The sequence below is a fragment of the Littorina saxatilis genome, linkage group LG6 (assembly GCF_037325665.1).
Source record: "Littorina saxatilis isolate snail1 linkage group LG6, US_GU_Lsax_2.0, whole genome shotgun sequence".
Taxonomy (NCBI): Eukaryota; Metazoa; Mollusca; class Gastropoda; order Littorinimorpha; family Littorinidae; genus Littorina; species Littorina saxatilis.
In genome coordinates, this window is record NC_090250.1 from 11,049,199 (window position 1) to 11,186,754 (window position 137,556).

General features: G+C 46.5%; 40 protein-coding genes across 40 annotated transcripts; 20 read left to right on the forward strand and 20 right to left on the reverse strand.

Moving 5' to 3' along the window:
• Positions 1–5,403: 5,403 nt before the first annotated feature.
• On the forward strand, positions 5,404–5,909 carry LOC138968083 (histone H3). The gene has a single exon (XM_070340646.1). The coding sequence runs from the start codon at positions 5,404–5,406 to the stop codon at positions 5,812–5,814; it is 411 nt and encodes a 136-aa protein (XP_070196747.1). The 3' UTR covers positions 5,815–5,909.
• Positions 5,910–6,391: 482 nt separating this feature from the next.
• On the reverse strand, positions 6,392–7,046 carry LOC138968084 (histone H4). Its single transcript, XM_070340647.1, has one exon. It carries the CDS (start codon positions 7,001–7,003, stop codon positions 6,692–6,694), a length of 312 nt encoding a protein of 103 aa, XP_070196748.1. The 5' UTR covers positions 7,004–7,046; the 3' UTR covers positions 6,392–6,691.
• A 2,177-nt stretch (positions 7,047–9,223) lies between these two features.
• On the reverse strand, positions 9,224–10,105 carry LOC138968085 (histone H2A-like). The gene has a single exon (XM_070340648.1). The coding sequence runs from the start codon at positions 9,994–9,996 to the stop codon at positions 9,514–9,516; it is 483 nt and encodes a 160-aa protein (XP_070196749.1). The 5' UTR covers positions 9,997–10,105; the 3' UTR covers positions 9,224–9,513.
• A 4,122-nt stretch (positions 10,106–14,227) lies between these two features.
• On the forward strand, positions 14,228–14,701 carry LOC138968086 (histone H2B, gonadal). The gene has a single exon (XM_070340649.1). The coding sequence runs from the start codon at positions 14,267–14,269 to the stop codon at positions 14,633–14,635; it is 369 nt and encodes a 122-aa protein (XP_070196750.1). The 5' UTR covers positions 14,228–14,266; the 3' UTR covers positions 14,636–14,701.
• A 5,443-nt stretch (positions 14,702–20,144) lies between these two features.
• Positions 20,145–20,650, forward strand: LOC138968088 (histone H3). The gene has a single exon (XM_070340650.1). It carries the CDS (start codon positions 20,145–20,147, stop codon positions 20,553–20,555), a length of 411 nt encoding a protein of 136 aa, XP_070196751.1. The 3' UTR covers positions 20,556–20,650.
• Positions 20,651–21,132: 482 nt separating this feature from the next.
• Positions 21,133–21,787, reverse strand: LOC138968089 (histone H4). Its single transcript, XM_070340651.1, has one exon. The coding sequence runs from the start codon at positions 21,742–21,744 to the stop codon at positions 21,433–21,435; it is 312 nt and encodes a 103-aa protein (XP_070196752.1). The 5' UTR covers positions 21,745–21,787; the 3' UTR covers positions 21,133–21,432.
• A 2,185-nt stretch (positions 21,788–23,972) lies between these two features.
• Positions 23,973–24,867, reverse strand: LOC138968473 (histone H2A-like). The gene has a single exon (XM_070341045.1). It carries the CDS (start codon positions 24,743–24,745, stop codon positions 24,263–24,265), a length of 483 nt encoding a protein of 160 aa, XP_070197146.1. The 5' UTR covers positions 24,746–24,867; the 3' UTR covers positions 23,973–24,262.
• Positions 24,868–25,342, forward strand: LOC138968474 (histone H2B, gonadal). Its single transcript, XM_070341046.1, has one exon. The coding sequence runs from the start codon at positions 24,908–24,910 to the stop codon at positions 25,274–25,276; it is 369 nt and encodes a 122-aa protein (XP_070197147.1). The 5' UTR covers positions 24,868–24,907; the 3' UTR covers positions 25,277–25,342.
• Positions 25,343–42,799: 17,457 nt separating this feature from the next.
• Positions 42,800–43,305, forward strand: LOC138968090 (histone H3). The gene has a single exon (XM_070340652.1). It carries the CDS (start codon positions 42,800–42,802, stop codon positions 43,208–43,210), a length of 411 nt encoding a protein of 136 aa, XP_070196753.1. The 3' UTR covers positions 43,211–43,305.
• A 482-nt stretch (positions 43,306–43,787) lies between these two features.
• LOC138968091 (histone H4) lies at positions 43,788–44,442 on the reverse strand. Its single transcript, XM_070340654.1, has one exon. It carries the CDS (start codon positions 44,397–44,399, stop codon positions 44,088–44,090), a length of 312 nt encoding a protein of 103 aa, XP_070196755.1. The 5' UTR covers positions 44,400–44,442; the 3' UTR covers positions 43,788–44,087.
• Positions 44,443–46,776: 2,334 nt separating this feature from the next.
• On the reverse strand, positions 46,777–47,524 carry LOC138968092 (histone H2A-like). The gene has a single exon (XM_070340655.1). The coding sequence runs from the start codon at positions 47,400–47,402 to the stop codon at positions 46,920–46,922; it is 483 nt and encodes a 160-aa protein (XP_070196756.1). The 5' UTR covers positions 47,403–47,524; the 3' UTR covers positions 46,777–46,919.
• LOC138968093 (histone H2B, gonadal) lies at positions 47,525–47,999 on the forward strand. Its single transcript, XM_070340656.1, has one exon. The coding sequence runs from the start codon at positions 47,565–47,567 to the stop codon at positions 47,931–47,933; it is 369 nt and encodes a 122-aa protein (XP_070196757.1). The 5' UTR covers positions 47,525–47,564; the 3' UTR covers positions 47,934–47,999.
• Positions 48,000–53,448: 5,449 nt separating this feature from the next.
• On the forward strand, positions 53,449–53,954 carry LOC138968094 (histone H3). The gene has a single exon (XM_070340657.1). It carries the CDS (start codon positions 53,449–53,451, stop codon positions 53,857–53,859), a length of 411 nt encoding a protein of 136 aa, XP_070196758.1. The 3' UTR covers positions 53,860–53,954.
• A 472-nt stretch (positions 53,955–54,426) lies between these two features.
• Positions 54,427–55,092, reverse strand: LOC138968095 (histone H4). Its single transcript, XM_070340659.1, has one exon. It carries the CDS (start codon positions 55,047–55,049, stop codon positions 54,738–54,740), a length of 312 nt encoding a protein of 103 aa, XP_070196760.1. The 5' UTR covers positions 55,050–55,092; the 3' UTR covers positions 54,427–54,737.
• Positions 55,093–57,421: 2,329 nt separating this feature from the next.
• On the reverse strand, positions 57,422–58,236 carry LOC138968096 (histone H2A-like). The gene has a single exon (XM_070340660.1). It carries the CDS (start codon positions 58,112–58,114, stop codon positions 57,632–57,634), a length of 483 nt encoding a protein of 160 aa, XP_070196761.1. The 5' UTR covers positions 58,115–58,236; the 3' UTR covers positions 57,422–57,631.
• Positions 58,237–58,711, forward strand: LOC138968475 (histone H2B, gonadal). The gene has a single exon (XM_070341047.1). It carries the CDS (start codon positions 58,277–58,279, stop codon positions 58,643–58,645), a length of 369 nt encoding a protein of 122 aa, XP_070197148.1. The 5' UTR covers positions 58,237–58,276; the 3' UTR covers positions 58,646–58,711.
• A 1,278-nt stretch (positions 58,712–59,989) lies between these two features.
• LOC138968097 (histone H3) lies at positions 59,990–60,495 on the forward strand. The gene has a single exon (XM_070340661.1). The coding sequence runs from the start codon at positions 59,990–59,992 to the stop codon at positions 60,398–60,400; it is 411 nt and encodes a 136-aa protein (XP_070196762.1). The 3' UTR covers positions 60,401–60,495.
• A 472-nt stretch (positions 60,496–60,967) lies between these two features.
• LOC138968098 (histone H4) lies at positions 60,968–61,633 on the reverse strand. The gene has a single exon (XM_070340662.1). The coding sequence runs from the start codon at positions 61,588–61,590 to the stop codon at positions 61,279–61,281; it is 312 nt and encodes a 103-aa protein (XP_070196763.1). The 5' UTR covers positions 61,591–61,633; the 3' UTR covers positions 60,968–61,278.
• A 2,180-nt stretch (positions 61,634–63,813) lies between these two features.
• LOC138968099 (histone H2A-like) lies at positions 63,814–64,705 on the reverse strand. Its single transcript, XM_070340663.1, has one exon. The coding sequence runs from the start codon at positions 64,584–64,586 to the stop codon at positions 64,104–64,106; it is 483 nt and encodes a 160-aa protein (XP_070196764.1). The 5' UTR covers positions 64,587–64,705; the 3' UTR covers positions 63,814–64,103.
• Positions 64,706–67,937: 3,232 nt separating this feature from the next.
• Positions 67,938–68,411, forward strand: LOC138968100 (histone H2B, gonadal). The gene has a single exon (XM_070340664.1). It carries the CDS (start codon positions 67,977–67,979, stop codon positions 68,343–68,345), a length of 369 nt encoding a protein of 122 aa, XP_070196765.1. The 5' UTR covers positions 67,938–67,976; the 3' UTR covers positions 68,346–68,411.
• Positions 68,412–79,406: 10,995 nt separating this feature from the next.
• On the forward strand, positions 79,407–79,912 carry LOC138968101 (histone H3). Its single transcript, XM_070340665.1, has one exon. It carries the CDS (start codon positions 79,407–79,409, stop codon positions 79,815–79,817), a length of 411 nt encoding a protein of 136 aa, XP_070196766.1. The 3' UTR covers positions 79,818–79,912.
• Positions 79,913–80,394: 482 nt separating this feature from the next.
• On the reverse strand, positions 80,395–81,071 carry LOC138968103 (histone H4). Its single transcript, XM_070340666.1, has one exon. It carries the CDS (start codon positions 81,004–81,006, stop codon positions 80,695–80,697), a length of 312 nt encoding a protein of 103 aa, XP_070196767.1. The 5' UTR covers positions 81,007–81,071; the 3' UTR covers positions 80,395–80,694.
• A 4,448-nt stretch (positions 81,072–85,519) lies between these two features.
• Positions 85,520–86,414, reverse strand: LOC138968476 (histone H2A-like). Its single transcript, XM_070341048.1, has one exon. The coding sequence runs from the start codon at positions 86,290–86,292 to the stop codon at positions 85,810–85,812; it is 483 nt and encodes a 160-aa protein (XP_070197149.1). The 5' UTR covers positions 86,293–86,414; the 3' UTR covers positions 85,520–85,809.
• Positions 86,415–86,889, forward strand: LOC138968477 (histone H2B, gonadal). Its single transcript, XM_070341049.1, has one exon. It carries the CDS (start codon positions 86,455–86,457, stop codon positions 86,821–86,823), a length of 369 nt encoding a protein of 122 aa, XP_070197150.1. The 5' UTR covers positions 86,415–86,454; the 3' UTR covers positions 86,824–86,889.
• Positions 86,890–88,139: 1,250 nt separating this feature from the next.
• LOC138968104 (histone H3) lies at positions 88,140–88,667 on the forward strand. Its single transcript, XM_070340667.1, has one exon. The coding sequence runs from the start codon at positions 88,162–88,164 to the stop codon at positions 88,570–88,572; it is 411 nt and encodes a 136-aa protein (XP_070196768.1). The 5' UTR covers positions 88,140–88,161; the 3' UTR covers positions 88,573–88,667.
• A 482-nt stretch (positions 88,668–89,149) lies between these two features.
• LOC138968105 (histone H4) lies at positions 89,150–89,804 on the reverse strand. Its single transcript, XM_070340668.1, has one exon. The coding sequence runs from the start codon at positions 89,759–89,761 to the stop codon at positions 89,450–89,452; it is 312 nt and encodes a 103-aa protein (XP_070196769.1). The 5' UTR covers positions 89,762–89,804; the 3' UTR covers positions 89,150–89,449.
• Positions 89,805–91,964: 2,160 nt separating this feature from the next.
• Positions 91,965–92,860, reverse strand: LOC138968106 (histone H2A-like). The gene has a single exon (XM_070340670.1). The coding sequence runs from the start codon at positions 92,735–92,737 to the stop codon at positions 92,255–92,257; it is 483 nt and encodes a 160-aa protein (XP_070196771.1). The 5' UTR covers positions 92,738–92,860; the 3' UTR covers positions 91,965–92,254.
• An 8,137-nt stretch (positions 92,861–100,997) lies between these two features.
• LOC138968479 (histone H2B, gonadal) lies at positions 100,998–101,471 on the forward strand. The gene has a single exon (XM_070341050.1). It carries the CDS (start codon positions 101,037–101,039, stop codon positions 101,403–101,405), a length of 369 nt encoding a protein of 122 aa, XP_070197151.1. The 5' UTR covers positions 100,998–101,036; the 3' UTR covers positions 101,406–101,471.
• A 1,262-nt stretch (positions 101,472–102,733) lies between these two features.
• LOC138968107 (histone H3) lies at positions 102,734–103,261 on the forward strand. The gene has a single exon (XM_070340671.1). It carries the CDS (start codon positions 102,756–102,758, stop codon positions 103,164–103,166), a length of 411 nt encoding a protein of 136 aa, XP_070196772.1. The 5' UTR covers positions 102,734–102,755; the 3' UTR covers positions 103,167–103,261.
• Positions 103,262–103,743: 482 nt separating this feature from the next.
• LOC138968108 (histone H4) lies at positions 103,744–104,398 on the reverse strand. Its single transcript, XM_070340672.1, has one exon. It carries the CDS (start codon positions 104,353–104,355, stop codon positions 104,044–104,046), a length of 312 nt encoding a protein of 103 aa, XP_070196773.1. The 5' UTR covers positions 104,356–104,398; the 3' UTR covers positions 103,744–104,043.
• Positions 104,399–106,613: 2,215 nt separating this feature from the next.
• LOC138968109 (histone H2A-like) lies at positions 106,614–107,429 on the reverse strand. The gene has a single exon (XM_070340673.1). The coding sequence runs from the start codon at positions 107,304–107,306 to the stop codon at positions 106,824–106,826; it is 483 nt and encodes a 160-aa protein (XP_070196774.1). The 5' UTR covers positions 107,307–107,429; the 3' UTR covers positions 106,614–106,823.
• An 8,141-nt stretch (positions 107,430–115,570) lies between these two features.
• On the forward strand, positions 115,571–116,044 carry LOC138968110 (histone H2B, gonadal). Its single transcript, XM_070340674.1, has one exon. It carries the CDS (start codon positions 115,610–115,612, stop codon positions 115,976–115,978), a length of 369 nt encoding a protein of 122 aa, XP_070196775.1. The 5' UTR covers positions 115,571–115,609; the 3' UTR covers positions 115,979–116,044.
• Positions 116,045–117,301: 1,257 nt separating this feature from the next.
• LOC138968111 (histone H3) lies at positions 117,302–117,829 on the forward strand. The gene has a single exon (XM_070340675.1). The coding sequence runs from the start codon at positions 117,324–117,326 to the stop codon at positions 117,732–117,734; it is 411 nt and encodes a 136-aa protein (XP_070196776.1). The 5' UTR covers positions 117,302–117,323; the 3' UTR covers positions 117,735–117,829.
• A 482-nt stretch (positions 117,830–118,311) lies between these two features.
• On the reverse strand, positions 118,312–118,958 carry LOC138968112 (histone H4). The gene has a single exon (XM_070340676.1). The coding sequence runs from the start codon at positions 118,921–118,923 to the stop codon at positions 118,612–118,614; it is 312 nt and encodes a 103-aa protein (XP_070196777.1). The 5' UTR covers positions 118,924–118,958; the 3' UTR covers positions 118,312–118,611.
• Positions 118,959–122,332: 3,374 nt separating this feature from the next.
• On the reverse strand, positions 122,333–123,227 carry LOC138968480 (histone H2A-like). The gene has a single exon (XM_070341051.1). It carries the CDS (start codon positions 123,103–123,105, stop codon positions 122,623–122,625), a length of 483 nt encoding a protein of 160 aa, XP_070197152.1. The 5' UTR covers positions 123,106–123,227; the 3' UTR covers positions 122,333–122,622.
• Positions 123,228–123,702, forward strand: LOC138968481 (histone H2B, gonadal). The gene has a single exon (XM_070341052.1). It carries the CDS (start codon positions 123,268–123,270, stop codon positions 123,634–123,636), a length of 369 nt encoding a protein of 122 aa, XP_070197153.1. The 5' UTR covers positions 123,228–123,267; the 3' UTR covers positions 123,637–123,702.
• Positions 123,703–124,966: 1,264 nt separating this feature from the next.
• LOC138968114 (histone H3) lies at positions 124,967–125,494 on the forward strand. Its single transcript, XM_070340677.1, has one exon. The coding sequence runs from the start codon at positions 124,989–124,991 to the stop codon at positions 125,397–125,399; it is 411 nt and encodes a 136-aa protein (XP_070196778.1). The 5' UTR covers positions 124,967–124,988; the 3' UTR covers positions 125,400–125,494.
• A 482-nt stretch (positions 125,495–125,976) lies between these two features.
• Positions 125,977–126,631, reverse strand: LOC138968115 (histone H4). Its single transcript, XM_070340678.1, has one exon. It carries the CDS (start codon positions 126,586–126,588, stop codon positions 126,277–126,279), a length of 312 nt encoding a protein of 103 aa, XP_070196779.1. The 5' UTR covers positions 126,589–126,631; the 3' UTR covers positions 125,977–126,276.
• A 4,739-nt stretch (positions 126,632–131,370) lies between these two features.
• On the reverse strand, positions 131,371–132,476 carry LOC138968482 (histone H2A-like). Its single transcript, XM_070341054.1, has one exon. The coding sequence runs from the start codon at positions 132,352–132,354 to the stop codon at positions 131,872–131,874; it is 483 nt and encodes a 160-aa protein (XP_070197155.1). The 5' UTR covers positions 132,355–132,476; the 3' UTR covers positions 131,371–131,871.
• On the forward strand, positions 132,477–132,951 carry LOC138968483 (histone H2B, gonadal). The gene has a single exon (XM_070341055.1). It carries the CDS (start codon positions 132,517–132,519, stop codon positions 132,883–132,885), a length of 369 nt encoding a protein of 122 aa, XP_070197156.1. The 5' UTR covers positions 132,477–132,516; the 3' UTR covers positions 132,886–132,951.
• The last annotated feature ends 4,605 nt before the right edge of the window (positions 132,952–137,556 follow it).

Below are 137,556 nucleotides of genomic sequence, written 5' to 3' on the forward strand. Positions count from 1 at the left end.
CAGACAGCAACAAAACCCAGGCTTCTTGATCAAATCCATTGAAGACGTTTATTTCTCTTTAACTCAAAAACCGGCAGTACATACCTCACCAGACAAAAAACTACTGGCACTGGGTGCCCTGGCTGGAAGCAGGGAGCTCAGCGCACGAGAAATTCAAGACATTAGAAATAATGCATAATAAGCAACATCGAACAGTTAACATGCTCTATAAAGCGCAATTAATATTTACGATTCTAGTGTCCATAATGGCAGGAAAAACAGGGAAAGAAAATATTTTACCGTGCGGTAAAAACCTAACAGTACTACAGTGGAACTGTCGCAGCCTAAATAAAAATATCTTGTATCTGACCCAATTTTTAAGCCAAAATAAATGCGACGTCCTCTGTATACAGTCTCCCCTATGCTATTTTAACAAATTACCAAACCTGGAGGGCTTCTATTACCCACCTGTTATTGACCTTAAAGACAAAGGCAAATGGCTAAAAGTGGTAACATATATTAAGTGCGGGCTATCGTACGAAGCCATAAAATCGCCGGTAACACCTAACCCACTCGGACACTCCTGTGCCGTCCAGATACCATCAAAATACGGCAAAAAAATCAACTTAGTAAATGTTTATTATCCTAAGGGATGCAGCAAAATAGAGGATTCAGCATGGCTGACTGAGCTAAACGAAAATGCAGGCCACTGGATGATAGTGGGAGATTTTAATGACCATCACAACATGTGGGACCCTTATGTTAAAAACAAAACCAGCCACCTCGCTGACAACATAAATAACTCTCTTCTACAATTACTAAACGACGGTTCCGTTACTCGGATACCGGACGTTCACAATCATAAACCCTCTGCCATAGACCTGTCCCTGGTCAGCACGGACATCTACCTAAATTCTGACTGGACAGTCTTTCCAGACACCCTGCAATCCGACCACCTAGCTATTTTGATTACCCTGTATAACACTGACCCCGGACATGAAAATAAAAATAGGAAAGCAGAGTATAATTACAACTTAGCGGACTGGTCGCTTTTTCAACAGCTACTACAAAAACCCTCAGCAGAGGACGTTCAAGATAACGATATCGAAATATATTATAACAACTTGCGAAACTGCATTATAGACGCAGCTGACCGTAGCATACCTAAAAAAACATTTAAAAAGTTCACAGGTAAAACCCAGCCTGCCTCCTGGTGGAATGAGGAATGTCAGGAAGCCATAGATAACAAACGCCTTATCACCCAAAGATTTCTAAAGAATCAAAATAACATAAATTATGACCTGATGAAACATCATCAGAGAAATTGCAGTAAGGTAACTGCCCAAGCCAAGCTGAAGGACTGGTCAAACTTCGTGTCAGAAAACATAACATCATATAGAGACTCCAGTAAGGTATGGAAAAAGATAAAACAGCACAAAGGTAGATTTAAACTTCCAGATAAACCCCTTAACGATAACGGCAGATTAACGGTAGGAGACAGGGATAAGGCGGACGTGCTGGCTGAGACCTTCTCCCGGGTTAGTAAATTAAAGTACATGGAACCAGACAAACTGCATTTCCGTACTGAAATGGAAAAAGATTTTAAACACCCAGAGCCAGATAATAGCAATCCCATAAACTGTGCCATGTCTGTCTCGGAATGCGGGAAGGCCATTAAACAAATAAAGCAGGCGAAGAAGGCCCCCGGATCATGCAGAATCTCATATAGTATGATAAAACAACTCCCAAACCATTTTGTAAGTATTCTAACTGACTTTTTTAATACATGTTGGAAAAATGATAAAATTCCTATAGCCTGGAAACAAGCACAAGTCGTGGCGATCCCCAAAGTAGGGAAACCCAAAAACCTTCCCAGCAGTTACAGACCGATCTCACTCACCCCCCACTTAGGGAAAATCTATGAACGTATTATCAAAAACAGGATGGAGTACTTCCTTGACAAAAATAACATTATTCCGCCCTGCCAGGCAGGCTTTCGCAAAGGACGATCCTGCACAGACCACGTGGTACGGCTGGTGGAAAAAATGAAAAAAACATTAACAAGTAAAAACAAAACCCTACTAACTACCTTTTTCGACGTAAAGAAGGCCTACGATACCGTCTGGCACGCCCGCCTACTCGTTAAAATCCAGCGGCTGGGAATCACAGGCCACACGTACAACTTTATTAAAGATTTCATAACAGGTAGATCCATGCAGGTTAAAGTGGGCGACGCTCTCTCTTACCCACACCCCTTAGAAATGGGGGTACCCCAGGGCAGTATAATTGCTCCGATTCTCTTCAGTGTCATGCTCCATGACATAGACCTAGTAGACGTGAAAGGTGCAACCGTCCTACTGTATGCAGACGATATGGTCATCATTGACACACAAAAACCTAGAATTTATAACAAAACAGAACCCAAAATGAATCCTTTTCAAACCAAGGTAAATAACCTGATAGATTACATGCACCTAAATGGCTTCGACCTCTCTGCAGAGAAAACAGTATTCATGGTTGTATCCAGGCATAAAGTGTTATTAGATAACTGTCGCCTTACAGTGGGTGACATTAAACTAAAACCAAGCAAAACCGTGAAATTCTTAGGGGTCGTCATTCATAGAAACCTGCTCTGGGGCCCCCACATAAACCACCTTGTAGAAAAAGCAAACAAAGTAATTAGCGTGATAAAATTTCTGCGAGCGGAACCATGGGCCAGGGGACAGAAGTTTTTAACAGACATAGTTAAAGCACTTGTCCGGTCACGCCTCACATATGGCCAAGAAGCCTTTTTCGCTGCCCCTAAATCAGACCTTAAACTGCTGGAAACAGTAGAGTTAAAAGCCCTAAAAATTGCACTCAATATACCCAGATCGGCAAACAACAAAGCAACATATGATGAGGTGGGCTGGCTAAGCCTAGCTGAAGAAAGAAAGTTGCGGGCAACACAATATGTATTAAGAGCCACGGCAACTGACTCTAACCCCACAAATGAAGTACTGACAGACGACTTCACCCAGTTTAATAACATAAAGTATACCTGGCTAAGAGAGAAATCCCAAAGACAGTATGATAAAATCTACCCAATATGGGAGTATGCCAAACCAGTCCTAAAAAAAGTTAATCTAGAGACTGAAGATATAGTAAGACACAACGCTCCTATGCACCCCCCCTGGCTACTCGAAATACCATCTATTGCGGACAGTCTACCCATAGACTTAAAAAAATCGGATAACCCCCTGCTTGCGGGATCGGTAGCTAAAGAGCTGATAAACACCAAGTATGTACACTTTTTAAAAGTATATACGGACGGGTCAAAATTAAGCGACGGCTCAGTGGGCTGTGCGTTTGTAATTCCCGACCTCCAAATTACTAAAAGGTTTAAATTAAACGATGGTGTTTCCATTTTCACAGCAGAATTATTCGCCATTTATATGGCGCTTTCCTACGTAAATGACCTTACTAACAAACCGTTCGCAGTAGTAGTCTGCACAGACTCTAAATCCTCCCTCCAAGCACTCCAGTCAGAAACAAAAAACAGATCAGAAATTCAGACAGAGATTAAATTCCTGGCCCATCAAATTATCATCACTGGGACCGAACTACAACTCCAGTATGTTCCCTCACACACAGGCATACGAGGAAACGACCTAGCGGACTGTGCGGCGAAGGAAGCCGCACTCTTACATAAACAGTTTGTCATAAACTTAAAAGTCTCCCTGTCAGAGGCCAGCTCTAAAATTATTAACTTACTAAACAAGGAACAAAATCAAGGGGAAGAGAGGGACAGGTTCCCTGTACTCCCCCTCTCTCTACTAACCATGTTCAGGAAAATCAGAACAAACAGCTGTTTATACACATTTATCAAACCCCTCTGCGCATGCGGAGAGCTTGTAAATTTTCACCACATTTTCACGGCATGTCCACATACAACATACTTTCACAGGCTACATGAACACATAAAAACACTCAATCTCACACCTACACAATGTCTCCATCATCATAAAGACCTAGGGTGGAGCCATGTTAAACTGGTCTGCAAAACAATATACACATCACCGCTCGGGAAGTGGTTCTAAAAACAAACTAGTTCTACATATCTAAACGACGTAGCCAGTATATTGATACCCTCCAAATGCCTGCGCCCCACAAGGGAGCGCTCCCATTGGCCGGTTCCCCACTGGGGGCCGGAGCACTGGCGATGTCCAAAAATAGCTCAACTACCATGCCCCAACATCTCTCCTGCATAGTGCGACGAAGCCACAGCCCAGTGCGACGGGCCCACAGCCCCCGACCTTCACCCCAGCCTAACAGAACGGACGGGCTTAAAACACAGTACCGGGTACAAAAAGGCTCTAAACCGGTCCATCCCCCCCACCTCCCTGTGCGTACAGTAGGTACGCGTCCCTGTCCCACACCTCCCCCACTCCACCCCCACCCCAGAAGGAAGGGGGCTCGTGTCCTGGCGTCTACCCATTATACTCTCTACCATATTCCAACTACTCAGTTGGTGTGCGAGCTCGCCAGCACCCCCCCGCCGGGAGCGAAGGGCATCCCTGCTCCACCTGGCACGGGTGTAGCTGTGCACCGCACACCAAACACCCATATAAAAAGAGACGCTCCTCACCACCATACTCCAACCTCTCGCCTATCTGGTGTGCGCGTCCCGCCGGTGTCCGCCCAACGGGAGCGACGGGCCCGTTACCACCCCTCCCTCCAACCTCATCCCCCCTCCCCTCTCCGCCTCTTCCTGAGGGTGGGTCACCGAGCACCGCACACCAAGACTCACCCAAATTAAGACACCTAATGAATAAACTAAAACTAATTTACTAGATTATTTGTAGATAAACAAACCTATTTTACTTTAAGAGGACTCAGGTCCACTCTTACCATTCCTTTTTTATTCTATTATGTGTTTAGGGTACGAATGACAGAATGAAAGATCTATGTTGTATATATATGTTATATGTTTAAAGGCAAGGCAACCTCTGTATATATGTAAATTGCTGAGACATATTAACTTCAATTTGAAGTAACTGGACTTTTAAAACTTTTTATCAGAGTGGCTCTGAAATTTTATCAATTTTTTAAACACAACTTTGGAAATAATAAAGAATCAAAAAACTCTTTTAATCCCCCCTCCCCCACAAAGTGTCTCGCGTGGCGAAGGGTACGTGCTCATATCGCACAAAAAGAAACAACATTTTATAACAAACCCTTTTATCAAACAACTTTTAACATCCAAACAACTCCAACCCATCATGCTCCGGCCCACTCCCCCCTCCCCCCACCCCCCCCCCCCCCACAATACAGCGTATAACCAAATCATGTCCCAATATAGGTCCTTAGTTACCTGGGAGGACGTTAAACCCCAAATTCTCTCTCTCTCTCTCTCCTGGCCGCTCAGTCGACTCTAACTTCGAAATGGCACGTACCAAGCAAACCGCCCGTAAATCCACCGGAGGAAAAGCTCCTCGCAAACAGCTGGCAACCAAGGCCGCTCGCAAAAGCGCCCCTGCCACTGGAGGAGTCAAGAAACCTCATCGTTACAGGCCTGGAACTGTGGCTCTTCGTGAGATCCGTCGTTACCAGAAGAGCACCGAGCTCCTGATCCGCAAGCTGCCCTTCCAGCGTCTGGTGCGCGAAATCGCCCAGGACTTCAAGACAGACCTGCGCTTCCAGAGCTCTGCCGTCATGGCTCTGCAGGAGGCCAGCGAGGCTTACCTGGTCGGTCTCTTTGAGGACACCAACCTGTGCGCCATCCATGCCAAGCGTGTCACCATCATGCCCAAGGACATCCAGCTGGCCCGCCGTATCCGCGGAGAGCGTGCTTAAGTTGCCCCTCCAACGGTTCCGACTCCTCCAAACCCGGCTCTTTTCAGAGCCACCTTCATTTTTCCCAAAAGAGTTGGTCTGCTCTCGTTGCCATCCTAATTGTTACACTCGTAGCAACCATAAACATTTCCTTTCAACACCCTCCCTAAGTACTCGCACTATAGTCACACTCCATTTAACGAACCAAAAACTCCAGCCCTTGTGTTGTCCCTGCGCATATGATCATTTCAAACCCCTATTTGTCATCTGTATTTGACCAAACATCAACAGCTAATGCATTTCAACAATTTGCCTTCTCTCTCTGCCCTATGGACGGCTTTCTTGTCCAAAATGAGCACTCTCACTACAAAATCATGGTCAAGAATGCATTATTTCTATCCCGCAAATCGTTACTTTCTATCTCTAATGCAACACAACACCAATGGGAGGGATCCCTTTCTCTATGAGTGAAGCTCTGTGTGATGAGCACAAATGAATGAGCACGTCATAATCCATTCTGCTTGTGCGCCTATCGACACTGGTTGGCATCAAATTGACCCCGTCTGTGGCTTGAAGCGCTCCAATTTGATATCAATAAGTGATCATTTTATTTGCCTCTCATCATTTTCTTGACAGTTCCCTTTCGCTCAGTTGCAATCATACATCCAACCCCCTGCCCTCCCTCCTTCTCTTTTGTTTACGTAGCCAACACTTGTATAGATTTACGACGACACTATCAATGACAAAACAATAACAAACAATAGTGTTTTAATATGTAAACACGAAGGAGTTAGCAGTGGCAACGAGACACATTCAGCCCCTCTTGGGAAAATGAAGGTGGTCCTAAGAAGGACCGGAGAAGGGTTATTGTGGATGCGAGATCCGCGACTTGATGCGTCTAACCACCGAAGCCGTACAGAGTACGACCCTGGCGTTTGAGGGCGTAGACCACATCCATGGCGGTCACAGTCTTCCTCTTGGCGTGCTCAGTGTACGTGACGGCATCACGGATCACGTTCTCCAGGAATACCTTGAGAACTCCGCGAGTCTCCTCGTAGATGAGACCAGAGATACGCTTGACACCGCCACGGCGAGCCAGACGACGGATAGCGGGCTTGGTGATACCCTGGATGTTATCACGCAAAACTTTCCTGTGACGCTTGGCGCCCCCCTTTCCGAGACCCTTTCCTCCTTTACCACGGCCAGTCATGATGAATGTTTCTACGAGTCGTGCGATTCGAGAATGCTTCTCAGCTCGCCGGCGCAGCCGCCTTATATACAGCAGACGCGGGCCCGTGAGAAAGCAAAACACCGCTCCACAAGCGTGAACTTTGATTGGCTGAGAGAGCGAAGAGTCGCCTCGCTCTATTTTCACACCCACTGTCTGTGTCTGTGTCTGTGTCTGTGTCTGTGTCACTGGTCACTGTCACTGGTCACTGTCACTGGTCACTGTCCACTGTCACTGTCAGCAAATGTCTTCAGCTCAAGTAAAACACATCATATCTCAAATTGCTCATACCCAGCCCCAACCTGCAATGTGAAAAGTCTGTGTGGCAGGAATTGCAGCTATATGATCATTTAGATACATTGCTGCAAAGAAGGACATCATTATCATTATCATTATAGCCTGCGGCACATCGATTCAAGTTGTACATTCTCCATGTGAATGTGATGCAACTTGAAGCCTGCTCACTTGAAACGTTGCTTGTTGGCGTAGCAACTCGATTCACCTTACCTTCTTCGTCTTCTTGTTCTTGTTCTTGTTCTTTTTGTTCTTGTTCTTGTTCTTCTTCTTCTGCCTTCGTGGGCTGAAACTCCCACGCACACTCGTGTTTTTGCACGAGTGGAATTTTACGTGTATGACCGTTTTTTCCCCGCCATTAAGGCAGCCATACGCCGCTTTCGGAGGAAGCATGCTGGGTATTTTCGTGTTTCTATAACCCACCGAACTCTGACATGGATTACAGGATCTTTTCCGTGCGCACTTGGTCTTGTGCTTGCGTGTACACACGAAGGGGGATACGCCACTAGCAGGTCTGCACATAAGTTGACCTGGGAGATCGGAAAAATCTCCACACTTAACAGGCCGGGCCTGGATTCGATCCCTCGACCTTCCGATTACTAGAGGCCGACGTCTTACCACCCCGCCACAGCGCCCGTCGGATTCACCTTATCAATTAGGCTTCACATTCACTTGTCATCCACGTTTGTTTTGATGCGATCACCTACCGTAGGCAGGGTTCAGGCAGGCACCCGTGGTGCATGTGGTTGTTGGACAAAAGCGTTTTTGTGGCTGTGATTTGTGCATGCCTTGACTATTTTCATCTGTACAACATTGTGTATGTATGTATGTATGTATGTATGTATGTATGTATGTATGTATGTATGTATGTATGTATGTATGTATGTATGTATGTATGTATGTATGTATGTATGTATGTATGTATGTATGTATGTATGTATGTATGTATGTATGTATGTATGTATGTATGTATGTATGTATGTATGTATGTATGTATGTATGTTCCTGATATGACTTTATCTATGTGATTTGCTGGATGGCACAAAGCAGCCTCTGCCTGATAATAATAAAACAAGTCGCGTAAGGCAAAAATACTTTTTCAGCAAGACCGTATATTCGTAGCATCGTAAGTCCACCGCTCGTGGCAAAGGCAGTGAAATTGACAAGAAGAGCGGGGTAGTTAGTAGTTGCGCTGAGAAGGATAGCACGCTTTTCTGTACCTCTCTTCGTTTTAACTTTTTGAGCGTGTTTTTAATCCAAACATATCATATCTATATGTTTTTGGAATCAGGAACGGACAAGAAATAAGATGAAAGTGTTTTTAAATTGATTTCGAAAATTTAATTTTCATCATAATTTTTATATTTTTAATTTTCAGAGCTTGTTTTTAATCCAAATATAACATATTTATATGTTTTTGGAATCACAAAATGATGAAGAATAAGATGAACGTAAATTTGGATCGTTTTATAAAAAAATTGCTAAAACAAATACATCCGGGGATATCATTCCCAGGAACTCTCATGTAAAATGTCATAAAGATCGGTCCAGTAGTTTGGTCTGAATCGCTCTACACACACACGCACAGACAGACAGACAGACAGACAGACAGACAGACAGACAGACACAGACAGACACAGACACACAGAGACACACCGAGACACACAGACACAGACACACACAGACACACAGACACACAGACACAGACACACACAGACACACAGACACATACATACATACATACATACATACATACATACATACATACATACATACATACATACATACATACATACATACATACATACATACATACATACATACATACATACATACGACCCTCGTCTCGATTCCCCCTCTATGTTAAAACATTTAGTCAAAACTTGACTAAATGTAATGAGGGTTTATTAATTTTAACCCTTGGTCTATTCGCACTTTCATGACGACTTGTTGTGATGCTGATTATTATTGAATTTGTGTATGTGTAATGATGTTGTTTACGTCTGAATTGTGTAGTGGCTATAAGTAATAACAACCCCCAAAACGGCTGGGACATTGACGACAAAAAACAAAACCAAAACAACACAACACCACTTTTTCACTGGCAAAGCAAGCAACGAGACGTCTATCTCTCTTGGGAAAAAATAGGTGGTCCTGAGAAGGACCTGTTGTAGAAGAAGGTGAAAGAGGCAAAGTTGTTATGCCTTGCCACCGGGAGCCTTGGTCTGGGACTTCTTGGGCAGAAGCACAGCCTGGATGTTGGGCAGCACACCACCCTGGGCGATGGTCACACCCGACAGAAGTTTGTTCAACTCCTCGTCGTTGCGGATGGCCAGCTGCAGGTGACGGGGGATGATTCTCGTCTTCTTGTTGTCGCGGGCAGCGTTGCCTGCCAACTCCAGGACCTCAGCGGCCAAGTACTCGAGCACGGCAGCCAGGTACACGGGGGCACCGGCACCCACACGCTCGGCGTAGTTGCCCTTGCGCAACAGACGGTGGATACGACCCACGGGGAACTGAAGTCCAGCACGGGACGAGCGAGACTTGCTCTTTCCCTTAACCTTTCCTCCTTTGCCGCGACCAGACATGATGCAAGTTGGATGATGTTTGAAAAATTCGTACGCAAAGCGAACGAATCCAATAATGCCAACGCCGACGCGACCGACCCCTTTTATACCCATCACTAGCCCTCCAACTGCACGTCGAGTCAACGGCAAAATCCACCAATGGCGAGCGCCCCTTTGGCGGCACTGCCGGCGCGAGTGTTTGCGCACTGTATAAAAGAGCGCGGTCGGCTTGAGGAGAGTAGTGTACATGACCTCTCCTCCCCGGACGTGAATGCATATTATGATAACCTGCGCACGTGTATCCTGGGAGCGGCAGACGTCAGCATACCTAAAAAATCTAGTGGCAACGGACGCGCCCGTTCCCAGCAAGTTTCTTGGTGGAACGAGGAGTGCGACGTTGCCATAAAAGATAAACGGTACTTTATCCGTAAATACTTGGTAAACAGTAACCAGTTTAATTATAGATTAATGAAAGATTCACAGGCTGAGTGCAATCGTATTATTGCCTCAGCAAAACTTAAAGATTGGGAGCTATTCTGTGCAGAAAACGCCCACACTTATAAAGACACTGTTAAAGTGTGGCAAAGAATAAAACAATTTAAAAGACGTCGTACTACGCCCGATAAGCCGCTCAAAGTAGGCCAGCGCCTGACTGCCAACAACTCAGAGAAGGCAGAGGCGCTGGCTGAAACGTTCGCCCGGGCTAGTCAAAGTCGTTTCCTTAACCCAGACTGCTTAAAATACCGTCTTAACCAGGAAGAGGGTTTCGTGCACCCCGCCTGTGACGACGACTTGCCTGTCAATAGCGAACTCCGTTTTACAGAGCTAGCTACAGTCATTAGACAGCTAAAGTCAGTCAAGAAGGCGGCTGGTGCCGACCCGATCTGCTATCAGATGATTAAGCACTTCCCGGACTGCTTTCTTAAAACCCTCCATACGTTTTTTAACTTCTGTTGGTTAAGTAACCAGATCCCTTGTGCGTGGAAGGAGGCCCAGGTGGTGGGCATCCCCAAAAACGGGAAACCGGGCGATCTCCCCACCAGCTATAGGCCCATCTCCCTAACGCCCCACCTGGGTAAGCTCTATGAGCGACTCGTCCACAGGAGGCTCGAGTTTTACCTTCAGCGGAATCACATAATACCTAAATGCCAGGCCGGCTTTAGAAAGGGCCGGTCCTGCACGGACCATGTTGTCAATTTTGTTGAACGCATAAGGAAAACTCTAGCCTATAAAACTAACTCACTGCTAGGTACCTTTTTTGATGTAAAGGGTGCCTACGACAGTGTCTGGCACAACAGGTTACTCCAAAAGCTTAAAAATATTGGCCTGTCAGGCCACATATATAATTTCATTAAAACCTTTATTTCTGACAGAACGTTACACGTTAAAGTCGGTTCTGCTCTCTCTGCGTCCCATAAACTGGACATGGGGGTGCCCCAGGGGAGTATTATCGCCCCGGCCCTGTTCAGTATTATGTTGCACGATATTGACAGTGTGGACGTGGGGGGAGCGACCGTCCTACTTTATGCTGACGATCTAGCCCTCCTGGATACCAAAAAGCCTATTCCTAGAGGGGCCAAAGGTAGAAAGGACGAGATCTCTATGGACAGCTACCAGACCAATGTTGATAATCTATGTGGGTACATGACCTTAAATGGTTTTGCCCTAGCCCCTGAGAAAACTGTTTTTTTCGTCGCTAGTCGACAACAACTTCTCCATAAAAATGCTTTATAACTGTAAACAATAAAATCATCAAACCAAGTAACACCGTAAAATTCCTAGGTGTTACGGTTGAAAAAAATCTTTCATGGTCTGTCCATATTGAGAATCTCGTCCAAAAAGCCCAACGTGCGTTAGGTATATTAAAAATACTAAATAGTGAACCCTGGGCCCGAGGCCAAAAGTTTCTCCTGACCATCGTCAATGCGCTGATCAGATCACGCTTGACGTACGGTCAGGAGGCTTTCTTTTCCGCCAGCGCAGAGGCCCTAGGCCGCCTCCGTGGGGTGGAGTGCAAGGCGCTTCGCATAGCGCTGGGGCTCCTCCCCTGGTCCAGCCACTCGGCTGTGTACCAGGAGGCTGGCTGGATGAGTCTTGATGACAAACGCCGCCTCTGCGCTGCGCGTTACTATGTGCGTGCGGGACGTGTGGACAACACGGTAGACGATGTACTAGAAGATTTCCCACAATATGAAAATATGCCAGTTACAAATAAACGGGGTCTCCGTGTGATGACAAGGTGTCAGCCACTGATAAATTATATTCAACCCATCATAAACCACAGCATAACTAATAAAGTCATACCTGAAAAAATACCTGTTCCTCCTTACCCCCCCTGGCTGCTTGAAACGCCTGCTTTTCATTGCGACCTGGGGACGGAGGCCACAAAGCAGGATAACCCTCATTTTCTGGCCATGTTGGCCAATGACCTTCTTCACAAGAAATTTTCCCAACACCTAAAGATATTTACAGACGGCTCTAAGCTGGATAATGGGAGGGTAGGCTGCGCCTTTGTCATCCCGGAACTAAAAGTCACTAAACACTACCGCCTGAATGACGGAGTGTCTATTTTTACAGCTGAACTTTTTGCCATTCTTATGGCCCTCACATACATTAATGATATTCCAGTTAACCCCCATAGTATAGTTTTATGCACTGACTCTCTGTCCTCAGTACAAGCGCTTCTGTACGGTTCCAGTAACCGTATGGAGGTGCTATACGATATAAAATTAATCTGCCATCAAATTATTTCTGCTGGCACCCCCGTGGACATACAGTGGGTTCCGTCCCACGTAGGGCTCACGGGGAACGAAATGGCTGACGCTGCCGCCAAATTGGCGACAGGGTCCCCTGATGTGACCACAGACGTAGGCTTTTCCCTCCCGGAGGTTTACTCCAAGCTCTATGCAGCAGGGAGGGCCTTAGTACCTAACCATGTTATTAAACTTGAGACACCCACGTTCCCCTCAGCACTAACCCAAATATTTAGGAGACTCCGCACTAGAGCCACAAAGTTTAAAATCTTTAAACCATTGTGCTCGTGCGGGTCTCCCATCAGCTATAACCACATTTTTGAAAATTGCAACGCCAATATCATTTCTTTTAGAGTCCTGCGCGATCATGGCCTAGCCTTTGGACTAGGCCCGCAGGACTACCTAACAAAACATAAAGACCTGGGCTGGTCGCACTCTCTTTTGATGTGTCGATCGGTCTACCACTCAACCATGGGAGCGTGGGTGTAGTCTGCCGTTGTCCACACTCCTGCCGCACCTTAGGGTTAGACGTCTCCTGCCCCCGTTCACCATCCCCAGCCTAACAGAACGGACGGGCTATAAATACAGTGCCGCGTTCAAAAAGGTTCTCAACCGGTCCATCCCCCAACTCCCAGTGTGTACAGGTTGGTACACACTTCCCTATCCCACCTTCCCCACTCCACCCCTACCCCAGGAGGACGGGGGATTGTGTTGAGACGTCGCCCTAACTTTACCACACCTCAACATTCGCCACCATATTATGTGTACCAGCGCCCGCCGAGTGGGGATCGAAGGACAGTGCTTGTTCCACCCTACAGGCGGGTGACTGTACACCAGACCTTTTTGTTGGTGTGCGAGATCTCGCCGGTACCCGTCTGCCGGGAGCGAAGGGCGTCCCCTGCTCCACCTGGCGGGCGGGGTGCCGTGCACCGCACACCAACACACACTCATACTTGTTCCTTTTTAGCCATAACATTTTAATAAACTGTTGTAACAATATTCCCGTCGCTATATAACCTTGATTGGTTGAAGGCGACGTTAAACACCAAACAAAGCTTTTAAACTCAGCTTTTAAGAATACACGCTATTTTATCAAAAGCTGTGGGCATTCTGATCCGGCGGCGGCCTCGGCCGCTCTCTTTTTTATCACCAGAAGAACGGTTGTTCCTCTCTAAATTTACTCGTTGTATTTATGTTTTGTCTTCTCGCTGTTTTGTGCGTGAGAATGAAACCTTTAACTCTATCCCTTTATATCAATCACCATCATCATGTACATAGTGTTTATATCCCTCCATCGGACTTTTATTTTTTATGATAAGGTGGTCCTGAGTTTTATCAATTTTAACAGCGGAAAAAAATAAATATACATTCCTTTATTGGCCCATCCCCACCACAAGCGTGTGAAAATATATTCCCTTACCATATTCTTTTATCCAACAGATGTTATCACTAATTTATAGCGGATTTCAATTCTGCACCTCCCTTGTAGACAGGTGCCCCTTCCTTCCTCCCTCCCAAAGCCAATAGCGTATGAACAAATCCCCTCCCTAATGGACGCATGTCCGTGGGACAGAAGCATCATCCTCGGCGGCGCTACCTTTTGCGACTCACAACCCGCAGACGAATCAACCATGCCACCCAAAGTTAGCTCCAAAGGCGCCAAGAAGGCCGGCAAGGCCAAGGCTGTTCGCTCCGGCGACAAGAAGCGCAAGAGGAAGAGGAAGGAAAGCTACGCCATCTACATCTACAAGGTGCTCAAGCAGGTGCACCCCGACACTGGCATCAGCAGCAAGGCCATGTCTATCATGAACAGCTTCGTCAACGATATCTTTGAGAGAATCGCCGCTGAAGCTTCCAGACTGGCCCACTACAACAAGCGCTCCACCATCACCAGTCGGGAGATCCAGACCGCGGTCCGCCTCCTCCTCCCCGGTGAGCTGGCCAAGCACGCCGTCAGTGAGGGCACCAAGGCCGTCACCAAGTACACCAGCAGCAAGTAGACTCTTAAAACTGCTGTTTGGCCAAACCGGCAAACGTAAAACACACAGGTCCTTCTCAGGACCACCCACTTTTTCCAGAGAGAGATGAATTTCTCGTTGCCAACGAACCAACTCAATACACACTCAATACACAATACACAATACACAATACATGTACACAACAATGTCTCTCTCTCCTTCCCTATATTTAATTTAGTAGTCAAGGAACCAACGGATCCAACGGATCCAACATCTATCTCGGGGACAAAACTCCATTATAATATTTACCCATTATAATGTAAAAGCGTATAAGCATATAGTAAACATCCAACAAATAACCAAAACTACATAAACAAACAAAAAAATCACTTGTCAACCGTCAAATTAGTGTCATCAATATCCGCCGGCCGGCGTCACTACAATCTGTCTACTACAGCACTGTCACTGCATCAAACCGCTATCACCGCAAAACTGGCTTGCTACCTACATCGTCATCGTCATCGTCATCGTCATCGTCATCGTCATCGTCATCGTCATCCTACAAATCATTTACTATATATCTCACGCATCTCACAAAACTCAACCAACTTTTACCAACCCTCAAAATATATCTGGTACTTTTATGGTGTTCTTTCTTTGTTGTTCTTTGTTGTAGTTCTTTGTGGTTAAAATAACACGTGAATAAACAGAGAAATCAAACGCCTACCTCGCCACTCAGACACAACGGACAAAATACCTGTTACTCTGTTGCAGTTTTCTAACACTAATTAGCGGCACACCCATTACTTTGCACAAAGTCGCCAGCCTCTTATGTGTAGCATATGTTCTCTCCTTCGCTGTCTCTCAAATTCCTACTGTCAAAACGTGTGCCGCTCGTAAAAGTGTTCACTTCACTTTTTCACAACTGCTTCTTTCGTTTTTGTCACCTTGCGCGCCCTGCTCGTATAACATGTAAAGAACTCGTCTTTGTACATACACACTTTTTTACAAGAGCGTTCACCTCAGCATTTATTTAGCTGTGAGCTGTGCACGCGTGTGTTAAGGTTTCATTTTTGTGTGCTTGCTTGTCAGTTTGTACGTTCCTTTCTTTCTTTATCATACTTTGTACCTGGTACTTTTGACGGCACACACACACACACACACACACACACACACACACACACACACACACACGCACGACAGCACAGCACAGAGACCCCCCAAAAAGTGGCCCTGTACGGTAATGTTGCTTGAATCTTCGGCTGATGTCTCCACGGCTTTCATTGGCTAAAATCAGAGCGGCGCGCCAGGGCTGCGAATGCCTTTCCCATATAAAACGTCTCTCTAGTTCCTGGCTGCTTTTATAGATAACAAACGCCTTATCACCCAAAGATTTCTAAAGAATCAAAATAACATAAATTATGACCTGATGAAACATCATCAGAGAAATTGCAGTAAGGTAACTGCCCAAGCCAAGCTGAAGGACTGGTCAAACTTCGTGTCAGAAAACATAACATCATATAAAGACTCCAGTAAGGTATGGAAAAAGATAAAACAGCACAAAGGTAGATTTAAACTTCCAGATAAACCCCTTAACGAAAACGGCAGATTAACGGTAGGAGACAGGGATAAGGCGGACGTGCTGGCTGAGACCTTCTCCCGGGTTAGTAAATTAAAGTACATGGAACCAGACAAACTGCATTTCCGTACTGAAATGGAAAAAGATTTTAAACACCCAGAGCCAGATAATAGCAATCCCATAAACTGTGCCATGTCTGTCTCGGAATGCGGGAAGGCCATTAAACAAATAAAACAGGTGAAGAAGGCCCCCGGATCATGCAGAATCTCATATAGTATGATAAAACAACTCCCAAACCATTTTGTAAGTATTCTAACTGACTTTTTTAATACATGTTGGAAAAATGATAAAATTCCTATAGCCTGGAAACAAGCACAAGTCGTGGCGATCCCCAAAGTAGGGAAACCCAAAAACCTTCCCAGCAGTTACAGACCGATCTCACTCACCCCCCACTTAGGGAAAATCTATGAACGTATTATCAAAAACAGGATGGAGTACTTCCTTGACAAAAATAACATTATTCCGCCCTGCCAGGCAGGCTTTCGTAAAGGACGATCCTGCACAGACCACGTGGTACGGCTGGTGGAAAAAATGAAAAAAACATTAACAAGTAAAAACAAAACTCTACTAACTACCTTTTTCGACGTAAAGAAGGCCTACGATACCGTCTGGCACGCCCGCCTACTCGTTAAAATCCAGCGGCTGGGAATCACAGGCCACACGTACAACTTTATTAAAGATTTCATAACAGGTAGATCCATGCAGGTTAAAGTGGGCGACGCTCTCTCTTACCCACACCCCTTAGAAATGGGGGTACCCCAGGGCAGTATAATTGCTCCGATTCTCTTCAGTGTCATGCTCCATGACATAGACCTAGTAGACGTGAAAGGTGCAACCGTCCTACTGTATGCAGACGATATGGTCATCATTGACACACAAAAACCTAGAATTTATAACAAAACAGAACCCAAAATGAACCCTTTTCAAACCAAGGTAAATAACCTGATAGATTACATGCACCTAAATGGCTTCGACCTCTCTGCAGAGAAAACAGTATTCATGGTTGTATCCAGGCATAAAGTGTTATTAGATAACTGTCGCCTTACAGTGGGTGACATTAAACTAAAACCAAGCAAAACCGTGAAATTCTTAGGGGTCGTCATTCATAGAAACCTGCTCTGGGGCCCCCACATAAACCACCTTGTAGAAAAAGCAAACAAAGTAATTAGCGTGATAAAATTTCTGCGAGCGGAACCATGGGCCAGGGGACAGAAGTTTTTAACAGACATAGTTAAAGCACTTGTCCGGTCACGCCTCACATATGGCCAAGAAGCCTTTTTCGCTGCCCCTAAATCAGACCTTAAACTGCTGGAAACAGTAGAGTTAAAAGCCCTAAAAATTGCACTCAATATACCCAGATCGGCAAACAACAAAGCAACATATGATGAGGTGGGCTGGCTAAGCCTAGCTGAAGAAAGAAAGTTGCGGGCAACACAATATGTATTAAGAGCCACGGCAACTGACTCTAACCCCACAAATGAAGTACTGACAGACGACTTCACCCAGTTTAATAACATAAAGTATACCTGGCTAAGAGAGAAATCCCAAAGACAGTATGATAAAATCTACCCAATATGGGAGTATGCCAAACCAGTCCTAAAAAAAGTTAATCTAGAGACTGAAGATATAGTAAGACACAACGCTCCTATGCACCCCCCCTGGCTACTCGAAATACCATCTATTGCGGACAGTCTACCCATAGACTTAAAAAAATCGGATAACCCCCTGCTTGCGGGATCGGTAGCTAAAGAGCTGATAAACACCAAGTATGTACACTTTTTAAAAGTATATACGGACGGGTCAAAATTAAGCGACGGCTCAGTGGGCTGTGCGTTTGTAATTCCCGACCTCCAAATTACTAAAAGGTTTAAATTAAACGATGGTGTTTCCATTTTCACAGCAGAATTATTCGCCATTTATATGGCGCTTTCCTACGTAAATGACCTTACTAACAAACCGTTCGCAGTAGTAGTCTGCACAGACTCTAAATCCTCCCTCCAAGCACTCCAGTCAGAAACAAAAAACAGATCAGAAATTCAGACAGAGATTAAATTCCTGGCCCATCAAATTATCATCACTGGGACCGAACTACAACTCCAGTATGTTCCCTCACACACAGGCATACGAGGAAACGACCTAGCGGACTGTGCGGCGAAGGAAGCCGCACTCTTACATAAACAGTTTGTCATAAACTTAAAAGTCTCCCTGTCAGAGGCCAGCTCTAAAATTATTAACTTACTAAACAAGGAACAAAATCAAGGGGAAGAGAGGGACAGGTTCCCTGTACTCCCCCTCTCTCTACTAACCATGTTCAGGAAAATCAGAACAAACAGCTGTTTATACACATTTATCAAACCCCTCTGCGCATGCGGAGAGCTTGTAAATTTTCACCACATTTTCACGGCATGTCCACATACAACATACTTTCACAGGCTACATGAACACATAAAAACACTCAATCTCACACCTACACAATGTCTCCATCATCATAAAGACCTAGGGTGGAGCCATGTTAAACTGGTCTGCAAAACAATATACACATCACCGCTCGGGAAGTGGTTCTAAAAACAAACTAGTTCTACATATCTAAACGACGTAGCCAGTATATTGATACCCTCCAAATGCCTGCGCCCCACAAGGGAGCGCTCCCATTGGCCGGTTCCCCACTGGGGGCCGGAGCACTGGCGATGTCCAAAAATAGCTCAACTACCATGCCCCAACATCTCTCCTGCATAGTGCGACGAAGCCACAGCCCAGTGCGACGGGCCCACAGCCCCCGACCTTCACCCCAGCCTAACAGAACGGACGGGCTTAAAACACAGTACCGGGTACAAAAAGGCTCTAAACCGGTCCATCCCCCCCACCTCCCTGTGCGTACAGTAGGTACGCGTCCCTGTCCCACACCTCCCCCACTCCACCCCCACCCCAGAAGGAAGGGGGCTCGTGTCCTGGCGTCTACCCATTATACTCTCTACCATATTCCAACTACTCAGTTGGTGTGCGAGCTCGCCAGCACCCCCCCGCCGGGAGCGAAGGGCATCCCTGCTCCACCTGGCACGGGTGTAGCTGTGCACCGCACACCAAACACCCATATAAAAAGAGACGCTCCTCACCACCATACTCCAACCTCTCGCCTATCTGGTGTGCGCGTCCCGCCGGTGTCCGCCCAACGGGAGCGACGGGCCCGTTACCCCCCCTCCCTCCAACCTCATCCCCCCTCCCCTCCCCGCCTCTTCTTGAGGGTGGGTCACCGAGCACCGCACACCAAGACTCACCCAAATTAAGACACCTAATGAATAAACTAAAACTAATTTACTAGATTATTTGTAGATAAACAAACCTATTTTACTTTAAGAGGACTCAGGTCCACTCTTACCATTCCTTTTTTATTCTATTATGTGTTTAGGGTACGAATGACAGAATGAAAGATCTATGTTGTATATATATGTTATATGTTTAAAGGCAAGGCAACCTCTGTATATATGTAAATTGCTGAGACATATTAACTTCAATTTGAAGTAACTGGACTTTTAAAACTTTTTATCAGAGTGGCTCTGAAATTTTATCAATTTTTTAAACACAACTTTGGAAATAATAAAGAATCAAAAAACTCTTTTAATCCCCCCTCCCCCACAAAGTGTCTCGCGTGGCGAAGGGTACGTGCTCATATCGCACAAAAAGAAACAACATTTTATAACAAACCCTTTTATCAAACAACTTTTAACATCCAAACAACTCCAACCCATCATGCTCCGGCCCACTCCCCCCTCCCCCCACCCCCCCCCCCCCCACAATACAGCGTATAACCAAATCATGTCCCAATATAGGTCCTTAGTTACCTGGGAGGACGTTAAACCCCAAATTCTCTCTCTCTCTCTCTCTCCTGGCCGCTCAGTCGACTCTAACTTCGAAATGGCACGTACCAAGCAAACCGCCCGTAAATCCACCGGAGGAAAAGCTCCTCGCAAACAGCTGGCAACCAAGGCCGCTCGCAAAAGCGCCCCTGCCACTGGAGGAGTCAAGAAACCTCATCGTTACAGGCCTGGAACTGTGGCTCTTCGTGAGATCCGTCGTTACCAGAAGAGCACCGAGCTCCTGATCCGCAAGCTGCCCTTCCAGCGTCTGGTGCGCGAAATCGCCCAGGACTTCAAGACAGACCTGCGCTTCCAGAGCTCTGCCGTCATGGCTCTGCAGGAGGCCAGCGAGGCTTACCTGGTCGGTCTCTTTGAGGACACCAACCTGTGCGCCATCCATGCCAAGCGTGTCACCATCATGCCCAAGGACATCCAGCTGGCCCGCCGTATCCGCGGAGAGCGTGCTTAAGTTGCCCCTCCAACGGTTCCGACTCCTCCAAACCCGGCTCTTTTCAGAGCCACCTTCATTTTTCCCAAAAGAGTTGGTCTGCTCTCGTTGCCATCCTAATTGTTACACTCGTAGCAACCATAAACATTTCCTTTCAACACCCTCCCTAAGTACTCGCACTATAGTCACACTCCATTTAACGAACCAAAAACTCCAGCCCTTGTGTTGTCCCTGCGCATATGATCATTTCAAACCCCTATTTGTCATCTGTATTTGACCAAACATCAACAGCTAATGCATTTCAACAATTTGCCTTCTCTCTCTGCCCTATGGACGGCTTTCTTGTCCAAAATGAGCACTCTCACTACAAAATCATGGTCAAGAATGCATTATTTCTATCCCGCAAATCGTTACTTTCTATCTCTAATGCAACACAACACCAATGGGAGGGATCCCTTTCTCTATGAGTGAAGCTCTGTGTGATGAGCACAAATGAATGAGCACGTCATAATCCATTCTGCTTGTGCGCCTATCGACACTGGTTGGCATCAAATTGACCCCGTCTGTGGCTTGAAGCGCTCCAATTTGATATCAATAAGTGATCATTTTATTTGCCTCTCATCATTTTCTTGACAGTTCCCTTTCGCTCAGTTGCAATCATACATCCAACCCCCTGCCCTCCCTCCTTCTCTTTTGTTTACGTAGCCAACACTTGTATAGATTTACGACGACACTATCAATGACAAAACAATAACAAACAATAGTGTTTTAATATGTAAACACGAAGGAGTTAGCAGTGGCAACGAGACACATTCAGCCCCTCTTGGGAAAATGAAGGTGGTCCTAAGAAGGACCGGAGAAGGGTTATTGTGGATGCGAGATCCGCGACTTGATGCGTCTAACCACCGAAGCCGTACAGAGTACGACCCTGGCGTTTGAGGGCGTAGACCACATCCATGGCGGTCACAGTCTTCCTCTTGGCGTGCTCAGTGTACGTGACGGCATCACGGATCACGTTCTCCAGGAATACCTTGAGAACTCCGCGAGTCTCCTCGTAGATGAGACCAGAGATACGCTTGACACCGCCACGGCGAGCCAGACGACGGATAGCGGGCTTGGTGATACCCTGGATGTTATCACGCAAAACTTTCCTGTGACGCTTGGCGCCCCCCTTTCCGAGACCCTTTCCTCCTTTACCACGGCCAGTCATGATGAATGTTTCTACGAGTCGTGCGATTCGAGAATGCTTCTCAGCTCGCCGGCGCAGCCGCCTTATATACAGCAGACGCGGGCCCGTGAGAAAGCAAAACACCGCTCCACAAGCGTGAACTTTGATTGGCTGAGAGAGCGAAGAGTCGCCTCGCTCTATTTTCACACCCACTGTCTGTGTCTGTGTCTGTGTCTGTGTCTGTGTCACTGGTCACTGTCACTGGTCACTGTCACTGGTCACTGTCCACTGTCACTGTCAGCAAATGTCTTCAGCTCAAGTAAAACACATCATATCTCAAATTGCTCATACCCAGCCCCAACCTGCAATGTGAAAAGTCTGTGTGGCAGGAATTGCAGCTATATGATCATTTAGATACATTGCTGCAAAGAAGGACATCATTATCATTATCATTATAGCCTGCGGCACATCGATTCAAGTTGTACATTCTCCATGTGAATGTGATGCAACTTGAAGCCTGCTCACTTGAAACGTTGCTTGTTGGCGTAGCAACTCGATTCACCTTACCTTCTTCGTCTTCTTGTTCTTGTTCTTGTTCTTTTTGTTCTTGTTCTTGTTCTTCTTCTTCTGCCTTCGTGGGCTGAAACTCCCACGCACACTCGTGTTTTTGCACGAGTGGAATTTTACGTGTATGACCGTTTTTTCCCCGCCATTAAGGCAGCCATACGCCGCTTTCGGAGGAAGCATGCTGGGTATTTTCGTGTTTCTATAACCCACCGAACTCTGACATGGATTACAGGATCTTTTCCGTGCGCACTTGGTCTTGTGCTTGCGTGTACACACGAAGGGGGATACGCCACTAGCAGGTCTGCACATAAGTTGACCTGGGAGATCGGAAAAATCTCCACACTTAACAGGCCGGGCCTGGATTCGATCCCTCGACCTTCCGATTACTAGAGGCCGACGTCTTACCACCCCGCCACAGCGCCCGTCGGATTCACCTTATCAATTAGGCTTCACATTCACTTGTCATCCACGTTTGTTTTGATGCGATCACCTACCGTAGGCAGGGTTCAGGCAGGCACCCGTGGTGCATGTGGTTGTTGGACAAAAGCGTTTTTGTGGCTGTGATTTGTGCATGCCTTGACTATTTTCATCTGTACAACATTGTGTATGTATGTATGTATGTATGTATGTATGTATGTATGTATGTATGTATGTATGTATGTATGTATGTATGTATGTATGTATGTATGTATGTATGTATGTATGTATGTATGTATGTATGTATGTATGTATGTATGTATGTATGTATGTATGTATGTATGTATGTATGTATGTATGTATGTATGTATGTATGTATGTATGTATGTTCCTGATATGACTTTATCTATGTGATTTGCTGGATGGCACAAAGCAGCCTCTGCCTGATAATAATAAAACAAGTCGCGTAAGGCAAAAATACTTTTTCAGCAAGACCGTATATTCGTAGCATCGTAAGTCCACCGCTCGTGGCAAAGGCAGTGAAATTGACAAGAAGAGCGGGGTAGTTAGTAGTTGCGCTGAGAAGGATAGCACGCTTTTCTGTACCTCTCTTCGTTTTAACTTTTTGAGCGTGTTTTTAATCCAAACATATCATATCTATATGTTTTTGGAATCAGGAACGGACAAGAAATAAGATGAAAGTGTTTTTAAATTGATTTCGAAAATTTAATTTTCATCATAATTTTTATATTTTTAATTTTCAGAGCTTGTTTTTAATCCAAATATAACATATTTATATGTTTTTGGAATCACAAAATGATGAAGAATAAGATGAACGTAAATTTGGATCGTTTTATAAAAAAATTGCTAAAACAAATACATCCGGGGATATCATTCCCAGGAACTCTCATGTAAAATGTCATAAAGATCGGTCCAGTAGTTTGGTCTGAATCGCTCTACACACACACGCACAGACAGACAGACAGACAGACAGACAGACAGACAGACAGACAGACACAGACAGACACAGACACACAGAGACACACCGAGACACACAGACACAGACACACCGACACACCGAGACACACAGACACAGACACACACAGACACACAGACACATACATACATACATACATACATACATACATACATACATACATACATACATACATACATACATACATACATACATACATACATACATACATACATACGACCCTCGTCTCGATTCCCCCTCTATGTTAAAACATTTAGTCAAAACTTGACTAAATGTAATGAGGGTTTATTAATTTTAACCCTTGGTCTATTCGCACTTTCATGACGACTTGTTGTGATGCTGATTATTATTGAATTTGTGTATGTGTAATGATGTTGTTTACGTCTGAATTGTGTAGTGGCTATAAGTAATAACAACCCCCAAAACGGCTGGGACATTGACGACAAAAAACAAAACCAAAACAACACAACACCACTTTTTCACTGGCAAAGCAAGCAACGAGACGTCTATCTCTCTTGGGAAAAAATAGGTGGTCCTGAGAAGGACCTGTTGTAGAAGAAGGTGAAAGAGGCAAAGTTGTTATGCCTTGCCACCGGGAGCCTTGGTCTGGGACTTCTTGGGCAGAAGCACAGCCTGGATGTTGGGCAGCACACCACCCTGGGCGATGGTCACACCCGACAGAAGTTTGTTCAACTCCTCGTCGTTGCGGATGGCCAGCTGCAGGTGACGGGGGATGATTCTCGTCTTCTTGTTGTCGCGGGCAGCGTTGCCTGCCAACTCCAGGACCTCAGCGGCCAAGTACTCGAGCACGGCAGCCAGGTACACGGGGGCACCGGCACCCACACGCTCGGCGTAGTTGCCCTTGCGCAACAGACGGTGGATACGACCCACGGGGAACTGAAGTCCAGCACGGGACGAGCGAGACTTGCTCTTTCCCTTAACCTTTCCTCCTTTGCCGCGACCAGACATGATGCAAGTTGGATGATGTTTGAAAAATTCGTACGCAAAGCGAACGAATCCAATAATGCCAACGCCGACGCGACCGACCCCTTTTATACCCATCACTAGCCCTCCAACTGCACGTCGAGTCAACGGCAAAATCCACCAATGGCGAGCGCCCCTTTGGCGGCACTGCCGGCGCGAGTGTTTGCGCACTGTATAAAAGAGCGCGGTCGGCTTGGCGGCGCTACCTTTTGCGACTCACAACCCGCAGACGAATCAACCATGCCACCCAAAGTTAGCTCCAAAGGCGCCAAGAAGGCCGGCAAGGCCAAGGCTGTTCGCTCCGGCGACAAGAAGCGCAAGAGGAAGAGGAAGGAAAGCTACGCCATCTACATCTACAAGGTGCTCAAGCAGGTGCACCCCGACACTGGCATCAGCAGCAAGGCCATGTCTATCATGAACAGCTTCGTCAACGATATCTTTGAGAGAATCGCCGCTGAAGCTTCCAGACTGGCCCACTACAACAAGCGCTCCACCATCACCAGTCGGGAGATCCAGACCGCGGTCCGCCTCCTCCTCCCCGGTGAGCTGGCCAAGCACGCCGTCAGTGAGGGCACCAAGGCCGTCACCAAGTACACCAGCAGCAAGTAGACTCTTAAAACTGCTGTTTGGCCAAACCGGCAAACGTAAAACACACAGGTCCTTCTCAGGACCACCCACTTTTTCCAGAGAGAGATGAATTTCTCGTTGCCAACGAACCAACTCAATACACACTCAATACACAATACACAATACACAATACATGTACACAACAATGTCTCTCTCTCCTTCCCTATATTTAATTTAGTAGTCAAGGAACCAACGGATCCAACGGATCCAACATCTATCTCGGGGACAAAACTCCATTATAATATTTACCCATTATAATGTAAAAGCGTATAAGCATATAGTAAACATCCAACAAATAACCAAAACTACATAAACAAACAAAAAAATCACTTGTCAACCGTCAAATTAGTGTCATCAATATCCGCCGGCCGGCGTCACTACAATCTGTCTACTACAGCACTGTCACTGCATCAAACCGCTATCACCGCAAAACTGGCTTGCTACCTACATCGTCATCGTCATCGTCATCGTCATCGTCATCGTCATCGTCATCGTCATCCTACAAATCATTTACTATATATCTCACGCATCTCACAAAACTCAACCAACTTTTACCAACCCTCAAAATATATCTGGTACTTTTATGGTGTTCTTTCTTTGTTGTTCTTTGTTGTAGTTCTTTGTGGTTAAAATAACACGTGAATAAACAGAGAAATCAAACGCCTACCTCGCCACTCAGACACAACGGACAAAATACCTGTTACTCTGTTGCAGTTTTCTAACACTAATTAGCGGCACACCCATTACTTTGCACAAAGTCGCCAGCCTCTTATGTGTAGCATATGTTCTCTCCTTCGCTGTCTCTCAAATTCCTACTGTCAAAACGTGTGCCGCTCGTAAAAGTGTTCACTTCACTTTTTCACAACTGCTTCTTTCGTTTTTGTCACCTTGCGCGCCCTGCTCGTATAACATGTAAAGAACTCGTCTTTGTACATACACACTTTTTTACAAGAGCGTTCACCTCAGCATTTATTTAGCTGTGAGCTGTGCACGCGTGTGTTAAGGTTTCATTTTTGTGTGCTTGCTTGTCAGTTTGTACGTTCCTTTCTTTCTTTATCATACTTTGTACCTGGTACTTTTGACGGCACACACACACACACACACACACACACACACACACACACACACACACACACACGCACGACAGCACAGCACAGAGACCCCCCAAAAAGTGGCCCTGTACGGTAATGTTGCTTGAATCTTCGGCTGATGTCTCCACGGCTTTCATTGGCTAAAATCAGAGCGGCGCGCCAGGGCTGCGAATGCCTTTCCCATATAAAACGTCTCTCTAGTTCCTGGCTGCTTTTATAGATAACAAACGCCTTATCACCCAAAGATTTCTAAAGAATCAAAATAACATAAATTATGACCTGATGAAACATCACCAGAGAAATTGCAGTAAGGTAACTGCCCAAGCCAAGCTGAAGGACTGGTCAAACTTCGTGTCAGAAAACATAACATCATATAGAGACTCCAGTAAGGTATGGAAAAAGATAAAACAGCACAAAGGTAGATTTAAACTTCCAGATAAACCCCTTAACGATAACGGCAGATTAACGGTAGGAGACAGGGATAAGGCGGACGTGCTGGCTGAGACCTTCTCCCGGGTTAGTAAATTAAAGTACATGGAACCAGACAAACTGCATTTCCGTACTGAAATGGAAAAAGATTTTAAACACCCAGAGCCAGATAATAGCAATCCCATAAACTGTGCCATGTCTGTCTCGGAATGCGGGAAGGCCATTAAACAAATAAAGCAGGCGAAGAAGGCCCCCGGATCATGCAGAATCTCATATAGTATGATAAAACAACTCCCAAACCATTTTGTAAGTATTCTAACTGACTTTTTTAATACATGTTGGAAAAATGATAAAATTCCTATAGCCTGGAAACAAGCACAAGTCGTGGCGATCCCCAAAGTAGGGAAACCCAAAAACCTTCCCAGCAGTTACAGACCGATCTCACTCACCCCCCACTTAGGGAAAATCTATGAACGTATTATCAAAAACAGGATGGAGTACTTCCTTGACAAAAATAACATTATTCCGCCCTGCCAGGCAGGCTTTCGTAAAGGACGATCCTGCACAGACCACGTGGTACGGCTGGTGGAAAAAATGAAAAAAACATTAACAAGTAAAAACAAAACCCTACTAACTACCTTTTTCGACGTAAAGAAGGCCTACGATACCGTCTGGCACGCCCGCCTACTCGTTAAAATCCAGCGGCTGGGAATCACAGGCCACACGTACAACTTTATTAAAGATTTCATAACAGGTAGATCCATGCAGGTTAAAGTGGGCGACGCTCTCTCTTACCCACACCCCTTAGAAATGGGGGTACCCCAGGGCAGTATAATTGCTCCGATTCTCTTCAGTGTCATGCTCCATGACATAGACCTAGTAGACGTGAAAGGTGCAACCGTCCTACTGTATGCAGACGATATGGTCATCATTGACACACAAAAACCTAGAATTTATAACAAAACAGAACCCAAAATGAACCCTTTTCAAACCAAGGTAAATAACCTGATAGATTACATGCACCTAAATGGCTTCGACCTCTCTGCAGAGAAAACAGTATTCATGGTTGTATCCAGGCATAAAGTGTTATTAGATAACTGTCGCCTTACAGTGGGTGACACTAAACTAAAACCAAGCAAAACCGTGAAATTCTTAGGGGTCGTCATTCATAGAAACCTGCTCTGGGGCCCCCACATAAACCACCTTGTAGAAAAAGCAAACAAAGTAATTAGCGTGATAAAATTTCTGCGAGCGGAACCATGGGCCAGGGGACAGAAGTTTTTAACAGACATAGTTAAAGCACTTGTCCGGTCACGCCTCACATATGGCCAAGAAGCCTTTTTCGCTGCCCCTAAATCAGACCTTAAACTGCTGGAAACAGTAGAGTTAAAAGCCCTAAAAATTGCACTCAATATACCCAGATCGGCAAACAACAAAGCAACATATGATGAGGTGGGCTGGCTAAGCCTAGCTGAAGAAAGAAAGTTGCGGGCAACACAATATGTATTAAGAGCCACGGCAACTGACTCTAACCCCACAAATGAAGTACTGACAGACGACTTCACCCAGTTTAATAACATAAAGTATACCTGGCTAAGAGAGAAATCCCAAAGACAGTATGATAAAATCTACCCAATATGGGAGTATGCCAAACCAATCCTAAAAAAAGTTAATCTAGAGACTGAAGATATAGTAAGACACAACGCTCCTATGCACCCCCCCTGGCTACTCGAAATACCATCTATTGCGGACAGTCTACCCATAGACTTAAAAAAATCGGATAACCCCCTGCTTGCGGGATCGGTAGCTAAAGAGCTGATAAACACCAAGTATGTACACTTTTTAAAAGTATATACGGACGGGTCAAAATTAAGCGACGGCTCAGTGGGCTGTGCGTTTGTAATTCCCGACCTCCAAATTACTAAAAGGTTTAAATTAAACGATGGTGTTTCCATTTTCACAGCAGAATTATTCGCCATTTATATGGCGCTTTCCTACGTAAATGACCTTACTAACAAACCGTTCGCAGTAGTAGTCTGCACAGACTCTAAATCCTCCCTCCAAGCACTCCAGTCAGAAACAAAAAACAGATCAGAAATTCAGACAGAGATTAAATTCCTGGCCCATCAAATTATCATCACTGGGACCGAACTACAACTCCAGTATGTTCCCTCACACACAGGCATACGAGGAAACGACCTAGCGGACTGTGCGGCGAAGGAAGCCGCACTCTTACATAAACAGTTTGTCATAAACTTAAAAGTCTCCCTGTCAGAGGCCAGCTCTAAAATTATTAACTTACTAAACAAGGAACAAAATCAAGGGGAAGAGAGGGACAGGTTCCCTGTACTCCCCCTCTCTCTACTAACCATGTTCAGGAAAATCAGAACAAACAGCTGTTTATACACATTTATCAAACCCCTCTGCGCATGCGGAGAGCTTGTAAATTTTCACCACATTTTCACGGCATGTCCACATACAACATACTTTCACAGGCTACATGAACACATAAAAACACTCAATCTCACACCTACACAATGTCTCCATCATCATAAAGACCTAGGGTGGAGCCATGTTAAACTGGTCTGCAAAACAATATACACATCACCGCTCGGGAAGTGGTTCTAAAAACAAACTAGTTCTACATATCTAAACGACGTAGCCAGTATATTGATACCCTCCAAATGCCTGCGCCCCACAAGGGAGCGCTCCCATTGGCCGGTTCCCCACTGGGGGCCGGAGCACTGGCGATGTCCAAAAATAGCTCAACTACCATGCCCCAACATCTCTCCTGCATAGTGCGACGAAGCCACAGCCCAGTGCGACGGGCCCACAGCCCCCGACCTTCACCCCAGCCTAACAGAACGGACGGGCTCAAAACACAGTACCGGGTACAAAAAGGCTCTAAACCGGTCCATCCCCCCCACCTCCCTGTGCGTACAGTAGGTACGCGTCCCTGTCCCACACCTCCCCCACTCCACCCCCACCCCAGAAGGAAGGGGGCTCGTGTCCTGGCGTCTACCCATTATACTCTCTACCATATTCCAACTACTCAGTTGGTGTGCGAGCTCGCCAGCACCCCCCCGCCGGGAGCGAAGGGCATCCCTGCTCCACCTGGCACGGGTGTAGCTGTGCACCGCACACCAAACACCCATATAAAAAGAGACGCTCCTCACCACCATACTCCAACCTCTCGCCTATCTGGTGTGCGCGTCCCGCCGGTGTCCGCCCAACGGGAGCGACGGGCCCGTTACCCCCCCTCCCTCCAACCTCATCCCCCCTCCCCTCCCCGCCTCTTCTTGAGGGTGGGTCACCGAGCACCGCACACCAAGACTCACCCAAATTAAGACACCTAATGAATAAACTAAAACTAATTTACTAGATTATTTGTAGATAAACAAACCTATTTTACTTTAAGAGGACTCAGGTCCACTCTTACCATTCCTTTTTTATTCTATTATGTGTTTAGGGTACAAATGACAGAATGAAAGATCTATGTTGTATATATATGTTATATGTTTAAAGGCAAGGCAACCTCTGTATATATGTAAATTGCTGAGACATATTAACTTCAATTTGAAGTAACTGGACTTTTAAAACTTTTTATCAGAGTGGCTCTGAAATTTTATCAATTTTTTAAACACAACTTTGGAAATAATAAAGAATCAAAAAACTCTTTTAATCCCCCCTCCCCCACAAAGTGTCTCGCGTGGCGAAGGGTACGTGCTCATATCGCACAAAAAGAAACAACATTTTATAACAAACCCTTTTATCAAACAACTTTTAACATCCAAACAACTCCAACCCATCATGCTCCGGCCCACTCCCCCCTCCCCCCACCCCCCCCCCCCCCCACAATACAGCGTATAACCAAATCATGTCCCAATATAGGTCCTTAGTTACCTGGGAGGACGTTAAACCCCAAATTCTCTCTCTCTCTCCTGGCTGCTTTTATAGATAACAAACGCCTTATCACCCAAAGATTTCTAAAGAATCAAAATAACATAAATTATGACCTGATGAAACATCATCAGAGAAATTGCAGTAAGGTAACTGCCCAAGCCAAGCTGAAGGACTGGTCAAACTTCGTGTCAGAAAACATAACATCATATAAAGACTCCAGTAAGGTATGGAAAAAGATAAAACAGCACAAAGGTAGATTTAAACTTCCAGATAAACCCCTTAACGAAAACGGCAGATTAACGGTAGGAGACAGGGATAAGGCGGACGTGCTGGCTGAGACCTTCTCCCGGGTTAGTAAATTAAAGTACATGGAACCAGACAAACTGCATTTCCGTACTGAAATGGAAAAAGATTTTAAACACCCAGAGCCAGATAATAGCAATCCCATAAACTGTGCCATGTCTGTCTCGGAATGCGGGAAGGCCATTAAACAAATAAAACAGGTGAAGAAGGCCCCCGGATCATGCAGAATCTCATATAGTATGATAAAACAACTCCCAAACCATTTTGTAAGTATTCTAACTGACTTTTTTAATACATGTTGGAAAAATGATAAAATTCCTATAGCCTGGAAACAAGCACAAGTCGTGGCGATCCCCAAAGTAGGGAAACCCAAAAACCTTCCCAGCAGTTACAGACCGATCTCACTCACCCCCCACTTAGGGAAAATCTATGAACGTATTATCAAAAACAGGATGGAGTACTTCCTTGACAAAAATAACATTATTCCGCCCTGCCAGGCAGGCTTTCGTAAAGGACGATCCTGCACAGACCACGTGGTACGGCTGGTGGAAAAAATGAAAAAAACATTAACAAGTAAAAACAAAACTCTACTAACTACCTTTTTCGACGTAAAGAAGGCCTACGATACCGTCTGGCACGCCCGCCTACTCGTTAAAATCCAGCGGCTGGGAATCACAGGCCACACGTACAACTTTATTAAAGATTTCATAACAGGTAGATCCATGCAGGTTAAAGTGGGCGACGCTCTCTCTTACCCACACCCCTTAGAAATGGGGGTACCCCAGGGCAGTATAATTGCTCCGATTCTCTTCAGTGTCATGCTCCATGACATAGACCTAGTAGACGTGAAAGGTGCAACCGTCCTACTGTATGCAGACGATATGGTCATCATTGACACACAAAAACCTAGAATTTATAACAAAACAGAACCCAAAATGAACCCTTTTCAAACCAAGGTAAATAACCTGATAGATTACATGCACCTAAATGGCTTCGACCTCTCTGCAGAGAAAACAGTATTCATGGTTGTATCCAGGCATAAAGTGTTATTAGATAACTGTCGCCTTACAGTGGGTGACATTAAACTAAAACCAAGCAAAACCGTGAAATTCTTAGGGGTCGTCATTCATAGAAACCTGCTCTGGGGCCCCCACATAAACCACCTTGTAGAAAAAGCAAACAAAGTAATTAGCGTGATAAAATTTCTGCGAGCGGAACCATGGGCCAGGGGACAGAAGTTTTTAACAGACATAGTTAAAGCACTTGTCCGGTCACGCCTCACATATGGCCAAGAAGCCTTTTTCGCTGCCCCTAAATCAGACCTTAAACTGCTGGAAACAGTAGAGTTAAAAGCCCTAAAAATTGCACTCAATATACCCAGATCGGCAAACAACAAAGCAACATATGATGAGGTGGGCTGGCTAAGCCTAGCTGAAGAAAGAAAGTTGCGGGCAACACAATATGTATTAAGAGCCACGGCAACTGACTCTAACCCCACAAATGAAGTACTGACAGACGACTTCACCCAGTTTAATAACATAAAGTATACCTGGCTAAGAGAGAAATCCCAAAGACAGTATGATAAAATCTACCCAATATGGGAGTATGCCAAACCAATCCTAAAAAAAGTTAATCTAGAGACTGAAGATATAGTAAGACACAACGCTCCTATGCACCCCCCCTGGCTACTCGAAATACCATCTATTGCGGACAGTCTACTCATAGACTTAAAAAAATCGGATAACCCCCTGCTTGCGGGATCGGTAGCTAAAGAGCTGATAAACACCAAGTATGTACACTTTTTAAAAGTATATACGGACGGGTCAAAATTAAGCGACGGCTCAGTGGGCTGTGCGTTTGTAATTCCCGACCTCCAAATTACTAAAAGGTTTAAATTAAACGATGGTGTTTCCATTTTCACAGCAGAATTATTCGCCATTTATATGGCGCTTTCCTACGTAAATGACCTTACTAACAAACCGTTCGCAGTAGTAGTCTGCACAGACTCTAAATCCTCCCTCCAAGCACTCCAGTCAGAAACAAAAAACAGATCAGAAATTCAGACAGAGATTAAATTCCTGGCCCATCAAATTATCATCACTGGGACCGAACTACAACTCCAGTATGTTCCCTCACACACAGGCATACGAGGAAACGACCTAGCGGACTGTGCGGCGAAGGAAGCCGCACTCTTACATAAACAGTTTGTCATAAACTTAAAAGTCTCCCTGTCAGAGGCCAGCTCTAAAATTATTAACTTACTAAACAAGGAACAAAATCAAGGGGAAGAGAGGGACAGGTTCCCTGTACTCCCCCTCTCTCTACTAACCATGTTCAGGAAAATCAGAACAAACAGCTGTTTATACACATTTATCAAACCCCTCTGCGCATGCGGAGAGCTTGTAAATTTTCACCACATTTTCACGGCATGTCCACATACAACATACTTTCACAGGCTACATGAACACATAAAAACACTCAATCTCACACCTACACAATGTCTCCATCATCATAAAGACCTAGGGTGGAGCCATGTTAAACTGGTCTGCAAAACAATATACACATCACCACTCGGGAAGTGGTTCTAAAAACAAACTAGTTCTACATATCTAAACGACGTAGCCAGTATATTGATACCCTCCAAATGCCTGCGCCCCACAAGGGAGCGCTCCCATTGGCCGGTTCCCCACTGGGGGCCGGAGCACTGGCGATGTCCAAAAATAGCTCAACTGCCATGCCCCAACATCTCTCCTGCATAGTGCGACGAAGCCACAGCCCAGTGCGACGGGCCCACAGCCCCCGACCTTCACCCCAGCCTAACAGAACGGACGGGCTTAAAACACAGTACCGGGTACAAAAAGGCTCTAAACCGGTCCATCCCCCCCACCTCCCTGTGCGTACAGTAGGTACGCGTCCCTGTCCCACACCTCCCCCACTCCACCCCCACCCCAGAAGGAAGGGGGCTCGTGTCCTGGCGTCTATCCATTATACTCTCTACCATACTCCAACTACTCAGTTGGTGTGCGAGCTCGCCAGCACCCCCCCGCCGGGAGCGAAGGGCATCCCTGCTCCACCTGGCGCGGGGGTAGCTGTGCACCGCACACCAAACACCCAAATAAAAAGAGACACTCCTCACCACCATACTCCAACCTCTCTCCTATCTGGTGTGCGCGTCCCGCCGGTGTCCGCCCAACGGGAGCGACGGGCCCGTTACCCCCCCTCCCTCCAACCTCATCCCCCCTCCCCTCCCCGCCTCTTCCTGAGGGTGGGTCACCGAGCACCGCACACCAAGACTCACCCAAATTAAGACACCTAATGAATAAACTAAAACTAATTTACTAGATTATTTGTAGATAAACAAACCTATTTTACCTTAAGAGGACTCAGGTCCACTCTTACCATTCCTTTTTTATTCTATTATGTGTTTAGGGTACGAATGACAGAATGAAAGATCTATGTTGTATATATATGTTATATGTTTAAAGGCAAGGCAACCTCTGTATATATGTAAATTGCTGAGACATATTAACTTCAATTTGAAGTAACTGGACTCTTAAAACTTTTTATCAGAGTGGCTCTGAAATTTTATCAATTTTTTTAAACACAACTTTGGAAATAATAAAGAATCAAAAAACTCTTTTAATCCCCCCTCCCCCACAAAGTGTCTCGCGTGGCGAAGGGTACGTGCTTATATCGCACAAAAAGAAATAACATTTTATAACAAACCCTTTTATTCAAACAACTTTTAACATCCAAACAACTCCAACCCATCATGCTCCGGCCCACTCCCCCCTCCCCCCACCCCCCCCCCCCCCCACAATACAGCGTATAACCAAATCATGTCCCAAAATAGGTCCCAGCTACCTGAGAGGACGTTAAGCCCCATAGTCTCTCTCTCTCTCTCTCCTGGCTGCTCGCCTTTCCCATATAAAAGGTCTCTCTAGTTCCTGGCTGCTCTCACACGCAATTTGACTTCTTGACACTCAGTCAGGAAAAAAACGCTCACGTCACGGAGACACTCCCCGAAAAGTTTTGAACGGTTTGGAAAGGGTCGGTTCGTTGGGGCACTGCACCAGCTACGAGTCGCCTTCACTTCACTCACCACTACAGCGCAACTACTATCTACACTGCCACACCCCCTTTTCTTTTCTCCACTTTTTTCAAACAGTGAGCAGCCTTTGCTGCAAGGTAGGGTTTTTTGCTTGGTGCCGCCATTCTAGGTTCTATAGTCGATTGATTTAGCTTAGGGTCTCTTTTGTTTAAATCCGTACCACCATTTCAAAATTGTAGATAGAACTTAGGTGTCCCCCCCTCTGGTAGGTGTCATCTCTCATTTCTCATTAACATCCCCACCATTGTCATCGCCACCCATTATTCTCCCTCTACTGTTAAAAAAATAAAACGGAAATTCTAGTCCCTAACTGTGTTTAAGCTTTTAACGCATAAAGTATGTCTGTATAGCGTTGCCTTGTCTAGTTGTCCAGTCTATGTGATTTGTCTCTGATGTTTGTTTTCGTCTTTGTTCTTGTCTTGTCTCGTCTCGTCTGAATGAATGAGTGCGCGGTGGAATAGTACTTTTAGCCACAGTTTTTTAGCTGAGCTCCCGCTGAACTCATCACGTTTGAGAGAGGGGGAGTGGAGCCTCCTTCCCCCGTCCACCATGGCTGAGTTCAGCGACACAAATATAGAGACCGATGGCGACGGAGATATGTCCGACGCCTCGGTCATAAACGAGTGGGACGTTGATCCCCTCCACCCCCCAGGAGAAGATGATGAGCCTTTCACGGACTCGCGCGGACGAAAAAGAAAGAGAAAACAAATCCCTGACACCAGCTCAGGAGCTGAAAAAACAGACAATGACCATGACCAGGACCATGACCAGGACCCAAATAAAAGACAAAACTTGACCTTGGACCCAGAAAAGTCCAAAAACCTAGATCAGGAACAAAACCCAAAACCTACGCACCTGGAAAAAAACAACAACCAGGAACACACAAAACCAAAACCAAAACCAGTAAGAAGAAATCTGTTCAGGGAAAATTTAGTCACACCAGTCTTCCTTGAACACCCTGTGATCTTGGAGGATACAAAAGAGGGACCCGCCACGTTCAGGGCGCTGGGCCTCCACAGATTCAAAACAATCCAGGCAGCGGTGGGCCCGGTGCTCTCTCTCCGTCCCCTGGCGGGCGAGAGATGGCTAGTGGGCTGCAACAGCAAAAACCAGCAAAACAAACTTACTAAGATCACTGATCTAGGTGGCGTAACAATTAAATGCTTCGCTCCGGAAGCCACGACCGAGGGCGTTGTCAAAGGAATCCCTAGGGAACACTCTGAAAATGAAATCCTACGGATGGACATCCGAGTAAACATCAAGTCGGAATCAGGCAAGACTGCCCAGAAAGGCCTGGCAGCCATCAAAAAAATAGTCAGATTAAAAAACAAAAAAGGAGACATCTCCGAGGCTATCAAAATCACATTCAGAACGGCTGTTCTGCCAGACAGTGTAACCCTCGAGGGGGAGGAGCTTCCCCTCGAGGCGTTCGCCTGCCCAGTCAGACGCTGCGGGCGGTGCAGCCGATTTGGGCATAGCGGTCCACAGTGCCGGGCAAAAACAAAGACATGTGCTAGATGCGGTGGCAGGGACCACGACGTGGCAGGGGGCTGCGAACAAAAAAGATACTGTGTTAACTGTCACGGTGGACACTCCGCCGCTTACATGGGATGCCCGGAGTACAGGGTAAGACTGAGAGCAAACACGATCCGCTCTCAGTCTTACATACCCTACTCCGAGGCAATGCAGCGCGCGAGAAAAGAAATCCTCAATGAGAAACAGGAAAAAGAAGAAAAACAAACACGGGACTCTCCCGCACAAATAGATAGCTTCTGGAAAACACAAACACACACACATAACCAAGTCACCTCCACCCCTGCGGAGGGATATGCAAAGGCGCTCAGGCGCACACAGCTGGGGGAAACTCGACAACCTCTCCCACCACGCATACCCAAACAGACAACCTCAAATAAGTCTAACAGCCACGTGCCACCCAAACCTAGACAGACAGCCATAGACAAATCAATCAGCCACGAGCCACGAACACAACGCACACACGCAGAACAAACACAGACAAACAAAATCCCCTCATCCTCAGACACTATAGAAAAAGCAATAGACCACATTTACACCCGAGTAATGGAAAAAGTAGAGACCAGCATCACAGACATCCTCAGGGCAGAAAAACTAAAAACCGAAAAGGAACTAGCCACAGCAATACTACAAAAGCAAGAAAATCAAAAACAACAAGAACTCACGACTAACACTCCAGACGGCGAGGCCACAGAATTCGTGCAAATGTGCCTCAGTTTTATGATAGCGGCCAGACAGCAACAAAACCCAGGCTTCTTGATCAAATCCATTGAAGACGTTTATTTCTCTTTAACTAAAAAACCGGCAGTACATACCTCACCAGACAAAAAACTACTGGCACTGGGTGCCCTGGCTGGAAGCAGGGAGCTCAGCGCACGAGAAATTCAAGACATTAGAAATAATGCATAATAAGCAACATCGAACAGTTAACATGCTCTATAAAGCGCAATTAATATTTACGATTCTAGTGTCCATAATGGCAGGAAAAACAGGGAAAGAAAATATTTTACCGTGCGGTAAAAACCTAACAGTACTACAGTGGAACTGTCGCAGCCTAAATAAAAATATCTTGTATCTGACCCAATTTTTAAGCCAAAATAAATGCGACGTCCTCTGTATACAGTCTCCCCTATGCTATTTTAACAAATTACCAAACCTGGAGGGCTTCTATTACCCACCTGTTATTGACCTTAAAGACAAAGGCAAATGGCTAAAAGTGGTAACATATATTAAGTGCGGGCTATCGTACGAAGCCATAAAATCGCCGGTAACACCTAACCCACTCGGACACTCCTGTGCCGTCCAGATACCATCAAAATACGGCAAAAAAATCAACTTAGTAAATGTTTATTATCCTAAGGGATGCAGCAAAATAGAGGATTCAGCATGGCTGACTGAGCTAAACGAAAATGCAGGCCACTGGATGATAGTGGGAGATTTTAATGACCATCACAACATGTGGGACCCTTATGTTAAAAACAAAACCAGCCACCTCGCTGACAACATAAATAACTCTCTTCTACAATTACTAAACGACGGTTCCGTTACTCGGATACCGGACGTTCACAATCATAAACCCTCTGCCATAGACCTGTCCCTGGTCAGCACGGACATCTACCTAAATTCTGACTGGACAGTCTTTCCAGACACCCTGCAATCCGACCACCTAGCTATTTTGATTACCCTGTATAACACTGACCCCGGACATGAAAATAAAAATAGGAAAGCAGAGTATAATTACAACTTAGCGGACTGGTCGCTTTTTCAACAGCTACTACAAAAACCCTCAGCAGAGGACGTTCAAGATAACGATATCGAAATATATTATAACAACTTGCGAAACTGCATTATAGACGCAGCTGACCGTAGCATACCTAAAAAAACATTTAAAAAGTTCACAGGTAAAACCCAGCCTGCCTCCTGGTGGAATGAGGAATGTCAGGAAGCCATAGATAACAAACGCCTTATCACCCAAAGATTTCTAAAGAATCAAAATAACATAAATTATGACCTGATGAAACATCATCAGAGAAATTGCAGTAAGGTAACTGCCCAAGCCAAGCTGAAGGACTGGTCAAACTTCGTGTCAGAAAACATAACATCATATAGAGACTCCAGTAAGGTATGGAAAAAGATAAAACAGCACAAAGGTAGATTTAAACTTCCAGATAAACCCCTTAACGATAACGGCAGATTAACGGTAGGAGACAGGGATAAGGCGGACGTGCTGGCTGAGACCTTCTCCCGGGTTAGTAAATTAAAGTACATGGAACCAGACAAACTGCATTTCCGTACTGAAATGGAAAAAGATTTTAAACACCCAGAGCCAGATAATAGCAATCCCATAAACTGTGCCATGTCTGTCTCGGAATGCGGGAAGGCCATTAAACAAATAAAGCAGGCGAAGAAGGCCCCCGGATCATGCAGAATCTCATATAGTATGATAAAACAACTCCCAAACCATTTTGTAAGTATTCTAACTGACTTTTTTAATACATGTTGGAAAAATGATAAAATTCCTATAGCCTGGAAACAAGCACAAGTCGTGGCGATCCCCAAAGTAGGGAAACCCAAAAACCTTCCCAGCAGTTACAGACCGATCTCACTCACCCCCCACTTAGGGAAAATCTATGAACGTATTATCAAAAACAGGATGGAGTACTTCCTTGACAAAAATAACATTATTCCGCCCTGCCAGGCAGGCTTTCGTAAAGGACGATCCTGCACAGACCACGTGGTACGGCTGGTGGAAAAAATGAAAAAAACATTAACAAGTAAAAACAAAACTCTACTAACTACCTTTTTCGACGTAAAGAAGGCCTACGATACCGTCTGGCACGCCCGCCTACTCGTTAAAATCCAGCGGCTGGGAATCACAGGCCACACGTACAACTTTATTAAAGATTTCATAACAGGTAGATCCATGCAGGTTAAAGTGGGCGACGCTCTCTCTTACCCACACCCCTTAGAAATGGGGGTACCCCAGGGCAGTATAATTGCTCCGATTCTCTTCAGTGTCATGCTCCATGACATAGACCTAGTAGACGTGAAAGGTGCAACCGTCCTACTGTATGCAGACGATATGGTCATCATTGACACACAAAAACCTAGAATTTATAACAAAACAGAACCCAAAATGAACCCTTTTCAAACCAAGGTAAATAACCTGATAGATTACATGCACCTAAATGGCTTCGACCTCTCTGCAGAGAAAACAGTATTCATGGTTGTATCCAGGCATAAAGTGTTATTAGATAACTGTCGCCTTACAGTGGGTGACATTAAACTAAAACCAAGCAAAACCGTGAAATTCTTAGGGGTCGTCATTCATAGAAACCTGCTCTGGGGCCCCCACATAAACCACCTTGTAGAAAAAGCAAACAAAGTAATTAGCGTGATAAAATTTCTGCGAGCGGAACCATGGGCCAGGGGACAGAAGTTTTTAACAGACATAGTTAAAGCACTTGTCCGGTCACGCCTCACATATGGCCAAGAAGCCTTTTTCGCTGCCCCTAAATCAGACCTTAAACTGCTGGAAACAGTAGAGTTAAAAGCCCTAAAAATTGCACTCAATATACCCAGATCGGCAAACAACAAAGCAACATATGATGAGGTGGGCTGGCTAAGCCTAGCTGAAGAAAGAAAGTTGCGGGCAACACAATATGTATTAAGAGCCACGGCAACTGACTCTAACCCCACAAATGAAGTACTGACAGACGACTTCACCCAGTTTAATAACATAAAGTATACCTGGCTAAGAGAGAAATCCCAAAGACAGTATGATAAAATCTACCCAATATGGGAGTATGCCAAACCAATCCTAAAAAAAGTTAATCTAGAGACTGAAGATATAGTAAGACACAACGCTCCTATGCACCCCCCCTGGCTACTCGAAATACCATCTATTGCGGACAGTCTACCCATAGACTTAAAAAAATCGGATAACCCCCTGCTTGCGGGATCGGTAGCTAAAGAGCTGATAAACACCAAGTATGTACACTTTTTAAAAGTATATACGGACGGGTCAAAATTAAGCGACGGCTCAGTGGGCTGTGCGTTTGTAATTCCCGACCTCCAAATTACTAAAAGGTTTAAATTAAACGATGGTGTTTCCATTTTCACAGCAGAATTATTCGCCATTTATATGGCGCTTTCCTACGTAAATGACCTTACTAACAAACCGTTCGCAGTAGTAGTCTGCACAGACTCTAAATCCTCCCTCCAAGCACTCCAGTCAGAAACAAAAAACAGATCAGAAATTCAGACAGAGATTAAATTCCTGGCCCATCAAATTATCATCACTGGGACCGAACTACAACTCCAGTATGTTCCCTCACACACAGGCATACGAGGAAACGACCTAGCGGACTGTGCGGCGAAGGAAGCCGCACTCTTACATAAACAGTTTGTCATAAACTTAAAAGTCTCCCTGTCAGAGGCCAGCTCTAAAATTATTAACTTACTAAACAAGGAACAAAATCAAGGGGAAGAGAGGGACAGGTTCCCTGTACTCCCCCTCTCTCTACTAACCATGTTCAGGAAAATCAGAACAAACAGCTGTTTATACACATTTATTAAACCCCTCTGCGCATGCGGAGAGCTTGTAAATTTTCACCACATTTTCACGGCATGTCCACATACAACATACTTTCACAGGCTACATGAACACATAAAAACACTCAATCTCACACCTACACAATGTCTCCATCATCATAAAGACCTAGGGTGGAGCCATGTTAAACTGGTCTGCAAAACAATATACACATCACCGCTCGGGAAGTGGTTCTAAAAACAAACTAGTTCTACATATCTAAACGACGTAGCCAGTATATTGATACCCTCCAAATGCCTGCGCCCCACAAGGGAGCGCTCCCATTGGCCGGTTCCCCACTGGGGGCCGGAGCACTGGCGATGTCCAAAAATAGCTCAACTACCATGCCCCAACATCTCTCCTGCATAGTGCGACGAAGCCACAGCCCAGTGCGACGGGCCCACAGCCCCCGACCTTCACCCCAGCCTAACAGAACGGACGGGCTTAAAACACAGTACCGGGTACAAAAAGGCTCTAAACCGGTCCATCCCCCCCACCTCCCTGTGCGTACAGTAGGTACGCGTCCCTGTCCCACACCTCCCCCACTCCACCCCCACCCCAGAAGGAAGGGGGCTCGTGTCCTGGCGTCTACCCATTATACTCTCTACCATATTCCAACTACTCAGTTGGTGTGCGAGCTCGCCAGCACCCCCCCGCCGGGAGCGAAGGGCATCCCTGCTCCACCTGGCACGGGTGTAGCTGTGCACCGCACACCAAACACCCATATAAAAAGAGACGCTCCTCACCACCATACTCCAACCTCTCGCCTATCTGGTGTGCGCGTCCCGCCGGTGTCCGCCCAACGGGAGCGACGGGCCCGTTACCCCCCCTCCCTCCAACCTCATCCCCCCTCCCCTCTCCGCCTCTTCCTGAGGGTGGGTCACCGAGCACCGCACACCAAGACTCACCCAAATTAAGACACCTAATGAATAAACTAAAACTAATTTACTAGATTATTTGTAGATAAACAAACCTATTTTACTTTAAGAGGACTCAGGTCCACTCTTACCATTCCTTTTTTATTCTATTATGTGTTTAGGGTACGAATGACAGAATGAAAGATCTATGTTGTATATATATGTTATATGTTTAAAGGCAAGGCAACCTCTGTATATATGTAAATTGCTGAGACATATTAACTTCAATTTGAAGTAACTGGACTTTTAAAACTTTTTATCAGAGTGGCTCTGAAATTTTATCAATTTTTTAAACACAACTTTGGAAATAATAAAGAATCAAAAAACTCTTTTAATCCCCCCTCCCCCACAAAGTGTCTCGCGTGGCGAAGGGTACGTGCTCATATCGCACAAAAAGAAACAACATTTTATAACAAACCCTTTTATCAAACAACTTTTAACATCCAAACAACTCCAACCCATCATGCTCCGGCCCACTCCCCCCTCCCCCCCCCCCCCCCCCCCCCCACAATACAGCGTATAACCAAATCATGTCCCAATATAGGTCCTTAGTTACCTGGGAGGACGTTAAACCCCAAATTCTCTCTCTCTCTCTCTCCTGGCCGCTCAGTCGACTCTAACTTCGAAATGGCACGTACCAAGCAAACCGCCCGTAAATCCACCGGAGGAAAAGCTCCTCGCAAACAGCTGGCAACCAAGGCCGCTCGCAAAAGCGCCCCTGCCACTGGAGGAGTCAAGAAACCTCATCGTTACAGGCCTGGAACTGTGGCTCTTCGTGAGATCCGTCGTTACCAGAAGAGCACCGAGCTCCTGATCCGCAAGCTGCCCTTCCAGCGTCTGGTGCGCGAAATCGCCCAGGACTTCAAGACAGACCTGCGCTTCCAGAGCTCTGCCGTCATGGCTCTGCAGGAGGCCAGCGAGGCTTACCTGGTCGGTCTCTTTGAGGACACCAACCTGTGCGCCATCCATGCCAAGCGTGTCACCATCATGCCCAAGGACATCCAGCTGGCCCGCCGTATCCGCGGAGAGCGTGCTTAAGTTGCCCCTCCAACGGTTCCGACTCCTCCAAACCCGGCTCTTTTCAGAGCCACCTTCATTTTTCCCAAAAGAGTTGGTCTGCTCTCGTTGCCATCCTAATTGTTACACTCGTAGCAACCATAAACATTTCCTTTCAACACCCTCCCTAAGTACTCGCACTATAGTCACACTCCATTTAACGAACCAAAAACTCCAGCCCTTGTGTTGTCCCTGCGCATATGATCATTTCAAACCCCTATTTGTCATCTGTATTTGACCAAACATCAACAGCTAATGCATTTCAACAATTTGCCTTCTCTCTCTGCCCTATGGACGGCTTTCTTGTCCAAAATGAGCACTCTCACTACAAAATCATGGTCAAGAATGCATTATTTCTATCCCGCAAATCGTTACTTTCTATCTCTAATGCAACACAACACCAATGGGAGGGATCCCTTTCTCTATGAGTGAAGCTCTGTGTGATGAGCACAAATGAATGAGCACGTCATAATCCATTCTGCTTGTGCGCCTATCGACACTGGTTGGCATCAAATTGACCCCGTCTGTGGCTTGAAGCGCTCCAATTTGATATCAATAAGTGATCATTTTATTTGCCTCTCATCATTTTCTTGACAGTTCCCTTTCGCTCAGTTGCAATCATACATCCAACCCCCTGCCCTCCCTCCTTCTCTTTTGTTTACGTAGCCAACACTTGTATAGATTTACGACGACACTATCAATGACAAAACAATAACAAACAATAGTGTTTTAATATGTAAACACGAAGGAGTTAGCAGTGGCAACGAGACACATTCAGCCCCTCTTGGGAAAATGAAGGTGGTCCTAAGAAGGACCGGAGAAGGGTTATTGTGGATGCGAGATCCGCGACTTGATGCGTCTAACCACCGAAGCCGTACAGAGTACGACCCTGGCGTTTGAGGGCGTAGACCACATCCATGGCGGTCACAGTCTTCCTCTTGGCGTGCTCAGTGTACGTGACGGCATCACGGATCACGTTCTCCAGGAATACCTTGAGAACTCCGCGAGTCTCCTCGTAGATGAGACCAGAGATACGCTTGACACCGCCACGGCGAGCCAGACGACGGATAGCGGGCTTGGTGATACCCTGGATGTTATCACGCAAAACTTTCCTGTGACGCTTGGCGCCCCCCTTTCCGAGACCCTTTCCTCCTTTACCACGGCCAGTCATGATGAATGTTTCTACGAGTCGTGCGATTCGAGAATGCTTCTCAGCTCGCCGGCGCAGCCGCCTTATATACAGCAGACGCGGGCCCGTGAGAAAGCAAAACACCGCTCCACAAGCGTGAACTTTGATTGGCTGAGAGAGCGAAGAGTCGCCTCGCTCTATTTTCACACCCACTGTCTGTGTCTGTGTCTGTGTCTGTGTCTGTGTCACTGGTCACTGTCACTGGTCACTGTCACTGGTCACTGTCCACTGTCACTGTCAGCAAATGTCTTCAGCTCAAGTAAAACACATCATATCTCAAATTGCTCATACCCAGCCCCAACCTGCAATGTGAAAAGTCTGTGTGGCAGGAATTGCAGCTATATGATCATTTAGATACATTGCTGCAAAGAAGGACATCATTATCATTATCATTATAGCCTGCGGCACATCGATTCAAGTTGTACATTCTCCATGTGAATGTGATGCAACTTGAAGCCTGCTCACTTGAAACGTTGCTTGTTGGCGTAGCAACTCGATTCACCTTACCTTCTTCGTCTTCTTGTTCTTGTTCTTGTTCTTTTTGTTCTTGTTCTTGTTCTTCTTCTTCTGCCTTCGTGGGCTGAAACTCCCACGCACACTCGTGTTTTTGCACGAGTGGAATTTTACGTGTATGACCGTTTTTTCCCCGCCATTAAGGCAGCCATACGCCGCTTTCGGAGGAAGCATGCTGGGTATTTTCGTGTTTCTATAACCCACCGAACTCTGACATGGATTACAGGATCTTTTCCGTGCGCACTTGGTCTTGTGCTTGCGTGTACACACGAAGGGGGATACGCCACTAGCAGGTCTGCACATAAGTTGACCTGGGAGATCGGAAAAATCTCCACACTTAACAGGCCGGGCCTGGATTCGATCCCTCGACCTTCCGATTACTAGAGGCCGACGTCTTACCACCCCGCCACAGCGCCCGTCGGATTCACCTTATCAATTAGGCCTCACATTCACTTGTCATCCACGTTTGTTTTGACGCGATCACCTACCGTAGGCAGGGTTCAGGCAGGCACCCGTGGTGCATGTGGTTGTTGGACAAAAGCGTTTTTGTGGCTGTGATTTGTGCATGCCTTGACTATTTTCATCTGTACAAAATTGTGTATGCATATGTGTATGTATGTATGTATGTATGTATGTATGTATGTATGTATGTATGTATGTATGTATGTATGTATGTATGTATGTATGTATGTATGTATGTATGTATGTATGTATGTATGTATGTATGTATGTATGTATGTATGTATGTATGTATGTATGTATGTATGTATGTATGTATGTTCCTGATATGACTTTATCTATGTGATTTGCTGGATGGCACAAAGCAGCCTCTGCCTGATAATAATAAAACAAGTCGCGTAAGGCAAAAATACTTTTTCAGCAAGACCGTATATTCGTAGCATCGTAAGTCCACCGCTCGTGGCAAAGGCAGTGAAATTGACAAGAAGAGCGGGGTAGTTAGTAGTTGCGCTGAGAAGGATAGCACGCTTTTCTGTACCTCTCTTCGTTTTAACTTTCTGAGCGTGTTTTTAATCCAAACATATCATATCTATATGTTTTTGGAATCAGGAACGGACAAGAAATAAGATGAAAGTGTTTTTAAATTGATTTCGAAAATTTAATTTTCATCATAATTTTTATATTTTTAATTTTCAGAGCTTGTTTTTAATCCAAATATAACATATTTATATGTTTTTGGAATCACAAAATGATGAAGAATAAGATGAACGTAAATTTGGATCGTTTTATAAAAAAATTGCTAAAACAAATACATCCGGGGATATCATTCCCAGGAACTCTCATGTAAAATGTCATAAAGATCGGTCCAGTAGTTTGGTCTGAATCGCTCTACACACACAAACACACGCACAGACATACAGACAGACAGACAGACAGACAGACAGACAGACAGACACAGACAGACAGACACACACACGCACAGACAGACAGACAGACAGACAGACAGACAGACAGACACAGACAGACACAGACACACAGAGACACACCGAGACACACAGACACACACAGACACACAGACACATACATACATACATACATACATACATACATACATACATACATACATACATACATACATACATACATACATACATACATACATACATACGACCCTCGTCTCGATTCCCCCTCTATGTTAAAACATTTAGTCAAAACTTGACTAAATGTAATGAGGGTTTATTAATTTTAACCCTTGGTCTATTCGCACTTTCATGACGACTTGTTGTGATGCTGATTATTATTGAATTTGTGTATGTGTAATGATGTTGTTTACGTCTCAATTGTGTAGTGGCTATAAGTAATAACAACCCCCAAAACGGCTGCGACATTGACGACAAAAAACAAAACCAAAACAACACAACACCACTTTTTCACTGGCAAAGCAAGCAACGAGACGTCTATCTCTCTTGGGAAAAAATAGGTGGTCCTGAGAAGGACCTGTTGTAGAAGAAGGTGAAAGAGGCAAAGTTGTTATGCCTTGCCACCGGGAGCCTTGGTCTGGGACTTCTTGGGCAGAAGCACAGCCTGGATGTTGGGCAGCACACCACCCTGGGCGATGGTCACACCCGACAGAAGTTTGTTCAACTCCTCGTCGTTGCGGATGGCCAGCTGCAGGTGACGGGGGATGATTCTCGTCTTCTTGTTGTCGCGGGCAGCGTTGCCTGCCAACTCCAGGACCTCAGCGGCCAAGTACTCGAGCACGGCAGCCAGGTACACGGGGGCACCGGCACCCACACGCTCGGCGTAGTTGCCCTTGCGCAACAGACGGTGGATACGACCCACGGGGAACTGAAGTCCAGCACGGGACGAGCGAGACTTGCTCTTTCCCTTAACCTTTCCTCCTTTGCCGCGACCAGACATGATGCAAGTTGGATGATGTTTGAAAAATTCGTACGCAAAGCGAACGAATCCAATAATGCCAACGCCGACGCGACCGACCCCTTTTATACCCATCACTAGCCCTCCAACTGCACGTCGAGTCAACGGCAAAATCCACCAATGGCGAGCGCCCCTTTGGCGGCACTGCCGGCGCGAGTGTTTGCGCACTGTATAAAAGAGCGCGGTCGGCTTGGCGGCGCTACCTTTTGCGACTCACAACCCGCAGACGAATCAACCATGCCACCCAAAGTTAGCTCCAAAGGCGCCAAGAAGGCCGGCAAGGCCAAGGCTGTTCGCTCCGGCGACAAGAAGCGCAAGAGGAAGAGGAAGGAAAGCTACGCCATCTACATCTACAAGGTGCTCAAGCAGGTGCACCCCGACACTGGCATCAGCAGCAAGGCCATGTCTATCATGAACAGCTTCGTCAACGATATCTTTGAGAGAATCGCCGCTGAAGCTTCCAGACTGGCCCACTACAACAAGCGCTCCACCATCACCAGTCGGGAGATCCAGACCGCGGTCCGCCTCCTCCTCCCCGGTGAGCTGGCCAAGCACGCCGTCAGTGAGGGCACCAAGGCCGTCACCAAGTACACCAGCAGCAAGTAGACTCTTAAAACTGCTGTTTGGCCAAACCGGCAAACGTAAAACACACAGGTCCTTCTCAGGACCACCCACTTTTTCCAGAGAGAGATGAATTTCTCGTTGCCAACGAACCAACTCAATACACACTCAATACACAATACACAATACACAATACATGTACACAACAATGTCTCTCTCTCCTTCCCTATATTTAATTTATTAGTCAAGGAACCAACGGATCCAACGGATCCCAACATCTATCTCGGGGACAAAACTCCATTATAATATTTACCCATTATAATGTAAAAGCGTATAAGCATATAGTAAACATCCAACAAATAACCAAAACTACATAAACAAACAAAAAAATCACTTGTCAACCGTCAAATTAGTGTCATCAATATCCGCCGGCCGGCGTCACTACAATCTGTCTACTACAGCACTGTCACTGCATCAAACCGCTATCACCGCAAAACTGGCTTGCTACCTACATCGTCATCGTCATCGTCATCGTCATCGTCATCGTCATCGTCATCGTCATCGTCATCCTACAAATCATTTACTATATATCTCACGCATCTCACAAAACTCAACCAACTTTTACCAACCCTCAAAATATATCTGGTACTTCTATGGTGTTCTTTCTTTGTTGTTCTTTGTTGTAGTTCTTTGTGGTTAAAATAACACGTGAATAAACAGAGAAATCAAACGCCTACCTCGCCACTCAGACACAACGGACAAAATACCTGTTACTCTGTTGCAGTTTTCTAACACTAATTAGCGGCACACCCATTACTTTGCACAAAGTCGCCAGCCTCTTATGTGTAGCATATGTTCTCTCCTTCGCTGTCTCTCAAATTCCTACTGTCAAAACGTGTGCCGCTCGTGAAAGTGTTCACTTCACTTTTTCACAACTGCTTCTTTCGTTTTTGTCACCTTGCGCGCCCTGCTCGTATAACATGTAAAGAACTCGTCTTTGTACATACACACTTTTTTACAAGAGCGTTCACCTCAGCATTTATTTAGCTGTGAGCTGTGCACGCGTGTGTTAAGGTTTCATTTTTGTGTGCTTGCTTGTCAGTTTGTACGTTCCTTTCTTTCTTTATCATACTTTGTACCTGGTACTTTTGACGGCACACACACACACACACACACACACACACACACACACACACACACACACACACACACACAGCACAGCACAGAGACCCCCCAAAAAGTGGCCCTGTACGGTAATGTTGCTTGAATCTTCGGCTGATGTCTCCACGGCTTTCATTGGCTAAAATCAGAGCGGCGCGCCAGGGCTGCGAATGCCTTTCCCATATAAAAGGTCTCTCTAGTTCCTGGCTGCTTTTATAGATAACAAACGCCTTATCACCCAAAGATTTCTAAAGAATCAAAATAACATAAATTATGACCTGATGAAACATCATCAGAGAAATTGCAGTAAGGTAACTGCCCAAGCCAAGCTGAAGGACTGGTCAAACTTCGTGTCAGAAAACATAACATCATATAAAGACTCCAGTAAGGTATGGAAAAAGATAAAACAGCACAAAGGTAGATTTAAACTTCCAGATAAACCCCTTAACGATAACGGCAGATTAACGGTAGGAGACAGGGATAAGGCGGACGTGCTGGCTGAGACCTTCTCCCGGGTTAGTAAATTAAAGTACATGGAACCAGACAAACTGCATTTCCGTACTGAAATGGAAAAAGATTTTAAACACCCAGAGCCAGATAATAGCAATCCCATAAACTGTGCCATGTCTGTCTCGGAATGCGGGAAGGCCATTAAACAAATAAAACAGGCGAAGAAGGCCCCCGGATCATGCAGAATCTCATATAGTATGATAAAACAACTCCCAAACCATTTTGTAAGTATTCTAACTGACTTTTTTAATACATGTTGGAAAAATGATAAAATTCCTATAGCCTGGAAACAAGCACAAGTCGTGGCGATCCCCAAAGTAGGGAAACCCAAAAACCTTCCCAGCAGTTACAGACCGATCTCACTCACCCCCCACTTAGGGAAAATCTATGAACGTATTATCAAAAACAGGATGGAGTACTTCCTTGACAAAAATAACATTATTCCGCCCTGCCAGGCAGGCTTTCGTAAAGGACGATCCTGCACAGACCACGTGGTACGGCTGGTGGAAAAAATGAAAAAAACATTAACAAGTAAAAACAAAACTCTACTAACTACCTTTTTCGACGTAAAGAAGGCCTACGATACCGTCTGGCACGCCCGCCTACTCGTTAAAATCCAGCGGCTGGGAATCACAGGCCACACGTACAACTTTATTAAAGATTTCATAACAGGTAGATCCATGCAGGTTAAAGTGGGCGACGCTCTCTCTTACCCACACCCCTTAGAAATGGGGGTACCCCAGGGCAGTATAATTGCTCCGATTCTCTTCAGTGTCATGCTCCATGACATAGACCTAGTAGACGTGAAAGGTGCAACCGTCCTACTGTATGCAGACGATATGGTCATCATTGACACACAAAAACCTAGAATTTATAACAAAACAGAACCCAAAATGAACCCTTTTCAAACCAAGGTAAATAACCTGATAGATTACATGCACCTAAATGGCTTCGACCTCTCTGCAGAGAAAACAGTATTCATGGTTGTATCCAGGCATAAAGTGTTATTAGATAACTGTCGCCTTACAGTGGGTGACACTAAACTAAAACCAAGCAAAACCGTGAAATTCTTAGGGGTCGTCATTCATAGAAACCTGCTCTGGGGCCCCCACATAAACCACCTTGTAGAAAAAGCAAACAAAGTAATTAGCGTGATAAAATTTCTGCGAGCGGAACCATGGGCCAGGGGACAGAAGTTTTTAACAGACATAGTTAAAGCACTTGTCCGGTCACGCCTCACATATGGCCAAGAAGCCTTTTTCGCTGCCCCTAAATCAGACCTTAAACTGCTGGAAACAGTAGAGTTAAAAGCCCTAAAAATTGCACTCAATATACCCAGATCGGCAAACAACAAAGCAACATATGATGAGGTGGGCTGGCTAAGCCTAGCTGAAGAAAGAAAGTTGCGGGCAACACAATATGTATTAAGAGCCACGGCAACTGACTCTAACCCCACAAATGAAGTACTGACAGACGACTTCACCCAGTTTAATAACATAAAGTATACCTGGCTAAGAGAGAAATCCCAAAGACAGTATGATAAAATCTACCCAATATGGGAGTATGCCAAACCAATCCTAAAAAAAGTTAATCTAGAGACTGAAGATATAGTAAGACACAACGCTCCTATGCACCCCCCCTGGCTACTCGAAATACCATCTATTGCGGACAGTCTACCCATAGACTTAAAAAAATCGGATAACCCCCTGCTTGCGGGATCGGTAGCTAAAGAGCTGATAAACACCAAGTATGTACACTTTTTAAAAGTATATACGGACGGGTCAAAATTAAGCGACGGCTCAGTGGGCTGTGCGTTTGTAATTCCCGACCTCCAAATTACTAAAAGGTTTAAATTAAACGATGGTGTTTCCATTTTCACAGCAGAATTATTCGCCATTTATATGGCGCTTTCCTACGTAAATGACCTTACTAACAAACCGTTCGCAGTAGTAGTCTGCACAGACTCTAAATCCTCCCTCCAAGCACTCCAGTCAGAAACAAAAAACAGATCAGAAATTCAGACAGAGATTAAATTCCTGGCCCATCAAATTATCATCACTGGGACCGAACTACAACTCCAGTATGTTCCCTCACACACAGGCATACGAGGAAACGACCTAGCGGACTGTGCGGCGAAGGAAGCCGCACTCTTACATAAACAGTTTGTCATAAACTTAAAAGTCTCCCTGTCAGAGGCCAGCTCTAAAATTATTAACTTACTAAACAAGGAACAAAATCAAGGGGAAGAGAGGGACAGGTTCCCTGTACTCCCCCTCTCTCTACTAACCATGTTCAGGAAAATCAGAACAAACAGCTGTTTATACACATTTATTAAACCCCTCTGCGCATGCGGAGAGCTTGTAAATTTTCACCACATTTTCACGGCATGTCCACATACAACATACTTTCACAGGCTACATGAACACATAAAAACACTCAATCTCACACCTACACAATGTCTCCATCATCATAAAGACCTAGGGTGGAGCCATGTTAAACTGGTCTGCAAAACAATATACACATCACCGCTCGGGAAGTGGTTCTAAAAACAAACTAGTTCTACATATCTAAACGACGTAGCCAGTATATTGATACCCTCCAAATGCCTGCGCCCCACAAGGGAGCGCTCCCATTGGCCGGTTCCCCACTGGGGGCCGGAGCACTGGCGATGTCCAAAAATAGCTCAACTACCATGCCCCAACATCTCTCCTGCATAGTGCGACGAAGCCACAGCCCAGTGCGACGGGCCCACAGCCCCCGACCTTCACCCCAGCCTAACAGAACGGACGGGCTCAAAACACAGTACCGGGTACAAAAAGGCTCTAAACCGGTCCATCCCCCCCACCTCCCTGTGCGTACAGTAGGTACGCGTCCCTGTCCCACACCTCCCCCACTCCACCCCCACCCCAGAAGGAAGGGGGCTCGTGTCCTGGCGTCTACCCATTATACTCTCTACCATATTCCAACTACTCAGTTGGTGTGCGAGCTCGCCAGCACCCCCCCGCCGGGAGCGAAGGGCATCCCTGCTCCACCTGGCACGGGAGTAGCTGTGCACCGCACACCAAACACCCATATAAAAAGAGACGCTCCTCACCACCATACTCCAACCTCTCGCCTATCTGGTGTGCGCGTCCCGCCGGTGTCCGCCCAACGGGAGCGACGGGCCCGTTACCACCCCTCCCTCCAACCTCATCCCCCCTCCCCTCCCCGCCTCTTCCTGAGGGTGGGTCACCGAGCACCGCACACCAAGACTCACCCAAATTAAGACACCTAATGAATAAACTAAAACTAATTTACTAGATTATTTGTAGATAAACAAACCTATTTTACTTTAAGAGGACTCAGGTCCACTCTTACCATTCCTTTTTTATTCTATTATGTGTTTAGGGTACGAATGACAGAATGAAAGATCTATGTTGTATATATATGTTATATGTTTAAAGGCAAGGCAACCTCTGTATATATGTAAATTGCTGAGACATATTAACTTCAATTTGAAGTAACTGGACTTTTAAAACTTTTTATCAGAGTGGCTCTGAAATTTTATCAATTTTTTAAACACAACTTTGGAAATAATAAAGAATCAAAAAACTCTTTTAATCCCCCCTCCCCCACAAAGTGTCTCGCGTGGCGAAGGGTACGTGCTCATATCGCACAAAAAGAAACAACATTTTATAACAAACCCTTTTATCAAACAACTTTTAACATCCAAACAACTCCAACCCATCATGCTCCGGCCCACTCCCCCCTCCCCCCACCCCCCCCCCCACCCCACAATACAGCGTATAACCAAATCATGTCCCAATATAGGTCCTTAGTTACCTGGGAGGACGTTAAACCCCAAATTCTCTCTCTCTCTCCTGGCTGCTCAGTCGACTCTAACTTCGAAATGGCACGTACCAAGCAAACCGCCCGTAAATCCACCGGAGGAAAAGCTCCTCGCAAACAGCTGGCAACCAAGGCCGCTCGCAAAAGCGCCCCTGCCACTGGAGGAGTCAAGAAACCTCATCGTTACAGGCCTGGAACTGTGGCTCTTCGTGAGATCCGTCGTTACCAGAAGAGCACCGAGCTCCTGATCCGCAAGCTGCCCTTCCAGCGTCTGGTGCGCGAAATCGCCCAGGACTTCAAGACAGACCTGCGCTTCCAGAGCTCTGCCGTCATGGCTCTGCAGGAGGCCAGCGAGGCTTACCTGGTCGGTCTCTTTGAGGACACCAACCTGTGCGCCATCCATGCCAAGCGTGTCACCATCATGCCCAAGGACATCCAGCTGGCCCGCCGTATCCGCGGAGAGCGTGCTTAAGTTGCCCCTCCAACGGTTCCGACTCCTCCAAACCCGGCTCTTTTCAGAGCCACCTTCATTTTTCCCAAAAGAGTTGGTCTGCTCTCGTTGCCATCCTAATTGTTACACTCGTAGCAACCATAAACATTTCCTTTCAACACCCTCCCTAAGTACTCGCACTATAGTCACACTCCATTTAACGAATCAAAAACTCCAGCCCTTGTGTTGTCCCTGCGCATATGATCATTTCAAACCCCTATTTGTCATCTGTATTTGACCAAACATCAACAGCTAATTGCATTTCAACAATTTGCCTTCTCTCTCTGCGCTATGGACGGCTTTCTTGTCCAAAATGAGCACTCTCACTACAAAATCATGGTCAAGAATGCATTATTTCTATCCCGCAAATCGTTACTTTCTATCTCTAATGCAACACAACACCAATGGGAGGGATCCCTTTCTCTATGAGTGAAGCTCTGTGTGATGAGCACAAATGAATGAGCACGTCATAATCCATTCTGCTTGTGCGCCTATCGACACTGGTTGGCATCAAATTGACCCCGTCTGTGGCTTGAAGCGCTCCAATTTGATATCAATAAGTGATCATTTTATTTGCCTCTCATCATTTTCTTGACAGTTCCCTTTCGCTCAGTTGCAATCATACATCCAACCCCCTGCCCTCCCTCCTTCTCTTTTGTTTACGTAGCCAACACTTGTATAGATTTACGACGACACTATCAATGACAAAACAATAACAAACAATAGTGTTTTAATACGTAAACACGAAGGAGTTAGCAGTGGCAACGAGACACATTCAGCCCCTCTTGGGAAAATGAAGGTGGTCCTAAGAAGGACCGGAGAAGGGTTATTGTGGATGCGAGATCCGCGACTTGATGCGTCTAACCACCGAAGCCGTACAGAGTACGACCCTGGCGTTTGAGGGCGTAGACCACATCCATGGCGGTCACAGTCTTCCTCTTGGCGTGCTCAGTGTACGTGACGGCATCACGGATCACGTTCTCCAGGAATACCTTGAGAACTCCGCGAGTCTCCTCGTAGATGAGACCAGAGATACGCTTGACACCGCCACGGCGAGCCAGACGACGGATAGCGGGCTTGGTGATACCCTGGATGTTATCACGCAAAACTTTCCTGTGACGCTTGGCGCCCCCCTTTCCGAGACCCTTTCCTCCTTTACCACGGCCAGTCATGATGAATGTTTCTACGAGTCGTGCGATTCGAGAATGCTTCTCAGCTCGCCGGCGCAGCCGCCTTATATACAGCAGACGCGGGCCCGTGAGAAAGCAAAACACCGCTCCACAAGCGTGAACTTTGATTGGCTGAGAGAGCGAAGAGTCGCCTCGCTCTATTTTCACACCCACTGTCTGTGTCTGTGTCTGTGTCTGTGTCACTGGTCACTGTCACTGGTCACTGTCACTGGTCACTGTCCACTGTCCACTGTCACTGTCACTGTCACTGTCACTGTCACTGTCACTGTCAGCAAATGTCTTCAGCTCAAGTAAAACACATCATATCTCAAATTGCTCATACCCAGCCCCAACCTGCAATGTGAAAAGTCTGTGTGGCAGGAATTGCAGCTATATGATCATTTAGATACATTGCTGCAAAGAAGGACATCATTATCATTATCATTATAGCCTGCGGCACATCGATTCAAGTTGTACATTCTCCATGTGAATGTGATGCAACTTGAAGCCTGCTCACTTGAAACGTTGCTTGTTGGCGTAGCAACTCGATTCACCTTACCTTCTTCGTCTTCTTGTTCTTGTTCTTGTTCTTTTTGTTCTTGTTCTTGTTCTTCTTCTTCTTCTTGTTCTTGTTCTTTTTGTTCTTGTTCTTGTTCTTCTTCTTCTGCCTTCGTGGGCTGAAACTCCCACGCACACTCGTGTTTTTGCACGAGTGGAATTTTACGTGTATGACCGTTTTTTCCCCGCCATTAAGGCAGCCATACGCCGCTTTCGGAGGAAGCATGCTGGGTATTTTCGTGTTTCTATAACCCACCGAACTCTGACATGGATTACAGGATCTTTTCCGTGCGCACTTGGTCTTGTGCTTGCGTGTACACACGAAGGGGGATACGCCACTAGCAGGTCTGCACATAAGTTGACCTGGGAGATCGGAAAAATCTCCACACTTAACAGGCCGGGCCTGGATTCGATCCCTCGACCTTCCGATTACTAGAGGCCGACGTCTTACCACCCCGCCACAGCGCCCGTCGGATTCACCTTATCAATTAGGCCTCACATTCACTTGTCATCCACGTTTGTTTTGACGCGATCACCTACCGTAGGCAGGGTTCAGGCAGGCACCCGTGGTGCATGTGGTTGTTGGACAAAAGCGTTTTTGTGGCTGTGATTTGTGCATGCCTTGACTATTTTCATCTGTACAAAATTGTGTATGCATATGTGTATGTATGTATGTATGTATGTATGTATGTATGTATGTATGTATGTATGTATGTATGTATGTATGTATGTATGTATGTATGTATGTATGTATGTATGTATGTATGTATGTATGTATGTATGTATGTATGTATGTATGTATGTATGTATGTATGTATGTATGTATGTATGTTCCTGATATGACTTTATCTATGTGATTTGCTGGATGGCACAAAGCAGCCTCTGCCTGATAATAATAAAACAAGTCGCGTAAGGCAAAAATACTTTTTCAGCAAGACCGTATACTCGTAGCATCGTAAGTCCACCGCTCGTGGCAAAGGCAGTGAAATTGACAAGAAGAGCGGGGTAGTTAGTAGTTGCGCTGAGAAGGATAGCACGCTTTTCTGTACCTCTCTTCGTTTTAACTTTCTGAGCGTGTTTTTAATCCAAACATATCATATCTATATGTTTTTGGAATCAGGAACGGACAAGAAATAAGATGAAAGTGTTTTTAAATTGATTTCGAAAATTTAATTTTCATCATAATTTTTATATTTTTAATTTTCAGAGCTTGTTTTTAATCCAAATATAACATATTTATATGTTTTTGGAATCACAAAATGATGAAGAATAAGATGAACGTAAATTTGGATCGTTTTATAAAAAAATTGCTAAAACAAATACATCCGGGGATATCATTCCCAGGAACTCTCATGTAAAATGTCATAAAGATCGGTCCAGTAGTTTGGTCTGAATCGCTCTACACACACACGCACAGACAGACAGACAGACAGACAGACAGACAGACAGACACAGACAGACACAGACACACAGAGACACACCGAGACACACAGACACAGACACACACAGACAGACACAGACACACAGAGACACACCGAGACACACAGACACAGACACACACAGACACACAGACACATACATACATACATACATACATACATACATACATACATACATACATACATACATACATACATACATACATACATACATACATACATACATACATACGACCCTCGTCTCGATTCCCCCTCTATGTTAAAACATTTAGTCAAAACTTGACTAAATGTAATGAGGGTTTATTAATTTTAACCCTTGGTCTATTCGCACTTTCATGACGACTTGTTGTGATGCTGATTATTATTGTGTATGTGTAATGATGTTGTTTACGTCTCAATTGTGTAGTGGCTATAAGTAATAACAACCCCCAAAACGGCTGCGACATTGACGACAAAAAACAAAACCAAAACAACACAACACCACTTTTTCACTGGCAAAGCAAGCAACGAGACGTCTATCTCTCTTGGGAAAAAATAGGTGGTCCTGAGAAGGACCTGTTGTAGAAGAAGGTGAAAGAGGCAAAGTTGTTATGCCTTGCCACCGGGAGCCTTGGTCTGGGACTTCTTGGGCAGAAGCACAGCCTGGATGTTGGGCAGCACACCACCCTGGGCGATGGTCACACCCGACAGAAGTTTGTTCAACTCCTCGTCGTTGCGGATGGCCAGCTGCAGGTGACGGGGGATGATTCTCGTCTTCTTGTTGTCGCGGGCAGCGTTGCCTGCCAACTCCAGGACCTCAGCGGCCAAGTACTCGAGCACGGCAGCCAGGTACACGGGGGCACCGGCACCCACACGCTCGGCGTAGTTGCCCTTGCGCAACAGACGGTGGATACGACCCACGGGGAACTGAAGTCCAGCACGGGACGAGCGAGACTTGCTCTTTCCCTTAACCTTTCCTCCTTTGCCGCGACCAGACATGATGCAAGTTGGATGATGTTTGAAAAATTCGTACGCAAAGCGAACGAATCCAATAATGCCAACGCCGACGCGACCGACCCCTTTTATACCCATCACTAGCCCTCCAACTGCACGTCGAGTCAACGGCAAAATCCACCAATGGCGAGCGCCCCTTTGGCGGCACTGCCGGCGCGAGTGTTTGCGCACTGTATAAAAGAGCGCGGTCGGCTTGGCGGCGCTACCTTTTGCGACTCACAACCCGCAGACGAATCAACCATGCCACCCAAAGTTAGCTCCAAAGGCGCCAAGAAGGCCGGCAAGGCCAAGGCTGTTCGCTCCGGCGACAAGAAGCGCAAGAGGAAGAGGAAGGAAAGCTACGCCATCTACATCTACAAGGTGCTCAAGCAGGTGCACCCCGACACTGGCATCAGCAGCAAGGCCATGTCTATCATGAACAGCTTCGTCAACGATATCTTTGAGAGAATCGCCGCTGAAGCTTCCAGACTGGCCCACTACAACAAGCGCTCCACCATCACCAGTCGGGAGATCCAGACCGCGGTCCGCCTCCTCCTCCCCGGTGAGCTGGCCAAGCACGCCGTCAGTGAGGGCACCAAGGCCGTCACCAAGTACACCAGCAGCAAGTAGACTCTTAAAACTGCTGTTTGGCCAAACCGGCAAACGTAAAACACACAGGTCCTTCTCAGGACCACCCACTTTTTCCAGAGAGAGATGAATTTCTCGTTGCCAACGAACCAACTCAATACACACTCAATACACAATACACAATACACAATACATGTACACAACAATGTCTCTCTCTCCTTCCCTATATTTAATTTATTAGTCAAGGAACCAACGGATCCAACGGATCCCAACATCTATCTCGGGGACAAAACTCCATTATAATATTTACCCATTATAATGTAAAAGCGTATAAGCATATAGTAAACATCCAACAAATAACCAAAACTACATAAACAAACAAAAAAATCACTTGTCAACCGTCAAATTAGTGTCATCAATATCCGCCGGCCGGCGTCACTACAATCTGTCTACTACAGCACTGTCACTGCATCAAACCGCTATCACCGCAAAACTGGCTTGCTACCTACATCGTCATCGTCATCGTCATCGTCATCGTCATCGTCATCGTCATCCTACAAATCATTTACTATATATCTCACGCATCTCACAAAACTCAACCAACTTTTACCAACCCTCAAAATATATCTGGTACTTCTATGGTGTTCTTTCTTTGTTGTTCTTTGTTGTAGTTCTTTGTGGTTAAAATAACACGTGAATAAACAGAGAAATCAAACGCCTACCTCGCCACTCAGACACAACGGACAAAATACCTGTTACTCTGTTGCAGTTTTCTAACACTAATTAGCGGCACACCCATTACTTTGCACAAAGTCGCCAGCCTCTTATGTGTAGCATATGTTCTCTCCTTCGCTGTCTCTCAAATTCCTACTGTCAAAACGTGTGCCGCTCGTGAAAGTGTTCACTTCACTTTTTCACAACTGCTTCTTTCGTTTTTGTCACCTTGCGCGCCCTGCTCGTATAACATGTAAAGAACTCGTCTTTGTACATACACACTTTTTTACAAGAGCGTTCACCTCAGCATTTATTTAGCTGTGAGCTGTGCACGCGTGTGTTAAGGTTTCATTTTTGTGTGCTTGCTTGTCAGTTTGTACGTTCCTTTCTTTCTTTATCATACTTTGTACCTGGTACTTTTGACGGCACACACACACACACACACACACACACACACACACACACACACACACACACACACACACACACACACAGCACAGCACAGAGACCCCCCAAAAAGTGGCCCTGTACGGTAATGTTGCTTGAATCTTCGGCTGATGTCTCCACGGCTTTCATTGGCTAAAATCAGAGCGGCGCGCCAGGGCTGCGAATGCCTTTCCCATATAAAAGGTCTCTCTAGTTCCTGGCCGCTCAGTCGACTCTAACTTCGAAATGGCACGTACCAAGCAAACCGCCCGTAAATCCACCGGAGGAAAAGCTCCTCGCAAACAGCTGGCAACCAAGGCCGCTCGCAAAAGCGCCCCTGCCACTGGAGGAGTCAAGAAACCTCATCGTTACAGGCCTGGAACTGTGGCTCTTCGTGAGATCCGTCGTTACCAGAAGAGCACCGAGCTCCTGATCCGCAAGCTGCCCTTCCAGCGTCTGGTGCGCGAAATCGCCCAGGACTTCAAGACAGACCTGCGCTTCCAGAGCTCTGCCGTCATGGCTCTGCAGGAGGCCAGCGAGGCTTACCTGGTCGGTCTCTTTGAGGACACCAACCTGTGCGCCATCCATGCCAAGCGTGTCACCATCATGCCCAAGGACATCCAGCTGGCCCGCCGTATCCGCGGAGAGCGTGCTTAAGTTGCCCCTCCAACGGTTCCGACTCCTCCAAACCCGGCTCTTTTCAGAGCCACCTTCATTTTTCCCAAAAGAGTTGGTCTGCTCTCGTTGCCATCCTAATTGTTACACTCGTAGCAACCATAAACATTTCCTTTCAACACCCTCCCTAAGTACTCGCACTATAGTCACACTCCATTTAACGAACCAAAAACTCCAGCCCTTGTGTTGTCCCTGCGCATATGATCATTTCAAACCCCTATTTGTCATCTGTATTTGACCAAACATCAACAGCTAATTGCATTTCAACAATTTGCCTTCTCTCTCTGCGCTATGGACGGCTTTCTTGTCCAAAATGAGCACTCTCACTACAAAATCATGGTCAAGAATGCATTATTTCTATCCCGCAAATCGTTACTTTCTATCTCTAATGCAACACAACACCAATGGGAGGGATCCCTTTCTCTATGAGTGAAGCTCTGTGTGATGAGCACAAATGAATGAGCACGTCATAATCCATTCTGCTTGTGCGCCTATCGACACTGGTTGGCATCAAATTGACCCCGTCTGTGGCTTGAAGCGCTCCAATTTGATATCAATAAGTGATCATTTTATTTGCCTCTCATCATTTTCTTGACAGTTCCCTTTCGCTCAGTTGCAATCATACATCCAACCCCCTGCCCTCCCTCCTTCTCTTTTGTTTACGTAGCCAACACTTGTATAGATTTACGACGACACTATCAATGACAAAACAATAACAAACAATAGTGTTTTAATACGTAAACACGAAGGAGTTAGCAGTGGCAACGAGACACATTCAGCCCCTCTTGGGAAAATGAAGGTGGTCCTAAGAAGGACCGGAGAAGGGTTATTGTGGATGCGAGATCCGCGACTTGATGCGTCTAACCACCGAAGCCGTACAGAGTACGACCCTGGCGTTTGAGGGCGTAGACCACATCCATGGCGGTCACAGTCTTCCTCTTGGCGTGCTCAGTGTACGTGACGGCATCACGGATCACGTTCTCCAGGAATACCTTGAGAACTCCGCGAGTCTCCTCGTAGATGAGACCAGAGATACGCTTGACACCGCCACGGCGAGCCAGACGACGGATAGCGGGCTTGGTGATACCCTGGATGTTATCACGCAAAACTTTCCTGTGACGCTTGGCGCCCCCCTTTCCGAGACCCTTTCCTCCTTTACCACGGCCAGTCATGATGAATGTTTCTACGAGTCGTGCGATTCGAGAATGCTTCTCAGCTCGCCGGCGCAGCCGCCTTATATACAGCAGACGCGGGCCCGTGAGAAAGCAAAACACCGCTCCACAAGCGTGAACTTTGATTGGCTGAGAGAGCGAAGAGTCGCCTCGCTCTATTTTCACACCCACTGTCTGTGTCTGTGTCTGTGTCTGTGTCACTGGTCACTGTCACTGGTCACTGTCACTGTCACTGTCACTGTCACTGTCACTGTCAGCAAATGTCTTCAGCTCAAGTAAAACACATCATATCTCAAATTGCTCATACCCAGCCCCAACCTGCAATGTGAAAAGTCTGTGTGGCAGGAATTGCAGCTATATGATCATTTAGATACATTGCTGCAAAGAAGGACATCATTATCATTATCATTATAGCCTGCGGCACATCGATTCAAGTTGTACATTCTCCATGTGAATGTGATGCAACTTGAAGCCTGCTCACTTGAAACGTTGCTTGTTGGCGTAGCAACTCGATTCACCTTACCTTCTTCGTCTTCTTGTTCTTGTTCTTGTTCTTTTTGTTCTTGTTCTTGTTCTTCTTCTTCTGCCTTCGTGGGCTGAAACTCCCACGCACACTCGTGTTTTTGCACGAGTGGAATTTTACGTGTATGACCGTTTTTATCCCCGCCATTAAGGCAGCCATACGCCGCTTTCGGAGGAAGCATGCTGGGTATTTTCGTGTTTCTATAACCCACCGAACTCTGACATGGATTACAGGATCTTTTCCGTGCGCACTTGGTCTTGTGCTTGCGTGTACACACGAAGGGGGATACGCCACTAGCAGGTCTGCACATAAGTTGACCTGGGAGATCGGAAAAATCTCCACACTTAACAGGCCGGGCCTGGATTCGATCCCTCGACCTTCCGATTACTAGAGGCCGACGTCTTACCACCCCGCCACAGCGCCCGTCGGATTCACCTTATCAATTAGGCTTCACATTCACTTGTCATCCACGTTTGTTTTGACGCGATCACCTACCGTAGGCAGGGTTCAGGCAGGCACCCGTGGTGCATGTGGTTGTTGGACAAAAGCGTTTTTGTGGCTGTGATTTGTGCATGCCTTGACTATTTTCATCTGTACAACATTGTGTATGTATGTATGTATGTATGTATGTATGTATGTATGTATGTATGTATGTATGTATGTATGTATGTATGTATGTATGTATGTATGTATGTATGTATGTATGTATGTATGTATGTATGTATGTATGTATGTATGTATGTATGTATGTATGTATGTATGTATGTATGTATGTATGTATGTATGTATGTATGTATGTTCCTGATATGACTTTATCTATGTGATTTGCTGGATGGCACAAAGCAGCCTCTGCCTGATAATAATAAAACAAGTCGCGTAAGGCAAAAATACTTTTTCAGCAAGACCGTATATTCGTAGCATCGTAAGTCCACCGCTCGTGGCAAAGGCAGTGAAATTGACAAGAAGAGCGGGGTAGTTAGTAGTTGCGCTGAGAAGGATAGCACGCTTTTCTGTACCTCTCTTCGTTTTAACTTTTTGAGCGTGTTTTTAATCCAAACATATCATATCTATATGTTTTTGGAATCAGGAACGGACAAGAAATAAGATGAAAGTGTTTTTAAATTGATTTCGAAAATTTAATTTTCATCATAATTTTTATATTTTTAATTTTCAGAGCTTGTTTTTAATCCAAATATAACATATTTATATGTTTTTGGAATCACAAAATGATGAAGAATAAGATGAACGTAAATTTGGATCGTTTTATAAAAAAATTGCTAAAACAAATACATCCGGGGATATCATTCCCAGGAACTCTCATGTAAAATTTCATAAAGATCGGTCTGTTTGGTCTGAATCGCTCTACACACACACACACGCACAGACAGACAGACAGACAGACAGACAGACAGACAGACAGACACAGACAGACACAGACACACAGAGACACACAGACACAGACAGACAGACAGACACAGACAGACACACACACACACACACACACACACATACACACACACACACACACATACATACATACATACATACATACATACATACATACATACATACATACATACATACATACATACATACATACATACATACATACATACATACATACATACGACCCTCGTCTCGATTCCCCCTCTATGTTAAAACATTTAGTCAAAACTTGACTAAATGTAATGAGGGTTTATTAATTTTAACCCTTGGTCTATTCGCACTTTCATGACGACTTGTTGTGATGCTGATTATTATTGAATTTGTGTATGTGTAATGATGTTGTTTACGTCTGAATTGTGTAGTGGCTATAAGTAATAACAACCCCCAAAACGGCTGGGACATTGACGACAAAAAACAAAACCAAAACAACACAACACCACTTTTTCACTGGCAAAGCAAGCAACGAGACGTCTATCTCTCTTGGGAAAAAATAGGTGGTCCTGAGAAGGACCTGTTGTAGAAGAAGGTGAAAGAGGCAAAGTTGTTATGCCTTGCCACCGGGAGCCTTGGTCTGGGACTTCTTGGGCAGAAGCACAGCCTGGATGTTGGGCAGCACACCACCCTGGGCGATGGTCACACCCGACAGAAGTTTGTTCAACTCCTCGTCGTTGCGGATGGCCAGCTGCAGGTGACGGGGGATGATTCTCGTCTTCTTGTTGTCGCGGGCAGCGTTGCCTGCCAACTCCAGGACCTCAGCGGCCAAGTACTCGAGCACGGCAGCCAGGTACACGGGGGCACCGGCACCCACACGCTCGGCGTAGTTGCCCTTGCGCAACAGACGGTGGATACGACCCACGGGGAACTGAAGTCCAGCACGGGACGAGCGAGACTTGCTCTTTCCCTTAACCTTTCCTCCTTTGCCGCGACCAGACATGATGCAAGTTGGATGATGTTTGAAAAATTCGTACGCAAAGCGAACGAATCCAATAATGCCAACGCCGACGCGACCGACCCCTTTTATACCCATCACTAGCCCTCCAACTGCACGTCGAGTCAACGGCAAAATCCACCAATGGCGAGCGCCCCTTTGGCGGCACTGCCGGCGCGAGTGTTTGCGCACTGTATAAAAGAGCGCGGTCGGCTTGGCGGCGCTACCAGCGGAATCACATAATACCTAAATGCCAGGCCGGCTTTAGAAAGGGCCGGTCCTGCACGGACCATGTTGTCAATTTTGTTGAACGCATAAGGAAAACTCTAGCCTATAAAACTAACTCACTGCTAGGTACCTTTTTTGATGTAAAGGGTGCCTATGACAGTGTCTGGCACAACAGGTTACTCCAAAAGCTTAAAAATATTGGCCTGTCAGGCCACATATATAATTTCATTAAAACCTTTATTTCTGACAGAACGTTACACGTTAAAGTCGGTTCTGCTCTCTCTGCGTCCCATAAACTGGACATGGGGGTGCCCCAGGGGAGTATTATCGCCCCGGCCCTGTTCAGTATTATGTTGCACGATATTGACAGTGTGGACGTGGGGGGAGCGACCGTCCTACTTTATGCTGACGATCTAGCCCTCCTGGATACCAAAAAGCCTATTCCTAGAGGGGCCAAAGGTAGAAAGGACGAGATCTCTATGGACAGCTACCAGACCAATGTTGATAATCTATGTGGGTACATGACCTTAAATGGTTTTGCCCTAGCCCCTGAGAAAACTGTTTTTTTCGTCGCTAGTCGACAACAACTTCTCCATAAAAAATGCTTTATAACTGTAAACAATAAAATCATCAAACCAAGTAACACCGTAAAATTCCTAGGTGTTACGGTTGAAAAAAATCTTTCATGGTCTGTCCATATTGAAAATCTCGTCCAAAAAGCCCAACGTGCGTTAGGTATATTAAAAATACTAAATAGTGAACCCTGGGCCCGAGGCCAAAAGTTTCTCCTGACCATCGTCAATGCGCTGATCAGATCACGCTTGACGTACGGTCAGGAGGCTTTCTTTTCCGCCAGCGCAGAGGCCCTAGGCCGCCTCCGTGGGGTGGAGTGCAAGGCGCTTCGCATAGCGCTGGGGCTCCTCCCCTGGTCCAGCCACTCGGCTGTGTACCAGGAGGCCGGCTGGATGAGTCTTGATGACAAACGCCGCCTCTGCGCTGCGCGTTACTATGTGCGTGCGGGACGTGTGGACAACACGGTAGACGATGTACTAGAAGATTTCCCACAATATGAAAATATGCCAGTTACAAATAAACGGGGTCTCCGTGTGATGACAAGGTGTCAGCCACTGATAAATTATATTCAACCCATCATAAACCACAGCATAACTAATAAAGTCATACCTGAAAAAATACCTGTTCCTCCTTACCCCCCCTGGCTGCTTGAAACGCCTGCTTTTCATTGCGACCTGGGGACGGAGGCCACAAAGCAGGATAACCCTCATTTTCTGGCCATGTTGGCCAATGACCTTCTTCACAAGAAATTTTCCCAACACCTAAAGATATTTACAGACGGCTCTAAGCTGGATAATGGGAGGGTAGGCTGCGCCTTTGTCATCCCGGAACTAAAAGTCACTAAACACTACCGCCTGAATGACGGAGTGTCTATTTTTACAGCTGAACTTTTTGCCATTCTTATGGCCCTCACATACATTAATGATATTCCAGTTAACCCCCATAGTATAGTTTTATGCACTGACTCTCTGTCCTCAGTACAAGCGCTTCTGTACGGTTCCAGTAACCGTATGGAGGTGCTATACGATATAAAATTAATCTGCCATCAAATTATTTCTGCTGGCACCCCCGTGGACATACAGTGGGTTCCGTCCCACGTAGGGCTCACGGGGAACGAAATGGCTGACGCTGCCGCCAAATTGGCGACAGGGTCCCCTGATGTGACCACAGACGTAGGCTTTTCCCTCCCGGAGGTTTACTCCAAGCTCTATGCAGCAGGGAGGGCCTTAGTACCTAACCATGTTATTAAACTTGAGACACCCACGTTCCCCTCAGCACTAACCCAAATATTTAGGAGACTCCGCACTAGAGCCACAAAGTTTAAAATCTTTAAACCATTGTGCTCGTGCGGGTCTCCCATCAGCTATAACCACATTTTTGAAAATTGCAACGCCAATATCATTTCTTGTAGAGTCCTGCACGATCACGGCCTTGCCTTCGGACTAGGCCCGCAGGACTACCTAATAAGACATAAAGACCTGGGCTGGTCGCACTCTCTTTTGATGTGTCGATCGGTCTACCACTCAACCATGGGAGCGTGGGTGTAGTCTGCCGTTGTCCACACTCCTGCCGCACCTTAGGGTTAGACGTCTCCTGCCCCCGTTCACCATCCCCAGCCTAACAGAACGGACGGGCTATAAATACAGTGCCGCGTTCAAAAAGGTTCTCAACCGGTCCATCCCCCAACTCCCAGTGTGTACAGGTTGGTACACACTTCCCTATCCCACCTTCCCCACTCCACCCCTACCCCAGGAGGACGGGGGATTGTGTTGAGACGTCGCCCTAACCTTACCACACCTCAACATTCGCCACCATATTATGTGTACCAGCGCCCGCCGAGTGGGGATCGAAGGACAGTGCTTGTTCCACCCTACAGGCGGGTGACTGTACACCAGACCTTTTTGTTGGTGTGCGAGATCTCGCCGGTACCCGTCTGCCGGGAGCGAAGGGCGTCCCCTGCTCCACCTGGCGGGCGGGGTGCCGTGCACCGCACACCAACACACACTCATACTTGTTCCTTTTTAGCCATAACATTTTAATAAACTGTTGTAACAATATTCCCGTCGCTATATAACCTTGATTGGTTGAAGGCGACGGTAAACACCAAACAAAGCTTTTATACTCAGCTTTTAAGAATACACGCTATTTTATCAAAAGCTGTGGGCATTTTGATCCGGCGGCGGCCTCGGCCGCTCTCTTTTTTATCACCAGAAGAACGGTTGTTCCTCTCTAAATTTACTCGTTGTATTTATGTTTTGTCTTCTCGCTGTTTTGTGCGCGAGAATGAAACCTTTAACTCTATCCCTTTATATCAATCACCATCATCATGTACATAGTGTTTATATCCCTCCATCGGACTTTTATTTTTTATGATAAGGTGGTCCTGAGTTTTATCAATTTTAACAGCGGAAAAAATAAATATACATTCCTTTATTGGCCCATCCCCACCACAAGCGTGTGAAAATATATTCCCTTACCATATTCTTTTATCCAACAGATGTTATCACTAATTTATAGCGGATTTCAATTCTGCACCTCCCTTGTAGACAGGTGCCCCTTCCTTCCTCCCTCCCAAAGCCAATAGCGTACGAACAAATCCCCTCCCTAATGGACGCATGTCCGTGGGACAGAAGCATCATCCTCGGCGGCGCTACCTTTTGCGACTCACAACCCGCAGACGAATCAACCATGCCACCCAAAGTTAGCTCCAAAGGCGCCAAGAAGGCCGGCAAGGCCAAGGCTGTTCGCTCCGGCGACAAGAAGCGCAAGAGGAAGAGGAAGGAAAGCTACGCCATCTACATCTACAAGGTGCTCAAGCAGGTGCACCCCGACACTGGCATCAGCAGCAAGGCCATGTCTATCATGAACAGCTTCGTCAACGATATCTTTGAGAGAATCGCCGCTGAAGCTTCCAGACTGGCCCACTACAACAAGCGCTCCACCATCACCAGTCGGGAGATCCAGACCGCGGTCCGCCTCCTCCTCCCCGGTGAGCTGGCCAAGCACGCCGTCAGTGAGGGCACCAAGGCCGTCACCAAGTACACCAGCAGCAAGTAGACTCTTAAAACTGCTGTTTGGCCAAACCGGCAAACGTAAAACACACAGGTCCTTCTCAGGACCACCCACTTTTTCCAGAGAGAGATGAATTTCTCGTTGCCAACGAACCAACTCAATACACACTCAATACACAATACACAATACACAATACATGTACACAACAATGTCTCTCTCTCCTTCCCTATATTTAATTTAGTAGTCAAGGAACCAACGGATCCAACGGATCCAACATCTATCTCGGGGACAAAACTCCATTATAATATTTACCCATTATAATGTAAAAGCGTATAAGCATATAGTAAACATCCAACAAATAACCAAAACTACATAAACAAACAAAAAAATCACTTGTCAACCGTCAAATTAGTGTCATCAATATCCGCCGGCCGGCGTCACTACAATCTGTCTACTACAGCACTGTCACTGCATCAAACCGCTATCACCGCAAAACTGGCTTGCTACCTACATCGTCATCGTCATCGTCATCGTCATCGTCATCGTCATCGTCATCGTCATCGTCATCCTACAAATCATTTACTATATATCTCACGCATCTCACAAAACTCAACCAACTTTTACCAACCCTCAAAATATATCTGGTACTTTTATGGTGTTCTTTCTTTGTTGTTCTTTGTTGTAGTTCTTTGTGGTTAAAATAACACGTGAATAAACAGAGAAATCAAACGCCTACCTCGCCACTCAGACACAACGGACAAAATACCTGTTACTCTGTTGCAGTTTTCTAACACTAATTAGCGGCACACCCATTACTTTGCACAAAGTCGCCAGCCTCTTATGTGTAGCATATGTTCTCTCCTTCGCTGTCTCTCAAATTCCTACTGTCAAAACGTGTGCCGCTCGTAAAAGTGTTCACTTCACTTTTTCACAACTGCTTCTTTCGTTTTTGTCACCTTGCGCGCCCTGCTCGTATAACATGTAAAGAACTCGTCTTTGTACATACACACTTTTTTACAAGAGCGTTCACCTCAGCATTTATTTAGCTGTGAGCTGTGCACGCGTGTGTTAAGGTTTCATTTTTGTGTGCTTGCTTGTCAGTTTGTACGTTCCTTTCTTTCTTTATCATACTTTGTACCTGGTACTTTTGACGGCACACACACACACACACACACACACACACACACACACACACACACACACACACACACGCACGACAGCACAGCACAGAGACCCCCCAAAAAGTGGCCCTGTACGGTAATGTTGCTTGAATCTTCGGCTGATGTCTCCACGGCTTTCATTGGCTAAAATCAGAGCGGCGCGCCAGGGCTGCGAATGCCTTTCCCATATAAAACGTCTCTCTAGTTCCTGGCTGCTCATACGCAATTTGACTTCTTGACACTCAGTCAGGAAAAAACGCTCACGTCACGGAGACACTCCCCGAAAAGTTTTGAACGGTTTGGAAAGAGTCGGTTCGTTGGGGCACTGCACCAGCTACGAGTCGCCTTCACTTCACTCACCACTACAGCGCAACTACTATCTACACTGCCACACCCCCTTTTCTTTTCTCCACCTTTTTCAAACAGTGAGCAGCCTTTGCTGCAAGGTAGGGTTTTTTGCTTGGTGCCGCCATTCTAGGTTCTGTAGTCGACTGATTTAGCTTAGGGTTTCTTTTGTTTAAATCCGTACCACCATTTCAAAATTGTAGATAGAACTTAGGTGTCCCCCTCTCTGGTAGGTGCACCATCTCTCATTTCTCATTAACATCCCCGCCATTGTCATTGCCACCCATTATTCTCCCTCTACTGTTAAAAAAAATAAAACGGAAATTCTAGTCCCTAACTGTGTTTAAGCTTTTAACGCATAAAGTATGTCTGTATAGCGTTGCCTTGTCTAGTTGTCCAGTCTATGTGATTTGTCTCTGATGTTTGTTTTCGTCTCTGTTCTTGTCTTGTCTCGTCTCGTCTGAATGAATGAGTGCGCGGTGGAATAGTACTTTTAGCCACAGTTTTTTAGCTGAGCTCCCGCTGAACTCATCACGTTTGAGAGAGGGGGAGTGGAGCCTCCTTCCCCCGTCCACCATGGCTGAGTTCAGCGACACAAATATAGAGACCGATGGCGACGGAGATATGTCCGACGCCTCGATCATAAACGAGTGGGACGTTGATCCCCTCCACCCCCCAGGAGAAGATGATGAGCCTTTCACGGACTCGCGCGGACGAAAAAGAAAGAGAAAACAAATCCCTGACACCAGCTCAGGAGCTGAAAAAACAGACAATGACCATGACCAGGACCATGACCAGGACCCAAATAAAAGACAAAACTTGACCTTGGACCCAGAAAAGTCCAAAAACCTAGATCAGGAACAAAACCCAAAACCTACGCACCTGGAAAAAAACAACAACCAGGAACACACAAAACCAAAACCAAAACCAGTAAGAAGAAATCTGTTCAGGGAAAATTTAGTCACACCAGTCTTCCTTGAACACCCTGTGATCTTGGAGGATACAAAAGAGGGACCCGCCACGTTCAGGGCGCTGGGCCTCCACAGATTCAAAACAATCCAGGCAGCGGTGGGCCCGGTGCTCTCTCTCCGTCCCCTGGCGGGCGAGAGATGGCTAGTGGGCTGCAACAGCAAAAACCAGCAAAACAAACTTACTAAGATCACTGATCTAGGTGGCGTAACAATTAAATGCTTCGCTCCGGAAGCCACGACCGAGGGCGTTGTCAAAGGAATCCCTAGGGAACACTCTGAAAATGAAATCCTACGGATGGACATCCGAGTAAACATCAAGTCGGAATCAGGCAAGACTGCCCAGAAAGGCCTGGCAGCCATCAAAAAAATAGTCAGATTAAAAAACAAAAAAGGAGACATCTCCGAGGCTATCAAAATCACATTCAGAACGGCTGTTCTGCCAGACAGTGTAACCCTCGAGGGGGAGGAGCTTCCCCTCGAGGCGTTCGCCTGCCCAGTCAGACGCTGCGGGCGGTGCAGCCGATTTGGGCATAGCGGTCCACAGTGCCGGGCAAAAACAAAGACATGTGCTAGATGCGGTGGCAGGGACCACGACGTGGCAGGGGGCTGCGAACAAAAAAGATACTGTGTTAACTGTCACGGTGGACACTCCGCCGCTTACATGGGATGCCCGGAGTATAGGGTAAGACTGAGAGCAAACACGATCCGCTCTCAGTCTTACATACCCTACTCCGAGGCAATGCAGCGCGCGAGAAAAGAAATCCTCAATGAGAAACAGGAAAAAGAAGAAAAACAAACACGGGACTCTCCCGCACAAATAGATAGCTTCTGGAAAACACAAACACACACACATAACCAAGTCACCTCCACCCCTGCGGAGGGATATGCAAAGGCGCTCAGGCGCACACAGCTGGGGGAAACTCGACAACCTCTCCCACCACGCATATCCAAACAGACAACCTCAAATAAGTCTAACAGCCACGTGCCACCCAAACCTAGACAGACAGCCATAGACAAATCAATCAGACACGAGCCACGAACACAACGCACACACGCAGAACAAACACAGACAAACAAAATCCCCTCATCCTCAGACACTATAGAAAAAGCAATAGACCACATTTACACCCGAGTGATGGAAAAAGTAGAGACCAGCATCACAGACATCCTCAGGGCAGAAAAACTAAAAACCGAAAAGGAACTAGCCACAGCAATACTACAAAAGCAAGAAAATCAAAAACAACAAGAACTCACGACTAACACTCCAGACGGCGAGGCCACAGAATTCGTGCAAATGTGCCTCAGCTTTATGATAGCGGCCAGACAGCAACAAAACCCAGGCTTCTTGATCAAATCCATTGAAGACGTTTATTTCTCTTTAACTAAAAAACCGGCAGTACATACCTCACCAGACAAAAAACTACTGGCACTGGGTGCCCTGGCTGGAAGCAGGGAGCTCAGCGCACGAGAAATTCAAGACATTAGAAATAATGCATAATAAGCAACATCGAACAGTTAACATGCTCTATAAAGCGCAATTAATATTTACGATTCTAGTGTCCATAATGGCAGGAAAAACAGGGAAAGAAAATATTTTACCGTGCGGTAAAAACCTAACAGTACTACAGTGGAACTGTCGCAGCCTAAATAAAAATATCTTGTATCTGACCCAATTTTTAAGCCAAAATAAATGCGACGTCCTCTGTATACAGTCTCCCCTATGCTATTTTAACAAATTACCAAACCTGGAGGGCTTCTATTACCCACCTGTTATTGACCTTAAAGACAAAGGCAAATGGCTAAAAGTGGTAACATATATTAAGTGCGGGCTATCGTACGAAGCCATAAAATCGCCGGTAACACCTAACCCACTCGGACACTCCTGTGCCGTCCAGATACCATCAAAATACGGCAAAAAAATCAACTTAGTAAATGTTTATTATCCTAAGGGATGCAGCAAAATAGAGGATTCAGCATGGCTGACTGAGCTAAACGAAAATGCAGGCCACTGGATGATAGTGGGAGATTTTAATGACCATCACAACATGTGGGACCCTTATGTTAAAAACAAAACCAGCCACCTCGCTGACAACATAAATAACTCTCTTCTACAATTACTAAACGACGGTTCCGTTACTCGGATACCGGACGTTCACAATCATAAACCCTCTGCCATAGACCTGTCCCTGGTCAGCACGGACATCTACCTAAATTCTGACTGGACAGTCTTTCCAGACACCCTGCAATCCGACCACCTAGCTATTTTGACTACCCTGTATAACATTGACCCCGGACATGAAAATAAAAATAGGAAAGCAGAGTATAATTACAACTTAGCGGACTGGTCGCTTTTTCAACAGCTACTACAAAAACCCTCAGCAGAGGACGTTCAAGATAACGATATCGAAATATATTATAACAACTTGCGAAACTGCATTATAGACGCAGCTGACCGTAGCATACCTAAAAAAACATTTAAAAAGTTCACAGGTAAAACCCAGCCTGCCTCCTGGTGGAATGAGGAATGTCAGGAAGCCATAGATAACAAACGCCTTATCACCCAAAGATTTCTAAAGAATCAAAATAACATAAATTATGACCTGATGAAACATCACCAGAGAAATTGCAGTAAGGTAACTGCCCAAGCCAAGCTGAAGGACTGGTCAAACTTCGTGTCAGAAAACATAACATCATATAGAGACTCCAGTAAGGTATGGAAAAAGATAAAACAGCACAAAGGTAGATTTAAACTTCCAGATAAACCCCTTAACGATAACGGCAGATTAACGGTAGGAGACAGGGATAAGGCGGACGTGCTGGCTGAGACCTTCTCCCGGGTTAGTAAATTAAAGTACATGGAACCAGACAAACTGCATTTCCGTACTGAAATGGAAAAAGATTTTAAACACCCAGAGCCAGATAATAGCAATCCCATAAACTGTGCCATGTCTGTCTCGGAATGCGGGAAGGCCATTAAACAAATAAAGCAGGCGAAGAAGGCCCCCGGATCATGCAGAATCTCATATAGTATGATAAAACAACTCCCAAACCATTTTGTAAGTATTCTAACTGACTTTTTTAATACATGTTGGAAAAATGATAAAATTCCTATAGCCTGGAAACAAGCACAAGTCGTGGCGATCCCCAAAGTAGGGAAACCCAAAAACCTTCCCAGCAGTTACAGACCGATCTCACTCACCCCCCACTTAGGGAAAATCTATGAACGTATTATCAAAAACAGGATGGAGTACTTCCTTGACAAAAATAACATTATTCCGCCCTGCCAGGCAGGCTTTCGTAAAGGACGATCCTGCACAGACCACGTGGTACGGCTGGTGGAAAAAATGAAAAAAACATTAACAAGTAAAAACAAAACCCTACTAACTACCTTTTTCGACGTAAAGAAGGCCTACGATACCGTCTGGCACGCCCGCCTACTCGTTAAAATCCAGCGGCTGGGAATCACAGGCCACACGTACAACTTTATTAAAGATTTCATAACAGGTAGATCCATGCAGGTTAAAGTGGGCGACGCTCTCTCTTACCCACACCCCTTAGAAATGGGGGTACCCCAGGGCAGTATAATTGCTCCGATTCTCTTCAGTGTCATGCTCCATGACATAGACCTAGTAGACGTGAAAGGTGCAACCGTCCTACTGTATGCAGACGATATGGTCATCATTGACACACAAAAACCTAGAATTTATAACAAAACAGAACCCAAAATGAACCCTTTTCAAACCAAGGTAAATAACCTGATAGATTACATGCACCTAAATGGCTTCGACCTCTCTGCAGAGAAAACAGTATTCATGGTTGTATCCAGGCATAAAGTGTTATTAGATAACTGTCGCCTTACAGTGGGTGACACTAAACTAAAACCAAGCAAAACCGTGAAATTCTTAGGGGTCGTCATTCATAGAAACCTGCTCTGGGGCCCCCACATAAACCACCTTGTAGAAAAAGCAAACAAAGTAATTAGCGTGATAAAATTTCTGCGAGCGGAACCATGGGCCAGGGGACAGAAGTTTTTAACAGACATAGTTAAAGCACTTGTCCGGTCACGCCTCACATATGGCCAAGAAGCCTTTTTCGCTGCCCCTAAATCAGACCTTAAACTGCTGGAAACAGTAGAGTTAAAAGCCCTAAAAATTGCACTCAATATACCCAGATCGGCAAACAACAAAGCAACATATGATGAGGTGGGCTGGCTAAGCCTAGCTGAAGAAAGAAAGTTGCGGGCAACACAATATGTATTAAGAGCCACGGCAACTGACTCTAACCCCACAAATGAAGTACTGACAGACGACTTCACCCAGTTTAATAACATAAAGTATACCTGGCTAAGAGAGAAATCCCAAAGACAGTATGATAAAATCTACCCAATATGGGAGTATGCCAAACCAATCCTAAAAAAAGTTAATCTAGAGACTGAAGATATAGTAAGACACAACGCTCCTATGCACCCCCCCTGGCTACTCGAAATACCATCTATTGCGGACAGTCTACCCATAGACTTAAAAAAATCGGATAACCCCCTGCTTGCGGGATCGGTAGCTAAAGAGCTGATAAACACCAAGTATGTACACTTTTTAAAAGTATATACGGACGGGTCAAAATTAAGCGACGGCTCAGTGGGCTGTGCGTTTGTAATTCCCGACCTCCAAATTACTAAAAGGTTTAAATTAAACGATGGTGTTTCCATTTTCACAGCAGAATTATTCGCCATTTATATGGCGCTTTCCTACGTAAATGACCTTACTAACAAACCGTTCGCAGTAGTAGTCTGCACAGACTCTAAATCCTCCCTCCAAGCACTCCAGTCAGAAACAAAAAACAGATCAGAAATTCAGACAGAGATTAAATTCCTGGCCCATCAAATTATCATCACTGGGACCGAACTACAACTCCAGTATGTTCCCTCACACACAGGCATACGAGGAAACGACCTAGCGGACTGTGCGGCGAAGGAAGCCGCACTCTTACATAAACAGTTTGTCATAAACTTAAAAGTCTCCCTGTCAGAGGCCAGCTCTAAAATTATTAACTTACTAAACAAGGAACAAAATCAAGGGGAAGAGAGGGACAGGTTCCCTGTACTCCCCCTCTCTCTACTAACCATGTTCAGGAAAATCAGAACAAACAGCTGTTTATACACATTTATTAAACCCCTCTGCGCATGCGGAGAGCTTGTAAATTTTCACCACATTTTCACGGCATGTCCACATACAACATACTTTCACAGGCTACATGAACACATAAAAACACTCAATCTCACACCTACACAATGTCTCCATCATCATAAAGACCTAGGGTGGAGCCATGTTAAACTGGTCTGCAAAACAATATACACATCACCGCTCGGGAAGTGGTTCTAAAAACAAACTAGTTCTACATATCTAAACGACGTAGCCAGTATATTGATACCCTCCAAATGCCTGCGCCCCACAAGGGAGCGCTCCCATTGGCCGGTTCCCCACTGGGGGCCGGAGCACTGGCGATGTCCAAAAATAGCTCAACTACCATGCCCCAACATCTCTCCTGCATAGTGCGACGAAGCCACAGCCCAGTGCGACGGGCCCACAGCCCCCGACCTTCACCCCAGCCTAACAGAACGGACGGGCTCAAAACACAGTACCGGGTACAAAAAGGCTCTAAACCGGTCCATCCCCCCCACCTCCCTGTGCGTACAGTAGGTACGCGTCCCTGTCCCACACCTCCCCCACTCCACCCCCACCCCAGAAGGAAGGGGGCTCGTGTCCTGGCGTCTACCCATTATACTCTCTACCATATTCCAACTACTCAGTTGGTGTGCGAGCTCGCCAGCACCCCCCCGCCGGGAGCGAAGGGCATCCCTGCTCCACCTGGCACGGGAGTAGCTGTGCACCGCACACCAAACACCCATATAAAAAGAGACGCTCCTCACCACCATACTCCAACCTCTCGCCTATCTGGTGTGCGCGTCCCGCCGGTGTCCGCCCAACGGGAGCGACGGGCCCGTTACCCCCCCTCCCTCCAACCTCATCCCCCCTCCCCTCCCCGCCTCTTCCTGAGGGTGGGTCACCGAGCACCGCACACCAAGACTCACCCAAATTAAGACACCTAATGAATAAACTAAAACTAATTTACTAGATTATTTGTAGATAAACAAACCTATTTTACTTTAAGAGGACTCAGGTCCACTCTTACCATTCCTTTTTTATTCTATTATGTGTTTAGGGTACGAATGACAGAATGAAAGATCTATGTTGTATATATATGTTATATGTTTAAAGGCAAGGCAACCTCTGTATATATGTAAATTGCTGAGACATATTAACTTCAATTTGAAGTAACTGGACTTTTAAAACTTTTTATCAGAGTGGCTCTGAAATTTTATCAATTTTTTAAACACAACTTTGGAAATAATAAAGAATCAAAAAACTCTTTTAATCCCCCCTCCCCCACAAAGTGTCTCGCGTGGCGAAGGGTACGTGCTCATATCGCACAAAAAGAAACAACATTTTATAACAAACCCTTTTATCAAACAACTTTTAACATCCAAACAACTCCAACCCATCATGCTCCGGCCCACTCCCCCCTCCCCCCACCCCCCCCACCCCACAATACAGCGTATAACCAAATCATGTCCCAATATAGGTCCTTAGTTACCTGGGAGGACGTTAAACCCCAAATTCTCTCTCTCTCTCTCTCTCCTGGCTGCTATAAATCCTCCCTCCAAGCACTCCAGTCAGAAACAAAAAACAGATCAGAAATTCAGACAGAGATTAAATTCCTGGCCCATCAAATTATCATCACTGGGACCGAACTACAACTCCAGTATGTTCCCTCACACACAGGCATACGAGGAAACGACCTAGCGGACTGTGCGGCGAAGGAAGCCGCACTCTTACATAAACAGTTTGTCATAAACTTAAAAGTCTCCCTGTCAGAGGCCAGCTCTAAAATTATTAACTTACTAAACAAGGAACAAAATCAAGGGGAAGAGAGGGACAGGTTCCCTGTACTCCCCCTCTCTCTACTAACCATGTTCAGGAAAATCAGAACAAACAGCTGTTTATACACATTTATTAAACCCCTCTGCGCATGCGGAGAGCTTGTAAATTTTCACCACATTTTCACGGCATGTCCACATACAACATACTTTCACAGGCTACATGAACACATAAAAACACTCAATCTCACACCTACACAATGTCTCCATCATCATAAAGACCTAGGGTGGAGCCATGTTAAACTGGTCTGCAAAACAATATACACATCACCGCTCGGGAAGTGGTTCTAAAAACAAACTAGTTCTACATATCTAAACGACGTAGCCAGTATATTGATACCCTCCAAATGCCTGCGCCCCACAAGGGAGCGCTCCCATTGGCCGGTTCCCCACTGGGGGCCGGAGCACTGGCGATGTCCAAAAATAGCTCAACTACCATGCCCCAACATCTCTCCTGCATAGTGCGACGAAGCCACAGCCCAGTGCGACGGGCCCACAGCCCCCGACCTTCACCCCAGCCTAACAGAACGGACGGGCTTAAAACACAGTACCGGGTACAAAAAGGCTCTAAACCGGTCCATCCCCCCCACCTCCCTGTGCGTACAGTAGGTACGCGTCCCTGTCCCACACCTCCCCCACTCCACCCCCACCCCAGAAGGAAGGGGGCTCGTGTCCTGGCGTCTACCCATTATACTCTCTACCATATTCCAACTACTCAGTTGGTGTGCGAGCTCGCCAGCACCCCCCCGCCGGGAGCGAAGGGCATCCCTGCTCCACCTGGCACGGGAGTAGCTGTGCACCGCACACCAAACACCCATATAAAAAGAGACGCTCCTCACCACCATACTCCAACCTCTCGCCTATCTGGTGTGCGCGTCCCGCCGGTGTCCGCCCAACGGGAGCGACGGGCCCGTTACCCCCCCTCCCTCCAACCTCATCCCCCCTCCCCTCCCCGCCTCTTCTTGAGGGTGGGTCACCGAGCACCGCACACCAAGACTCACCCAAATTAAGACACCTAATGAATAAACTAAAACTAATTTACTAGATTATTTGTAGATAAACAAACCTATTTTACTTTAAGAGGACTCAGGTCCACTCTTACCATTCCTTTTTTATTCTATTATGTGTTTAGGGTACGAATGACAGAATGAAAGATCTATGTTGTATATATATGTTATATGTTTAAAGGCAAGGCAACCTCTGTATATATGTAAATTGCTGAGACATATTAACTTCAATTTGAAGTAACTGGACTTTTAAAACTTTTTATCAGAGTGGCTCTGAAATTTTATCAATTTTTTAAACACAACTTTGGAAATAATAAAGAATCAAAAAACTCTTTTAATCCCCCCTCCCCCACAAAGTGTCTCGCGTGGCGAAGGGTACGTGCTCATATCGCACAAAAAGAAACAACATTTTATAACAAACCCTTTTATCAAACAACTTTTAACATCCAAACAACTCCAACCCATCATGCTCCGGCCCACTCCCCCCTCCCCCCACCCCCCCCCCCCCCAATACAGCGTATAACCAAATCATGTCCCAATATAGGTCCTTAGTTACCTGGGAGGACGTTAAACCCTAAATTCTCTCTCTCTCTCTCTCTCCTGGCCGCTCAGTCGACTCTAACTTCGAAATGGCACGTACCAAGCAAACCGCCCGTAAATCCACCGGAGGAAAAGCTCCTCGCAAACAGCTGGCAACCAAGGCCGCTCGCAAAAGCGCCCCTGCCACTGGAGGAGTCAAGAAACCTCATCGTTACAGGCCTGGAACTGTGGCTCTTCGTGAGATCCGTCGTTACCAGAAGAGCACCGAGCTCCTGATCCGCAAGCTGCCCTTCCAGCGTCTGGTGCGCGAAATCGCCCAGGACTTCAAGACAGACCTGCGCTTCCAGAGCTCTGCCGTCATGGCTCTGCAGGAGGCCAGCGAGGCTTACCTGGTCGGTCTCTTTGAGGACACCAACCTGTGCGCCATCCATGCCAAGCGTGTCACCATCATGCCCAAGGACATCCAGCTGGCCCGCCGTATCCGCGGAGAGCGTGCTTAAGTTGCCCCTCCAACGGTTCCGACTCCTCCAAACCCGGCTCTTTTCAGAGCCACCTTCATTTTTCCCAAAAGAGTTGGTCTGCTCTCGTTGCCATCCTAATTGTTACACTCGTAGCAACCATAAACATTTCCTTTCAACACCCTCCCTAAGTACTCGCACTATAGTCACACTCCATTTAACGAACCAAAAACTCCAGCCCTTGTGTTGTCCCTGCGCATATGATCATTTCAAACCCCTATTTGTCATCTGTATTTGACCAAACATCAACAGCTAATGCATTTCAACAATTTGCCTTCTCTCTCTGCCCTATGGACGGCTTTCTTGTCCAAAATGAGCACTCTCACTACAAAATCATGGTCAAGAATGCATTATTTCTATCCCGCAAATCGTTACTTTCTATCTCTAATGCAACACAACACCAATGGGAGGGATCCCTTTCTCTATGAGTGAAGCTCTGTGTGATGAGCACAAATGAATGAGCACGTCATAATCCATTCTGCTTGTGCGCCTATCGACACTGGTTGGCATCAAATTGACCCCGTCTGTGGCTTGAAGCGCTCCAATTTGATATCAATAAGTGATCATTTTATTTGCCTCTCATCATTTTCTTGACAGTTCCCTTTCGCTCAGTTGCAATCATACATCCAACCCCCTGCCCTCCCTCCTTCTCTTTTGTTTACGTAGCCAACACTTGTATAGATTTACGACGACACTATCAATGACAAAACAATAACAAACAATAGTGTTTTAATATGTAAACACGAAGGAGTTAGCAGTGGCAACGAGACACATTCAGCCCCTCTTGGGAAAATGAAGGTGGTCCTAAGAAGGACCGGAGAAGGGTTATTGTGGATGCGAGATCCGCGACTTGATGCGTCTAACCACCGAAGCCGTACAGAGTACGACCCTGGCGTTTGAGGGCGTAGACCACATCCATGGCGGTCACAGTCTTCCTCTTGGCGTGCTCAGTGTACGTGACGGCATCACGGATCACGTTCTCCAGGAATACCTTGAGAACTCCGCGAGTCTCCTCGTAGATGAGACCAGAGATACGCTTGACACCGCCACGGCGAGCCAGACGACGGATAGCGGGCTTGGTGATACCCTGGATGTTATCACGCAAAACTTTCCTGTGACGCTTGGCGCCCCCCTTTCCGAGACCCTTTCCTCCTTTACCACGGCCAGTCATGATGAATGTTTCTACGAGTCGTGCGATTCGAGAATGCTTCTCAGCTCGATGGATGGTGCTTCAGTCCCACGAACAGGTGTCCATTAGGGAGTAGCTCTGTAGATGTGCTAGTAGGCAGTGGAGGAGGGGGAGGGTCTCGGGGGGGGGGACACCTAACCAAGAGAATGGAGGTGACGGGGTTGTTGGTACTCTATAAATATTTAGTAAAAGTTATATGTTTAAGAAATGTGAGAGTTTTTTAATTCTATATAGGAGATGGGGATGGACCAGTAAAAGGCCGGTAATTTATTAAGTCACGTGGGTTAAAAACTGGTTAAGACTTAGGACCACTTTTCTTAAAAAGATAAAAGTCCAATTCCGTTTGTGATTTATATACACTATGTTCAGGGTGAAGGTGATGGGTACGAGTAACAAAAAAAAAAAAAAAAAAAACAAAAAAAAAAAAAAAAAACACACAAAAAGAAAAAAAAAACCAACACAGACACTCACACAGGACTCACACGCTCCACTGATTATTCCCATTCATTAAAATGTACAGCTTAGGTGTACTAAGAGGTAAGACTTGTACGTGGTGATCTAAGGCTTCACAATATGTTGAAGTCTTAAGTTGGCTTATGTAGGTTAAGAGCCTGTTTATAAAACATGTTCCTTACGCAAGGAATAAGAGGTAGTGAGAATATAATCCAGTGAGATAGGGTATAAAACGTGTTGGTTAAAAGTCCGGTTAGATGAGGTACAGGTATGGGTGTTAGTGTACGGTGCACGGCACCCCCCCGCCAGGTGGAGTGAGGGGACCCTTCGCTCCCAGCAGGCGGGCGCCGGCGGGACGCGCACACTTAACAAAAGAAAACAATGTGACTGGTGTACCGCCACCCGTCTGCGGGGTGGGCCAGACACTGACCTTCGATCCCCGCGCGGCGGGCGCTGACGTACACAATATGGTGGCGGTAGTTGAGGAATAGTGGCGGTTGTTGGGGTATGGTGGGGTAAGGGGCGAGGTCTCGACCGGTCCCCGTCCATCTGGGATAGGGGCGGAGTGGGGGAGAGGGGGAGAAGGGTTGCATGTACCAACCTGTACATGCGGGAATGGGGGGGATGGGCCGTTGAGGACCTTTTTGAACGCGGCACTGTATTTATAGCCCGTCCGTTCTGTTAGGCTTGGGATGATGGACGGGGGCAGGAGACGTCTGCCCCTTAAAAAAAAGAAAAAACGCAGGCGTGTGTGGACAACAGGTTACACCCACGCTCCCATGAGGGAGTGGTAGACTTGGCGACACATTAAGGATGCGTGTGCCCATCCTAAGATTTTATGTTTGGTGAAAAAGTCCTGTGGATAGAGTCCAAATAAGTGGACGTGTTCGTGTAGGGCGCGGAACGGAGCCGCGTTCTCGCTACACGAATCAAAAATATGTTCATAGCTGATGGGGGCCCCGCAGGGGCACTTTGGTTTAAAGAGTTTAAACTTTGTGCCTCCTGTGCGGAGCCTCCTGAAGATTCTGGTTAAAGATGGGGGGAGCGTGGGTGTTTCAAGCTTTGTGGGTGGGTTAGCCATGGCGGCCACCCCTGCTTCCTGGAGCTTGGAATATACTTCGGCCAGTGAGAAGCCGAGGTCAGTGGTGACCTGCGGCAACCCGGTGGCCGATTTGGCAGCAGCATCGGCCATTTCGTTTCCCCCTAGGCCCACATGCGAGGGGACCCACTGTAGGTCCACGGGGGTGCCAGTGGCTATAATCTGGTGAGCAATGATCTGTATGTCATGTAATAGTTCAGAGCGGTTTTTAGAGCCATATAAGAGGGCTTGTATAGATGAAAGAGAATCTGTACAAATAACGATTTGATGAGGGTTAACTGGGAGGTCGTTTATGTAAGTTAGGGCCATAAGGATGGCGAACAATTCAGCTGTAAAGATGGATACGTCATCATTAAGCCTGTACTGTTTAGATACCTTTAGTTCGGGTATGACGAAGGCGCAGCCAACCCTGCCATTTAATAGTTTTGAGCCATCGGTGAAGATTTTCAGGTGTTGGGAGTATTTATTATGTAGGAGTTCGTTGGCGAGAGTCGCCAAGAAGAGAGGGTTATCCTGCTTGGACGCCTCCGTCCCTAGGTCACAGGAGAGGGCAGGCGTCTCAAGTAGCCAGGGGGGGTAGGGGGGAGCAGGTATTTTAGTACACTGGACAGTCTTCATGTTAACTTTTTCAAGTATGGGGTTAATATAGTTGGTGATTGGCTGACACCTTGCCATGACCCGAGGGCCCCGTGAAGAGGTGACAGATAGGTTGTTGTATTGGGGGAAGAAATCTCAGCTCGCCGGCGCAGCCGCCTTATATACAGCAGACGCGGGCCCGTGAGAAAGCAAAACACCGCTCCACAAGCGTGAACTTTGATTGGCTGAGAGAGCGAAGAGTCGCCTCGCTCTATTTTCACACCCACTGTCTGTGTCTGTGTCTGTGTCTGTGTCTGTGTCACTGGTCACTGTCACTGGTCACTGTCACTGGTCACTGTCCACTGTCACTGTCAGCAAATGTCTTCAGCTCAAGTAAAACACATCATATCTCAAATTGCTCATACCCAGCCCCAACCTGCAATGTGAAAAGTCTGTGTGGCAGGAATTGCAGCTATATGATCATTTAGATACATTGCTGCAAAGAAGGACATCATTATCATTATCATTATAGCCTGCGGCACATCGATTCAAGTTGTACATTCTCCATGTGAATGTGATGCAACTTGAAGCCTGCTCACTTGAAACGTTGCTTGTTGGCGTAGCAACTCGATTCACCTTACCTTCTTCGTCTTCTTGTTCTTGTTCTTGTTCTTTTTGTTCTTGTTCTTGTTCTTCTTCTTCTGCCTTCGTGGGCTGAAACTCCCACGCACACTCGTGTTTTTGCACGAGTGGAATTTTACGTGTATGACCGTTTTTTTCCCCGCCATTAAGGCAGCCATACGCCGCTTTCGGAGGAAGCATGCTGGGTATTTTCGTGTTTCTATAACCCACCGAACTCTGACATGGATTACAGGATCTTTTCCGTGCGCACTTGGTCTTGTGCTTGCGTGTACACACGAAGGGGGATACGCCACTAGCAGGTCTGCACATAAGTTGACCTGGGAGATCGGAAAAATCTCCACACTTAACAGGCCGGGCCTGGATTCGATCCCTCGACCTTCCGATTACTAGAGGCCGACGTCTTACCACCCCGCCACAGCGCCCGTCGGATTCACCTTATCAATTAGGCTTCACATTCACTTGTCATCCACGTTTGTTTTGATGCGATCACCTACCGTAGGCAGGGTTCAGGCAGGCACCCGTGGTGCATGTGGTTGTTGGACAAAAGCGTTTTTGTGGCTGTGATTTGTGCATGCCTTGACTATTTTCATCTGTACAACATTGTGTATGTATGTATGTATGTATGTATGTATGTATGTATGTATGTATGTATGTATGTATGTATGTATGTATGTATGTATGTATGTATGTATGTATGTATGTATGTATGTATGTATGTATGTATGTATGTATGTATGTATGTATGTATGTATGTATGTATGTATGTATGTATGTATGTATGTATGTATGTATGTATGTATGTATGTATGTATGTATGTATGTATGTATGTATGTATGTATGTATGTTCCTGATATGACTTTATCTATGTGATTTGCTGGATGGCACAAAGCAGCCTCTGCCTGATAATAATAAAACAAGTCGCGTAAGGCAAAAATACTTTTTCAGCAAGACCGTATATTCGTAGCATCGTAAGCCCACCGCTCGTGGCAAAGGCAGTGAAATTGACAAGAAGAGCGGGGTAGTTAGTAGTTGCGCTGAGAAGGATAGCACGCTTTTCTGTACCTCTCTTCGTTTTAACTTTTTGAGCGTGTTTTTAATCCAAACATATCATATCTATATGTTTTTGGAATCAGGAACGGACAAGAAATAAGATGAAAGTGTTTTTAAATTGATTTCGAAAATTTAATTTTCATCATAATTTTTATATTTTTAATTTTCAGAGCTTGTTTTTAATCCAAATATAACATATTTATATGTTTTTGGAATCACAAAATGATGAAGAATAAGATGAACGTAAATTTGGATCGTTTTATAAAAAAATTGCTAAAACAAATACATCCGGGGATATCATTCCCAGGAACTCTCATGTAAAATGTCATAAAGATCGGTCCAGTAGTTTGGTCTGAATCGCTCTACACACACACACACGCACAGACAGACAGACAGACAGACAGACAGACAGACAGACAGACACAGACAGACACAGACAGACAGACAGACACAGACAGACACACACACACACACACACACACACATACACACAGACACACAGACACATACATACATACATACATACATACATACATACATACATACATACATACATACATACATACATACATACATACATACATACATACATACATACATACGACCCTCGTCTCGATTCCCCCTCTATGTTAAAACATTTAGTCAAAACTTGACTAAATGTAATGAGGGTTTATTAATTTTAACCCTTGGTCTATTCGCACTTTCATGACGACTTGTTGTGATGCTGATTATTATTGAATTTGTGTATGTGTAATGATGTTGTTTACGTCTGAATTGTGTAGTGGCTATAAGTAATAACAACCCCCAAAACGGCTGGGACATTGACGACAAAAAACAAAACCAAAACAACACAACACCACTTTTTCACTGGCAAAGCAAGCAACGAGACGTCTATCTCTCTTGGGAAAAAATAGGTGGTCCTGAGAAGGACCTGTTGTAGAAGAAGGTGAAAGAGGCAAAGTTGTTATGCCTTGCCACCGGGAGCCTTGGTCTGGGACTTCTTGGGCAGAAGCACAGCCTGGATGTTGGGCAGCACACCACCCTGGGCGATGGTCACACCCGACAGAAGTTTGTTCAACTCCTCGTCGTTGCGGATGGCCAGCTGCAGGTGACGGGGGATGATTCTCGTCTTCTTGTTGTCGCGGGCAGCGTTGCCTGCCAACTCCAGGACCTCAGCGGCCAAGTACTCGAGCACGGCAGCCAGGTACACGGGGGCACCGGCACCCACACGCTCGGCGTAGTTGCCCTTGCGCAACAGACGGTGGATACGACCCACGGGGAACTGAAGTCCAGCACGGGACGAGCGAGACTTGCTCTTTCCCTTAACCTTTCCTCCTTTGCCGCGACCAGACATGATGCAAGTTGGATGATGTTTGAAAAATTCGTACGCAAAGCGAACGAATCCAATAATGCCAACGCCGACGCGACCGACCCCTTTTATACCCATCACTAGCCCTCCAACTGCACGTCGAGTCAACGGCAAAATCCACCAATGGCGAGCGCCCCTTTGGCGGCACTGCCGGCGCGAGTGTTTGCGCACTGTATAAAAGAGCGCGGTCGGCTTGGCGGCGCTACCTTTTGCGACTCACAACCCGCAGACGAATCAACCATGCCACCCAAAGTTAGCTCCAAAGGCGCCAAGAAGGCCGGCAAGGCCAAGGCTGTTCGCTCCGGCGACAAGAAGCGCAAGAGGAAGAGGAAGGAAAGCTACGCCATCTACATCTACAAGGTGCTCAAGCAGGTGCACCCCGACACTGGCATCAGCAGCAAGGCCATGTCTATCATGAACAGCTTCGTCAACGATATCTTTGAGAGAATCGCCGCTGAAGCTTCCAGACTGGCCCACTACAACAAGCGCTCCACCATCACCAGTCGGGAGATCCAGACCGCGGTCCGCCTCCTCCTCCCCGGTGAGCTGGCCAAGCACGCCGTCAGTGAGGGCACCAAGGCCGTCACCAAGTACACCAGCAGCAAGTAGACTCTTAAAACTGCTGTTTGGCCAAACCGGCAAACGTAAAACACACAGGTCCTTCTCAGGACCACCCACTTTTTCCAGAGAGAGATGAATTTCTCGTTGCCAACGAACCAACTCAATACACACTCAATACACAATACACAATACACAATACATGTACACAACAATGTCTCTCTCTCCTTCCCTATATTTAATTTAGTAGTCAAGGAACCAACGGATCCAACGGATCCAACATCTATCTCGGGGACAAAACTCCATTATAATATTTACCCATTATAATGTAAAAGCGTATAAGCATATAGTAAACATCCAACAAATAACCAAAACTACATAAACAAACAAAAAAATCACTTGTCAACCGTCAAATTAGTGTCATCAATATCCGCCGGCCGGCGTCACTACAATCTGTCTACTACAGCACTGTCACTGCATCAAACCGCTATCACCGCAAAACTGGCTTGCTACCTACATCGTCATCGTCATCGTCATCGTCATCGTCATCGTCATCCTACAAATCATTTACTATATATCTCACGCATCTCACAAAACTCAACCAACTTTTACCAACCCTCAAAATATATCTGGTACTTTTATGGTGTTCTTTCTTTGTTGTTCTTTGTTGTAGTTCTTTGTGGTTAAAATAACACGTGAATAAACAGAGAAATCAAACGCCTACCTCGCCACTCAGACACAACGGACAAAATACCTGTTACTCTGTTGCAGTTTTCTAACACTAATTAGCGGCACACCCATTACTTTGCACAAAGTCGCCAGCCTCTTATGTGTAGCATATGTTCTCTCCTTCGCTGTCTCTCAAATTCCTACTGTCAAAACGTGTGCCGCTCGTAAAAGTGTTCACTTCACTTTTTCACAACTGCTTCTTTCGTTTTTGTCACCTTGCGCGCCCTGCTCGTATAACATGTAAAGAACTCGTCTTTGTACATACACACTTTTTTACAAGAGCGTTCACCTCAGCATTTATTTAGCTGTGAGCTGTGCACGCGTGTGTTAAGGTTTCATTTTTGTGTGCTTGCTTGTCAGTTTGTACGTTCCTTTCTTTCTTTATCATACTTTGTACCTGGTACTTTTGACGGCACACACACACACACACACACACACACACACACACACACACACACACACACACACACACACGCACGACAGCACAGCACAGAGACCCCCCAAAAAGTGGCCCTGTACGGTAATGTTGCTTGAATCTTCGGCTGATGTCTCCACGGCTTTCATTGGCTAAAATCAGAGCGGCGCGCCAGGGCTGCGAATGCCTTTCCCATATAAAACGTCTCTCTAGTTCCTGGCTGCTCAGTCGACTCTAACTTCGAAATGGCACGTACCAAGCAAACCGCCCGTAAATCCACCGGAGGAAAAGCTCCTCGCAAACAGCTGGCAACCAAGGCCGCTCGCAAAAGCGCCCCTGCCACTGGAGGAGTCAAGAAACCTCATCGTTACAGGCCTGGAACTGTGGCTCTTCGTGAGATCCGTCGTTACCAGAAGAGCACCGAGCTCCTGATCCGCAAGCTGCCCTTCCAGCGTCTGGTGCGCGAAATCGCCCAGGACTTCAAGACAGACCTGCGCTTCCAGAGCTCTGCCGTCATGGCTCTGCAGGAGGCCAGCGAGGCTTACCTGGTCGGTCTCTTTGAGGACACCAACCTGTGCGCCATCCATGCCAAGCGTGTCACCATCATGCCCAAGGACATCCAGCTGGCCCGCCGTATCCGCGGAGAGCGTGCTTAAGTTGCCCCTCCAACGGTTCCGACTCCTCCAAACCCGGCTCTTTTCAGAGCCACCTTCATTTTTCCCAAAAGAGTTGGTCTGCTCTCGTTGCCATCCTAATTGTTACACTCGTAGCAACCATAAACATTTCCTTTCAACACCCTCCCTAAGTACTCGCACTATAGTCACACTCCATTTAACGAACCAAAAACTCCAGCCCTTGTGTTGTCCCTGCGCATATGATCATTTCAAACCCCTATTTGTCATCTGTATTTGACCAAACATCAACAGCTAATGCATTTCAACAATTTGCCTTCTCTCTCTGCCCTATGGACGGCTTTCTTGTCCAAAATGAGCACTCTCACTACAAAATCATGGTCAAGAATGCATTATTTCTATCCCGCAAATCGTTACTTTCTATCTCTAATGCAACACAACACCAATGGGAGGGATCCCTTTCTCTATGAGTGAAGCTCTGTGTGATGAGCACAAATGAATGAGCACGTCATAATCCATTCTGCTTGTGCGCCTATCGACACTGGTTGGCATCAAATTGACCCCGTCTGTGGCTTGAAGCGCTCCAATTTGATATCAATAAGTGATCATTTTATTTGCCTCTCATCATTTTCTTGACAGTTCCCTTTCGCTCAGTTGCAATCATACATCCAACCCCCTGCCCTCCCTCCTTCTCTTTTGTTTACGTAGCCAACACTTGTATAGATTTACGACGACACTATCAATGACAAAACAATAACAAACAATAGTGTTTTAATATGTAAACACGAAGGAGTTAGCAGTGGCAACGAGACACATTCAGCCCCTCTTGGGAAAATGAAGGTGGTCCTAAGAAGGACCGGAGAAGGGTTATTGTGGATGCGAGATCCGCGACTTGATGCGTCTAACCACCGAAGCCGTACAGAGTACGACCCTGGCGTTTGAGGGCGTAGACCACATCCATGGCGGTCACAGTCTTCCTCTTGGCGTGCTCAGTGTACGTGACGGCATCACGGATCACGTTCTCCAGGAATACCTTGAGAACTCCGCGAGTCTCCTCGTAGATGAGACCAGAGATACGCTTGACACCGCCACGGCGAGCCAGACGACGGATAGCGGGCTTGGTGATACCCTGGATGTTATCACGCAAAACTTTCCTGTGACGCTTGGCGCCCCCCTTTCCGAGACCCTTTCCTCCTTTACCACGGCCAGTCATGATGAATGTTTCTACGAGTCGTGCGATTCGAGAATGCTTCTCAGCTCGCCGGCGCAGCCGCCTTATATACAGCAGACGCGGGCCCGTGAGAAAGCAAAACACCGCTCCACAAGCGTGAACTTTGATTGGCTGAGAGAGCGAAGAGTCGCCTCGCTCTATTTTCACACCCACTGTCTGTGTCTGTGTCTGTGTCTGTGTCTGTGTCACTGGTCACTGTCACTGGTCACTGTCACTGGTCACTGTCCACTGTCACTGTCAGCAAATGTCTTCAGCTCAAGTAAAACACATCATATCTCAAATTGCTCATACCCAGCCCCAACCTGCAATGTGAAAAGTCTGTGTGGCAGGAATTGCAGCTATATGATCATTTAGATACATTGCTGCAAAGAAGGACATCATTATCATTATCATTATAGCCTGCGGCACATCGATTCAAGTTGTACATTCTCCATGTGAATGTGATGCAACTTGAAGCCTGCTCACTTGAAACGTTGCTTGTTGGCGTAGCAACTCGATTCACCTTACCTTCTTCGTCTTCTTGTTCTTGTTCTTGTTCTTTTTGTTCTTGTTCTTGTTCTTCTTCTTCTGCCTTCGTGGGCTGAAACTCCCACGCACACTCGTGTTTTTGCACGAGTGGAATTTTACGTGTATGACCGTTTTTTTCCCCGCCATTAAGGCAGCCATACGCCGCTTTCGGAGGAAGCATGCTGGGTATTTTCGTGTTTCTATAACCCACCGAACTCTGACATGGATTACAGGATCTTTTCCGTGCGCACTTGGTCTTGTGCTTGCGTGTACACACGAAGGGGGATACGCCACTAGCAGGTCTGCACATAAGTTGACCTGGGAGATCGGAAAAATCTCCACACTTAACAGGCCGGGCCTGGATTCGATCCCTCGACCTTCCGATTACTAGAGGCCGACGTCTTACCACCCCGCCACAGCGCCCGTCGGATTCACCTTATCAATTAGGCTTCACATTCACTTGTCATCCACGTTTGTTTTGATGCGATCACCTACCGTAGGCAGGGTTCAGGCAGGCACCCGTGGTGCATGTGGTTGTTGGACAAAAGCGTTTTTGTGGCTGTGATTTGTGCATGCCTTGACTATTTTCATCTGTACAACATTGTGTATGTATGTATGTATGTATGTATGTATGTATGTATGTATGTATGTATGTATGTATGTATGTATGTATGTATGTATGTATGTATGTATGTATGTATGTATGTATGTATGTATGTATGTATGTATGTATGTATGTATGTATGTATGTATGTATGTATGTATGTATGTATGTATGTATGTATGTTCCTGATATGACTTTATCTATGTGATTTGCTGGATGGCACAAAGCAGCCTCTGCCTGATAATAATAAAACAAGTCGCGTAAGGCAAAAATACTTTTTCAGCAAGACCGTATACTCGTAGCATCGTAAGTCCACCGCTCGTGGCAAAGGCAGTGAAATTGACAAGAAGAGCGGGGTAGTTAGTAGTTGCGCTGAGAAGGATAGCACGCTTTTCTGTACCTCTCTTCGTTTTAACTTTCTGAGCGTGTTTTTAATCCAAACATATCATATCTATATGTTTTTGGAATCAGGAACGGACAAGAAATAAGATGAAAGTGTTTTTAAATTGATTTCGAAAATTTAATTTTCATCATAATTTTTATATTTTTAATTTTCAGAGCTTGTTTTTAATCCAAATATAACATATTTATATGTTTTTGGAATCACAAAATGATGAAGAATAAGATGAACGTAAATTTGGATCGTTTTATAAAAAAATTGCTAAAACAAATACATCCGGGGATATCATTCCCAGGAACTCTCATGTAAAATGTCATAAAGATCGGTCCAGTAGTTTGGTCTGAATCGCTCTACACACACACGCACAGACAGACAGACAGACAGACAGACAGACAGACACAGACAGACACAGACACACAGAGACACACCGAGACACACAGACACAGACACACACAGACACACAGACACATACATACATACATACAGACACACAGACACATACATACATACATACATACATACATACATACATACATACATACATACATACATACATACATACATACATACATACATACATACATACATACATACATACATACGACCCTCGTCTCGATTCCCCCTCTATGTTAAAACATTTAGTCAAAACTTGACTAAATGTAATGAGGGTTTATTAATTTTAACCCTTGGTCTATTCGCACTTTCATGACGACTTGTTGTGATGCTGATTATTATTGAATTTGTGTATGTGTAATGATGTTGTTTACGTCTGAATTGTGTAGTGGCTATAAGTAATAACAACCCCCAAAACGGCTGGGACATTGACGACAAAAAACAAAACCAAAACAACACAACACCACTTTTTCACTGGCAAAGCAAGCAACGAGACGTCTATCTCTCTTGGGAAAAAATAGGTGGTCCTGAGAAGGACCTGTTGTAGAAGAAGGTGAAAGAGGCAAAGTTGTTATGCCTTGCCACCGGGAGCCTTGGTCTGGGACTTCTTGGGCAGAAGCACAGCCTGGATGTTGGGCAGCACACCACCCTGGGCGATGGTCACACCCGACAGAAGTTTGTTCAACTCCTCGTCGTTGCGGATGGCCAGCTGCAGGTGACGGGGGATGATTCTCGTCTTCTTGTTGTCGCGGGCAGCGTTGCCTGCCAACTCCAGGACCTCAGCGGCCAAGTACTCGAGCACGGCAGCCAGGTACACGGGGGCACCGGCACCCACACGCTCGGCGTAGTTGCCCTTGCGCAACAGACGGTGGATACGACCCACGGGGAACTGAAGTCCAGCACGGGACGAGCGAGACTTGCTCTTTCCCTTAACCTTTCCTCCTTTGCCGCGACCAGACATGATGCAAGTTGGATGATGTTTGAAAAATTCGTACGCAAAGCGAACGAATCCAATAATGCCAACGCCGACGCGACCGACCCCTTTTATACCCATCACTAGCCCTCCAACTGCACGTCGAGTCAACGGCAAAATCCACCAATGGCGAGCGCCCCTTTGGCGGCACTGCCGGCGCGAGTGTTTGCGCACTGTATAAAAGAGCGCGGTCGGCTTGGCGGCGCTACACACACACATCACGGTGGATAAAGGAAAAAGAATAACTTGTGAAAAAAAAAAAAACACACAGAAAACATCCCACTATCTATCTTATTGCGCTGTTGCGCTGTTCTACTACGACTGTGATGTTGTGCTTGTGCTTGCTGGTTCTTGTGCTTTGTCTCTAAAAGACTGTCTGTGATATCTTGCTGCATTGTTTTTTCAGTGACTTTAGTGGTGCTGCTATCTGACTTTTTGCTTTGCTTTGCTTTGCTTTGCTTTGTGCTTCGTGTTTTGTGCCTGCCCCTCGTGTCTTGACCACTATCTTGGTCGCTCACCTACTACGCTGTGCGACCCTGCCTCTGCGTGTCTCCCGCCACGCCCCCAAGCCACGCCCACTCCACGGGCTGCGCACTTCACTGCACTTCACCTCACAGTCTGGTAGTGTACCCGATATAATTTAATTTGCCCTGTTTCCAAATTCTGGGGAGCCTTTTATTGAAATAAACCCCCTCCCGGTCATGGAAACTATTTTCTCCCGTAAATACCCCTAGCCAAGAGCTACATATAACGGAGTGTATGTTTGTTTCTTTGTTCCTCTGTCTGTTTGTTGTTCTTTTTTCCCTCCACATATGCTGCTCGCCTGTTAAGCTATGTAGTGGTTGTCTCCCTCCCTCTATCTTGTGTATCGCAAGCTATAAGCCGTCACAGTCAGTCTGGTAGTAGTTCTTTTACATAAAATCTTACTCAAATTTTAACAAGCTTTTTACAAAGCATCATAAGTATTTTCGCAGTAGGCCTCATGCTCATCGCTCACTCACCTCATGGTCCTTGGGCTTGATTTCGATTAGCGAGGCAGTCCTCCCATCTACCCCCTCGTCACCACCTCACCCCTCATCACCCATTGGTCCTCCCCCCCACCCCCCACCCCCCCTCTAAATTTTTTTTTTTTTTTTTTTTTTTTTTTTTTGTTTTTCAGTTTTTTGTTGTTGTTGTTGTTGTTGTTGTTGTTGTTGTTGTTGTTGTTGTTGTTGTTGTTGCTGTTGTTGTTGTTGATGTTTGATGTTGATGTTTTGATGTTGAGTAAATGAGTAGTGGATATAAACCACTAGTTTTTAATTACAGTCTGGTGGCAGACTTGCCACTGGACCTCCATACTTGGAGCTTCGGCTCAAACATGGCCTCTCTTGATGTATCAGAGTCGCCGGAGTCACCGGATAATACCATGGCATCTCCCCCCACCTCCACCCCTTTTCGATTCCACGGAAGGGAGGTGGGGAGTGAGTCCGGGGCATCCTTTTGCTCGGCCAATCCCCCTCCACCAAAAAGGAAGAGAGAGGACTCCAATGGAAAAAACCACACAGAGGGGACCGGGAGTCCCATCCCGTCTGGCTCCGGGACCGAACCCCATGTGGGGAAGGCCCCGGACCAGTCGGTTTGGGTCTTCCAAAAACCAAAACAAAAGAAGAAAAAAAATGGTAAAAAAACCAAAAAACCAAAAGGCGCACAGGGGGAGGCCACCAGTGGCACCGCCGCTGCGCAGAGCACCTCTATACAAAATATCATTGAAAAGGCTGGGCCCGAGGAGATTTCCTCCTCAGCGGGCGTGGCCCCCAAAACAGCAAAAAACACAAACCCAACAACTCAAAACAGTCAGAAGCGCATGGGCGCCAGGAAAAAACTTTTCAAACAAAATCCAGGCCCTCCACCAGAGTTCCTCCAGTTCCCCGTCATAATCGAGGACACAAAGAGCGGACCAGCCACACTCTACGGGGTGGGGCTGGGACGTTTCAAGGTCCTTGGTGCGGCGGTGGGGGAGATCCTCTCGGTGAGGGCCATCTCTCAGAATAAGTTCTTGGTCGGCTGCACAAATGCCAAGCAGCAGACCAAACTGGCTGCCCTCACCGATCTGGGGGGAATCGGGGTCAAATCATTTGTCCCCGAGGCCACCACAGACGGAGTCATTAAGTCCGTGCCTCTCTCTCACTCCACTGAGGATCTGAGGGAGATGAGCATTAGGACCAGAATCCGCACTGAGAGTGGGGACCTTATTGAAAAGGGCCCCTCCTCAGTGAAATTCTTGGCCAGGCTCAAGAACAGGGACGGTAACCCCTCTACCGCTGTTCGCCTGTGTTTCAGGGCGGCGATACTCCCAGAGAGTGTCGTGCTCGAGGGGGAGCTGTACGGGGTGGAGCCTTACGCCTGCCCCGTAAAACGATGCACTCAGTGCAACAGATTCGGCCACCTGAAATCACAGTGCCGATCTAAAACACCCACCTGTGCCCGATGTGCCACCCGCGGGCATGACGGTCACGGGTGCGATAAAACAAGAGCCTGTGTCAACTGCAAGGGCGACCACTCTGCGGCCTATCAGGGCTGCCCCGAGTACAGAGTAAGGGTGCTGGCAAACAAGATCAGAGCCGCAGCCTACATTCCGTACTCGGAGGCCCTGAACAGAGCGCGCAGGGTCGCCCAAAAAAATATTGAGGCCCGTGAGGCCCCGGTTTCCCGGTCCCCTCTGGAACAACGGGACGACTACTGGAGGACTCACCAGCCCCTCCAGGGTCGCCCCACCTCAACCCCCAAGAAAACCTACAAAAATGCCTTGGCTCCCAAAAAGATCGGGAGCCTAACCGACCTGGGGGCAAACCCCCCCTCGGCCATCAAGGCCGCCTCTAACACCACTACCACTATAATAACCAAAGAAACCCTACCAAAACAGTCCGGCCCTGTGCGGCCGACTGGGGGCGCTAAAAAAAAACCCAGTGCCAAACAAAGCACCGCCACCCCACCCGCAGACATCGCCGTCGACACCATTGTCGAAAGGGTGATGCAGCGGGTGGAGGAAGGCCTACAGGAGAAAGTGCGTCTCGAGCGAGCTAAGGCCGAAAGGGAACTCGCTCGGGACGTACTAAAAAAGATAAGTGAACAGCCCCAGACAGGTGAGGAGAGGGGTCTCCGGGGCTTCCTGGAACAGTGCCTCACTTTCATGTGGACAGCCAGGGATAAACAAAGCCCTGGGGCCCTCATCGACTCCCTGTCTGATGTTTATAAACGGTTTACTGGTAGGGCTGCCGAACCACTGGTACCGGACAGCGCGCTCATGGCTCTGAGCTCGCTGGCCGGTGCTAAAGAACTCACTATCAAAGAGATGCTTCAGTGTAAGGCAGCCCTATAATGTTTGACAACATATTCAAAATACTTCTATTTCAATGCTTCCTTGTGTGTCTCCTGTCCCCAATGGCAGCAGAGGCAGGAGAAAAATCGAATAAGCAGCATACAACTCTGAGTGTCCTGCAGTGGAACTGCCGGGCCATAAATACCTCCTTATTTCAATTAAAGAACCTCTTACAGCAAAAACGTTTTGATGTTCTGGCCCTACAAAGCCTAAAATGTTATTATAATAAATTACCAGAACTTGAGGGCTACTATTATCCCCCTGTGATTGACCTGTCTAACAGGGCTTCACACATCAAAGTAGCCACATATATTAAAAAAGGGATTAAATATACCCCCATCTCCTCTGTTGTAACCAGCTTTAATAACTGTAACTCCTGCGTTGTGGAGATAGCCCTGCGACACCAGCGAAAACTTAACGTTGTTAATGTCTACTACGCAACTGGTTGTCCGGGGCTTGACACCACGGCGTGGATTAAGAGCCTAACCTCAAACGTCTCCGGATGGCTGGTGGTCGGTGACTTTAATGACCGCCACCGCCTCTGGAACTCTGATAAACGTGTTGTGTATCACTCAACTAGCAAGTTAGCTGTAAATTTATCAGATACCGAACTTATCTTGCTAAACGATGGGTCAGCCACGAGGATCCCTGATGTTGCAACAGGGACTCCGAGTGCTATTGATCTGTCTCTTGTCAGCCCGGAGTTGGGGGCGTGCACCGACTGGTGTACGTTCCCTGACCCATTTAACTCAGATCACCTACCCATCTTTATAGATATAAACAATGCTGAAGCCGAAGGGGAGGAGAGAGGTACTACTTCCAGGTACAACTTTCCGAAAGCAAACTGGAATCTTTTCAAAACATTGCTTGAGGAGAGTAGTGTACATGACCTCTCCTCCCCGGACGTGAATGCATATTATGATAACCTGCGCACGTGTATCCTGGGAGCGGCAGACGTCAGCATACCTAAAAAATCTAGTGGCAACGGACGCCCCCGTTCCCAGCAAGTTTCTTGGTGGAACGAGGAGTGCGACGTTGCCATAAAAGATAAACGGTACTTTATCCGTAAATACTTGGTAAACAGTAACCAGTTTAATTATAGATTAATGAAAGATTCACAGGCTGAGTGCAATCGTATTATTGCCTCAGCAAAACTTAAAGATTGGGAGCTATTCTGTGCAGAAAACGCCCACACTTATAAAGACACTGTTAAAGTGTGGCAAAGAATAAAACAATTTAAAAGACGTCGTACTACGCCCGATAAGCCGCTCAAAGTAGGCCAGCGCCTGACTGCCAACAACTCAGAGAAGGCAGAGGCGCTGGCTGAAACGTTCGCCCGGGCTAGTCAAAGTCGTTTCCTTAACCCAGACTGCTTAAAATACCGTCTTAACCAGGAAGAGGGTTTCGTGCACCCCGCCTGTGACGACGACTTGCCTGTCAATAGCGAACTCCGTTTTACAGAGCTAGCTACAGTCATTAGACAGCTAAAGTCAGTCAAGAAGGCGGCTGGTGCCGACCCGATCTGCTATCAGATGATTAAGCACTTCCCGGACTGCTTTCTTAAAACCCTCCATACGTTTTTTAACTTCTGTTGGTTAAGTAACCAGATCCCTTGTGCGTGGAAGGAGGCCCAGGTGGTGGGCATCCCCAAAAACGGGAAACCGGGCGATCTCCCCACCAGCTATAGGCCCATCTCCCTAACGCCCCACCTGGGTAAGCTCTATGAGCGACTTGTCCACAGGAGGCTCGAGTTTTACCTTCAGCGGAATCACATAATACCTAAATGCCAGGCCGGCTTTAGAAAGGGCCGGTCCTGCACGGACCATGTTGTCAATTTTGTTGAACGCATAAGGAAAACTCTAGCCTATAAAACTAACTCACTGCTAGGTACCTTTTTTGATGTAAAGGGTGCCTACGACAGTGTCTGGCACAACAGGTTACTCCAAAAGCTTAAAAATATTGGCCTGTCAGGCCACATATACAACTTTATTAAAACATTTATTTCTGACAGAACGTTACACGTTAAAGTCGGTTCTGCTCTCTCTGCGTCCCATAAACTGGACATGGGGGTGCCCCAGGGGAGTATTATCGCCCCGGCCCTGTTCAGTATTATGTTGCACGATATTGACAGTGTGGACGTGGGGGGAGCGACCGTCCTACTTTATGCTGACGATCTAGCCCTCCTGGATACCAAAAAGCCTGTTCCTAGAGGGGCCAAAGGTAGAAAGGACGAGATCTCTATGGACAGCTACCAGACCAATGTTGATAATCTATGTGGGTACATGACCTTAAATGGTTTTGCCCTAGCCCCTGAGAAAACTGTTTTTTTCGTCGCTAGTCGACAACAACTTCTCCATAAAAAATGCTTTATAACTGTAAACAATAAAATCATCAAACCAAGTAACACCGTAAAATTCCTAGGTGTTACGGTTGAAAAAAATCTTTCATGGTCTGTCCATATTGAGAATCTCGTCCAAAAAGCCCAACGTGCGTTAGGTATATTAAAAATACTAAATAGTGAACCCTGGGCCCGAGGCCAAAAGTTTCTCCTGACCATCGTCAATGCGCTGATCAGATCACGCTTGACGTACGGTCAGGAGGCTTTCTTTTCCGCCAGCGCAGAGGCCCTAGGCCGCCTCCGTGGGGTGGAGTGCAAGGCGCTTCGCATAGCGCTGGGGCTCCTCCCCTGGTCCAGCCACTCGGCTGTGTACCAGGAGGCTGGCTGGATGAGTCTTGATGACAAACGCCGCCTCTGCGCTGCGCGTTACTATGTGCGTGCGGGACGTGTGGACAACACGGTAGACGATGTACTAGAAGATTTCCCACAATATGAAAATATGCCAGTTACAAATAAACGGGGTCTCCGTGTGATGACAAGGTGTCAGCCACTGATAAATTATATTCAACCCATCATAAACCACAGCATAACTAATAAAGTCATACCTGAAAAAATACCTGTTCCTCCTTACCCCCCCTGGCTGCTTGAAACGCCTGCTTTTCATTGCGACCTGGGGACGGAGGCCACAAAGCAGGATAACCCTCATTTTCTGGCCATGTTGGCCAATGACCTTCTTCACAAGAAATTTTCCCAACACCTAAAGATATTTACAGACGGCTCTAAGCTGGATAATGGGAGGGTAGGCTGCGCCTTTGTCATCCCGGAACTAAAAGTCACTAAACACTACCGCCTGAATGACGGAGTGTCTATTTTTACAGCTGAACTTTTTGCCATTCTTATGGCCCTCACATACATTAATGATATTCCAGTTAACCCCCATAGTATAGTTTTATGCACTGACTCTCTGTCCTCAGTACAAGCGCTTCTGTACGGTTCCAGTAACCGTATGGAGGTGCTATACGATATAAAATTAATCTGCCATCAAATTATTTCTGCTGGCACCCCCGTGGACATACAGTGGGTTCCGTCCCACGTAGGGCTCACGGGGAACGAAATGGCTGACGCTGCCGCCAAATTGGCGACAGGGTCTCCTGATGTGACCACAGACGTAGGCTTTTCCCTCCCGGAGGTTTACTCCAAGCTCTATGCAGCAGGGAGGGCCTTAGTACCTAACCATGTTATTAAACTTGAGACACCCACGTTCCCCTCAGCACTAACCCAAATATTTAGGAGACTCCGCACTAGAGCCACAAAGTTTAAAATCTTTAAACCATTGTGCTCGTGCGGGTCTCCCATCAGCTATAACCACATTTTTGAAAATTGCAACGCCAATATCATTTCTTTTAGAGTCCTGCGCGATCATGGCCTAGCCTTTGGACTAGGCCCGCAGGACTACCTAACAAAACATAAAGACCTGGGCTGGTCGCACTCTCTTTTGATGTGTCGATCGGTCTACCACTCAACCATGGGAGCGTGGGTGTAGTCTGCCGTTGTCCACACTCCTGCCGCACCTTAGGGTTAGACGTCTCCTGCCCCCGTTCACCATCCCCAGCCTAACAGAACGGACGGGCTATAAATACAGTGCCGCGTTCAAAAAGGTTCTCAACCGGTCCATCCCCCAACTCCCAGTGTGTACAGGTTGGTACACACTTCCCTATCCCACCTTCCCCACTCCACCCCTACCCCAGGAGGACGGGGGATTGTGTTGAGACGTCGCCCTAACCTTACCACACCTCAACATTCGCCACCATATTATGTGTACCAGCGCCCGCCGAGTGGGGATCGAAGGACAGTGCTTGTTCCACCCTACAGGCGGGTGACTGTACACCAGACCTTTTTGTTGGTGTGCGAGATCTCGCCGGTACCCGTCTGCCGGGAGCGAAGGGCGTCCCCTGCTCCACCTGGCGGGCGGGGTGCCGTGCACCGCACACCAACACACACTCATACTTGTTCCTTTTTAGCCATAACATTTTAATAAACTGTTGTAACAATATTCCCGTCGCTATATAACCTTGATTGGTTGAAGGCGACGTTAAACACCAAACAAAGCTTTTAAACTCAGCTTTTAAGAATACACGCTATTTTATCAAAAGCTGTGGGCATTCTGATCCGGCGGCGGCCTCGGCCGCTCTCTTTTTTATCACCAGAAGAACGGTTGTTCCTCTCTAAATTTACTCGTTGTATTTATGTTTTGTCTTCTCGCTGTTTTGTGCGTGAGAATGAAACCTTTAACTCTATCCCTTTATATCAATCACCATCATCATGTACATAGTGTTTATATCCCTCCATCGGACTTTTATTTTTTATGATAAGGTGGTCCTGAGTTTTATCAATTTTAACAGCGGAAAAAATAAATATACATTCCTTTATTGGCCCATCCCCACCACAAGCGTGTGAAAATATATTCCCTTACCATATTCTTTTATCCAACAGATGTTATCACTAATTTATAGCGGATTTCAATTCTGCACCTCCCTTGTAGACAGGTGCCCCTTCCTTCCTCCCTCCCAAAGCCAATAGCGTATGAACAAATCCCCTCCCTAATGGACGCATGTCCGTGGGACAGAAGCATCATCCTCGGCGGCGCTACCTTTTGCGACTCACAACCCGCAGACGAATCAACCATGCCACCCAAAGTTAGCTCCAAAGGCGCCAAGAAGGCCGGCAAGGCCAAGGCTGTTCGCTCCGGCGACAAGAAGCGCAAGAGGAAGAGGAAGGAAAGCTACGCCATCTACATCTACAAGGTGCTCAAGCAGGTGCACCCCGACACTGGCATCAGCAGCAAGGCCATGTCTATCATGAACAGCTTCGTCAACGATATCTTTGAGAGAATCGCCGCTGAAGCTTCCAGACTGGCCCACTACAACAAGCGCTCCACCATCACCAGTCGGGAGATCCAGACCGCGGTCCGCCTCCTCCTCCCCGGTGAGCTGGCCAAGCACGCCGTCAGTGAGGGCACCAAGGCCGTCACCAAGTACACCAGCAGCAAGTAGACTCTTAAAACTGCTGTTTGGCCAAACCGGCAAACGTAAAACACACAGGTCCTTCTCAGGACCACCCACTTTTTCCAGAGAGAGATGAATTTCTCGTTGCCAACGAACCAACTCAATACACACTCAATACACAATACACAATACACAATACATGTACACAACAATGTCTCTCTCTCCTTCCCTATATTTAATTTAGTAGTCAAGGAACCAACGGATCCAACGGATCCAACATCTATCTCGGGGACAAAACTCCATTATAATATTTACCCATTATAATGTAAAAGCGTATAAGCATATAGTAAACATCCAACAAATAACCAAAACTACATAAACAAACAAAAAAATCACTTGTCAACCGTCAAATTAGTGTCATCAATATCCGCCGGCCGGCGTCACTACAATCTGTCTACTACAGCACTGTCACTGCATCAAACCGCTATCACCGCAAAACTGGCTTGCTACCTACATCGTCATCGTCATCGTCATCGTCATCGTCATCGTCATCGTCATCGTCATCGTCATCCTACAAATCATTTACTATATATCTCACGCATCTCACAAAACTCAACCAACTTTTACCAACCCTCAAAATATATCTGGTACTTTTATGGTGTTCTTTCTTTGTTGTTCTTTGTTGTAGTTCTTTGTGGTTAAAATAACACGTGAATAAACAGAGAAATCAAACGCCTACCTCGCCACTCAGACACAACGGACAAAATACCTGTTACTCTGTTGCAGTTTTCTAACACTAATTAGCGGCACACCCATTACTTTGCACAAAGTCGCCAGCCTCTTATGTGTAGCATATGTTCTCTCCTTCGCTGTCTCTCAAATTCCTACTGTCAAAACGTGTGCCGCTCGTAAAAGTGTTCACTTCACTTTTTCACAACTGCTTCTTTCGTTTTTGTCACCTTGCGCGCCCTGCTCGTATAACATGTAAAGAACTCGTCTTTGTACATACACACTTTTTTACAAGAGCGTTCACCTCAGCATTTATTTAGCTGTGAGCTGTGCACGCGTGTGTTAAGGTTTCATTTTTGTGTGCTTGCTTGTCAGTTTGTACGTTCCTTTCTTTCTTTATCATACTTTGTACCTGGTACTTTTGACGGCACACACACACACACACACACACACACACACACACACACACACACACACACACACGCACGACAGCACAGCACAGAGACCCCCCAAAAAGTGGCCCTGTACGGTAATGTTGCTTGAATCTTCGGCTGATGTCTCCACGGCTTTCATTGGCTAAAATCAGAGCGGCGCGCCAGGGCTGCGAATGCCTTTCCCATATAAAACGTCTCTCTAGTTCCTGGCTGCTCAGTCGACTCTAACTTCGAAATGGCACGTACCAAGCAAACCGCCCGTAAATCCACCGGAGGAAAAGCTCCTCGCAAACAGCTGGCAACCAAGGCCGCTCGCAAAAGCGCCCCTGCCACTGGAGGAGTCAAGAAACCTCATCGTTACAGGCCTGGAACTGTGGCTCTTCGTGAGATCCGTCGTTACCAGAAGAGCACCGAGCTCCTGATCCGCAAGCTGCCCTTCCAGCGTCTGGTGCGCGAAATCGCCCAGGACTTCAAGACAGACCTGCGCTTCCAGAGCTCTGCCGTCATGGCTCTGCAGGAGGCCAGCGAGGCTTACCTGGTCGGTCTCTTTGAGGACACCAACCTGTGCGCCATCCATGCCAAGCGTGTCACCATCATGCCCAAGGACATCCAGCTGGCCCGCCGTATCCGCGGAGAGCGTGCTTAAGTTGCCCCTCCAACGGTTCCGACTCCTCCAAACCCGGCTCTTTTCAGAGCCACCTTCATTTTTCCCAAAAGAGTTGGTCTGCTCTCGTTGCCATCCTAATTGTTACACTCGTAGCAACCATAAACATTTCCTTTCAACACCCTCCCTAAGTACTCGCACTATAGTCACACTCCATTTAACGAACCAAAAACTCCAGCCCTTGTGTTGTCCCTGCGCATATGATCATTTCAAACCCCTATTTGTCATCTGTATTTGACCAAACATCAACAGCTAATGCATTTCAACAATTTGCCTTCTCTCTCTGCCCTATGGACGGCTTTCTTGTCCAAAATGAGCACTCTCACTACAAAATCATGGTCAAGAATGCATTATTTCTATCCCGCAAATCGTTACTTTCTATCTCTAATGCAACACAACACCAATGGGAGGGATCCCTTTCTCTATGAGTGAAGCTCTGTGTGATGAGCACAAATGAATGAGCACGTCATAATCCATTCTGCTTGTGCGCTTATCGACACTGGTTGGCATCAAATTGACCCCGTCTGTGGCTTGAAGCGCTCCAATTTGATATCAATAAGTGATCATTTTATTTGCCTCTCATCATTTTCTTGACAGTTCCCTTTCGCTCAGTTGCAATCATACATCCAACCCCCTGCCCTCCCTCCTTCTCTTTTGTTTACTTAGCCAACACTTGTATAGATTTACGACGACACTATCAATGACAAAACAATAACAAACAATAGTGTTTTAATATGTAAACACGAAGGAGTTAGCAGTGGCAACGAGACACATTCAGCCCCTCTTGGGAAAATGAAGGTGGTCCTAAGAAGGACCGGAGAAGGGTTATTGTGGATGCGAGATCCGCGACTTGATGCGTCTAACCACCGAAGCCGTACAGAGTACGACCCTGGCGTTTGAGGGCGTAGACCACATCCATGGCGGTCACAGTCTTCCTCTTGGCGTGCTCAGTGTACGTGACGGCATCACGGATCACGTTCTCCAGGAATACCTTGAGAACTCCGCGAGTCTCCTCGTAGATGAGACCAGAGATACGCTTGACACCGCCACGGCGAGCCAGACGACGGATAGCGGGCTTGGTGATACCCTGGATGTTATCACGCAAAACTTTCCTGTGACGCTTGGCGCCCCCCTTTCCGAGACCCTTTCCTCCTTTACCACGGCCAGTCATGATGAATGTTTCTACGAGTCGTGCGATTCGAGAATGCTTCTCAGCTCGCCGGCGCAGCCGCCTTATATACAGCAGACGCGGGCCCGTGAGAAAGCAAAACACCGCTCCACAAGCGTGAACTTTGATTGGCTGAGAGAGCGAAGAGTCGCCTCGCTCTATTTTCACACCCACTGTCTGTGTCTGTGTCTGTGTCTGTGTCTGTGTCACTGGTCACTGTCACTGGTCACTGTCACTGGTCACTGTCCACTGTCACTGTCAGCAAATGTCTTCAGCTCAAGTAAAACACATCATATCTCAAATTGCTCATACCCAGCCCCAACCTGCAATGTGAAAAGTCTGTGTGGCAGGAATTGCAGCTATATGATCATTTAGATACATTGCTGCAAAGAAGGACATCATTATCATTATCATTATAGCCTGCGGCACATCGATTCAAGTTGTACATTCTCCATGTGAATGTGATGCAACTTGAAGCCTGCTCACTTGAAACGTTGCTTGTTGGCGTAGCAACTCGATTCACCTTACCTTCTTCGTCTTCTTGTTCTTGTTCTTGTTCTTTTTGTTCTTGTTCTTGTTCTTCTTCTTCTGCCTTCGTGGGCTGAAACTCCCACGCACACTCGTGTTTTTGCACGAGTGGAATTTTACGTGTATGACCGTTTTTTCCCCGCCATTAAGGCAGCCATACGCCGCTTTCGGAGGAAGCATGCTGGGTATTTTCGTGTTTCTATAACCCACCGAACTCTGACATGGATTACAGGATCTTTTCCGTGCGCACTTGGTCTTGTGCTTGCGTGTACACACGAAGGGGGATACGCCACTAGCAGGTCTGCACATAAGTTGACCTGGGAGATCGGAAAAATCTCCACACTTAACAGGCCGGGCCTGGATTCGATCCCTCGACCTTCCGATTACTAGAGGCCGACGTCTTACCACCCCGCCACAGCGCCCGTCGGATTCACCTTATCAATTAGGCTTCACATTCACTTGTCATCCACGTTTGTTTTGATGCGATCACCTACCGTAGGCAGGGTTCAGGCAGGCACCCGTGGTGCATGTGGTTGTTGGACAAAAGCGTTTTTGTGGCTGTGATTTGTGCATGCCTTGACTATTTTCATCTGTACAACATTGTGTATGTATGTATGTATGTATGTATGTATGTATGTATGTATGTATGTATGTATGTATGTATGTATGTATGTATGTATGTATGTATGTATGTATGTATGTATGTATGTATGTATGTATGTATGTATGTATGTATGTATGTATGTATGTATGTATGTATGTATGTATGTATGTATGTATGTATGTATGTATGTTCCTGATATGACTTTATCTATGTGATTTGCTGGATGGCACAAAGCAGCCTCTGCCTGATAATAATAAAACAAGTCGCGTAAGGCAAAAATACTTTTTCAGCAAGACCGTATACTCGTAGCATCGTAAGTCCACCGCTCGTGGCAAAGGCAGTGAAATTGACAAGAAGAGCGGGGTAGTTAGTAGTTGCGCTGAGAAGGATAGCACGCTTTTCTGTACCTCTCTTCGTTTTAACTTTCTGAGCGTGTTTTTAATCCAAACATATCATATCTATATGTTTTTGGAATCAGGAACGGACAAGAAATAAGATGAAAGTGTTTTTAAATTGATTTCGAAAATTTAATTTTCATCATAATTTTTATATTTTTAATTTTCAGAGCTTGTTTTTAATCCAAATATAACATATTTATATGTTTTTGGAATCACAAAATGATGAAGAATAAGATGAACGTAAATTTGGATCGTTTTATAAAAAAATTGCTAAAACAAATACATCCGGGGATATCATTCCCAGGAACTCTCATGTAAAATGTCATAAAGATCGGTCCAGTAGTTTGGTCTGAATCGCTCTACACACACACGCACAGACAGACAGACAGACAGACAGACAGACAGACAGACACAGACAGACACAGACACACAGAGACACACCGAGACACACAGACACAGACACACACAGACACACAGACACATACATACATACATACATACATACATACATACATACATACATACATACATACATACATACATACATACATACATACATACATACATACATACATACATACATACGACCCTCGTCTCGATTCCCCCTCTATGTTAAAACATTTAGTCAAAACTTGACTAAATGTAATGAGGGTTTATTAATTTTAACCCTTGGTCTATTCGCACTTTCATGACGACTTGTTGTGATGCTGATTATTATTGTGTATGTGTAATGATGTTGTTTACGTCTCAATTGTGTAGTGGCTATAAGTAATAACAACCCCCAAAACGGCTGCGACATTGACGACAAAAAACAAAACCAAAACAACACAACACCACTTTTTCACTGGCAAAGCAAGCAACGAGACGTCTATCTCTCTTGGGAAAAAATAGGTGGTCCTGAGAAGGACCTGTTGTAGAAGAAGGTGAAAGAGGCAAAGTTGTTATGCCTTGCCACCGGGAGCCTTGGTCTGGGACTTCTTGGGCAGAAGCACAGCCTGGATGTTGGGCAGCACACCACCCTGGGCGATGGTCACACCCGACAGAAGTTTGTTCAACTCCTCGTCGTTGCGGATGGCCAGCTGCAGGTGACGGGGGATGATTCTCGTCTTCTTGTTGTCGCGGGCAGCGTTGCCTGCCAACTCCAGGACCTCAGCGGCCAAGTACTCGAGCACGGCAGCCAGGTACACGGGGGCACCGGCACCCACACGCTCGGCGTAGTTGCCCTTGCGCAACAGACGGTGGATACGACCCACGGGGAACTGAAGTCCAGCACGGGACGAGCGAGACTTGCTCTTTCCCTTAACCTTTCCTCCTTTGCCGCGACCAGACATGATGCAAGTTGGATGATGTTTGAAAAATTCGTACGCAAAGCGAACGAATCCAATAATGCCAACGCCGACGCGACCGACCCCTTTTATACCCATCACTAGCCCTCCAACTGCACGTCGAGTCAACGGCAAAATCCACCAATGGCGAGCGCCCCTTTGGCGGCACTGCCGGCGCGAGTGTTTGCGCACTGTATAAAAGAGCGCGGTCGGCTTGGCGGCGCTACACACACACATCACGGTGGATAAAGGAAAAAGAATAACTTGTGAAAAAAACAAACAAAAAAAACACAGAAAACACCCCACTATCTATCTTACTGCGCTGTTGCGCTGTTCTACTACGACTGTGATGTTGTGCTTGTGCTTGCTGGTTCTTGTGCTTTGTCTCTAAAAGACTGTCTGTGATATCTTGCTGCATTGTTTTTTCAGTGACTTTAGTGGTGCTGCTATCTGACTTTTTGCTTTGCTTTGCTTTGCTTTGCTTTGTGCTTCGTGTTTTGTGCCTGCCCCTCGTGTCTTGACCACTATCTTGGTCGCTCACCTACTACGCTGTGCGACCCTGCCTCTGCGTGTCTCCCGCCACGCCCCAAGCCACGCCCACTCCACGGGCTGCGCACTTCACTGCACTTCACCTCACAGTCTGGTAGTGTACCCGATATAATTTAATTTGCCCTGTTTCCAAATTCTGGGGAGCCTTTTATTGAAATAAACCCCCTCCCGGTCATGGAAACTATTTTCTCCCGTAAATACCCCTAGCCAAGAGCTACATATAACGGAGTGTATGTTTGTTTCTTTGTTCCTCTGTCTGTTTGTTGTTCTTTTTTCCCTCCACATATGCTGCTCGCCTGTTAAGCTATGTAGTGGTTGTCTCCCTCCCTCTATCTTGTGTATCGCAAGCTATAAGCCGTCACAGTCAGTCTGGTAGTAGTTCTTTTACATAAAATCTTACTCAAATTTTAACAAGCTTTTTACAAAGCATCATAAGTATTTTCGCAGTAGGCCTCATGCTCATCGCTCACTCACCTCATGGTCCTTGGGCTTGATTTCGATTAGCGAGGCAGTCCTCCCATCTACCCCCTCGTCAACACCTCACCCCTCATCACCCATTGGTCCTCCCCCCCACCCCCCACCCCCCCTCTAAATTTTTTTTTTTTTTTTTTTTTTTTTTTTTTGTTTTTCAGTTTTTTGTTGTTGTTGTTGTTGTTGTTGTTGTTGTTGTTGTTGTTGTTGTTGTTGTTGTTGCTGTTGTTGTTGTTGATGTTTGATGTTGATGTTTTGATGTTGAGTAAATGAGTAGTGGATACAAACCACTAGTTTTTAATTACAGTCTGGTGGCAGACTTGCCACTGGACCTCCATACTTGGAGCTTCGGCTCGAACATGGCTTCTCTTGATGTATCAGAGTCGCCGGAGTCACCGGATAATACCATGGCATCTCCCCCCACCTCCACCCCTTTTCGATTCCACGGAAGGGAGGTGGGGAGTGAGTCCGGGGCATCCTTTTGCTCGGCCAATCCCCCTCCACCAAAAAGGAAGAGAGAGGACTCCAATGGAAAAAACCACACAGAGGGGACCGGGAGTCCCATCCCGTCTGGCTCCGGGACCGAACCCCATGTGGGGAAGGCCCCGGACCAGTCGGTTTGGGTCTTCCAAAAACCAAAACAAAAGAAGAAAAAAAATGGTAAAAAAACCAAAAAACCAAAAGGCGCACAGGGGGAGGCCACCAGTGGCACCGCCGCTGCGCAGAGCACCTCTATACAAAATATCATTGAAAAGGCTGGGCCCGAGGAGATTTCCTCCTCAGCGGGCGTGGCCCCCAAAACAGCAAAAAACACAAACCCAACAACTCAAAACAGTCAGAAGCGCATGGGCGCCAGGAAAAAACTTTTCAAACAAAATCCAGGCCCTCCACCAGAGTTCCTCCAGTTCCCCGTCATAATCGAGGACACAAAGAGCGGACCAGCCACACTCTACGGGGTGGGGCTGGGACGTTTCAAGGTCCTTGGTGCGGCGGTGGGGGAGATCCTCTCGGTGAGGGCCATCTCTCAGAATAAGTTCTTGGTCGGCTGCACAAATGCCAAGCAGCAGACCAAACTGGCTGCCCTCACCGATCTGGGGGGAATCGGGGTCAAATCATTTGTCCCCGAGGCCACCACAGACGGAGTCATTAAGTCCGTGCCTCTCTCTCACTCCACTGAGGATCTGAGGGAGATGAGCATTAGGACCAGAATCCGCACTGAGAGTGGGGACCTTATTGAAAAGGGCCCCTCCTCAGTGAAATTCTTGGCCAGGCTCAAGAACAGGGACGGTAACCCCTCTACCGCTGTTCGCCTGTGTTTCAGGGCGGCGATACTCCCAGAGAGTGTCGTGCTCGAGGGGGAGCTGTACGGGGTGGAGCCTTACGCCTGCCCCGTAAAACGATGCACTCAGTGCAACAGATTCGGCCACCTGAAATCACAGTGCCGATCTAAAACACCCACCTGTGCCCGATGTGCCACCCGCGGGCATGACGGTCACGGGTGCGATAAAACAAGAGCCTGTGTCAACTGCAAGGGCGACCACTCTGCGGCCTATCAGGGCTGCCCCGAGTACAGAGTAAGGGTGCTGGCAAACAAGATCAGAGCCGCAGCCTACATTCCGTACTCGGAGGCCCTGAACAGAGCGCGCAGGGTCGCCCAAAAAAATATTGAGGCCCGTGAGGCCCCGGTTTCCCGGTCCCCTCTGGAACAACGGGACGACTACTGGAGGACTCACCAGCCCCTCCAGGGTCGCCCCACCTCAACCCCCAAGAAAACCTACAAAAATGCCTTGGCTCCCAAAAAGATCGGGAGCCTAACCGACCTGGGGGCAAACCCCCCCTCGGCCATCAAGGCCGCCTCTAACACCACTACCACTATAATAACCAAAGAAACCCTACCAAAACAGTCCGGCCCTGTGCGGCCGACTGGGGGTGCTAAAAAAAACACCAGTGCCAAACAAAGCACCGCCACCCCACCCGCAGACATCGCCGTCGACACCATTGTCGAAAGGGTGATGCAGCGGGTGGAGGAAGGCCTACAGGAGAAAGTGCGTCTCGAGCGAGCTAAGGCCGAAAGGGAACTCGCTCGGGACGTACTAAAAAAGATAGGTGAACAGCCCCAGACAGGTGAGGAGAGGGGTCTCCGGGGCTTCCTGGAACAGTGCCTCACTTTCATGTGGACGGCCCGGGACAAACAAAGCCCTGGGGCCCTCATCGACTCCCTGTCTGATGTTTATAAACGGTTTACTGGTAGGGCTGCTGAACCACTTGTACCGGACGGCGCGCTCATGGCTCTGAGCTCGCTGGCCGGCGCTAAAGAACTCACTATTAAAGAGATGCTTCAGTGTAAGGCAGCCCTATAATGTTTAACAACATATTCAAAATACTTCTATTTCAATGCTTCCTTGTGTGTCTCCTGTTCCCAATGGCAGCAGAGGCAGGAGAAAAATCGAATAAGCAGCATACAACTCTGAGTGTCCTACAGTGGAACTGCCGGGCCATAAATACCTCCTTATTCCAATTAAAGAACCTTTTACAGCAAAAACGTTTTGATGTTCTGGCCCTACAAAGCCTAAAATGTTATTATAATAAATTACCAGAACTTGAGGGCTACTATTATCCCCCTGTGATTGACCTGTCTAACAGGGCTTCACACATCAAAGTGGCCACATATATTAAAAAAGGGATTAAATATACCCCCATCTCCTCTGTTGTAACCAGCTTTAATAACTGTAACTCCTGCGTTGTGGAGATAGCCCTGCGACACCAGCGAAAACTTAACGTTGTTAATGTCTACTACGCAACTGGTTGTCCGGGGCTTGACACCACGGCGTGGATTAAGAGCCTAACCTCAAACGTCTCCGGGTGGCTGGTGGTCGGTGACTTTAATGACCGCCACCGCCTCTGGAACTCTGATAAACGCGTTGTGTATCACTCCACTAGCAAGTTAGCTGTTAATTTATCAGATACCGAACTTATCCTGCTAAACGATGGGTCAGCCACGAGGATCCCTGATGTTGCAACAGGGACTCCGAGTGCTATTGATCTGTCTCTTGTCAGCCCGGAGTTGGGGGCGTGCACCGACTGGTGTACGTTCCCTGACCCATTTAACTCAGATCACCTACCCATCTTTATAGATATAAACAATGCTGAAGCCGAAGGGGAGGAGAAAGGTACTACTTCCAGGTACAACTTTCCGAAAGCAAATTGGAATCTATTCAAAACATTGCTTGAGGAGAGTAGTGTACATGACCTCTCCTCCCCGGACGTGAATGCATATTATGATAACCTGCGCACGTGTATCCTGGGAGCGGCAGACGTCAGTATACCTAAAAAATCTAGTGGCGACGGACGCCCCCGTTCCCAGCAAGTTTCTTGGTGGAACGAGGAGTGCGACGTTGCCATAAAAGATAAACGTTACTTTATCCGTAAATACTTGGTAAACAGTAACCAGTTTAATTATAGATTAATGAAAGATTCACAGGCTGAGTGCAATCGTATTATTGCCTCAGCAAAACTTAAAGATTGGGAGCTATTCTGTGCAGAAAACGCCCACACCTATAAAGACACTGTTAAAGTGTGGCAAAGAATAAAACAATTTAAAAGACGTCGTACTACGCCCGATAAGCCGCTCAAAGTAGGCCAGCGCCTGACTGCCAACAACTCAGAGAAGGCAGAGGCGCTGGCTGAAACGTTCGCCCGGGCTAGTCAAAGTCGTTTCCTTAATCCAGACTGCTTAAAATATCGTCTTAACCAGGAAGAGGGTTTCGTGCACCCCGCCTGTGACGACGACTTGCCTGTCAATAGCGAACTCCGTTTTACAGAGCTAGCTACAGTGATTAGACAGCTAAAGTCAGTCAAGAAGGCGGCTGGTGCCGACCCGATCTGCTACCAGATGATTAAACACTTCCCGGACTGCTTTCTTAAAACCCTCCATACGTTTTTTAACTTCTGTTGGTTAAGTAACCAGATCCCTTGTGCGTGGAAGGAGGCCCAGGTGGTGGGCATCCCCAAAAACGGTAAACCGGGCGATCTCCCCACCAGCTATAGGCCCATCTCCCTAACGCCCCACCTGGGTAAGCTCTACGAGCAACTTGTCCACAGGAGGCTAGAGTTTTACCTACAGCGGAATCACATAATACCTAAATGCCAGGCCGGCTTTAGAAAGGGCCGGTCCTGCACTGACCATGTTGTCAACTTTGTTGAACGCATAAGGAAAACTCTGGCCTATAAAAAGAACTCACTGCTAGGTACATTTTTTGATGTAAAGGGTGCCTACGACAGTGTCTGGCACAACAGACTACTCCATAAACTTAAAAATATTGGCCTGTCAGGCCACATATACAACTTTATTAAAACATTTATTTCTGACAGAACGTTACACGTTAAAGTCGGTTCTGCTCTCTCTGCGTCCCATAAGCTGGACATGGGAGTGCCCCAGGGGAGTATTATTGCCCCGGCCCTGTTCAGTATTATGTTGCACGATATTGACAGTGTGGACGTGGGGGGAGCGACCGTCCTACTTTATGCTGACGATCTAGCCCTCCTGGATACCAAAAAGCCTGTTCCTAGAGGGGCCAAAGGTAGAAAGGACGAGATCTCTATGGACAGCTACCAGACCAATGTTGATAATCTATGTGGGTACATGACCTTAAATGGTTTTGCCCTAGCCCCTGAGAAAACTGTTTTTTTCGTCGCTAGTCGACAACAACTTCTCCATAAAAAATGCTTTATAACTGTAAACAATAAAATCATCAAACCAAGTAACACCGTAAAATTCCTAGGTGTTACGGTTGAAAAAAATCTTTCATGGTCTGTCCATATTGAGAATCTCGTCCAAAAAGCCCAACGTGCGTTAGGTATATTAAAAATACTAAATAGTGAACCCTGGGCCCGAGGCCAAAAGTTTCTCCTGACCATCGTCAATGCGCTGATCAGATCACGCTTGACGTACGGTCAGGAGGCTTTCTTTTCCGCCAGCGCAGAGGCCCTAGGCCGCCTCCGTGGGGTGGAGTGCAAGGCGCTTCGCATAGCGCTGGGGCTCCTCCCCTGGTCCAGCCACTCGGCTGTGTACCAGGAGGCTGGCTGGATGAGTCTTGATGACAAACGCCGCCTCTGCGCTGCGCGTTACTATGTGCGTGCGGGACGTGTGGACAACACGGTAGACGATGTACTAGAAGATTTCCCACAATATGAAAATATGCCAGTTACAAATAAACGGGGTCTCCGTGTGATGACAAGGTGTCAGCCACTGATAAATTATATTCAACCCATCATAAACCACACCATAACTAATAAAGTCATACCTGAAAAAATACCTGTTCCTCCTTACCCCCCCTGGCTGCTTGAAACGCCTGCTTTTCATTGCGACCTGGGGACGGAGGCCACAAAGCAGGATAACCCTCATTTTCTGGCCATGTTGACCAATGACCTTCTTCACAAGAAATTTTCCCAACACCTAAAGATATTTACAGACGGCTCTAAGCTGGATAATGGGAGGGTAGGCTGCGCCTTTGTCATCCCGGAACTAAAAGTCACTAAACACTACCGCCTGAATGACGGAGTGTCTATTTTTACAGCTGAACTTTTTGCCATTCTTATGGCCCTCACATATATTAATGATATTCCAGTTAACCCCCATAGTATAGTTTTATGCACTGACTCTCTGTCCTCAGTACAAGCGCTTCTGTACGGTTCCAGTAACCGTATGGAGGTGCTATACGATATAAAATTAATCTGCCATCAAATTATTTCTGCTGGCACCCCCGTGGACATACAGTGGGTTCCGTCCCACGTAGGGCTCACGGGGAACGAAATGGCTGACGCTGCCGCCAAATTGGCGACAGGGTCTCCTGATGTGACCACAGACGTAGGCTTTTCCCTCCCGGAGGTTTACTCCAAGCTCTATGCAGCAGGGAGGGCCTTAGTACCTAACCATGTTATTAAACTTGAGACACCCACGTTCCCCTCAGCACTAACCCAAATATTTAGGAGACTCCGCACTAGAGCCACAAAGTTTAAAATTTTTAAACCATTGTGCTCGTGCGGGTCTCCCATCAGCTATAACCACATTTTTGAAAATTGCAACGCCAATATCATTTCTTTTAGAGTCCTGCGCGATCATGGCCTAGCCTTTGGACTAGGCCCGCAGGACTACCTAACAAAACATAAAGACCTGGGCTGGTCGCACTCTCTTTTGATGTGTCGATCGGTCTACCACTCAACCATGGGAGCGTGGGTGTAGTCTGCCGTTGTCCACACTCCTGCCGCACCTTAGGGTTAGACGTCTCCTGCCCCCGTTCACCATCCCCAGCCTAACAGAACGGACGGGCTATAAATACAGTGCCGCGTTCAAAAAGGTTCTCAACCGGTCCATCCCCCAACTCCCAGTGTGTACAGGTTGGTACACACTTCCCTATCCCACCTTCCCCACTCCACCCCTACCCCAGGAGGACGGGGGATTGTGTTGAGACGTCGCCCTAACCTTACCACACCTCAACATTCGCCACCATATTATGTGTACCAGCGCCCGCCGAGTGGGGATCGAAGGACAGTGCTTGTTCCACCCTACAGGCGGGTGACTGTACACCAGACCTTTTTGTTGGTGTGCGAGATCTTGCCGGTACCCGTCTGCCGGGAGCGAAGGGCGTCCCCTGCTCCACCTGGCGGGCGGGGTGCCGTGCACCGCACACCAACACACACTCATACTTGTTCCTTTTTAGCCATAACATTTTAATAAACTGTTGTAACAATATTCCCGTCGCTATATAACCTTGATTGGTTGAAGGCGACGTTAAATACCAAACAAAGCTTTTAAACTCAGCTTTTAAGAATACACGCTATTTTATCAAAAGCTGTGGGCATTCTGATCCGGCGGCGGCCTCGGCCGCTCTCTTTTTTATCACCAGAAGAACGGTTGTTCCTCTCTAAATTTACTCGTTGTATTTATGTTTTGTCTTCTCGCTGTTTTGTGCGTGAGAATGAAACCTTTAACTCTATCCCTTTATATCAATCACCATCATCATGTACATAGTGTTTATATCCCTCCATCGGACTTTTATTTTTTATGATAAGGTGGTCCTGAGTTTTATCAATTTTAACAGCGGAAAAAATAAATATACATTCCTTTATTGGCCCATCCCCACCACAAGCGTGTGAAAATATATTCCCTTACCATATTCTTTTATCCAACAGATGTTATCACTAATTTATAGCGGATTTCAATTCTGCACCTCCCTTGTAGACAGGTGCCCCTTCCTTCCTCCCTCCCAAAGCCAATAGCGTATGAACAAATCACCTCCCTAATGGACGCATGTCCGTGGGACAGAAGCATCATCCTCGGCGGCGCTACCTTTTGCGACTCACAACCCGCAGACGAATCAACCATGCCACCCAAAGTTAGCTCCAAAGGCGCCAAGAAGGCCGGCAAGGCCAAGGCTGTTCGCTCCGGCGACAAGAAGCGCAAGAGGAAGAGGAAGGAAAGCTACGCCATCTACATCTACAAGGTGCTCAAGCAGGTGCACCCCGACACTGGCATCAGCAGCAAGGCCATGTCTATCATGAACAGCTTCGTCAACGATATCTTTGAGAGAATCGCCGCTGAAGCTTCCAGACTGGCCCACTACAACAAGCGCTCCACCATCACCAGTCGGGAGATCCAGACCGCGGTCCGCCTCCTCCTCCCCGGTGAGCTGGCCAAGCACGCCGTCAGTGAGGGCACCAAGGCCGTCACCAAGTACACCAGCAGCAAGTAGACTCTTAAAACTGCTGTTTGGCCAAACCGGCAAACGTAAAACACACAGGTCCTTCTCAGGACCACCCACTTTTTCCAGAGAGAGATGAATTTCTCGTTGCCAACGAACCAACTCAATACACACTCAATACACAATACACAATACACAATACATGTACACAACAATGTCTCTCTCTCCTTCCCTATATTTAATTTAGTAGTCAAGGAACCAACGGATCCAACGGATCCAACATCTATCTCGGGGACAAAACTCCATTATAATATTTACCCATTATAATGTAAAAGCGTATAAGCATATATTAAACATCCAACAAATAACCAAAACTACATAAACAAAACAAAAATCACTTGTCAACCGTCAAATTAGTGTCATCAATATCCGCCGGCCGGCGTCACTACAATCTGTCTACTACAGCACTGTCACTGCATCAAACCGCTATCACCGCAAAACTGGCTTGCTACCTACATCGTCATCGTCATCGTCATCGTCATCGTCATCGTCATCGTCATCGTCATCCTACAAATCATTTACTATATATCTCACGCATCTCACAAAACTCAACCAACTTTTACCAACCCTCAAAATATATCTGGTACTTTTATGGTGTTCTTTCTTTGTTGTTCTTTGTTGTAGTTCTTTGTGGTTAAAATAACACGTGAATAAACAGAGAAATCAAACGCCTACCTCGCCACTCAGACACAACGGACAAAATACCTGTTACTCTGTTGCAGTTTTCTAACACTAATTAGCGGCACACCCATTACTTTGCACAAAGTCGCCAGCCTCTTATGTGTAGCATATGTTCTCTCCTTCGCTGTCTCTCAAATTCCTACTGTCAAAACGTGTGCCGCTCGTAAAAGTGTTCACTTCACTTTTTCACAACTGCTTCTTTCGTTTTTGTCACCTTGCGCGCCCTGCTCGTATAACATGTAAAGAACTCGTCTTTGTACATACACACTTTTTTACAAGAGCGTTCACCTCAGCATTTATTTAGCTGTGAGCTGTGCACGCGTGTGTTAAGGTTTCATTTTTGTGTGCTTGCTTGTCAGTTTGTACGTTCCTTTCTTTCTTTATCATACTTTGTACCTGGTACTTTTGACGGCACACACACACACACACACACACACACACACACACACACACACACACACACACACACGCACGACAGCACAGCACAGAGACCCCCCAAAAAGTGGCCCTGTACGGTAATGTTGCTTGAATCTTCGGCTGATGTCTCCACGGCTTTCATTGGCTAAAATCAGAGCGGCGCGCCAGGGCTGCGAATGCCTTTCCCATATAAAACGTCTCTCTAGTTCCTGGCTGCTCAGTCGACTCTAACTTCGAAATGGCACGTACCAAGCAAACCGCCCGTAAATCCACCGGAGGAAAAGCTCCTCGCAAACAGCTGGCAACCAAGGCCGCTCGCAAAAGCGCCCCTGCCACTGGAGGAGTCAAGAAACCTCATCGTTACAGGCCTGGAACTGTGGCTCTTCGTGAGATCCGTCGTTACCAGAAGAGCACCGAGCTCCTGATCCGCAAGCTGCCCTTCCAGCGTCTGGTGCGCGAAATCGCCCAGGACTTCAAGACAGACCTGCGCTTCCAGAGCTCTGCCGTCATGGCTCTGCAGGAGGCCAGCGAGGCTTACCTGGTCGGTCTCTTTGAGGACACCAACCTGTGCGCCATCCATGCCAAGCGTGTCACCATCATGCCCAAGGACATCCAGCTGGCCCGCCGTATCCGCGGAGAGCGTGCTTAAGTTGCCCCTCCAACGGTTCCGACTCCTCCAAACCCGGCTCTTTTCAGAGCCACCTTCATTTTTCCCAAAAGAGTTGGTCTGCTCTCGTTGCCATCCTAATTGTTACACTCGTAGCAACCATAAACATTTCCTTTCAACACCCTCCCTAAGTACTCGCACTATAGTCACACTCCATTTAACGAACCAAAAACTCCAGCCCTTGTGTTGTCCCTGCGCATATGATCATTTCAAACCCCTATTTGTCATCTGTATTTGACCAAACATCAACAGCTAATGCATTTCAACAATTTGCCTTCTCTCTCTGCCCTATGGACGGCTTTCTTGTCCAAAATGAGCACTCTCACTACAAAATCATGGTCAAGAATGCATTATTTCTATCCCGCAAATCGTTACTTTCTATCTCTAATGCAACACAACACCAATGGGAGGGATCCCTTTCTCTATGAGTGAAGCTCTGTGTGATGAGCACAAATGAATGAGCACGTCATAATCCATTCTGCTTGTGCGCCTATCGACACTGGTTGGCATCAAATTGACCCCGTCTGTGGCTTGAAGCGCTCCAATTTGATATCAATAAGTGATCATTTTATTTGCCTCTCATCATTTTCTTGACAGTTCCCTTTCGCTCAGTTGCAATCATACATCCAACCCCCTGCCCTCCCTCCTTCTCTTTTGTTTACGTAGCCAACACTTGTATAGATTTACGACGACACTATCAATGACAAAACAATAACAAACAATAGTGTTTTAATATGTAAACACGAAGGAGTTAGCAGTGGCAACGAGACACATTCAGCCCCTCTTGGGAAAATGAAGGTGGTCCTAAGAAGGACCGGAGAAGGGTTATTGTGGATGCGAGATCCGCGACTTGATGCGTCTAACCACCGAAGCCGTACAGAGTACGACCCTGGCGTTTGAGGGCGTAGACCACATCCATGGCGGTCACAGTCTTCCTCTTGGCGTGCTCAGTGTACGTGACGGCATCACGGATCACGTTCTCCAGGAATACCTTGAGAACTCCGCGAGTCTCCTCGTAGATGAGACCAGAGATACGCTTGACACCGCCACGGCGAGCCAGACGACGGATAGCGGGCTTGGTGATACCCTGGATGTTATCACGCAAAACTTTCCTGTGACGCTTGGCGCCCCCCTTTCCGAGACCCTTTCCTCCTTTACCACGGCCAGTCATGATGAATGTTTCTACGAGTCGTGCGATTCGAGAATGCTTCTCAGCTCGACGAGGATGATGCTTCTGTCCCACGGACATGCGTCCATTAGGGAGGGGATTTGTTCGTACGCTATTGGCTTTGGGAGGGAGGAAGGAAGGGGCACCTGTCTACAAGGGAGGTGCAGAATTGAAATCCGCTATAAATTAGTTATAACATCTGTTGGATAAAAGAATATGGTAAGGGAATATATTTTCACACGCTTGTGGTGGGGATGGGCCAATAAAGGAATGTATATTTATTTTTTCCGCTGTTAAAATTGATAAAACTCAGGACCACCTTATCATAAAAAATAAAAGTCCGATGGAGGGATATAAACACTATGTACATGATGATGGTGATTGATATAAAGGGATAGAGTTAAAGGTTTCATTCTCGCGCACAAAACAGCGAGAAGACAAAACATAAATACAACGAGTAAATTTAGAGAGGAACAACCGTTCTTCTGGTGATAAAAAAGAGAGCGGCCGAGGCCGCCGCCGGATCAAAATGCCCACAGCTTTTGATAAAATAGCGTGTATTCTTAAAAGCTGAGTATAAAAGCTTTGTTTGGTGTTTAACGTCGCCTTCAACCAATCAAGGTTATATAGCGACGGGAATATTGTTACAACAGTTTATTAAAATGTTATGGCTAAAAAGGAACAAGTATGAGTGTGAGTTGGTGTGCGGTGCACGGCACCCCGCCCGCCAGGTGGAGCAGGGGACGCCCTTCGCTCCCGGCAGACGGGTACCGGCGAGATCTCGCACACCAACAAAAAGGTCTGGTGTACAGTCACCCGCCTGTAGGGTGGAACAAGCACTGTCCTTCGATCCCCACTCGGCGGGCGCTGGTACACATAATATGGTGGCGAATGTTGAGGTGTGGTAAGGTTAGGGCGACGTCTCAACACAATCCCCCGTCCTCCTGGGGTAGGGGTGGAGTGGGGAAGGTGGGATAGGGAAGTGTGTACCAACCTGTACACACTGGGAGTTGGGGGATGGACCGGTTGAGAACCTTTTTGAACGCGGCACTGTATTTATAGCCCGTCCGTTCTGTTAGGCTGGGGATGGTGAACGGGGGCAGGAGACGTCTAACCCTAAGGTGCGGCAGGAGTGTGGACAACGGCAGACTACACCCACGCTCCCATGGTTGAGTGGTAGACCGATCGACACATCAAAAGAGAGTGCGACCAGCCCAGGCGCTCAGCTCGCCGGCGCAGCCGCCTTATATACAGCAGACGCGGGCCCGTGAGAAAGCAAAACACCGCTCCACAAGCGTGAACTTTGATTGGCTGAGAGAGCGAAGAGTCGCCTCGCTCTATTTTCACACCCACTGTCTGTGTCTGTGTCTGTGTCTGTGTCTGTGTCACTGGTCACTGTCACTGGTCACTGTCACTGGTCACTGTCCACTGTCACTGTCAGCAAATGTCTTCAGCTCAAGTAAAACACATCATATCTCAAATTGCTCATACCCAGCCCCAACCTGCAATGTGAAAAGTCTGTGTGGCAGGAATTGCAGCTATATGATCATTTAGATACATTGCTGCAAAGAAGGACATCATTATCATTATCATTATAGCCTGCGGCACATCGATTCAAGTTGTACATTCTCCATGTGAATGTGATGCAACTTGAAGCCTGCTCACTTGAAACGTTGCTTGTTGGCGTAGCAACTCGATTCACCTTACCTTCTTCGTCTTCTTGTTCTTGTTCTTGTTCTTTTTGTTCTTGTTCTTGTTCTTCTTCTTCTGCCTTCGTGGGCTGAAACTCCCACGCACACTCGTGTTTTTGCACGAGTGGAATTTTACGTGTATGACCGTTTTTTCCCCGCCATTAAGGCAGCCATACGCCGCTTTCGGAGGAAGCATGCTGGGTATTTTCGTGTTTCTATAACCCACCGAACTCTGACATGGATTACAGGATCTTTTCCGTGCGCACTTGGTCTTGTGCTTGCGTGTACACACGAAGGGGGATACGCCACTAGCAGGTCTGCACATAAGTTGACCTGGGAGATCGGAAAAATCTCCACACTTAACAGGCCGGGCCTGGATTCGATCCCTCGACCTTCCGATTACTAGAGGCCGACGTCTTACCACCCCGCCACAGCGCCCGTCGGATTCACCTTATCAATTAGGCTTCACATTCACTTGTCATCCACGTTTGTTTTGATGCGATCACCTACCGTAGGCAGGGTTCAGGCAGGCACCCGTGGTGCATGTGGTTGTTGGACAAAAGCGTTTTTGTGGCTGTGATTTGTGCATGCCTTGACTATTTTCATCTGTACAACATTGTGTATGTATGTATGTATGTATGTATGTATGTATGTATGTATGTATGTATGTATGTATGTATGTATGTATGTATGTATGTATGTATGTATGTATGTATGTATGTATGTATGTATGTATGTATGTATGTATGTATGTATGTATGTATGTATGTATGTATGTATGTATGTATGTATGTATGTATGTATGTATGTATGTATGTATGTATGTATGTATGTTCCTGATATGACTTTATCTATGTGATTTGCTGGATGGCACAAAGCAGCCTCTGCCTGATAATAATAAAACAAGTCGCGTAAGGCAAAAATACTTTTTCAGCAAGACCGTATATTCGTAGCATCGTAAGTCCACCGCTCGTGGCAAAGGCAGTGAAATTGACAAGAAGAGCGGGGTAGTTAGTAGTTGCGCTGAGAAGGATAGCACGCTTTTCTGTACCTCTCTTCGTTTTAACTTTTTGAGCGTGTTTTTAATCCAAACATATCATATCTATATGTTTTTGGAATCAGGAACGGACAAGAAATAAGATGAAAGTGTTTTTAAATTGATTTCGAAAATTTAATTTTCATCATAATTTTTATATTTTTAATTTTCAGAGCTTGTTTTTAATCCAAATATAACATATTTATATGTTTTTGGAATCACAAAATGATGAAGAATAAGATGAACGTAAATTTGGATCGTTTTATAAAAAAATTGCTAAAACAAATACATCCGGGGATATCATTCCCAGGAACTCTCATGTAAAATGTCATAAAGATCGGTCTGTTTGGTCTGAATCGCTCTACACACACACACACGCACAGACAGACAGACAGACAGACAGACAGACAGACAGACAGACACAGACAGACACAGACACACAGACACAGACAGACAGACAGACACAGACAGACACACACACACACACACACACACACATACACACACACACACACACATACATACATACATACATACATACATACATACATACATACATACATACATACATACATACATACATACATACATACATACATACATACATACATACGACCCTCGTCTCGATTCCCCCTCTATGTTAAAACATTTAGTCAAAACTTGACTAAATGTAATGAGGGTTTATTAATTTTAACCCTTGGTCTATTCGCACTTTCATGACGACTTGTTGTGATGCTGATTATTATTGAATTTGTGTATGTGTAATGATGTTGTTTACGTCTGAATTGTGTAGTGGCTATAAGTAATAACAACCCCCAAAACGGCTGGGACATTGACGACAAAAAACAAAACCAAAACAACACAACACCACTTTTTCACTGGCAAAGCAAGCAACGAGACGTCTATCTCTCTTGGGAAAAAATAGGTGGTCCTGAGAAGGACCTGTTGTAGAAGAAGGTGAAAGAGGCAAAGTTGTTATGCCTTGCCACCGGGAGCCTTGGTCTGGGACTTCTTGGGCAGAAGCACAGCCTGGATGTTGGGCAGCACACCACCCTGGGCGATGGTCACACCCGACAGAAGTTTGTTCAACTCCTCGTCGTTGCGGATGGCCAGCTGCAGGTGACGGGGGATGATTCTCGTCTTCTTGTTGTCGCGGGCAGCGTTGCCTGCCAACTCCAGGACCTCAGCGGCCAAGTACTCGAGCACGGCAGCCAGGTACACGGGGGCACCGGCACCCACACGCTCGGCGTAGTTGCCCTTGCGCAACAGACGGTGGATACGACCCACGGGGAACTGAAGTCCAGCACGGGACGAGCGAGACTTGCTCTTTCCCTTAACCTTTCCTCCTTTGCCGCGACCAGACATGATGCAAGTTGGATGATGTTTGAAAAATTCGTACGCAAAGCGAACGAATCCAATAATGCCAACGCCGACGCGACCGACCCCTTTTATACCCATCACTAGCCCTCCAACTGCACGTCGAGTCAACGGCAAAATCCACCAATGGCGAGCGCCCCTTTGGCGGCACTGCCGGCGCGAGTGTTTGCGCACTGTATAAAAGAGCGCGGTCGGCTTGGCGGCGCTACCTTTTGCGACTCACAACCCGCAGACGAATCAACCATGCCACCCAAAGTTAGCTCCAAAGGCGCCAAGAAGGCCGGCAAGGCCAAGGCTGTTCGCTCCGGCGACAAGAAGCGCAAGAGGAAGAGGAAGGAAAGCTACGCCATCTACATCTACAAGGTGCTCAAGCAGGTGCACCCCGACACTGGCATCAGCAGCAAGGCCATGTCTATCATGAACAGCTTCGTCAACGATATCTTTGAGAGAATCGCCGCTGAAGCTTCCAGACTGGCCCACTACAACAAGCGCTCCACCATCACCAGTCGGGAGATCCAGACCGCGGTCCGCCTCCTCCTCCCCGGTGAGCTGGCCAAGCACGCCGTCAGTGAGGGCACCAAGGCCGTCACCAAGTACACCAGCAGCAAGTAGACTCTTAAAACTGCTGTTTGGCCAAACCGGCAAACGTAAAACACACAGGTCCTTCTCAGGACCACCCACTTTTTCCAGAGAGAGATGAATTTCTCGTTGCCAACGAACCAACTCAATACACACTCAATACACAATACACAATACACAATACATGTACACAACAATGTCTCTCTCTCCTTCCCTATATTTAATTTAGTAGTCAAGGAACCAACGGATCCAACGGATCCAACATCTATCTCGGGGACAAAACTCCATTATAATATTTACCCATTATAATGTAAAAGCGTATAAGCATATAGTAAACATCCAACAAATAACCAAAACTACATAAACAAACAAAAAAATCACTTGTCAACCGTCAAATTAGTGTCATCAATATCCGCCGGCCGGCGTCACTACAATCTGTCTACTACAGCACTGTCACTGCATCAAACCGCTATCACCGCAAAACTGGCTTGCTACCTACATCGTCATCGTCATCGTCATCGTCATCGTCATCGTCATCGTCATCGTCATCGTCATCCTACAAATCATTTACTATATATCTCACGCATCTCACAAAACTCAACCAACTTTTACCAACCCTCAAAATATATCTGGTACTTTTATGGTGTTCTTTCTTTGTTGTTCTTTGTTGTAGTTCTTTGTGGTTAAAATAACACGTGAATAAACAGAGAAATCAAACGCCTACCTCGCCACTCAGACACAACGGACAAAATACCTGTTACTCTGTTGCAGTTTTCTAACACTAATTAGCGGCACACCCATTACTTTGCACAAAGTCGCCAGCCTCTTATGTGTAGCATATGTTCTCTCCTTCGCTGTCTCTCAAATTCCTACTGTCAAAACGTGTGCCGCTCGTAAAAGTGTTCACTTCACTTTTTCACAACTGCTTCTTTCGTTTTTGTCACCTTGCGCGCCCTGCTCGTATAACATGTAAAGAACTCGTCTTTGTACATACACACTTTTTTACAAGAGCGTTCACCTCAGCATTTATTTAGCTGTGAGCTGTGCACGCGTGTGTTAAGGTTTCATTTTTGTGTGCTTGCTTGTCAGTTTGTACGTTCCTTTCTTTCTTTATCATACTTTGTACCTGGTACTTTTGACGGCACACACACACACACACACACACACACACACACACACACACACACACACACACACACGCACGACAGCACAGCACAGAGACCCCCCAAAAAGTGGCCCTGTACGGTAATGTTGCTTGAATCTTCGGCTGATGTCTCCACGGCTTTCATTGGCTAAAATCAGAGCGGCGCGCCAGGGCTGCGAATGCCTTTCCCATATAAAACGTCTCTCTAGTTCCTGGCTGCTCAGTCGACTCTAACTTCGAAATGGCACGTACCAAGCAAACCGCCCGTAAATCCACCGGAGGAAAAGCTCCTCGCAAACAGCTGGCAACCAAGGCCGCTCGCAAAAGCGCCCCTGCCACTGGAGGAGTCAAGAAACCTCATCGTTACAGGCCTGGAACTGTGGCTCTTCGTGAGATCCGTCGTTACCAGAAGAGCACCGAGCTCCTGATCCGCAAGCTGCCCTTCCAGCGTCTGGTGCGCGAAATCGCCCAGGACTTCAAGACAGACCTGCGCTTCCAGAGCTCTGCCGTCATGGCTCTGCAGGAGGCCAGCGAGGCTTACCTGGTCGGTCTCTTTGAGGACACCAACCTGTGCGCCATCCATGCCAAGCGTGTCACCATCATGCCCAAGGACATCCAGCTGGCCCGCCGTATCCGCGGAGAGCGTGCTTAAGTTGCCCCTCCAACGGTTCCGACTCCTCCAAACCCGGCTCTTTTCAGAGCCACCTTCATTTTTCCCAAAAGAGTTGGTCTGCTCTCGTTGCCATCCTAATTGTTACACTCGTAGCAACCATAAACATTTCCTTTCAACACCCTCCCTAAGTACTCGCACTATAGTCACACTCCATTTAACGAACCAAAAACTCCAGCCCTTGTGTTGTCCCTGCGCATATGATCATTTCAAACCCCTATTTGTCATCTGTATTTGACCAAACATCAACAGCTAATGCATTTCAACAATTTGCCTTCTCTCTCTGCCCTATGGACGGCTTTCTTGTCCAAAATGAGCACTCTCACTACAAAATCATGGTCAAGAATGCATTATTTCTATCCCGCAAATCGTTACTTTCTATCTCTAATGCAACACAACACCAATGGGAGGGATCCCTTTCTCTATGAGTGAAGCTCTGTGTGATGAGCACAAATGAATGAGCACGTCATAATCCATTCTGCTTGTGCGCCTATCGACACTGGTTGGCATCAAATTGACCCCGTCTGTGGCTTGAAGCGCTCCAATTTGATATCAATAAGTGATCATTTTATTTGCCTCTCATCATTTTCTTGACAGTTCCCTTTCGCTCAGTTGCAATCATACATCCAACCCCCTGCCCTCCCTCCTTCTCTTTTGTTTACGTAGCCAACACTTGTATAGATTTACGACGACACTATCAATGACAAAACAATAACAAACAATAGTGTTTTAATATGTAAACACGAAGGAGTTAGCAGTGGCAACGAGACACATTCAGCCCCTCTTGGGAAAATGAAGGTGGTCCTAAGAAGGACCGGAGAAGGGTTATTGTGGATGCGAGATCCGCGACTTGATGCGTCTAACCACCGAAGCCGTACAGAGTACGACCCTGGCGTTTGAGGGCGTAGACCACATCCATGGCGGTCACAGTCTTCCTCTTGGCGTGCTCAGTGTACGTGACGGCATCACGGATCACGTTCTCCAGGAATACCTTGAGAACTCCGCGAGTCTCCTCGTAGATGAGACCAGAGATACGCTTGACACCGCCACGGCGAGCCAGACGACGGATAGCGGGCTTGGTGATACCCTGGATGTTATCACGCAAAACTTTCCTGTGACGCTTGGCGCCCCCCTTTCCGAGACCCTTTCCTCCTTTACCACGGCCAGTCATGATGAATGTTTCTACGAGTCGTGCGATTCGAGAATGCTTCTCAGCTCGCCGGCGCAGCCGCCTTATATATGTCGTAACGAAATCTGGTAATTGCCGAATTCGTGAAATCGGCAACCTATTTGCCGAATTCGTGAAATCGGCAATCGCTTGCCGAGAACGCGAATTCGACAGGCTATTGCCGAAATCGTGAAAGGCCAGATTAAAGTTGTCGAATTCGTGAAATCGGCAACTGATTTCACGAAATCGGCAATCGATTTCACGAAATCGACGATTTTGTCGATTTCACGAATTCGGCAACTTTAATCAGGTTTTGGTACAACAGAATTTTCTGTAGCCGATTTGTCACGAGTTGACTGAATAAATGAGATAGAGGAAGGTAAATCGGTGAATATGGCCTTGTGTGTGACTGCGTGTGTATATGTGTGTGTGTGTGTGTGTGTGTGTGTGTGTGTGTGTGTGTGTGTGTGTGTGTGTGTGTGTGTGTACGTGTGTGTGTCTTGTGTGGTGGCGGTGGTGGTGGTGATGTGTGTGTGTGTGTGTGTGTCTTGTGTGGTGGTGGTGGTGGTGTGTGCAGCCCAACCAGTGGCTTTTGGCCAAACATGACCTCAAAGGGAGAACGGTTGTTCAAATTTCGATGCGCTGACGAATTCTTTTGCAGCATGACAAATCGCAGACCTTCCGCCCATTTGCTGCAGGAGTTGTCTGTTGTCCATGCAATTAACATCTGCTTGATGTCATGGTTTGATCTTTCGACGCTACCTTGGCTTTGGGGGTGCCTCGGCCGCCCATGCACGATCATCAGCGAAGGCCACAATTCTTTCAATTCGTATACCACTTTCGCCGCGAATTCACGACCATTGTCGCTCTGCAAGATGCATGGGGCTCCTATCAGTGTAAAAATATCAATCAAGTTGTAGGCGACTTCTGCAGCGATCCTCGACTTCAGTGGTCTCAGAAAATTGAACTTAGTGAAGTGATCCTGGTAGTTCATTATATTCACGTAGTCTCTATCTGGCTGTGACTCCATGATGATGAGGTCCACCTGTCCTCGCGAACCCAAGCCCGAACTGCATAATGGTTTCACCACCAGTCCCTTGTTTGGCTTTGACTTCTTCTTCTGACACGATTCGCAGTTTGCTAGGAATATGGCCACCATCCGTTCAGTAATATTGCAGTATTTGTCGTGAAGTCCGAGGCGTGTCTTCTTTACTCCTCCGTGTCCGGTACTGACATGGGCCTCCAGGATGCGTTGGAATAAATCCTCCTTGGTTATCAAGTACCTTGGGTGTGCGGTGGCATCGTGTCGTTTCTGGATTAAAGAAAAGCGAGTTTCAAAACGGACAATAGATAGTATTTTCATGTTGACAGATGTATTGTTATTAGATAAATGTCACACACACACACAAACACATACACACACGCGCGCACACACAAACACATGTGTCTGATTTCCATAAATGACTAACTACAATTGCGAGAGAGAGAGACAGAGAGAGACAGAGAGAGAGACAGAGAGAGAGAGAGAGACAGACAGACAGACAGAGAGACAGACAGACAGAGAGAGACAGACAGAGAGAGACACAGAGAGAGACACAGAGAGAGACACAGAGAGAGACAGAGAGAGAGAGAGACAGACAGACAGACAGAGAGACACAGAGAGAGAGACAGAGAGAGAGACAGAGAGAGAGACAGAGAGAGAGACAGAGAGAGAGAGAGAGAGACAGAGAGAGAGACAGAGAGAGACAGAGAGATAGAGAGAGAGACAGAGAGAGAGAGACAGACAGACAGACAGACAGACAGAGAGAGACACACAGAGAGAGACAGAGAGAGAGACACAGAGAGAGACAGAGAGATAGACAGAGAGAGAGAGAGACAGAGAGAGACAGAGAGATAGAGAGAGAGAGACAGAGAGAGAGACAGACAGACAGACAGAGAGACAGAGAGAGAGAGACAGATAGAGAGAGAGAGATAGACAGAGAGAAAGAGAGAGACAGAGAGAGAGAGACAGAGAGAGAGATAGAGAGAGAGAGAGACAGACAGACAGAGACAGAGAGAGAGAGTGACAGAGCGAGAGTGAGAGAGAGAGAGAGGAGATGTTTATTACCTTTACTATTCTCTGTGAGCCAGCTATGTCCAACAGTTCAAACCGGCTTCTCAAATAGTAGTAACCGCGATCTTTGGTTTGCTGACCAGCAAGTGTTGAAATCATTGTATTGTAATCCTTTCTACTTGGTAGAATGTGCACGCTAAATTTCTCTTTTCTGATGGCATCATCAAACCTGTCGGCAAACAGCGCCTCCATCATTGAAAGCTTCCTTGTTATGAAGGAAATTGTGAATATAATTTGGGCTCCACATTTTTCTTTTTAAAGGGTGAGCATTTTTCACCGTTTATTTCAACTACATAAAGACCGATATGCACGTGAAAGTGACTGAACATTGTGGAGTTAAGTCCAAATCGACGGGGTTACCACAGGACGAAGAAGAAGAAGAAGAAGATGAGCAGGGAGAACAGTTCAGTTTGCCATCAGACGCGTGACAGCTCAGCTACACTACATTCTGTTGCACCAAAACATGTTTAAAGTTGCCGAATTCGTGAAATCGACAAAATCGTCGATTTCGTGAAATCGATTGCCGATTTCGTGAAATCAGTTGCCGATTTCACGAATTCGACAACTTTAATCTGGCCTTTCACGATTTCGGCAATAGCCTGTCGAATTCGCGTTCTCGGCAAGCGATTGCCGATTTCACGAATTCGGCAAATAGGTTGCCGATTTCACGAATTCGGCAATTACCAGATTTCGTTACGACATATACAGCAGACGCGGGCCCGTGAGAAAGCAAAACACCGCTCCACAAGCGTGAACTTTGATTGGCTGAGAGAGCGAAGAGTCGCCTCGCTCTATTTTCACACCCACTGTCTGTGTCTGTGTCTGTGTCTGTGTCTGTGTCACTGGTCACTGTCACTGGTCACTGTCACTGGTCACTGTCCACTGTCACTGTCAGCAAATGTCTTCAGCTCAAGTAAAACACATCATATCTCAAATTGCTCATACCCAGCCCCAACCTGCAATGTGAAAAGTCTGTGTGGCAGGAATTGCAGCTATATGATCATTTAGATACATTGCTGCAAAGAAGGACATCATTATCATTATCATTATAGCCTGCGGCACATCGATTCAAGTTGTACATTCTCCATGTGAATGTGATGCAACTTGAAGCCTGCTCACTTGAAACGTTGCTTGTTGGCGTAGCAACTCGATTCACCTTACCTTCTTCGTCTTCTTGTTCTTGTTCTTGTTCTTTTTGTTCTTGTTCTTGTTCTTCTTCTTCTGCCTTCGTGGGCTGAAACTCCCACGCACACTCGTGTTTTTGCACGAGTGGAATTTTACGTGTATGACCGTTTTTTCCCCGCCATTAAGGCAGCCATACGCCGCTTTCGGAGGAAGCATGCTGGGTATTTTCGTGTTTCTATAACCCACCGAACTCTGACATGGATTACAGGATCTTTTCCGTGCGCACTTGGTCTTGTGCTTGCGTGTACACACGAAGGGGGATACGCCACTAGCAGGTCTGCACATAAGTTGACCTGGGAGATCGGAAAAATCTCCACACTTAACAGGCCGGGCCTGGATTCGATCCCTCGACCTTCCGATTACTAGAGGCCGACGTCTTACCACCCCGCCACAGCGCCCGTCGGATTCACCTTATCAATTAGGCCTCACATTCACTTGTCATCCACGTTTGTTTTGACGCGATCACCTACCGTAGGCAGGGTTCAGGCAGGCACCCGTGGTGCATGTGGTTGTTGGACAAAAGCGTTTTTGTGGCTGTGATTTGTGCATGCCTTGACTATTTTCATCTGTACAACATTGTGTATGTATGTATGTATGTATGTATGTATGTATGTATGTATGTATGTATGTATGTATGTATGTATGTATGTATGTATGTATGTATGTATGTATGTATGTATGTATGTATGTATGTATGTATGTATGTATGTATGTATGTATGTATGTATGTATGTATGTATGTATGTATGTATGTATGTATGTATGTATGTATGTATGTATGTATGTTCCTGATATGACTTTATCTATGTGATTTGCTGGATGGCACAAAGCAGCCTCTGCCTGATAATAATAAAACAAGTCGCGTAAGGCAAAAATACTTTTTCAGCAAGACCGTATATTCGTAGCATCGTAAGTCCACCGCTCGTGGCAAAGGCAGTGAAATTGACAAGAAGAGCGGGGTAGTTAGTAGTTGCGCTGAGAAGGATAGCACGCTTTTCTGTACCTCTCTTCGTTTTAACTTTTTGAGCGTGTTTTTAATCCAAACATATCATATCTATATGTTTTTGGAATCAGGAACGGACAAGAAATAAGATGAAAGTGTTTTTAAATTGATTTCGAAAATTTAATTTTCATCATAATTTTTATATTTTTAATTTTCAGAGCTTGTTTTTAATCCAAATATAACATATTTATATGTTTTTGGAATCACAAAATGATGAAGAATAAGATGAACGTAAATTTGGATCGTTTTATAAAAAAATTGCTAAAACAAATACATCCGGGGATATCATTCCCAGGAACTCTCATGTAAAATTTCATAAAGATCGGTCTGTTTGGTCTGAATCGCTCTACACACACACACACGCACAGACAGACAGACAGACAGACAGACAGACAGACAGACAGACACAGACAGACACAGACACACAGACACAGACAGACAGACAGACACAGACAGACACACACACACACACACACACACACATACACACACACACACACACATACATACATACATACATACATACATACATACATACATACATACATACATACATACATACATACATACATACATACATACATACATACATACATACATACATACATACATACATACACCACGACCCTCGTCTCGATTCCCCCTCTATGTTAAAACATTTAGTCAAAACTTGACTAAATGTAATGAGGGTTTATTAATTTTAACCCTTGGTCTATTCGCACTTTCATGACGACTTGTTGTGATGCTGATTATTATTGAATTTGTGTATGTGTAATGATGTTGTTTACGTCTGAATTGTGTAGTGGCTATAAGTAATAACAACCCCCAAAACGGCTGGGACATTGACGACAAAAAACAAAACCAAAACAACACAACACCACTTTTTCACTGGCAAAGCAAGCAACGAGACGTCTATCTCTCTTGGGAAAAAATAGGTGGTCCTGAGAAGGACCTGTTGTAGAAGAAGGTGAAAGAGGCAAAGTTGTTATGCCTTGCCACCGGGAGCCTTGGTCTGGGACTTCTTGGGCAGAAGCACAGCCTGGATGTTGGGCAGCACACCACCCTGGGCGATGGTCACACCCGACAGAAGTTTGTTCAACTCCTCGTCGTTGCGGATGGCCAGCTGCAGGTGACGGGGGATGATTCTCGTCTTCTTGTTGTCGCGGGCAGCGTTGCCTGCCAACTCCAGGACCTCAGCGGCCAAGTACTCGAGCACGGCAGCCAGGTACACGGGGGCACCGGCACCCACACGCTCGGCGTAGTTGCCCTTGCGCAACAGACGGTGGATACGACCCACGGGGAACTGAAGTCCAGCACGGGACGAGCGAGACTTGCTCTTTCCCTTAACCTTTCCTCCTTTGCCGCGACCAGACATGATGCAAGTTGGATGATGTTTGAAAAATTCGTACGCAAAGCGAACGAATCCAATAATGCCAACGCCGACGCGACCGACCCCTTTTATACCCATCACTAGCCCTCCAACTGCACGTCGAGTCAACGGCAAAATCCACCAATGGCGAGCGCCCCTTTGGCGGCACTGCCGGCGCGAGTGTTTGCGCACTGTATAAAAGAGCGCGGTCGGCTTGGCGGCGCTACCTTTTGCGACTCACAACCCGCAGACGAATCAACCATGCCACCCAAAGTTAGCTCCAAAGGCGCCAAGAAGGCCGGCAAGGCCAAGGCTGTTCGCTCCGGCGACAAGAAGCGCAAGAGGAAGAGGAAGGAAAGCTACGCCATCTACATCTACAAGGTGCTCAAGCAGGTGCACCCCGACACTGGCATCAGCAGCAAGGCCATGTCTATCATGAACAGCTTCGTCAACGATATCTTTGAGAGAATCGCCGCTGAAGCTTCCAGACTGGCCCACTACAACAAGCGCTCCACCATCACCAGTCGGGAGATCCAGACCGCGGTCCGCCTCCTCCTCCCCGGTGAGCTGGCCAAGCACGCCGTCAGTGAGGGCACCAAGGCCGTCACCAAGTACACCAGCAGCAAGTAGACTCTTAAAACTGCTGTTTGGCCAAACCGGCAAACGTAAAACACACAGGTCCTTCTCAGGACCACCCACTTTTTCCAGAGAGAGATGAATTTCTCGTTGCCAACGAACCAACTCAATACACACTCAATACACAATACACAATACACAATACATGTACACAACAATGTCTCTCTCTCCTTCCCTATATTTAATTTAGTAGTCAAGGAACCAACGGATCCAACGGATCCAACATCTATCTCGGGGACAAAACTCCATTATAATATTTACCCATTATAATGTAAAAGCGTATAAGCATATAGTAAACATCCAACAAATAACCAAAACTACATAAACAAACAAAAAAATCACTTGTCAACCGTCAAATTAGTGTCATCAATATCCGCCGGCCGGCGTCACTACAATCTGTCTACTACAGCACTGTCACTGCATCAAACCGCTATCACCGCAAAACTGGCTTGCTACCTACATCGTCATCGTCATCGTCATCGTCATCGTCATCGTCATCGTCATCGTCATCGTCATCCTACAAATCATTTACTATATATCTCACGCATCTCACAAAACTCAACCAACTTTTACCAACCCTCAAAATATATCTGGTACTTTTATGGTGTTCTTTCTTTGTTGTTCTTTGTTGTAGTTCTTTGTGGTTAAAATAACACGTGAATAAACAGAGAAATCAAACGCCTACCTCGCCACTCAGACACAACGGACAAAATACCTGTTACTCTGTTGCAGTTTTCTAACACTAATTAGCGGCACACCCATTACTTTGCACAAAGTCGCCAGCCTCTTATGTGTAGCATATGTTCTCTCCTTCGCTGTCTCTCAAATTCCTACTGTCAAAACGTGTGCCGCTCGTAAAAGTGTTCACTTCACTTTTTCACAACTGCTTCTTTCGTTTTTGTCACCTTGCGCGCCCTGCTCGTATAACATGTAAAGAACTCGTCTTTGTACATACACACTTTTTTACAAGAGCGTTCACCTCAGCATTTATTTAGCTGTGAGCTGTGCACGCGTGTGTTAAGGTTTCATTTTTGTGTGCTTGCTTGTCAGTTTGTACGTTCCTTTCTTTCTTTATCATACTTTGTACCTGGTACTTTTGACGGCACACACACACACACACACACACACACACACACACACACACACACACACACACACACACGCACGACAGCACAGCACAGAGACCCCCCAAAAAGTGGCCCTGTACGGTAATGTTGCTTGAATCTTCGGCTGATGTCTCCACGGCTTTCATTGGCTAAAATCAGAGCGGCGCGCCAGGGCTGCGAATGCCTTTCCCATATAAAACGTCTCTCTAGTTCCTGGCAATTTGACTTCTTGACACTCAGTCAGGAAAAAACGCTCACGTCACGGAGACACTCCCCGAAAAGTTTTGAACGGTTTGGAAAGAGTCGGTTCGTTGGGGCACTGCACCAGCTACGAATCGCCTTCACTTCACTCACCACTACAGCGCAACTACTATCTACACTGCCACACCCCCTTTTCTTTTCTCCACCTTTTTCAAACAGTGAGCAGCCTTTGCTGCAAGGTAGGGTTTTTTGCTTGGTGCCGCCATTCTAGGTTCTGTAGTCGACTGATTTAGCTTAGGGTTTCTTTTGTTTAAATCCGTACCACCATTTCAAAATTGTAGATAGAACTTAGGTGTCCCCCTCTCTGGTAGGTGCCATCTCTCATTTCTCATTAACATCCCCGCCATTGTCATTGCCACCCATTATTCTCCCTCTACTGTAAAAAAAAATAAAACGGAAATTCTAGTCCCTAACTGTGTTTAAGCTTTTAACGCATAAAGTATGTCTGTATAGCGTTGCCTTGTCTAGTTGTCCAGCCTATGTGATTTGTCTCTGATGTTTGTTTTCGTCTCTGTTCTTGTCTTGTCTCGTCTCGTCTGAATGAATGAGTGCGCGGTGGAATAGTACTTTTAGCCACAGTTTTTTAGCTGAGCTCCCGCTGAACTCATCACGTTTGAGAGAGGGGGAGTGGAGCCTCCTTCCCCCGTCCACCATGGCTGAGTTCAGCGACACAAATATAGAGACCGATGGCGACGGAGATATGTCCGACGCCTCGATCATAAACGAGTGGGACGTTGATCCCCTCCACCCCCCAGGAGAAGATGATGAGCCTTTCACGGACTCGCGCGGACGAAAAAGAAAGAGAAAACAAATCCCTGACACCAGCTCAGGAGCTGAAAAAACAGACAATGACCATGACCAGGACCATGACCAGGACCCAAATAAAAGACAAAACTTGACCTTGGACCCAGAAAAGTCCAAAAACCTAGATCAGGAACAAAACCCAAAACCTACGCACCTGGAAAAAAACAACAACCAGGAACACACAAAACCAAAACCAAAACCAGTAAGAAGAAATCTGTTCAGGGAAAATTTAGTCACACCAGTCTTCCTTGAACACCCTGTGATCTTGGAGGATACAAAAGAGGGACCCGCCACGTTCAGGGCGCTGGGCCTCCACAGATTCAAAACAATCCAGGCAGCGGTGGGCCCGGTGCTCTCTCTCCGTCCCCTGGCGGGCGAGAGATGGCTAGTGGGCTGCAACAGCAAAAACCAGCAAAACAAACTTACTAAGATCACTGATCTAGGTGGCGTAACAATTAAATGCTTCGCTCCGGAAGCCACGACCGAGGGCGTTGTCAAAGGAATCCCTAGGGAACATTCTGAAAATGAAATCCTACGGATGGACATCCGAGTAAACATCAAGTCGGAATCAGGCAAGACTGCCCAGAAAGGCCTGGCAGCCATCAAAAAAATAGTCAGATTAAAAAACAAAAAAGGAGACATCTCCGAGGCTATCAAAATCACATTCAGAACGGCTGTTCTGCCAGACAGTGTAACCCTCGAGGGGGAGGAGCTTCCCCTCGAGGCGTTCGCCTGCCCAGTCAGACGCTGCGGGCGGTGCAGCCGATTTGGGCATAGCGGTCCACAGTGCCGGGCAAAAACAAAGACATGTGCTAGATGCGGTGGCAGGGACCACGACGTGGCAGGGGGCTGCGAACAAAAAAGATACTGTGTTAACTGTCACGGTGGACACTCCGCCGCTTACATGGGATGCCCGGAGTATAGGGTAAGACTGAGAGCAAACACGATCCGCTCTCAGTCTTACATACCCTACTCCGAGGCAATGCAGCGCGCGAGAAAAGAAATCCTCAATGAGAAACAGGAAAAAGAAGAAAAACAAACACGGGACTCTCCCGCACAAATAGATAGCTTCTGGAAAACACAAACACACACACATAACCAAGTCACCTCCACCCCTGCGGAGGGATATGCAAAGGCGCTCAGGCGCACACAGCTGGGGGAAACTCGACAACCTCTCCCACCACGCATATCCAAACAGACAACCTCAAATAAGTCTAACAGCCACGTGCCACCCAAACCTAGACAGACAGCCATAGACAAATCAATCAGACACGAGCCACGAACACAACGCACACACGCAGAACAAACACAGACAAACAAAATCCCCTCATCCTCAGACACTATAGAAAAAGCAATAGACCACATTTACACCCGAGTGATGGAAAAAGTAGAGACCAGCATCACAGACATCCTCAGGGCAGAAAAACTAAAAACCGAAAAGGAACTAGCCACAGCAATACTACAAAAGCAAGAAAATCAAAAACAACAAGAACTCACGACTAACACTCCAGACGGCGAGGCCACAGAATTCGTGCAAATGTGCCTCAGCTTTATGATAGCGGCCAGACAGCAACAAAACCCAGGCTTCTTGATCAAATCCATTGAAGACGTTTATTTCTCTTTAACTAAAAAACCGGCAGTACATACCTCACCAGACAAAAAACTACTGGCACTGGGTGCCCTGGCTGGAAGCAGGGAGCTCAGCGCACGAGAAATTCAAGACATTAGAAATAATGCATAATAAGCAACATCGAACAGTTAACATGCTCTATAAAGCGCAATTAATATTTACGATTCTAGTGTCCATAATGGCAGGAAAAACAGGGAAAGAAAATATTTTACCGTGCGGTAAAAACCTAACAGTACTACAGTGGAACTGTCGCAGCCTAAATAAAAATATCTTGTATCTGACCCAATTTTTAAGCCAAAATAAATGCGACGTCCTCTGTATACAGTCTCCCCTATGCTATTTTAACAAATTACCAAACCTGGAGGGCTTCTATTACCCACCTGTTATTGACCTTAAAGACAAAGGCAAATGGCTAAAAGTGGTAACATATATTAAGTGCGGGCTATCGTACGAAGCCATAAAATCGCCGGTAACACCTAACCCACTCGGACACTCCTGTGCCGTCCAGATACCATCAAAATACGGCAAAAAAATCAACTTAGTAAATGTTTATTATCCTAAGGGATGCAGCAAAATAGAGGATTCAGCATGGCTGACTGAGCTAAACGAAAATGCAGGCCACTGGATGATAGTGGGAGATTTTAATGACCATCACAACATGTGGGACCCTTATGTTAAAAACAAAACCAGCCACCTCGCTGACAACATAAATAACTCGCTTCTACAATTACTAAACGACGGTTCCGTTACTCGGATACCGGACGTAAACAATCATAAACCCTCTGCCATAGACCTGTCCCTGGTCAGCACGGACATCTACCTAAATTCTGACTGGACAGTCTTTCCAGACACCCTGCAATCCGA

Coding starts and splice junctions, on each gene's coding strand:
- LOC138968083 (XM_070340646.1), top strand. CDS start 5,404: ATGGCACGTACCAAGCAAACCGCCCGTAAATCCACCGGAGGAAAAGCT.
- LOC138968084 (XM_070340647.1), bottom strand. CDS start 7,003: ATGACTGGCCGTGGTAAAGGAGGAAAGGGTCTCGGAAAGGGGGGCGCC.
- LOC138968085 (XM_070340648.1), bottom strand. CDS start 9,996: ATGGGTATAAAAGGGGTCGGTCGCGTCGGCGTTGGCATTATTGGATTC.
- LOC138968086 (XM_070340649.1), top strand. CDS start 14,267: ATGCCACCCAAAGTTAGCTCCAAAGGCGCCAAGAAGGCCGGCAAGGCC.
- LOC138968088 (XM_070340650.1), top strand. CDS start 20,145: ATGGCACGTACCAAGCAAACCGCCCGTAAATCCACCGGAGGAAAAGCT.
- LOC138968089 (XM_070340651.1), bottom strand. CDS start 21,744: ATGACTGGCCGTGGTAAAGGAGGAAAGGGTCTCGGAAAGGGGGGCGCC.
- LOC138968473 (XM_070341045.1), bottom strand. CDS start 24,745: ATGGGTATAAAAGGGGTCGGTCGCGTCGGCGTTGGCATTATTGGATTC.
- LOC138968474 (XM_070341046.1), top strand. CDS start 24,908: ATGCCACCCAAAGTTAGCTCCAAAGGCGCCAAGAAGGCCGGCAAGGCC.
- LOC138968090 (XM_070340652.1), top strand. CDS start 42,800: ATGGCACGTACCAAGCAAACCGCCCGTAAATCCACCGGAGGAAAAGCT.
- LOC138968091 (XM_070340654.1), bottom strand. CDS start 44,399: ATGACTGGCCGTGGTAAAGGAGGAAAGGGTCTCGGAAAGGGGGGCGCC.
- LOC138968092 (XM_070340655.1), bottom strand. CDS start 47,402: ATGGGTATAAAAGGGGTCGGTCGCGTCGGCGTTGGCATTATTGGATTC.
- LOC138968093 (XM_070340656.1), top strand. CDS start 47,565: ATGCCACCCAAAGTTAGCTCCAAAGGCGCCAAGAAGGCCGGCAAGGCC.
- LOC138968094 (XM_070340657.1), top strand. CDS start 53,449: ATGGCACGTACCAAGCAAACCGCCCGTAAATCCACCGGAGGAAAAGCT.
- LOC138968095 (XM_070340659.1), bottom strand. CDS start 55,049: ATGACTGGCCGTGGTAAAGGAGGAAAGGGTCTCGGAAAGGGGGGCGCC.
- LOC138968096 (XM_070340660.1), bottom strand. CDS start 58,114: ATGGGTATAAAAGGGGTCGGTCGCGTCGGCGTTGGCATTATTGGATTC.
- LOC138968475 (XM_070341047.1), top strand. CDS start 58,277: ATGCCACCCAAAGTTAGCTCCAAAGGCGCCAAGAAGGCCGGCAAGGCC.
- LOC138968097 (XM_070340661.1), top strand. CDS start 59,990: ATGGCACGTACCAAGCAAACCGCCCGTAAATCCACCGGAGGAAAAGCT.
- LOC138968098 (XM_070340662.1), bottom strand. CDS start 61,590: ATGACTGGCCGTGGTAAAGGAGGAAAGGGTCTCGGAAAGGGGGGCGCC.
- LOC138968099 (XM_070340663.1), bottom strand. CDS start 64,586: ATGGGTATAAAAGGGGTCGGTCGCGTCGGCGTTGGCATTATTGGATTC.
- LOC138968100 (XM_070340664.1), top strand. CDS start 67,977: ATGCCACCCAAAGTTAGCTCCAAAGGCGCCAAGAAGGCCGGCAAGGCC.
- LOC138968101 (XM_070340665.1), top strand. CDS start 79,407: ATGGCACGTACCAAGCAAACCGCCCGTAAATCCACCGGAGGAAAAGCT.
- LOC138968103 (XM_070340666.1), bottom strand. CDS start 81,006: ATGACTGGCCGTGGTAAAGGAGGAAAGGGTCTCGGAAAGGGGGGCGCC.
- LOC138968476 (XM_070341048.1), bottom strand. CDS start 86,292: ATGGGTATAAAAGGGGTCGGTCGCGTCGGCGTTGGCATTATTGGATTC.
- LOC138968477 (XM_070341049.1), top strand. CDS start 86,455: ATGCCACCCAAAGTTAGCTCCAAAGGCGCCAAGAAGGCCGGCAAGGCC.
- LOC138968104 (XM_070340667.1), top strand. CDS start 88,162: ATGGCACGTACCAAGCAAACCGCCCGTAAATCCACCGGAGGAAAAGCT.
- LOC138968105 (XM_070340668.1), bottom strand. CDS start 89,761: ATGACTGGCCGTGGTAAAGGAGGAAAGGGTCTCGGAAAGGGGGGCGCC.
- LOC138968106 (XM_070340670.1), bottom strand. CDS start 92,737: ATGGGTATAAAAGGGGTCGGTCGCGTCGGCGTTGGCATTATTGGATTC.
- LOC138968479 (XM_070341050.1), top strand. CDS start 101,037: ATGCCACCCAAAGTTAGCTCCAAAGGCGCCAAGAAGGCCGGCAAGGCC.
- LOC138968107 (XM_070340671.1), top strand. CDS start 102,756: ATGGCACGTACCAAGCAAACCGCCCGTAAATCCACCGGAGGAAAAGCT.
- LOC138968108 (XM_070340672.1), bottom strand. CDS start 104,355: ATGACTGGCCGTGGTAAAGGAGGAAAGGGTCTCGGAAAGGGGGGCGCC.
- LOC138968109 (XM_070340673.1), bottom strand. CDS start 107,306: ATGGGTATAAAAGGGGTCGGTCGCGTCGGCGTTGGCATTATTGGATTC.
- LOC138968110 (XM_070340674.1), top strand. CDS start 115,610: ATGCCACCCAAAGTTAGCTCCAAAGGCGCCAAGAAGGCCGGCAAGGCC.
- LOC138968111 (XM_070340675.1), top strand. CDS start 117,324: ATGGCACGTACCAAGCAAACCGCCCGTAAATCCACCGGAGGAAAAGCT.
- LOC138968112 (XM_070340676.1), bottom strand. CDS start 118,923: ATGACTGGCCGTGGTAAAGGAGGAAAGGGTCTCGGAAAGGGGGGCGCC.
- LOC138968480 (XM_070341051.1), bottom strand. CDS start 123,105: ATGGGTATAAAAGGGGTCGGTCGCGTCGGCGTTGGCATTATTGGATTC.
- LOC138968481 (XM_070341052.1), top strand. CDS start 123,268: ATGCCACCCAAAGTTAGCTCCAAAGGCGCCAAGAAGGCCGGCAAGGCC.
- LOC138968114 (XM_070340677.1), top strand. CDS start 124,989: ATGGCACGTACCAAGCAAACCGCCCGTAAATCCACCGGAGGAAAAGCT.
- LOC138968115 (XM_070340678.1), bottom strand. CDS start 126,588: ATGACTGGCCGTGGTAAAGGAGGAAAGGGTCTCGGAAAGGGGGGCGCC.
- LOC138968482 (XM_070341054.1), bottom strand. CDS start 132,354: ATGGGTATAAAAGGGGTCGGTCGCGTCGGCGTTGGCATTATTGGATTC.
- LOC138968483 (XM_070341055.1), top strand. CDS start 132,517: ATGCCACCCAAAGTTAGCTCCAAAGGCGCCAAGAAGGCCGGCAAGGCC.